General features: G+C 36.6%; 2 protein-coding genes across 2 annotated transcripts; both read right to left on the reverse strand.

Moving 5' to 3' along the window:
• Nucleotides 1–4,787: 4,787 nt before the first annotated feature.
• LOC149834530 (AP-1 complex subunit gamma-2-like) lies at nucleotides 4,788–97,426 on the reverse strand. The gene is made up of 18 exons (XM_090011466.1): nucleotides 97,005–97,426; nucleotides 84,065–84,367; nucleotides 83,760–83,901; nucleotides 66,921–67,094; nucleotides 66,539–66,715; nucleotides 64,886–65,040; nucleotides 63,622–63,712; nucleotides 55,831–55,994; nucleotides 55,660–55,714; nucleotides 54,122–54,244; nucleotides 53,938–54,033; nucleotides 49,788–49,915; nucleotides 25,834–25,938; nucleotides 25,448–25,725; nucleotides 15,237–15,512; nucleotides 14,934–15,109; nucleotides 5,639–5,743; nucleotides 4,788–5,394 (listed from the first exon to the last, which is right to left on the reverse strand). The coding sequence occupies exons 1-18, from the start codon at nucleotides 97,034–97,036 to the stop codon at nucleotides 5,299–5,301; spliced, it is 2,676 nt and encodes an 891-aa protein (XP_089867592.1). The 5' UTR covers nucleotides 97,037–97,426; the 3' UTR covers nucleotides 4,788–5,298.
• Nucleotides 97,427–138,670: 41,244 nt separating this feature from the next.
• On the reverse strand, nucleotides 138,671–142,953 carry LOC149834531 (coproporphyrinogen-III oxidase 1, chloroplastic-like). Its single transcript, XM_090010170.1, has 8 exons — nucleotides 142,220–142,953; nucleotides 142,048–142,123; nucleotides 141,590–141,684; nucleotides 141,371–141,454; nucleotides 140,498–140,585; nucleotides 139,176–139,300; nucleotides 139,002–139,100; nucleotides 138,671–138,924 (listed from the first exon to the last, which is right to left on the reverse strand). Exons 1-8 carry the CDS (start codon nucleotides 142,766–142,768, stop codon nucleotides 138,856–138,858), a joined length of 1,185 nt encoding a protein of 394 aa, XP_089866296.1. The 5' UTR covers nucleotides 142,769–142,953; the 3' UTR covers nucleotides 138,671–138,855.
• Nucleotides 142,954–144,179: the final 1,226 nt, after the last annotated feature.

Genomic DNA, 144,179 nt, shown 5'->3' on the forward strand with positions numbered 1-144,179 from the left:
AAACTCCTTTGCGTGAATGATTATTAAACTTATGAGACTGATGTATGTTATGAGCATAGCATAAACATCCGAAAATGTGAAAGTGTTTGTAAGTCGGGTTCTTCTTATAAAGTAACTCATAAGGAGTTTTTCCCATTAACGGTTTGGAAGGGATGTGATTAATAATATAAGTCATTGTTAGAACGCATTCTCCCCAAAACTTAATGGGTAAAGAGGCTTGAAATCTCAACGTTCTTGCAACATTTAGCAAATCTTTGTGCTTACGCTTGACTACACCATTTTGTTGAGGGGTTGCAACACAACTATATTGATACTCAACGCCCTTATCTTTAAAAAAAAGTTTGCACGTCATTTGAAAAAAACATAGTTCCATTGTCAGATCTGAAGCTTAAAATTTTGTTGTTTAATTGATTTTCAATAATCGAGAAAAAAATCTTGATCTGAACAATGGCTTCGGATTTGTGTTGCATAAGGTAAACCCATGTGGTTCTAGAATAGTCGTCCACTATGGTCAAGAAATATTATGCTCCAAATAATGAGATAGTTTGATATCCTCCCCATATATTGCAATAGATAAGTTGAAACGGTTTTGACGAGAAAATAGATTTGCTACAGAAAAGCAAACGAGTTTGCTTGGCCATATGACAAATATTGCAATGATCATGAGGAACACAACCACGTAATCTATTATTATCAATAAGGGTTTGCAATTTGGTATTTGAAAGATGTTTGAGTCTGAAGTGCCAGATGTTGGAATCAAAAGAACTATTTAATGACAAAGTATCACTAGTCTTAAAAACATAGAGTCATCAACGTTGCTTACCTACTCCAATCTTTCGCTTTGAGAGATGGTCTTGAAAAATACAATGATCATGATCAAAGAAGACATCACAATTTAGATCTTGGATCAATTTACTCACAAAAATAAGGTTAAACTTAAAATTTGGAACAAAGAGGATATTTGAAAGGTTAAGGTTTGGTCCCAGTTGGACACTACTGATATGGGTTGCTTGCATAGAGGATCTGTTTGGCAAGCCAATAGGAGGAAAAATAGTGAATTTAGGAAGCATTAAATTTGATAAGGAATTAGTAACATGGTCTGTTGCGCCCATATATTTGATCCAGTTTTCAGGCACTAAGGCACAAACAAAGGAGACATCGAGATTACCTATTAGGTTGATGGCAGGTACTGGTTTGGTATTACCCAGATTTATTACGGCTAATATTTGGTTGAGTTGCTCCGGAGTAAAATATTGAGGACTTTGGACGTGCATAGACTTGTTGCCTTCGAAAGTCACAGAACTTGTGTTGGCCTGACTCCATTGTCGGGCATTGGTGGGAGCACCAAATCGATTCGAAAATCCGTGAAGATGAAAACATTTGACCTTTACATGCTCGAGTTTTTCGCAGAAATCTCACTTTGGGAGGACATGATTCTACTTATTTCTGTTAGGATCTGCATTGGTTTGAGCATTAAAACCTTTTATAGTTACCGCAACTGGTTCCTGAATGGACGTGATTCTAAGGTCATGTTGTCTTTCTTCTTGCATGAGTAGTACCAAAGCCTTCAAAATATTCGACAATGGTGTCATTAAGAGCCATTGGCTCCTTATGACACTCTAGCTCTCATTTAGACCCATTAAAAACTGTGTAAGCCTTTCCTGATCTTGTTGTTCATAGATGGCCTTTGTCATCTTGTATGTACATGGTGGAACGGTCATATATGTAGACACCTCGTCCTAGAGACCTTTCATCTTTGTATAATAATCTGCCACAGAGATTTGCATATGTTTGAGATTAATGATCTCTTGTGGGATCTGGTATATGTGTGAAGCATTTGACTGGGAGAATCGCTTGCGAAGTTCGGCCCATACCTCTGCCGCAGTTTCAGCATAGATGACGCTCAATGATAAATTCGAATGCAATAAGTTGATAAGCCATGATAATACCATGTTATTGCATCGTTCTCATGCAGCAATGGATTTTGCGGGAGACGTCGGTTTTTCGATGAATCTATCTACGAATCCAAATTTATTTTTCACAGATAGTGCCATAGTCATTGCGCAGCACCATCTGGTGTAGTTATCGGTCAATGATTGTGATATCAGTGCCATACTGGGATTGTCTGAATGATGAAAGAAAAAGGGGCTCTCCATTTCTTTAGAATTCATACTTGTCGTACTTTCAACTCTGCTGTCCATCTATAGAGCGGATGCACCGATAGAAAAGGAAAAAATGGACAATGGGTGAATATTGCAGCAATGAAGATGGTGCAAGTAAAATTCAAAAAAAAACTAGGCAGTAGATGCGCAGATGATAGAGGGCAAATCTGATCCTGCAGCAGGGGCTGAAGTTGATGCTTGGCTGAAAATTAAGGCCTATGCTTTGATACCATGTAAGAAAGTAAAAGGCCAAGAGAGAGAGATTATTGTTGTATTATTCTCTTAAGAAAGAGAGAAAGGAAATAGAGTACAACCGAGGTATATACATAGGGCAAAACAAAATACAACGAAGATAGATTTCTTGAGAAGATAAACTCGACGTCATCAGAGTCCAGTCCCTTGCTAATCGATAATCAAGGGATACGGTTATCCTTGATTATCGACTTTTTGATCTTCTGCTCAAATGTGGACTTTTCCAAATGTGCTGATTATAGTCTTATGCTCAAATATGGACTTCTCCAAATGTGCCGATAATAGAGGACTCCATATCAAATGTGCTGCCGATAATCAAGGATTCGATTATCCTTGATTATCGACCTTATGATCTTCACATTATCAAATGTGATGACCATGTAATCTTTTACACCCGCAGTCTTCAGAGATATATGCACTGCTGAGAAGTCTGCCATCAAAGACGAAGGCAGCAGGATATGTTCCTGATACCAGCTATATGTTGCATGATGTCAGTGTGGAAGAGAAAGAGCAGACTCTTTGGACTCACAGTGAGAAGTTAGTCATTGCTTTTTGGCTTATAAACACGAGCCCCGGTACCGTGCTCAGAGTAACGAAGAACCCGCGCATCTGCGGTGATTGTCATATGGCTTCGAAGCTCATTTCAAGAATATATTGCAGAGAAATTATTGTTAGGGAAATAAATCGGTTCCATAGATTTAAAGATGGTGTATGTTCTTGTAAAGACTACTGGTGAGCCAAAGAACAAATCCATTCCTTATAACTTGAGGGATTCTGTTATTTTCAAAACCTCAGCAGCAAATTTCAGCATTTTTTCAGATAAACACAAAAAAAAAATGAGAAATTGGCTAGCTGATAATTTCCAATAAAAAATCCCTTAATAATAATTAAATTTGGTTTTTATTTAATGTTTTTCCTTTTTTGAGAAAAATAAAAATGTTCAATTTCCACCGCTATTTACCAAAAAATGTTGTCATAACCCCATAACAGTAAATGCAAGACAACCAAAAGATCACACATAAGATAATCAACGAAAAGAAAAATGTACCTATTCCAAGCGCCTTTCACAAAGTTCAACACAAATTATTTTAATATTTGTTAATTATGTATATTTTATTTATGTTTTTAAAATTTTTGGAAAATTTTCAAAAGTGCACCTAAAGTTTGGGCATTAATAAAAAATGCACCTAAGTTTAGAAAATTTTAAAAAGGCAACTAAATTTTTGCACCATTAATAAAAAATAAACTTTCATCCATTTAACCCAGGTTATCACTAACCCAAGATGAGGTAAGATAGTTAATTTACTAGTAACCCTTCAAAAACTCCTTTCTTTTTTAGGTGCATTTTTTAAAAACATATGTTGAGGGTAAAATGATAATTTCAGGTCACATTTAACAGCAACCTTAACGGTAGTAAACTCCTGGCCTTTTTAGTTAACCACTATTTTGAAGATGCATTTCTTAACATTTTCAAAACTCAGGTGCCTTTTTTCATTAATGCCCAATCTTTAGACGACTTTTTGAAAATTTCCCATACCTTTTCCATATGTTAATGAGAGATTTTTGCATTCCCAATAATGAGATTTGTGAGATTGATGAAATGTACTGTAAAATTGTGTGTGTGTGTGTGTGTGTGTGTGTGTGTGTGTGTGTGTGTGTGAGAGAGAGAGAGAGAGAGGTGTGGATGGATGACCTTGGTAAGACATTGCTTGGAAAGGGGAAACAGTGTTTCAACAACTGAGTTTTTAGATATGGATCAGTCATTTCTTACGAGGAATAAGGATAAATGCATGGTTCCAATAGAGTTGTCCACTTTTGCAGGCGTAAGAACACTTTTTTTTTTATTTATGCGTAAGAAAACTTTCAATACACTTATAGACTGACCCTTCCTCTACCTTTCACATATTGTATGACGATTGAAGTTTATTCATTTGTTGGTCATCTATCCGTAGGTCGGTCTGTAACTTTACACATTTTGGTTATTGCAAATGAGTAAACACACTTGTTTGGAGTACCATGCCCATTTTGAAAAAAATTATGATGGGAAAAGGCTTTGGTAAACGTCCACCCATACTTCTGCCTTCTGCATATTTTGTATGAGGTCATTTTTTATGCAGCGGATGACCATCCATCTCAACATTTCTCGAGATGGATACCACACCCATCTCAAGAAATACCAAGATGGGTGGCTGTCAAGCAGGTCGCTTCATGCCAATCATGCAGCCACACTGCATAACATGCGTGCAAATTTTGTACTATAAAATGCACAAAGTACTCCCTTTTCGTCACTGCTGAAAAACTTGCAGTACAAGGGTGCAAAATCTGAACAGATGCCTCATTCTTGTAAAAGACTAGATCACTTCGCAACCTAGATAAAGCGAAACAAACACTCTAGTCATTGCTAATGAGAAAAATCAAGCGCCAACAAGATGTGGTACAGTAGGACTACCTCAGCAAGTCATGGGTCTACAAGCCTTTCTCTGACTTCTGTACAAATTAAAAAAATAAGAACACATGCAGCAGCAGTATGAATTCAACCTCCCGACGAATAAAAATCATTATCAACTACTATTATTCCTCATTAACCAGAAAATATGACCACTTAGCAACCAAACATATTCTTTCACCATTCGTATAGGTGGTGGCTCAGTGGTCGCTCAGCTGTTCAACAAACAATGTACACACACACAAGACGAGGCCAGCACGAGAGCTGGTGGATACCCACAAAAATACCAACCGCTATGATTCATGCTCATGATTCAATAAAGGGATTTAACTTGATAGGACCGACCTGCTGCAGAACCCATTCAGCAGAAGGAAGCTCCTAGAAGCCAATAGTGGGATGAAACCTACAAGGCATTCACTTTCCAAGTAGGCAGCAACACTACAAACCAGGAGGAAAATTGTTGATTTGTCCTTGTTCCAGCATGTCTTGGCCATTCGCTTTGTACCCTATTCTTATACGCATAGCAAGAGGTTTCTGTCCACCAGAAGAGATTTTCAGAAAGTGGAAAATGAAACGCCAAGGGTGCATCAGTGGCAAATCTATATTCATCTGACTCCACGAGGAAGAAGAAAAAGGTAAAAACGTATGAAGGAAGTCTTTCAAATGTGGCATGAGAATTCCCAAAACTCAGGAAATGCTCCCTTGTGTATATGTGCATCCCGCATTTATACACAGTACAACAGAAAATATAAAAATCCTTGAAAGGGAAAAGCTATACCTGTCCATGTAAGCTATTTGTAACAGTCAAACTTTGTGTGATGGATCCATTCCCAGAAGCAGGGAGAACATTACTGCTAGCAGGATCTAAATTAAGTTGAACAAACTGTAAACAGAAAACTGATGTTACAATGTGGTTCCTTTAGTGGTTTTGTTTGACAGATATCTTCAGATGAATACCATATATCACAAAATAAAAGATCATGTGGAAAACAAAAAAAGAAAAGAAAAACAGCCATCTTTTTGTTGAAAGACGATAGTGTTTGCCCTGTTAATATACATGACTCTAGCTGGTCCAGCTATCTGATTTGACCCCAAAATCCACCTTAAGTGACATTGAAATTTTAACTGACCATAGTCCTATTCAATTGATACTGTTTGAATTAAACTGCAGCAACAAGCTTCTAGATGTTGAATATGCATCAATAAACTTTCTAAAAAAAATTTATAATAGAAACTGTGTGAGCAGATTGCTTCTAATTTTTTCAGCTTCAAACATGATTTGAAGCTGTCTCTCATTGAGAATATGCATTGCAAACTCAGGATGTGGATACCTACAAGACAATGAATGTTTAATCAAGGTTGTAGGGTTGAGGGCACATAGCTCTAAAGTTTCATTTATTTAAAATCTCAACTGAAAAAGGGAACAAAAAAAGAAATTAATAGAAGAGTGATTTTACAACTACATCAGATGAAATCAAATGGCACATACAATATTACAAGATTAACGCTACAAGAAGCATGGAATCATGATCACATGGGCAGTTGAGGATAAAATCAGTAGGTTTATTGGCCAAAATTTCATCTTTTTTCATGAGTTGATAATGATGCAATATACTAGATATCTTGTTCATGACCATAGTAAACCTCAACAGGCTTACTCAAGGTAGCTTATGGCGTTTGAGTCTTAGCCTGAGTGAGTGCCAACTTTATTTCCACATCATCTTAGGCTACGAGGATATAGATCTAGGAATGAGGCATTCAGATTAGACGAAGTGCAGAATGGGTTCATATATAAAAAAAGTCTGAGAGCACCCTTCCATGCATGCTGAAGTGGTAGAGAAAGCAAACTCATGAAGTCATCAGTTTTTCAACCATCTATGTGTCATCTAAGTTGGTCTGCAGTATCATTCTGTGGATGACCATTGTTTATCATAAAGGCATAATGACATCAGCACAGAACCCACCTTATTTCAAATTTCAATTAATGTGAATCAAAATATTTCTCATCTTCCCTAACAGCAAATTTTGTGCTTAAAGATATGCATCACACAACTTTTAACACCATGTTATTTGACTTGGGGAATCCAGAACTGCAGTTATATTTGTGCATTAGACAAGAATCACGCTTAGGTCTGACCAGCCAAATTTAAGACCAGCAATAGCAGTTTTCCTGGTTAGACCCCTCTACTATGTCTAGAAATTTTCTCATACTCGACATTCATATGAACTACTTAGGAGGACAAGGAAATGCACAACCAAATCCATTCTCTCCATCTCATGCCAATCCTTTCTTCTCTAGGACGAGAAAAGAGGGGAAAAAAGGTAGTGACAGTCTGCAATATCAAAGGCCTAGCAGATCACCACCTTTATGAACATGTCAGTATGTCACCTATATCATTCACAGCAATTTCTCGCCAAAGGGTTTCTCTCAGAGAGATTTTCAGCAAGTGATTTTTCTCAGGAAAATTTCAAGAAAATCTTGAGAGATTTAAAAATAAATAAATAAGATAAGAAAATAATAGGTTTTGTGTCATTTTTCTTGCAAAAATATAAGGAAATAAGTTTGAAAAGTTTTTAAAATACAAGAGAAAAACAAAACTAAAAAAATGGTGAATTTTATAAAAAATATCATGACAATATATAGATTTTTTTATTTCCAGTGATATTTTCAAAATATCATGATATTTTCAAAACATCATGATATTTTCAAAATATTATTCACTTACCTTAAATTGCTGATAATATCATCATATTTTCAAAATATCAACGATCAGTAACTATGATATGTAAGTGTTAGGCAACACCTAGCCAATGGGCCTAGCTTGACTCACCTAGTGCATAGGCATCAATTTGAAGAGCAAAACATGAAACATCTTGAAAAAAAATAACTGTATATGCATGTGTGAGAATGAGCAGTAGGGACATAGATGTCTTTTTTCAGTTCATTCTGTACATATTTATACATAGGTCATAAGGGTCATTTCATCATTTTTCTTATTTTATCTATTGTAACCCAAATAAATGGTATTATTATGTATCCTTATGCATTCTTTTGGTCAATGAAATGCAGCTACACTGACACCAATGTTGTGAGGTCTCTTCTCATCTTTTACATTTTTTTGATTGAGATAGTATCAACGCCAAGGATATTGAGAAGGGCCATTTTTGAGTTGGAGATGTCTGAAGATATTGTTGGAGGGCTGTAAAATCGATCAGGGAAGATGACTCTTTGCTGGGTGATAGGATGTTGTTGACTTCACCCAACTAAGAACGATTAAGGGTTTCTTCACATTACTTTGACTTCTAGTCTTTTGCATCAGTTAGAAACTTAGAACATCAGAAAATAGGATTTTAAGAAGAAATCACCAGTGATTTCCATCTGTAGTGAGAGTGACAAAGTTTTAAAGATTTTCCGCTGGTTCTAGGAAAAACAGGACCTCATTGGAATTTTTGGGATTTAATCATTTTTTAGAGTTTTCGATGCCTAACTTTGATTCTACTTGGATCAAGAAACTTGCTGGAAGGGTGGTTTGAGCAAAATGTCTGTCCATTTGGAGTTTTGAAGCATTTCATGAAGATTAAAAAGGGGCAGCTTGGGGATTTTTGTGTGCAGTCGAGTAACACTCCTGAAATTAGTAATTAATTTGCATAAAAATATCTAGTGCTTGTAACAAAATAGAGAAAAGTGACTGTACAACTTATTCCTGTAAAGTTGAATGGCACAATTGTGTTTTGGGCTAAGTTTATGAAGGCAGTGGTTGAAGGGAAAGGATGTGGCGCTTCCTAGATAGGACAGAACCTAGACAGAAGGTAGGAGAAGCTGGGTATGATGATTGAAAGATCAATAATGCACGTACGTCTTGATTGGTTGGGTCAAATGAGTAGGAAATGTAATGAAGTGCCGGATGAAGTCTCCAAGAGCAAAACAAGAGAGCACGCACATACACAAATAGCCACTAATGGGCAAAAGAACACAACCACTTAAAGTGGTAAGGCACCCAAAAGAAGAGGAAAAATATATATTCCACTCAAAAGGCTTCAAAGAAGCACACTTTACAATGGGGAGAAACCCCTTTATTTATAGACAAAAGAGGAGGCCTTGGAAGGGCTCCTAGAGGGACGTTGGAGCCCTTCCAACGGTCATAAATATGACCGTTGGATGCTCCAACGTCCTCCTAGGTGGGGCCCATTCCAAGGTGGAAAAGGAAAAGAATAAAGAAAAATAAAAAAGAAAGAAAAAAGGAAATAAAAGAAAAGGAGAAAAATTACAATATGCGATAAGAAGTAAAAAGACTGTTTTACCCCTATATGGGTCTATTTACAAAAGATATAAATATATATATATATATTTATATATGTAGATAGACACATAGACATATATATAATTAATATATATATGTGTATGTGTCGTGATCTATATATATATAAATATATATATGTACAACATATTTTAACACCCCCCCTCAAACACACGGTGAGATCACCGAGAGTTTGCTAAGGAGAAAGAAGAAACGAGGCGATGGCAAAGCTTTGGTGAAGAAGTCTGCCAACTGGTACTCGGTTGGAACATAAGGCAATTGAATGGTGCCTCGTAGGAACTCATCACGAACATAATGGCAATCCATCTCAATGTGCTTTGTTCTTTCATGAAAGGTGTGATTGTTGGCAATGTAGATAGAGCTCTTGTTGTCGCAGCACAGCTTTGAGGGAGTTGAGAATGAGACTCTCATATCTTTAAGCAAACTTCTTAACCATACGATCTCCGTGGTGGTAGTGGCCATCGCACGATACTCTGCTTTAGTAGAAGAGAGTGAAACTTTTTGTTGCTTCTTACACCTCCAAGAGATAAGTGACTCTCCAAGAAACACACAATACCCTGTGGTAGAAATACGATCATCGGGGTTACCACCCCAATCAGAGTCAGTATAAGCAAGTAAAGTAAGAGGTGAAGAAGAGGGTAAGAATAATCCTTTTGTTATGGTGCCTTTCAAATATCTGATAATTCTCATGACAGCAGCCATGTGAATGGTGGAGGGAGCAGTCTGAAATTGACTTGCACTATGAACTGCATGAGAAATATCGGGTCTAGTGATGGATAAGTATGTGAGCGACCCAATCAATTGACGATAAGGTGTGGGATCAGCTAAAGGAGTGCCATCATTGGCTCTCATCTTGGCATTGATTATTTCTGGCGTCTCCACCTTCTTGTCATCAGTCAGTCCAGACCTGTCAATAATGTCGGAGGCAAGCTTCATCTGAGAGAGGACATACCCTTTGGGAGAGTATGCAACTTCAATACCTAAAAAATATCTTAGATAACCAAGATCAGACATATCAAAATTTTCTTTGAGAATATTCTTAATAAGCTTAATACCTCCCTTATCATTACCTGTGATAATCATGTCATCAACATATAATAACAGAATTGTAATGTGATTATTAGAATTTTTAACAAACAAAGCAGTATCAGTATAACATGAGGAGAAACCATTATCAAGAACTACTTTGCTAAAAAGATCATACCAAGCTTTAGGTGCTTGTTTAAGACCATAGAGAGCTTTATTTAACTTTAGAATATTTCCTTTACCAATTTCAAGACCTGGCGGAGGATCCATAAGCACTTCTTCATATAAATTTCCATTTAAAAAAGCATTTTTAACGTCAAGTTGATATATAGGCCATTGCTTAATGGAGGCTAAGGCAATTAAAGTTCGCACACTAGTCATCCTAGCTACAGGAGCAAAGGTTTCCTCGTAATCAATTCCATATTCTTGGGCATAGCCTTTTGCAACCAAACGAGCTTTGTATCTCTCAAGAGATCCATCACACTTGGTTTTAACTTTATATACCCATCTACACCCAATTGTCTTTTTTCCTAATGGTTGAGGAATAATACTCCAAGTTTGAGCTTTGTTAAGAGCCTCTAATTCAACTTTCATTGCTTCAATCCAATGTGGATGATCTTTAGCTTCTTTAAAGGAAGTAGGCTCATGATATGAATGAATTAACATGAGACAAGCCCTATAATTAGGTGAGAAAGATTCATAAGATACAAATTTTTGTGGAGGTCTACTATTACGAGAAGATCTCCTAGGTGCATTAATAGGTTCTTCTAATGAGAGATCTTGAGAATATCTTTCAAGAGCAGGTTGATGTTCAATTCCTGACCGCCGGGCCGGGTATATACATTCATTTCATTAAGATTCTCAACTTGAGAATCATTACCATGTTGGAGTATATCATTATGATGAGAAATGCCATCACAAGTATTATCGCAAGTACTTGCATCTGGTGTTTCAATTCTAGGAGCAAGATCAAATAGGAAGGAATAGTCAAGGTTTTCTCTAGATGTGTGAACATCAAATCCATTTTGTTCTTCAAGGAAGTTTACATTTCTTGATATATAGAGTTTATTATTTCGAGTGTCATAGCATCTATAACCTTTTTTATTTTCACCATATCCAATGAATGCACATTCAATAGCTTTAGGTGATAGTTTATCTTGTCCTTGAACAAGCACAAAACATTTACATCCGAATATCCTTAATCTATTAAAATCTGGAGTAATTTTGAATAATTTTTCAAAAGGTGATACATTTTTTAAAGAAGCAGAGGGCATACGATTGATTAAATATGATGCGGTAAGAAGAGCTTCGGCCCAAAAGTTTTTAGGAACATTTTTAGAAACAAGAAGTGTTCTTGTAGTTTCAATTAAATGTCTATGTTTTCTTTCCGCAAGACCATTTTGTTGTGGGGTTTTAGGACAAGATCGTTGATGTAAAATTCCATTTGTTTTGAAATAATTTTGAAAATCTTTAGACATGTATTCTCCTCCAGAGTCGGATCTAAATATAGCTATATTGTTTTGAAATTGGTTTTGAATAAGAATATGAAATTCTTTAAAATTATTAAAGACATCGGATTTGTTTTTAATAATGTATACCCATGTATATCTAGTAAAGTCATCAACAAAACTAACATAGTAGGAGTAGCCTCCCTTGGACAGAACGGGTGCCGGTCCCCATACATCGGAATGCACAAGTTCAAAAGGTCTTTTTGACACAAAATTACTATGAGAATACGGAAGCGAATGAATTTTTCCAAGGATACAATCATTGCATGTGAATGTATTTGTATTACAAAATTTTTCCAAAAAAGGAAAGAGATACAATTTAGAAACACTAGGATGTCCAAGTCTTTTATGCCAAGTCTCAATATCTTTGGATTGAATATGATTACAAAATGATTTGGTTGGCAATGACAAAAAATCCATATAATAAAGATCCCCTCTTCTATGGCCTTGCCCAATCCGCTTCCCGGACCGGAGATCCTGCACATAGCAATGGGTAGGTGAAAAAGTGACATTACATTCAAAATCGGTAATTTGGGAAACGGAAAATAGATTTAAATTAAGTTTTGGAATAATTCGAATTTTGGGAACAAAAAATTCTTTGTTTTCATTATAAGTTTTCTCAAGATTCTCAATGCCTTCAACATCCAAGGACGTTCCATCGGCAGTGGAGACAAAAGATTTAAATTTGTTGAGACTTGTTTTTGATAAGAGTGATGCATTCGGAGTCATATGAAAGGAGGCACCCGAATCAAGAATCCAAGAGGTCATACCTGGGAAGGAGGAGATAGCGGCGCCGGAAGTGGATGGTGTAGAGGAAAACTGAGAGGAGCTCATCTTCATGAATTGTTGAAGAGTTTCGGTAAGATGAGCAAGAGACTCTTTTATGTCACCATCTTTCTTTGAGTCTTCATTTGGAGGAGCTTCACCAACGGAGGCCACCTTCTTTTTAAATCTTGGGCAATCCGGACGAATATGGCCCGGTTCATTACAATTATGGCAAATGATTTTCCTTCCTCCACCACCATTATTTTTGAAAAAATGAGGTGGTTTGTATGGCCTTACATTGTTGCCGGGTCTAGATACGGCATGAACTTCATCAACATCTTGTTTTAATGCCAAACGAGTCTCTTCTTGACATAAGTCGGCCAAAATATCACTTAGAGGAGTAGAGGCCCTATGGAGAAGGGATCCTCTAAGTTGCTCAAATTCGGGGCGAAGCCCATGAATAAATTGGAAAAATCTTTCTTTTTCCATTTGCTCTTGCCTCATAGCAATAGCACTACCTTCCCATTGGGGTTCGAGAAGGACAAGTTCATCCCATAAAGAAGATAGGGCACTATAGTAGTCCCTAATACTCATATCACCTTGTTTGGTAGCTCTTACCTTTTCTTGTAGGAAGAAATGCCTAGCAAGGTCTCTTTGAGTGTACATGCCTTTCATAAAGAACCAAGCTTCATTAGCCTTCTTGAATTTGGCGAGATTTGCACAAATCTTTAATTCAACATTGTTCATGAACCATGCTAAAATTTTAGCATGCTCACTTTCCCAATCTTCTAATTTAGAAGAGTAATCAAGAATAGCCTTCTCTTTTTCCTCTTCGTTCAAAGCTTTTTCCTCATTACCTTCAAACTTAGTCAACTTCAATTGTGGTTCCGGAATGGTTCCACATACATAACCCCAAAGTTTTTTACCTTTGAGATTGTTTTCCATAGCGGCCGCCCACATGCGATAATTGGTCCCATCCAATTTGAATGAGAGGTCGATTTTTGCATCCTTGTTGGCCATTTGTAGAAGAGGAATATAAATGCACGAAAGAGAAGGATATTACTTGTCAAAAGAAGATCCGATGAAGCTTTATCAACCAAGGCTCTGATACCATGTAATGAAGTGCCGGATGAAGTCTCCAAGAGCAAAACAAGAGAGCACGCGCATACACAAATAGCCACTAATGGGCAAAAGAACAACACAACCACTTAAAGTGGTAAGGCACCCAAAAGAAGAGGAAAAATATATATTCCACTCAAAAGGCTTCAAAGAAGCACACTTTACAATGGGGAGAAACCCCTTTATTTATAGACAAAAGAGGAGGCCTTGGAAGGGCTCCTAGAGGGACGTTGGAGCCCTTCCAACGGTTATAAATATGACCGTTGGATGCTCCAACGTCCTCCTAGGTGGGGCCCATTCCAAGGTGGAAAAGGAAAAGAATAAAGAAAAATAAAAAAGAAAGAAAAAAGGAAATAAAAGAAAAGGAGAAAAATTACAATATGCGATAAGAAGTAAAAAGACTGTTTTACCCCTATATGGGTCTATTTACAAAAGATATAAATATATATATATATATTTATATATGTAGATAGACACATAGACATATATATAATTAATATATATATGTGTATGTGTCGTGATCTATATATATAAATATATATATGTACAACATATTTTAACAGGAAATACCATTAATCTAGCAAAGTCTGAACTGAAGACACCACAGATGCATGGAACTTATTGAGACAAGTGTACAAGCAAGCTAGTTGGGCAAGGAAGTATCAATTTGTTCATGAATTAAGATCATTAAGATAAGAAAGCAATTACATACAAGCTTTCTGCAAGGAGATGTGATAGTTATATAAGACATAAAAAGAGAAAAATTCTTAATGATACATTTTCTGCACAGTTGTGGACAAACTGCTCAAATAATCTCAGTAAGCTGAGTCTCAAGATACAGCCAGCCTTCATACCCTCGCAGGCGTGCAAGCCTCCCCCCATCCCTGTGTGGAATGTTCAAGCATTCCGGAAGCCTTTTTCCATCCAGGGACAGCGACAGCCCCCTGCGGGCACGATGCACCCAAAGCAAAGTCTAGCCAATCCATAAAAAGAACACTAAATACCAACATATATTGTGTGAAGATTAGGAATAAGTCATGGCTAAATAGTAAATTTTGTGAGATAAAAATATCCCACTGGTAGCAAGGACTTGTCAATTTCAGGATCTATCAGAAACAATTTTATAAATCAATGAACAAACAGCTAAACATAGACAAACAAAATACATATGTACATACACAAAAAACACATAAAGCCAGAGATTGCTCAAATTCATCCAATAATATCTGATAGAATATTGCAAGAAAATAGTTTAGCAAACTAAGAAATAATCGAAAATAGAGGATCAATTGAAATAACAGAAAGTTATGTCATAAAACTGTTTTACAATATCTACCTTTGGGACAGCTGCCTGAAAGATAAAATCAGTGTATGAACTGGATGAATTATTTGTAAAGGTAGCCAGGATTGATGTTGTAGATGATTTGTCCGTCTGTTTACTAAAGCTAAACTGCACCTTCAATGAATTACTCTGAAGTGCAACAATAGATGGAAATGTTGGCGCAGCATCCCCTGTAGGTGGACAAGAGAGAAAAGAGTAAAATGACATAACAGACATAATCCTCACTGGTGTCGTGGAGTTTCCAAAGATTTAAAATAAAAAAGAAAAAGAAAGAAAGAAGCATTTATGACTTCATACCGGGTGTAGACTGAACAGAGGCAAAGTCATCCAGCAAATTTTGCATAGGAGAATTTCTCTGTGGTTTTACGTCCTTAATCGGTTCTTGCATGGTTCCCAAAGTTTGTGGTTTAATAGGAGAAGTCAGAGAAGAGAGTGGAGAAGGTGTTTCTAATGGGTCAATCGGCATAGTCCCATCATGGGTTCCAGGCGATGAATTATTTTGTGGAGGAACAGTTCCAATTGACAACAGATCAAGCAGGATATCCGTACCACTTTTTTGTGCTTGGTTTATACCTACAGACAAGAATGAGATGAAAAAAGAAATGACTCAGTTGATTTCATTAACAACCACACCAAAAAACTTTACAGAGAATGGATCATGCGTGTGAACACAAAAATCTCAGATTAGTATTTCAAATCACAAAGGAGATGGAGCTACTGAAAACTGCAACAAATGCTCACAAGAAAAATAAAACCACTTGTTATATAGTGAAACTTCAGACCCTTGTAAATCCAAAATGTTTCAGAGCCAGTCAAGAACATAACAAGCTATGTCACATGGACAGTCAGTTTTAACCAGTGTTGTCAATATCGTATCATATGGTACGATATGATACGATATATCATAGTATCAGAAGGGGAACCGATACAATTTGAGGCACATATTGTATTGGATACGATTATCGTACCGATACAATATATGTCGTACGAAACAGGGTGTTAAAATATGTGTACTCGTACACATATATGTATGTTGAAATATAATCCTTAAATGTACATATATATATTTATATATATATATAAAGATACGTATATATATATATATTCTCTTCCTAAAATACCCTCAAGGGTATTCTTGTAATTTGTCATTTTACGCATATTCCAATTGGAATATGCATTGTAATATTTCTTTTATTTTCTGTTTTTTATTTTTTGTTTTTCGTACTATATTGGGGGCCTCCCAATAGAGACGTTGGGAGCCCCCAACGGTCACAAATGTGACCGTTGGGGGCTCTCCAACGTCTCCTTTGGGAGCCCCCAAGGTGGTCCCTTTGAGAGTGTATAAATAGGGGCTCTCCCCTTTGTATTTACCACTTCAAGAAGGAGCTTTTGCTCCATTGTAATGGGTGTTACACCCTTTTCTCTTCAATAATATTAACTTATGCCTTATAGGCATTTTGCCCCTTTTGTGGGTTGTGTTAGCACATTATGTGCTTGTGTTGTTCCCTTTAGTGGGTATATTCGCACTTCATGTGCATGTGCATTGGTTCATTATTGAACCTAATGTATTCAAAGTCATTTCCTTACGCAGGGTACACCTTGTATCGTACGAGTTGAGCACTGTTTGTTTTTTTTACTTTTCCGGCATTGGAAAAGTGGTGACCGACCACTTATGGAGGCCATTTTTTAGCCCCCAAGGATTATTTTGACCCCATTTTTTCATGTTCACCCTCCCCAAACCCCTTTTTTAAGCCTACCCACCTTAAATTCACCCTTAAAATTGAGGATTTTCTAGATCTGAGCCCTAGAGGTATGGTTTGCCTCAAATCTCAGTCATTTGCATCATGCCCAACCATTTTTTGGCTTCTAACCCTCAAAACCAAACCCCAAAGCCTCTCTTTTATCCTAAAACCCTTCATTCTCATCCTACACACTCGTTTTTTGGCTTCTAACCCTCAAAATCAAGTCATAGTACTGTGATTTACCCTAAATTCATCCATTTTCATCCTACACATACATTTTCTTTAACTTCTAACCCTCAAAATCGAGCCCTAGGAGTTTGATTTGTGTGGCATTGAAGTTGGAAGAGTGTTTCAAGCATCAAAACCTAAGCTCATTTCTTTTGATGTTTTAATTTTTTTTTTTTGCATTTATTTAGTCCTAAAAGTGTTGTTCATCTTAGTTTTTTTTCTCATCTTAAATCACCTATTTTTGTATTCTTAAATATCAAAATTGTGCCCTAAAGGCTGATGGACAGTGGAGGTTGCAGCTTAAAGATCCAGCATGGAAATAATGCAAACTAGTGGATTTATGGACACTTTTAAAAGGGATAATAAAGTGTAACTTTTGTGGTTTTGTAATGTATGGTAAATTGTATAGATTTAAATGTCACATCGTAGGGCATCGCAACTTCACTGTATGATTATTTACTCATGGTATTCTCTCTGATGTTCGTGTCGAGCATCTTACGAATCTCATGGAAGATGATAAAAAAAAAGACACAAGTACATGCAGCATTCAATGAAAAAAAATTGTCAGAAGTTGTTCCTAATTCAAAAGATGAAGATGAACCATCAACATCTCAAGCTAGTGAATGTTTACGCTGCGTCAAACAAAAAAAATCATTGAGATAATATATATATATATATAGAGAGAGAGAGAGAGAGAGATCTTTAGTTTGTAACTTGTATGACCTTTCTTAGTCCTATCTATTATGTAAAGTTGTAAACCTTTTGACTTTGGTATGCAGTGATATTTTATTTTAAGTTTTAATTATTTACATTTGTGATAATTAGATTTATCAATGGTGATGACCTGGTGTGGTGGTTTTATGAGATTTCTAATGATTTCAGGCAGCATAATGTATTGAGATACAGATTTTGTTGTGCATTGATTAATGGAGATGTACATCGCATGAAACAACACATTGTTTGAGAACCTGATGCTCCAGTGTGACCATGTGTGTGATATCCAGATAATGCACGTTCTATGATATCTTTCAATCTTGGTGAGATATATAGAAGGCAAGAAGCAAGATTACAAGAATTGGGACATGTGCAGGGCCTTCATGCACTGGCACAACGCAATATAGAATCTGATTCAGATGAAGTGCAACAAGAGGCACAAGACCCACAAGTGCCAGCTGCCACACAACAAGATGTCATTTCTAATTATAAACAAGGAATGTTTGACAATGAAGATAACTGATAAGTCTTATTGTAGTGCATTATGAAATTGTAAACTTTTGAGTCTTTTCACTTTTTTAGTTATGTAGTCAACTATATACTTGTAGTGAACTATGTTATTGACTTTATGAGTTTATGTAATGAACCTTTGAGCATTTTGACTTTTGCAGTTATGTAGCAAACAATGCTTCTATGTTCTATCAAGTATCAAGCATCATGTATCACTATCATCAATGTGAATGACATGTCAATAGTCTACTATGTTTATTTTTATACAATTACTTGCTTTTAATTCTTGTACTCATTCTTGTTTATTTATTTTTTCTTGCGTTCTATGTTTTGCATTTTTGTTTTTAATTTTTTCGATTTTTTCCCTGTTTTTTGTGATTTTTAAAAAAATACATAATTTAAATGCTTTTTCCCGTATCTCATGATATGGTACGATACACCCATATCTCAGGCTCATGTGATACAGGTTTTGATACACTAATTACAACATTGGTTTTAACTTCCATGATGTATCCCCTTTACATTGGTAAATGGTCGTATTAAAAATGAGGTATCATTGTACCTACAGCTGTATCCATTTAACACATGCCAAGGAATTTAAATTTCTAATAACAATTTACTTAAAAACAAATGCAAGTCTAAATATTGGTAGATGATTTTTCCTTTATTAGCTAAGCATGAGAGTAGGGTTACAGGAGTTTGGATAACATACAATCCAATTACATCATATGTGATAAGAAATATAATGTATTTTTTCATTGTTCCACGTGAACAAACACATGAATCTGCCAAAGGCAGCAAGATTCATATAATATTTCATATTACCTTAGGGAGCACATGGACCTAAGGCAGGCCTCGTAGCCCATCTCCTGCAGAGAGGAGTTTGTTGCACTGGCAATTGTTAATATATATATATATATATATATATATATATATATATATATATATATATATATATATATATATTTCTTCTAATACACCATAATACCCAATAGGGGTATTATGGTCATTTCACACAGTACCCGGTAGGGGTACTTGTTTTTCTTCCTTTTTTATTTTTTGTATTTATTTTCTTTTTTTCTTTTTTTTTATTTTGTTTCTTTTTAGCCACTTAAGGGGCCCCACCATAGAGTCGTTGGGGCCCCCAACGGTCACAATTGTGACCATTGGGGGCTCCCAACGACTCCATGAGAGCCCTCTTTTTGGCTCTTCTTTTGAGGCCATGTAGCCTCCCTTCCTCTCATTTCTTTTTGTATAAATACGGGTGAACCCCTTTGTATTTTCTTCATGCTTGAGAGCTTTTTCTCTCTCAATAAAGAGGCTTTTATATTTTTGCCTTTCTCAAGGCTTGTGTATGCGTTGTCCCTTAGCGGACTTGGCTATTGTCTTTTTTGTTTGTCCATTGTAGGACATTACAAGTGCTTATAGCACTCTTTATATTTCTGCATATCTCGTTACATGGTATCAGAGCCATCCGATTCTTCCAAGGTGAAATCTTGTCTCTCTCTCCACTTCTTTTACATATTCTCTTATTGAAGCAATGGAGACTAAGATCGACCTATCATTCAAGCTCAATGAAAAAAATTACATGATGTGGGCATCCGCAATGAAAAATAAACTCAAAGGAAAGAAGCTTTGGGGTTATGTAATGGGGGTCATTCCGGAACATCAACTTAAGCTCACAAACATGGAAGGAGGTCAAGAAAAAGCTCTTGAGGAAGATGCTCGTCTCAAAGCAATAAAAGACCATCAACATTAAGTGGAAGATTGGGAAAACAACCATGCAAAAATCCTAGCATGGTTTATGAATAATGTTGAACTTAAGGTATGTGCAAATATTGCCAAATTTCGTCGAGCCTATGAAGCTTTATTTTTTATGAAGGGTATGTATACCTAAAAAGATCTTGCAAGAGCATATTTCTTGCAAGAGAAAGTTAGAACTACAAAACAAGGGGATATGATCATCCAAGATTACTATAGTGCTTTAAACCCTTTGTGGGATGAATTGGCTCTTTTAGAGCCTAAATGGGTGGCTACGGAGGATGTTGAGATTAGATAAAAACAAATGAAATAAAATAGATTGTTTCAATTTTTATTTGGGCTTCGTCCCAAATTTGAACAAGTGAGATCCTCACTCCTTCATAGATTCACTATTCCTCCTTTAGAGGATGCCATTGCCGAAATTACTCAAGAAGAGACTCGACATGGCATGAGTAAGAGCATGGATAATGTTCTTGCCGTATCTAAACCCGGCAATCATGTTAAAACATACAAGGCACCTCATTTTAGAAAACAAGAGAATGGTGGAAGGAAGATGATTATATGTCATCATTGTTATGAGCCGAGACATATCAAACCCGCATGCCCAAAATTAAATGGGACTTTCAAGCCTAAGATGGCTTCCGTTGAGTAATCCTCCACTAAAGAAGATGAAGGCAAAAACGAGGATCTCAAAGACATTCTTGGTCAAATATCCATGGCTCTCTAACAAATCTTAAAGGCTACTTCCTCCACCTCCGGTGCCGCCATTGCCACTTCATCACCTCCCAGTACGTATTCTTGGATTTTAGATTCCAGAGCTTCTTTTCACATGACTCCCCATAAAAATGCTTTAACGTTGGTATGCACCAATTCAAAAATATCTTGTGTCTTTACGACCGATGGAACTTTTCTCAAAATAAATGGCATTGGAACTCTAGATCCTAGAAAAATTTTAAACTTTTTTGTTTCAAAAATAAGAATAGTTCCTAAACTAAATCTCAAGCTTTTTTTCGTTTCCCAAATAGCCGACCATGGATGTGAAATATCTTTATCATCTCAATAGTGCTTCGTGCAGGATCTCCAGTTCGGAAAGCGGATTGGGAAAGACCATAGAAAGGGAGATCTTTACTACATGGATCACTTACACTCTCTACAAAAAAATTTTATACTTATGTCCAAGATAAAAGTATTGAAACTTGGCATAAAAGACTTGGACATCCAAGTTATTCTAAAATGTATCTTTTTCCTTTTGGAAACAAGTTTTATAAAAAAAAATATGAATTACAAAGATTGTATTTTTGAAAAAATGAAGTTTATTCCATTTCCTACAATAACCTTTATTTCAACTAGACCTTTTGAATTGGTGCATTCCGATGTGTGGGGACCATCTCCGATTCTATCTAAAGGTGGTTATTCATATTATGTGACCTTTATTGATGATTATACTAGATATGTATGGATTTATTTTCTTAACCTCAAATCGGAAGTCTTTACCTTTTTTAAAGAATTTTGTGCAAAAATTCAAAATCAATTTCAAAGTAACATATCCATTCTTAGATCTGACTCCGGAGGAGAATACTTATCAAATGAATTTCAAACATATTTAAAACAACATGGCATTTGTCATCAAAGATCATGTCCAAGAACTCTACAACAAAACGGTCTAGCAGAAAGAAAACATAGTCATATCTTAGAAACCACTAGATCATTACTTATTTCTAAAAATATTCCTAAAAATTTTTAGGCCGAAGCCGTGTTAACCTCCACTTAATCAATCGAATGACGTCCTCAAAACTAAATAATATCTCTCCTTATGAAAAACTTTTTAAAATCTCACCTGATTTCAATCGTCTTTATATTTTTAGATGTAAATGCTTTGTTCTTTTACATAAAAGAGATAAATTATCACTAAAGGCAATTGAATGTGTATTCTTGAGATATGGTGAAAATCAAAAGGGCTATAGATGTTATGATTATAAAAATAATAAGTTATACATTTCAAAAGATGTGACATTTTTAGAAGATGAGAACGGATTTGAAATATTAGACAAACAAAATGAAATTGAATATATGCTTTTAAATGATCTTTTAAAAGATACAAATGATGAATCTTTAAGTCATTCGGAAATATTAGAAAACCCACATAATAGTGAAGACACACATAATATTGAAATATCACCAACTAATGGTGACAATCTACATCTTTACACCCGACGTGAGCAAGAGAAACCTATTAGTGCTTTAAAAAAAATTTTGCGGCTTAATGAACCTCTAGAAGAAACTTCCCTTAGGCGTTCCTTTAGAGAATCAATTCCACCTAATAGGTTTGTTTCATATGAATCTCTCTCACCACATTATAGAGCTTGTCTAATAGCCTTACATTCATACTATGAGCCTTCTCATTATACAACAACAACAACTACGCCTTCATCCCAAAACAATTGGGGTCGGCGATATGAACCAAAAAGGAAAATCATTCTGGGTCTTCCACATGAATCCTTCTCCTCCAATCATTTCTATTCAATGCCATGTCCTCGGTGAGGTTCAAAGCATTCATATCATTTCCTATCATTTCCATCCAAGTCTTCTTAGGCCTACCCCGACCTCTTTTAACTAATATATTTTTCCATTTCTCCATCCTTCTAATTGTAGCATCATTAGGCCTTTGCCGAATATGTTCAAACCACCGTAAACGATTCTCTCTCATCTCATTTTCAATGGATGTAACGCCTACCTTCTTACGTATCTCCTCGTTTCGAATCTTAGCTTTTATTGTATTTCCACACATCCATCTAAGCATACGCATCTCAGCTACACTCATTTTTTGAATATGATGTCTCTTGGCAGCCCAACATTCCGTACCATATAGTAAAGCGGGCCTAATTATCGTCCTATAAAACTTTCCCTTTAACCGCAATGGCATTCTACGATCGCACAACACTTCAGTTGCACTTTTCCATTTCATCCACCCAACCTTTATCCTATGATTTACATCTCCATCAATTTCTCCATACTTTTGAATGATAGATCCCAAATATTTGAAACAGTCATCTACCGGTATTTCTTGCTCACCAAGCTTCACTACACTCCCATCACTACTTCGTTGCTTACTAAACCGACATTCCATATATTATGTCTTACTCTTAACTTAAAATCTCTTTCTTCCAATGTTTGTCTCCATAATTCTAGCTTAGCATTAACCCCAGCTCTAGACTCATCAATCAAAACAATATCATCAGCAAACAACATACACCACGGCACATTTTCTTGAATTGATCTTGTAAGCTCATCCATCACTATAGCAAATAGGAAAGGGCTTAATGCAGATCCTTGATGTAACCCAACCGTTATAGGAAAATTGGTTGTCACCCCTCCACAAGTGCGGACATTGGTTACTACTCCTTCATACATATCTTTAATTATACTAATGTACTTAAGAGAAACACCTTTCTTCACCATTGTCCACCAGAGAACGTCCCTAGGTACTCTATCATATGCCTTCTCCAAATCAATAAAAACCATATGCAAATCTTTGTTCCTCTCTCTATTTCTCTCAATAAGTTGTCTAAGAAGATGTATAGCTTCCATAGTTGATCTTCCAGGCATAAAACCAAATTGATTCTCCGATATCATGACAACCTTCCTCAACCTAGACTCAATCACCCTCTCCCAAAGTTTCATAGTATGACTCATGAGTTTTATACCACGATAGTTTGTGCAATCTTGTATATCACTCTTATTCTTATATAGAGGTACCAAAGTACTCTTCCTCCACTCATTAGGCATCTTATTTGTCCGCCAAATCTTGTTAAAAAGATTTATCAACCATTCTAAACCTTTCTCTCCCAAGCATTTTCAAGCCTCGATAGGTATACCATCTGGGCCAACTGCCCTTCTTGATTTCATTTTCTTCAAAGTCTTTGCAATTTCTTTCTTTTGAATCTTGCACATGAAGTCACGATTCATCTCATGAAAAGGAATGGAGAAGTCTCCAAGATCATGAGCATGACTTCCATTAAATAGCTTATCAAAATAATCTTTTCATCTCTCCTTAATCTCCTCATCTTTGACTAAAACCCTTTGCGTTTCATCTTTGATACATCTAACCATACTCAAATCCCTCAATTTCCTATCTCTCATCTTTTCAAGCCTATAAATATCCTTCTCGCCCTCTTTGGTATCCAACTTGTCATAAACCTCCTTATATACATTATCTCTCGCGTTTCGAACTACTTTTTTAGCTTCCTTCATTGCTATCATATACTTCTCCAAATTCTCATTATCACGACTCTTACTTAGATTTCTATAACACTCTCTTTTAACCTTAATAGTTAATTTGACATCCTCGTTCCACCATGATGTATCCTTACCTAGCAGTGCACCGCCTATATATAATATATTTTAATAGTATGCAACAAATTTGGTGACAAAAGCAAGGTTGGCAGATGACTCAAGGAGAGTCAACTCTCCTATGGAAGCAAATTTGATGATGAGAGCTTCAGATGGTGTGGAGCTAGAGGACTCTATGGTAAATAGACGGTTAGTTGAGAATCTCATTAGCAAAAATTCTGAAGTTGCATGAGAAAACCAAGCACATTGAGATAGATTGTCACTATACAGAGAAGGCCTACAAAGATTGAGTCATTGCTTTGGAACATGTAAGCTCAATGGATCATATCACAGACGTGTTCACAAAGAGTCTTGTTCAGCACATTCCTTTCCAAACTCGGCATGATTCCGCTTGCATCATCCCAAATTTAAGGCGGTGTTAAGAGTATGTACAATATTATATTACTATTTGTGTGCAACCCCTCACATATATTCATTTGTACATTATATTCTTTATTAGGGGTATTCTTGTCCATGTAACTTAGATTAGAAGTCAAAACATTTTTGTCTGGTAGTAAAGGAAAGGGTTGACACCTTTATATGAATGTATTTGCTTTCCTTTGAGGTTAATGAAGTTTATCTTTTTCTCTCCTTTGGTGTTCTCTCTTCTTGAGGATTCATAGTGTTCATTGTTCTTCATATTAATGGATGGGCCACCTTGCTGCAGAAACTAACACCTTACTACAACCAGACACGAGCTATTTCTCCTTGAAGACTAACCAGGTTATCATCACCTCTTCTAGCCATCAATAAATAGAAAAAACTTGAATCCAAACAACAAACCTGAATTTGTTAAAATCTTTTATGGAAATATTCTAACATTGAATAGTAAATGATTTATGGACAAAGTCTTAGCATATACAAGAGTGTAAATTTTCAACCTTGAATGGTAAATGATTTATGGGCAAGGGTCTTATAATATTCAAGAGTAAAACTAAAATTGAAAAATGTTGACATGCAAGTGAAATACCATGGTGTGAATGGTTTCAAAACCCAAAAGTTAAAACTGACGCCTCATCAGAAGAAATGATAATGATAACAATAATAATAATAATAATGAGTCGTTATTCTCTGGCAAGAGTTCAAAGAAAATGATATTTTTGTATCACAAGGGAATATTTGATGCATGTGGTTTACTAGCAAGGAAAAGAAAGTAGCAGAAACCTGATGATGGTGAACCGCTTGACAAATCAACACCAAGAAGATCAGAGAGGAAGTCGCCTGCAAGTGCACTAGGAGCAGGAGCAACATCTGAGTCCAGATCAAGTAAATCAACAAGAGGTGCCACAGGGGGCTTGCTAAGACCATTTGGAAGGTTCAGTGGTGTTCCTTTTGATGATGCCTTGTTAGCATTATCAGATGACAATGCCGCAGACGAACTTTTTCGTTTTCCATTGAAAATAGCCTCATCAAGAACAGGCATCCGTTCCAGCAAAGAAGGCCTGCAATGTCATGAACTATGCCCTTTAGGCAGAAATTGACTACAAATATCTGTTCCTTAGAAGTATACAATTCCATAGATATATAGGCATAACAAGAGGAAAACAAACTTGATATTTTGATGCTTGTGAATGATAGAACTGAATTCAATAGATCTTTGTTGTAACTCCAGCACAAGGTTTCTTTTTTGCTGCACAACAATCTCTTCTATCCTCCTGCTCAAAAAGTCACAAAATGATACAAATAAGCAATGTGTCATACATCGTGTTAAATAAATAAAGATCTATACAGCACATAAAGCAATCACACTTACAAAACTATAAAAACAAAGTGTCAAATATTGTGAAATGAAGAATAAGGGAAAACAAACATTCTACTTTTAGCCTAGAGATTAACTCAAATTGCAAGTAGAGATTCCAGAGATCTCACAGGAACTGTTCACTAAAAATGCTTGATGTGATGTAACATGGACTCTTCTAACAGGGCAACGCACCTGTGCTGCAACTGCACTGATGCGGGTGTGACACATGGACACGGCTTCCTTTGTGTCATGTGAAGTCAATGACACAGTTCCATTTCAGTCCAAAAGTGGATTTGGTTAACACTAACCAAGTCCAGTTTTATATATATATATATATATATATATAGAGAGAGAGAGAGAGAAGGTGGTAGCTGCTAACCATTTTTCTAGCTAACTTCCCATCTAACCAGGCATTTGAAGGGTTTTTCTATGTTTTCCTTAAACCTCACCAAATGTGTTCTACATGCTTGATTTTATAGGAATCGGCTCTTGGATCCACCGATTCCAATATGCAGGTATGTTTTTATAAAGTTTCAAAAATTGATGGTCTAAGATTTTTCTAAATATTCAAGGCTTAAAAAATCATGTTTTTAATCAAAAAACATGATCCAAATGTCATTTCCTAGCAAATCGACCATGCCAAGCACATCTGCACAGTCAGATTTAAGTAAAACACCCTTAAAAAACCCAGTAAGCTGGGCGGTTAGCTAGAAAAGTGGTTAGCATCTCTCTCTCTCTCATAAATATATATATATATATATAGGGAAGGGAGACCGTCCAACCAAAGGAAGGTCCAAAATCTACAACCAACGACAATCAGACAGCTCCCCTTCTCCAATGCTTGAGCATCTCATAATTTATTTAGTAAGAAATATGCTTTACACGAAGACTTTATGACATATAGGCATCTTTTTCGAAACTTGAAAAAACGATGGCTCACAATGCATTTAAAACTTTACAATACAAAGTGTTGTGGGCCGTTATGTTTTAGCACTTTCAAAAAAGCATCCAAACATCGAAAATTCATAATCCAAAACACGTTGCTCACTAAATGAATGATAAAAATCAGGGACATGTCGCACCCTCCACACCTACACCTATGTGACAGGCTTTAAGTTTACTGGCTCCGCACCCATGTTTTCTGAAATTGCCATGTCGCACCCTCCACACCTACACCTATGTCACATGGGTGCGGGTGCGGGTGCGGGTGCGGCACTTTCAAAAACCTTGGGTGCGGGGGTGCGGCAAAATATAATATATATATATATATATATATATATATATATATATATATATATATATATATATATATATATATAAGTTTTAACAGTTAACAACATTAACACTAATGAATGTTCATCTTGGGCATGACCGAGTCAAGCTAGGTCAATTCGGGTTGGGTCAGGTCTACCCAACCCCACTTTCATCCCTACACTGCAGGGCGTAAAACATAAATGGACATGATATTTTACCGGTCAAAGCAATTAACTTTTCTAATGCATTTATTGATTACTTATATAGAGAGAGAGAGAGTAATTAATGGGAACTGAGCAGTCCGTTCCTTTGTAGAATTAATTCCCAAGATAAAAGTAACTAAAAATCATGTAGAATTAATTCTTCTTTCATTTTCCATGAAACCCCTTTAAGTAACCATTAGTGTTAACGTCCTTATTTTTTCCATGATGCCTAGGAACATGTATCGGCTAGTATTTACCAACCAAGCACAAGTTACAAGAAGAAAACACAAGTTATGTTAAAAAATTGGACAAAAACTACCCTGGGTGCATTGACCGCACCCAGGGTCGTGTTGACCGCACCTGTGTCGCGTCGCATTAACGCGGGTGCAGCACCTGCTTTGCCGAGTCCCTGTGACTTAGACCTACACCTATGTCACAGGCTTTATGTTTACTGGCTTTTGTGAAGAAGACATGAATCTCATGTAACCTGTTAGGGTATAATCAGGGACATATCCCACAAGAAAACATGTCCTCCATGGCTTGTGTGGTCATTACAAAATTCAGTCTTATAAGAAATGAAGTTTTTGATCAACAATATATTTGACAGGGTAGCTGGAAATTGTTGGTTCTTCGAGAATTCCTTTACAAAAACTGGACCAAAGAAACACCAACTTTTACAGGGTGACCAAAATGCTGGATTAAGGCTTTGAATGGCAGATTATACTGATGAAATTGCATGTTATTGATAACATTGGAGAGTGATGAAAGACACTTATGGCATACATATTACCTCCAAGAAATCATTTGAAGTAATCAAAACCAGTCAATCATCATTTGACTCAGATCTGGATCAGGTGATGAGTTCTGGTTTTTTTCCTTCATGTAATTAGGAAAGCATATTAAAATAGAAAATAGTGTTCTCTGCAACAATAAATTTACCTGCTCTAAGCCAAGATGGACAAAATTGATGATTGACTAGACTATGAACAGAATTTGCACAGTGGGAACAGATGAAAATTATTAGTTTTGTGTGGAAACAAGGCGTGAAGAATCTTCTAGGATAGAATCTTTTTTTCTTCAAGGGACAGAGGTGTTATGGCAACGCAAGATACATAAGCATTTAGAAAAAAAGGAAATGGATAACACAGGATCATTTTTGACCTCTTAACCTACGCAACTTTATTTTCCTCATATTATATGTGCATTTAAGGGTTTCCTAGAGTTGAGCTCTTGGAGTTCTTCATTCTATTTAGAATCCAAATCAATGACAAAAGGGGGCGGAGTTTTGTTGTTGTGGCCAAGGAAGGCGACCTCTACCCTTCTCTTCCACTATTCTACGTTTTAAGTAAGAGATCCTTATTTCTTGGTTAAGGTTACAACTTACAAAGTAATATTAGTGAATATAGCCCCTAAAACTGTCAAGAGTGGTGAAGCAGGGTATAGATGGACAATTGCTTTAGTGCTTCACAATGCTATTAGTGTAAGATCCAAAAAACGACCACACGTCCATATTGTGAACCAATTGGATAGAGATCAATTAAAATAACCTTTTTATGGAATCAGAATTCATGCTGAAACATATAGATTCAAATCTCATGTTGCAGGTCAAGGCAACTCTAAAAAACCATGTATTGTAATATCTCGCAAATTTTGCCTAATTATAAAATTTAATAAATGTAATTTTTATTATTTAAATCAATATAATATATATGTGGCTGACATTAAATGGATCTTCAACCCTTTGGGCCGAGATCCAAGTCCAGTATCATACTCTAACAGAGAGTTCATATTGTCACAAACCAGGTTTGCTTCAGATATTATTGACAGGTCAGGTCTATCAGATGATAAAGTTGTTGACACCCCAGAGACTCTTGGAATGAAGATATGAGTCAATGATGGAGTTCCTTTGGACAATCCAACTCTCTTCAGACAACTCGTGGGATTTCTTATGTATTTAAGTATTACAAGACCAGACATAGCTTATGTTGTACATATAGCCAGTCAATTTCAACACGCTCCAACATTAGCTCATATGAGTGCAATCATGAGAATTATTAAATACATTAGAGGCACAATAAATAAGGGAGTTTTTCTATCATCTTCTTCCTCCTTAGATTTTATTGCATACTCTAATACTGATTGGAAAGGGGATCTAAATAATAGGCGTTCAACAACTGGTTTTTGTGTGTTTCTAAGTGAATCTTTGATTTCATGGAGGTGCAAGAAACAAGAGGTGTCACTATCATCTACAGAACCTGAATATAGAGCAATGGCGACTACCACCATGGAGATCGTATGGCACAAACAACTAATTTCAGATATGGGAATTCATCTTCAGAATCCTACAAGATTATGCCGTGACAACAAGAGCTCCATATACATTGCTCGAAATCATACGTTTCATGAAAGAACTAAGCATATAGAGATGGATTGTCATTTTGTTCGTAAAGAATATTTAAAGAAGACTATTGATCTTCCCTATGTGACATCAGAATATCAACTTGCGGATTTCTTCACCAAGGCATTGTGCTCACCAAGATTCAACTTTTTACTTGACAAACTTTCGGTGATTTCACCATAAGTTTGAGGGAGACTATTAGAAAATAATACATATATGTATATACTTGAATATATATATATATATATATACACACACATACATATTCTTCGTAATACAAGAGTATGTATATGTATAAGTATATGTATATAAATACATATTTAAAGTATATAATTATATTCTTGTAATTTTTATTTTTATTTTTATCTTCTGTAATTTTCACTTTACTTATTTTTTTATTTTTGTAACAGTCAATGACTCTGGACATAAAAGAGACGTTGGGGCTGATTCCCAACAGCTCTAATAAGAGCCGTTGGGAACAGCCTAACGTCTCTTTCTTAGTAGCTACTCTCTATAAATAAGGGTGATTAAGCCAATTGTAATACAGTATTTGTAGAAGGGGTTTATCCCTCATATCTATCAATATAGTGCATTTGAAGCACTTTTCCTACTTTTGTGGTGTGAAGCATTTGAATGCTAGTTTGTGCTAGCATATGTTTTGAGTGATTTAAGTATCAAGTAATTTCAAAACTTGATTGTTTGTAAGGCTTATTTACAGTTTATACCATGGTTACTTCACACTTCTAACTACGTTGGGAAGCCGCTTCGGAAGCTGGAAACTAAGTGCTTTTGAAACTCAACTCCTTTATCACAGGAAGCATAGTTATCATTCCTATAATAACACTACCATAGTTGACTCATTTTAATTAGATTGAAGACTAAACCTTAAGTAACAAAATATTTTCTATAATTTCTTAAATGTTATGCTATGCAATTCTAAAAAGAACTTAATTTACATCCCAAATGCTTTCTATTAACTTCTCGCTTCCTTCTTCACATGTGCTTATGAACCCCTCATTTCTCATTTTCACTTCCCACACATGTCTCATTATGCTTCCCTCTTTGGCATCCTTAGTTTATACTTCAAATTTAGAGTTCATAATCTTCAGATATTAGATACTTAATATGTTTTTAGATTGGCTTGATTGCTATGTAACATTTTCCCCTTTTGTCCATCACTTAAATGTGCTTTATGCATCATGAACTATGACCTTGCAGATTGACTAGAATGTTAAGACTGTATTTTATATATTTTTAACATTTATTGCATATTTACTGCATTATGTATCTTAAATTATAATCCAAAAATTATGTATTCAAGGAATCCGTGTTGTTAAGGGAAAAGTTAGAGAGACAGCATGTGTTTGAGGGACCTTAACTAAGAGACCATAAAAAAGGGTCAAAAGTTCAAAACTCTTTAAAGGCTCCACTCTCAAGCTCTTTCTCAATTCCTGCAGCATCAAAGATTTCTTTCCTCTTCTATCCCCGCCCACACAACTAAAAAACGAAGACCATTAAGGCATGAAATAGAGAACAATTGGAACTCCATAATCACATTATGTGATTTTCTTCTTTTTTAATTTGTTAAGTTTATGTTGTGCAAATTTATGATTTTCATAATAAATTATGATATAATATCATTTTTTGGCAATCAAGATACTAGATACATATTTTACAACATTGTTTTGAATGATCCAAGTCATAGTCACCAATCCAAATGATTTTGCCCCTAATTCAATAAGTAATATCTTTTTTATTCCAAAAAGTTTTCGCAAATGGGAAAAGATACATTTTTGAAAAACTTGGATGTTCAAGTCTCTTATGCCAAGTTTCAATATCTTTTTACAACAACAACAACAACTACGCCTTCATCCCAAAATAATTGGGGTCGGCGATATGAACCAAAAAAGAAAATCATTATGGGTCTTCCACATGAATCATTCTCCTCCAATCATTTCTATCCAATGCCATGTCCTTGGTGAGGTTCAAAGCATTCATATCATTTCCTATCACCTCCATCCATGTCTTCCTAGGCCTACCCCGACCTCTTTTAACTAATATATTTTCCCATTTCTCCATCCTTCTAACTGGAGCATCATTAGGCCTTCGTCGAATATGTCCAAACCACCGTAAACGATTCTCTCTCATCTTATTTTCAATGGGTGCAACACCTACCTTCTCACGTATCTCCTTGTTCTGAATCTTATCTTTTATTGTATTTCCACACATCCATCTCAGCATACGCATCTCAGCTACACTCATTTTTTGAATATGATGTCTCTTGGCAGCCCAACATTTCGTACCATATAGTAAAGCAGGCCTAATAGTCGTCCTATAAAACTTTCCCTTCAACCGCAATGGCATTCTATGATCGCACAACACTCCAGTTGCACTTTTCCATTTCATCCACCCAACCTTTATCCTATGATTTACATCTCCATCAATTTCTCCATACTTTTGAATGATAGATCCCAAATATTTGAAACAATCATCCACCGGTATTTCTTGCTCACCAAGCTTCACTACACTCTCATCATTACTTCGTTGCTTACTAAACTGACATTCCATGTATTCTGTCTTACTCTTATTCAACTTAAAACCTCTTGCTTCCAATGTCTGTCTCCATAATTCTAACTTAGCATTAACCCCAGCTCTAGACTCATCAATCAAAACAATATCATCAGCAAACAACATACACCACGGCACATTTTCTTGAATTGATCTCGTAAGCTCATCCATCACTATAGAAAATAGGAAAGGGCTTAAAGCAGATCCTTGATGTAACCCAACCGTTATAGGAAAATTGGTTGTCACCCCTCCACAAGTGCGGACATTGGTTATTACTCCTTCATACATACCTTTCTTCATCATTGTCCACCAGAGAACGTCCCTAGGTACTCTATCGTATGCCTTCTCTAAATCAATAAAAACCATATGCAAATCTTTAGAGGAAAGAGAAAAAATGACACAATTACAAAATGACTTAGAGGAAAGAGAAAAAAATCCATGTAGTAAAGATCTTCTCTTCTATAGCCTTGCTCAATTCGCTTCTCGAACCGAAGATCCTACACAGAACAATCCTTAGATTAAGAGATTTCACATCTATGGTCAGATATTTAATAAACCAAAAAAAGATTTAGGTTAAGTTTAGGACGAACTCTAATTTTTGGAATACAAAATTTTTTAGAGGTTTTAGATCTAAGGTTCTAATACTTTCAATTTTCAAAAAGGTCCCATCGGCGCTTAGTACATATATCGAAAAGGAAATTTTCATCAGGAGTCATATGAAAGGAGGCCTCCAAATCAAGGATCCAATAGCACATACCTGGAGAAGACGAAAAAAACAATGGCAACAAATGATGTAGATAAAGATTTGAGAATTTGTTGAAATGCCTCCGTTAGATGAGAAAGAGCTTCTTTAAGATCTCTACCTTTGCTTGTTTCTTCCTTAGGTGTGGATTCTACAACGGAAGCCACCTTGTTCCTAAGTTGTAATATCACGTATTTTCATACTGTCATTTACAGATTTTTTCGAAAAATTGGATGTCCGAGAGAAAAATCGTTTGAACCTCGATATTAGATTGATGCTTTTGAGTATGGCATTGGCCCAGGTCTCATCAACTAGGTCTAAACGAGCCACTTAAAACATGAGAATAAGTTTAATTTTAGACCTTCAAATTCAAGCAAAATTTGAGCAAAATTCAGGTTATTTTTGGGCGAATTTCAGAAGCGAAATGCAGGTTATATATCGTTGGATGCATCTTGAAATTCTGAGCGTAACGATATTTTATTTTATTTGAATTGGGCTATGGTTGATCCGAAAATTGCATTTTTTCAAAAATTGAGCAATTTATCGGTTTGGATCCGGATCTGGATTGGACCGGATCTGATGAATTTGATCCAAATTAATATGGATTTAGACTCTATCCAAGACCCATATTAATCTGGATTGGATCCAGCTCAAGACCCATTTAGATTTTTGAGATGGATTTGGATCTTGGATTTGGATCCAAATCCATACCCAACTATTTTTTTTCAACTTTAAATTCATCAAAAAGCTTTAAATTGGGGTTTATTAATGTTAAAAAGCCTCCCAAGTTAATTTGATAATTTTTGGAAGCTTCTAAAAATTTATTTTTATTTAATATTAAATAATTAATTAATTAATATAATTCCAAATTTTAAATTTGACAATTATTTAGGACTCTAAATAGAGCCCTTAAACTCATATAAAATCATTTTAGAAGTGTTCTAGTTCAATAATATGATTTTTGGAAGCTTTTAGGTATTTATTTATTAACAACTAATTAATTAATTTTAATTAATTAATTAATTAATTAATTAATTTTAATTAATTAATTAATTTTAATTAATTAATGTTAATTAATTCCGAGATTTATTTTTAGAAAGTTTAGGACTCTTTATAGAGCCCTTGTTAATGCCTCAGAAGCTTTAAGAAAGATTTTTTTTTTTAAAAATACCCAAATTTGAAAAGTCAATACTTGGAGAGTTTCGGAATTTTCAGAACTCTAAGAGAGAAGAGAGTTCCTGCAGGGTTGCACTATTTCTCTAGCCCATCTAGAGCTCTATAAATAGATCAAAAAAATGGGGGAAGAAAGAGTAAGAGAAGGAAAAAAAGAGAAAGAGAGAAAAGGAGAGGAAAAGAGAGGTAGAGGAAGAACAAGAAGGTTTCTTCTCTGATCATTTGTCGTTTCGACCATCAAATTCACGTTTCTTTTCGATCTACATGTAAGATACGGGTCTTTCTCTTGTTCTGAATGAGAAAAAGAGCATGGATTCGATTTTCATGTAGTGTTTTAGTAGAAATCCATGTGGAAGAGCAAATCTGAATATTTACTCTTCGATCCATGGTTAAAACTAATGTAATTTCACCACTTTCAAAATCTGTTTTGGATATATATATATATATATATATATTGGATGAGTCGTCGATCTAGCGTGCTATTGTTCTAAACGAAGAAAATCTTATATGGCGATTTGCGGGTCGATAGCACAAAGTCTGCGTAAAGTTTATCTCAATGCTAAAACAGAAATCGTGATTTTGATCCATTTTAAAACAGCGTATTAGGTTGGATGTTTCATGGTAAACTTGTTTCTCTGCATAACCTAATGTAGCAAATCTGAATGTAAAGAATAGAAAATCTGTGCAAGCATGCTTTCTTGACTGGGGATCAGTTTATATTTGAATATCTAAATGAAGGATTTCCTGTACATGCATACAAGGATTTTTTTTTCTTTTTTTACTTATGCATAAGCATGCCTGATGTTCTGAAATCTGTTTAAGTGTATCTGTTAGTTTGTCTGGCTTGGTTGGCCTGACAGGCCCAGCCACTCGGTTGGGCTGGTGCTGGCTTGACAGCCCTTACTAGGTTCAGTCACCCGGCAGAGCTGGTATGCTGTAAGTAACAAAAAAAATATGGGATTGTTGGCTGCAGTGGGTGCCTGGCAACCCAACCGAGCTGGGCTCGGTTCGGGCAGGTCTAGGCCCCTGCCAGGTCAGCCTGTCGGCAGGCCTGGTGCAGGCCTTACAGACCTGCCAGGCCAGCCACTCGGCCTGGGCAGGTGCTTGCTTTCAAAAAAAAGTATGTGTTATGTATTTTAAATTTTTAAAGTTTTGTGTGTGTTCTAAATACGTGTTAAGAATACATACAGGTTTCATATGTGATTGTATGCTCAATTTATGCATAAGTTAGTGTTGAATTAGCCTATGTAACTTGCAGTTATGCTTGTAATTTTTCAGATTTGCTATTCTTGTACTTGATATATTACGTTGAATCAAAGCAATATTGCAAGGTTGCTTCTTATGCATGTGCATACATTAAATTGTTGTATTTGGCACGTGCATCACTGCATGGTTGTTCACTTGTTTACTTTAAGAAAGCTTATGAATGAATGCATGCATTTGACACGAATATGTGTATTGAATGGAAGCATGCATTTAACTTAGATATGTGTGAACTCATGCATATGCATATGAATTTTATTGTTTCACATACATCTCTAAAATTACTTGTATAAGTGTATATTGCAAAGCATGTGAAAGGAATGCATAGTGGCATGTGATTTGATGATTTTTGCATATGGATGCATCGATGATCAAAATGAATCATCAGGGGTTGTGTGAGCCGTGAGCATGTGTTGCTCGTTGTTGTTTTATGCATTGCAAAAATCAAATGTGATATTATTGTTCTATGTTGTCACGGACGGTGGTCCCGTGAAGAGCTTCGCATGTTGATTTGCGAGCTTGTGTTATTAATTCTGCATATTGAATTGCAAATTAAAGAAGATGAATTAATAACAAGATAAAAGAAATTAAAAGAACAATATAATTTATGTTTCTTTGATGTCACTTCCATAATGTGGGAATCTTGGACATTGCGGTTTTGAAAAAACGTGAGAATACTAAAACTCTATGTGCGTTGTTGTTGCCATGAACCCGATATTGAGATTCTTCTCTTGACCACGATTTTAGGGAAAGTCTGTCACTTTGTCTGAGGGTGGTGTATAGACACAGTTGTTGCTTTGGTATACCAAGAAAGTGACACTTGTGGATGTTGATGTCCCTGGTGTCCCAACATTAGATGTTGATTTTTAATGTTTCGATGGATGGTGTTGTTTCCTGATATCGGTCGAGGGTTAAGTTTGGAACCCAATAATAAAATATAACTTGTGTGAAAAGTTACCCTGAAAACCTTAACCTCGAGAATAATTATCCGTTTTGAGTATCCGCGGGCAATGATAATAATAAAAAGTGAAACTTAAATGTGTGTGCATCCTAATAGGGACATGCATATGAAAGAGACTTGTTATGCATTAGATCATGCATATTTACTTGTTCCCTTAATTGTGATATATTGGTGAATGCATGATGTTGTTACCTAATGCATATTAAATGTTTGTATTGTTTAATTTGTGATCACTGTTACTTATTAATTGTTCTCTCATGCTTAATAATTGTTCTCTATTATATGAATGATTAATTGAGTTATGAATTTATCATAATTGCATCCTTATAAAATATTACATGAATCTTATTTATATTTTTTTTACTTGTTCGTTTTGTTAGAGGGATTCGTACGCATGATTCTTTGGATTCTTACACCTTACTTTTGTATTTTTTTTCACAGCTTCAGATGCCTAGTGGGATGACTTGCTTTTGAGAGTAGCTACGAGGGGACTACATGACTGCTTGGCAGATTCTTTTGGACAGCGTGGCTCTTCTTTTTGCTTTATTTACATTTTATTTGCTTATGTCTCCAACTTTGCATTTTAATAAATAATCTTATAAGAAATATTGTCTTGCAAGCCCTTTTGAGTATACATTGAAAAGAAGGCATCGTTATCTTCATTTTGTATGTCTGACCCGATCCATTTATTTAATGGATCAGGTCCAGATCCAGTTCATGTATTGTAAATTAACATTTTGTAAAGGGGTATTTTCGTACCCTAGTGTTTTACACTTTATTTTAAATAGAATGAGAGGGCAGTCATGATGGACTGAACCCTCCTTCATCTGGAATCTCTCTCTCCCTCTCTTCTCTTCTCTCACTGTCGATTAGGGTTTCCTTCTTTCATGGTATCATGAGCACAGCGTGAATCTGCGTGAAGAAAGCCCAGCGTGGATCTGCGTGAGCCGTGAATCTGTGTGAAGAAAGCCCAGTGTGAATCTGCGTGAGCCAAAATCTGGGAGCAAATCCCAGTGTGAATCCATCAACGTCAGCAGAGTGGGTTTATCAGTCGTGAATCTGTGTGAAGAGTATTGTGAACCTCAAATACTCAGTGCAATCTGTGTGAAGAAAAACCCAGCGTGAATCTGCGTGAATCTGGACCTATCAGCCGTGAATCTCAAAGCCCAGCGTGGATCTGCGTGAGCTGTGAATCTGTGTGAAGAATCACAGCATCAATCTGTGTGCTTTCATCCTATCAGCCGTGAATCTCAAAGAATCCCAACATCAATCGGTGTGCCTTTCATCAGTGTGCTTCTACCTACAAAATCTATGTCTAATAAAATCAGGTTCCCCCTTTTCTTTGTGAAGATTCGATCCTCTTTCGATCTATGGTTTAATCCCTGCTACTTTCTCGTTGTTTTTCCTACGTTTAATCTGTGTTTTTCCCTGCTACCTGCTAATCATTGTTAATCTGCCTCTCTTGATCTGTGATTTCCTTCCTGCTGTTTTTTTCCTGCTGCTTTTTTCCTGCTGTTTTTCCCTGCATTGAATATGTGTTTCCCTGCTACCTGCTAATCACTGTCAATCTGTGATTTCCTTTTCTGCTGATCTGTATTTTTTTGTTGATTCTAAAGAGAACTACCTGCTAGTAGCCATCTGTCTTTCCTCATCTGAAAATTTTTTCTGTTAGCCGAGTCCTTTGTTTTTCATACCTAAGTGTCAGTTCAAGCGTATTCATCAAATGGAATTTACTCACGGGCAATCATGTCTGTCCTCAAGTTTTCTTGGTCAACTAGTCTCTGAAAAATTGAATAACTGCAATTTCTTAACCTGGAAAAGACAGATTATTCTGTTTATAAAAAGTCAGGACCTCTCTGGTCATCTGGATGGATCGGTCCTACCGCCTCCAGAATTCCTTTCGCAAGAAAAGGCAGACGATAAAGGAGAACAATCTGTTGTTCTTCACAGGAATCCAGAATATGTTGCTTGGATGAAGAGAGATCAATCGCTAGTGGCATACATCACTTCAACTCTTTCACAGGAGGTCCTTATTGCTCTTCCTGATGATTGTTCGGCAAAGGAACTGTGGGATACGTTAGTTCAAACATATTCACAAATTTCTGAGGCAAGAATTATGTTTCTTAAGCGAGAATTTCAAATACTGAAGAAAGATTCCATGTCTATTATGGAATACCTGAATAAAATGAAAGGCATCACAGATCAGTTGGCAGTTGTTGGGTGTCTTGTCAGTGAAAAAGATAAAATACAACAAACCTTGAGTGGATTGGGGCCAGACTATCATGTTATGACGACAACCTTACTATGTCTACCAGAACTTCCAAAGTTTGAAGATCTTCGTGCAAAATTATTGCAATATGAGATGAATCTGAAAGGTTCCTCTGAAACCTCTCATGGGAATTCCGGAACACAAGATGTGCTGGCTATGGGAATGAGTTATGGTCGGGGTAGAGGAAGTTCTTTTCGAAGAAAAGGAGGCCAAGGGAGAAATAACTATGGAGGTCGTGGCATACTTCCAACACCCAATGTCCAGGGACAACGACCCATTCCCACTTGCTTCCTATGCAACAAGAAAGGGCACATTAAAGCGAATTGTTGGTTTAATCCCCAAAACAAAGGGAAAGCTCCACAAGCAGAGACTAAAAAGGATGGAGATGTAAAAGAATTATTATTGGCAGCCTTGGCAGGATTAAATATGAAGCAAAATGACAAAGGAATTTGGTATGTCGACTCTGGAGCAGTTACTCATGTTACAGGTGATGTAGGTATGCTCTTGACTCTTACACCTTATGTTGGAAAGAATAGCATAGTCACAGGAGATGGATCCCATCATGCCATCTCACATACTGGAAATGCCATTATACACATGTCAAAATCCTCTCTTAAACTTTCAAGTGTCATCCATGCTCCTAATATTCAAAAGAACATTGTTTCTGTCTCAAAACTTGTTGATGATGCTAATGCTTCAGTTGAATTTACTCCCTCTTTTGTTTATGTCAAGGATCTTCGCACGAGGAGGATATTCGTTGAAGGAAAATGATGGGGCAACATGTACATCTTCCAAGAAGATCCTTCCTTCATTCATTCCAACTATTCATCCTTGAAGCCTCACCAACGTCAAGTCTTTGATTCTGATTTTATATTTACTGTTTCTGAAAGTAATAAGCCAAGACTTTGGCATAGTCGTCTTGGCCATTGTGGTCGTCATTTCATTAAAAAACTTGTCATGAATAATCTTATTCCTAAGTCCAGTCTGAGTTCAGAAGTCGTTGATACAAAATGTTCTAGCTGTCATCTATGTAAGAGTCATGTTTTACCTTTTGCTTCCATTAATAAAAGAGCTTCAAGGCCATTTGAGGTCATTTGTTCAGATGTCTGGGGTCCTGCTCCAATTACTTCTTTTTCTGGCAATAAATACTATCTTATTTTCATTGATAGTTACTCACGTTATACTTGGATATTCTTTATGAAGCACAAATCAGAAGTTTTTGGATTGTTCCAGAAATTTGACTCTTTCGTTCAAAATCATTTATCTACCAACATTCTTAATTTCCAGTGTGATGGAGGAGGTGAATTCTCCTCGAGTGATTTTGTTAATTTTCTTCAACATAATGGGATAAAGAGAAGAGTGTCTTGCCCTCATACACCTCAACAAAATGGGATTGCTGAGAGGAAGCATCGACATATTGTTGAGACTGCAATGAGCATGATGCACGAAAGCAATCTCCCTATATCATTATGGACTGAGGCCTTTCACTCCACAATTCATGTGATAAATCGCTTGCCCATGAATATCTTAGAAAATAAGTCACCATACTTCTCGCTTTTTGGCATACAACCTGATTATCATGAATTACGTGTGTTTGGGTCTGTTTGTTATGTGCACATTGATAGCTCACTCAGGCACAAGTTCCAAGATAAGGCTTTGAAATGCAGGTTTATAGGATATGCAGAAGATTACAAAGGGTACAGGTGTTATGATCCCCTGAGTAAGCGTGTCAAAATATCAAGGAATGTTATTTTCGATGAAATGAACTTTGCAGATCAGGATACTAATTCAACTATGGTGGATACTGATAACTCAAGCTCCAGCATTGAGGTATACTACCCATGGTTAAATTCAGAACTCTTCTCCAACGGTACAGTAGACTATCCAGAAAATTGCAGTCAGAATGAGCCACATAAGGATTCAGCCAATGAGACTCAAACGGAGGAAACTGTCACATATGACTTGGAGCCAACAAGGTATAAGGGAATTGTGTACACTCGGCGAGAGAAAGAGCCCTCATTCATTCCTTGTATAAACACGGATCCATCTTGATCATCCGTTTCGCAGCAACTGGATATCAGAAGATCTTCACGGATTCGACATCCGCTTGACAGGTGGGTAAGTTATAAAAAAAATTCATTGGATTTTCAGTTATTCTTGACATCCATAAGTAAAGAGGATGAGCCTCTTATGTTCTATCAAGCTGCGAGCTCTAGAAGATGGGTAGAAGCAATGAATGAAGAAATGGAGGCCTTACATGAATGTGGCACATGGGAGATTGTGCCTAGACCACTGAATAGAAATGTCGTTGGGTCAAAATGGGTGTACAAAATAAAATATAAACCAGATGGGAGCATCGAAAGGTACAAGGCTCGACTTGTAGCCAAGGGATTCACACAAGAGGAAGGCCAAGATTTTGATGAAACTTTTAGTCCTTTAGTTAAGATGGGGACTATTCGTATTGTGTTGAGTCTAGCCATTAAACATGGATGGACATTGAGCCAGCTGGATGTAAAAAATGTTTTTCTGCACGGGGATTTAAAAGAAGAGGTCTACATGGAACAACCCACTGGATATGCAGAACGAGACGCCAAAAAATATGTATGCAAATTAAAGAGAGCACTCTATGGTTTGAAACAAGCTTCTCGTTCCTGGTTCGACAATTTTTCTCTAGAAATACAACGGCATGGCTTTTCTAGGTCTCTTCTAGATCACTCATTATTCATTCACAATGAACAAGGAGTTACTACTCTTCTGTTGATATATGTAGATGATATCATCATCACAGGGAATTGTAAAAGCCACATTGAGCAGGTGAAGAAGTTATTAAATCAGAGATTTAAGATGAAAGATTTGGGAGAGCTGCGATATTTTCTTGGGGTAGAAGTTGATAACAAGAATGATACACTTACCCTTACTCAACACAAATATACGCTGGACATTCTCGGCAGAGCATGCATGACAGATTGTAAGCCGTTATACACTCCAAGTGTCATTCATCAGAAATTGAGTTCACAAGAAGGGGATATATATGGAGATCCCACTAAGTATCGCAGTTTAGTTGGCATGTTGCAATACCTGACTTTTACTAGACCCGACATAGTATATTCGGTTAATCAGGTATCCCAGTTTATGCATGAACCTCGTGTGTCACATATGGAGGCAGTCAAACGTATACTTCGCTACCTAAAGGGTACAGTGGGTGATGGGCTGGTATACAAAGGCAAGGAAGAATTAGATCCAAGCGGGGGCCATGAGATTGTTACTTATGCTGATGTTGATTGGGCGGGTGATCCAGATGAACGACGATCAGTATCTGGTTACTGCAGCTTCATTGGGCCAAACATGGTATCCTGAAGCAGTAGAAAACAAAAGGCGGTTGCTAGATCGAGCACTGAGGCTGAATACAGATCGAGGGTACATGGATAAGACATCTTCTGACTGAAATGGGAGAGCTGATTGCTCGGTCACTGTTGCTGTGTGACAATCAAAGTGCCATCAACATGTCATTCAATCCCATTCACCATAGTCGAGCAAAGCACATTGAAATAGATCAACATTTTATTAGGAAAAAGGTTGAAGACAAAGAGATTGAGCCCATGTATGTGTCAACTAAAGAACAAGTTGCTGATATCCTCACTAAAGGGTTAACAAAGGATAGATTTTGGTTTTTGAAGAACAAGTTGTTCATGGTCCAACACCATGCACAACTTGAGGGAGGTTGAAAAGAAGGCATCGTTATCTTCATTGTGTATGTCTGACCCGATCCATTTATGTAATGGATCGGGTCCAGATCCAGTTCATGTATTGTAAATTAACATTTTGTAAAGGGGTATTTTCGTACCCTAGTGTTTTACACTTTATTTTAAATAGAATGAGAGGGCAGTCACGATGGACTGAACCCTCCTTCATCTAGAATCTCTCTCCCCCTCTCTTCTCTTCTCTCACTGTCGATTAGGGTTTCCTTCTTTCATACATGTCTTTCACAAAAGACCAAGCTTTATTGGTCTTTCTAATCTTATTAAATGTTGGCACATATTTTGATGTCAACATTATTCATAATGTTAAAATGTAATCTGTAATATATATATATATATATATATAATTTAATATTATTATATTTTCTTTTTTTATTTTCTTTTTTTATTTTCTTTTTTTATTTTTTTATTTTTCTTTATTTTCTTTTTTAGCATCTAGTTCAATAGAAACTAGATATTTGATCAAGTCAAGTTCCTGTTGGAACTTGACTGTGCAAATAGTTGTTGGATTGTAGTCCAACAGCTATAATAAATGCTGTTGGACTACAGTCCAACATCTATAATAATAAATGCTGTTGGACTGTAGTCCAACAGCTATATTAGGAGACGTTGGAATCCAACGTCTCTTTTGGAGAGCTCAAAATGAGCTCTCCTCTCTCCCACTTTTTTGTATATATAGGGGTGAACCCCTTCAATGTATATAACCATGCTTCTTAAGCATTTTGTTCATGAATAAAGTATTATTTATTTTTCAAGTGTTCTTCCTTTTATACCCTTTCAAGGGTCATGCTTGTAGTGTCTCCAATAGACACTTGTTTGTCAGTTATTTGTGCATTTGTTGAAGACCACCATTTCATTACATGGTATCAAAGCTACGAAATCCTTAGATCTTGAAGTGCTTCCGCCTTGATTTCCGTGCCACATTTACAAAAGGTGTTTCATCACCTTGTTCTTGGCTCAAGAAGATTTGTTTGAAGAAAGGCGAACTTGTGCTACAAAAAAAAAATGGTTTTGTATCCTCGCTTATTCTTTTGTCTACTCTTTTTCTTTTCTTTTTATTTTTCTTTCTCTCTCCTATTTATTCCTCTCTTACCCTTGTAAAAGATGGATGACAATGATAAGATCACCATCATTCCTATGAAGCTAAATGATACTAACTATGTAATGTGGGATTCGATTATGAAGCACCACATTTGGGGAAAAGGTTTATGGGGTATAGTGGATGGTTCCGATTTGGAACCTAAACTATCTCTTACCAAGAAAGAGGGTGATAAAGAGGTTCCTCTAACGGAAGAAGAGAAGAGTAAGGCGTTAGCCACTTATGAAAAGAAATGGAAAGAATGGAGGATAGGGCATGCAAAAATTATGTCATGGCTCATCAATAGCATAGACATTAAAAAATGCTCTAGTCTAGCTAAGTTTGAGCATGCCGATAAGGCTTGGGAATACCTCAAAAACATGTATTCCCTTAAAGATATTGCACATGTATGCAATTTACAAGATAAAGTTCGGACAATGACTCAAAAAGATAAAACTATTCGAGAATATTATAATGAGTTGTCCGAACTTTGGGAAGAGTTGGCTCTTCTTGAGCTCAAATGGCATTGTGCCGAAGACATCGAGCTTCGCCAAAAGCAACTCGATATGGAACATTTCTATCAATTTGTGAATGGTCTAAGGTCGGAGTTTGAATCCACCAAATCGGCCCTTTTACATCGTGGAAAAATTCCTTCTATTGTTGATACTATAGAAGAGCTCACTATGGAGGAAAATAGACTTAGAAAAAGTACTCCAAAAGTTGATGATGACTCCGTTTTAGCTGTATCTAGACCGGGGAATCATACTCGTACTTACAAGCCGCCTCATTTTGGAAGGCAAAACGACGACTTTGATAAAAGAAAAGTTATTTGTCATCATTGTCATGAACCGGGGCACTATAGGCCTCAATGTCCAAAGTTAAAAAGAAGAGAAGAAAAAAGAGTTACATCTGTTGAATCTGAGTCAAAAGATCAAGATGCACCTGTGTCTATGGCTCAACTGATGGAAATCCTTCAACCTCTTCTCAAAGGGGTATCCTCCTCAACCGAAGCCTCAACTGGAGCGGCAGTTGCATCTTTCTCCGGTCCAGGTAACTTTCCTTGGCTTTTAGATTATGGTGCTTCTTTTCATATGACCCCAAATGTTAATAGTCTATCCGAATGTCTTAAAAATAACTCAAGTGTGTCAAAGGTTTTTACAGCCGATGGCACATCTCTCGAAGTAAAAGGAATAGGATGTTTTGAAAATCTTCAAAAATCTAAAAGATTTTTTATCCCAGAAGTTAGATATATCCCTAAACTTAATTTGAATCTCTTATCTGTCTCGCAAATATCTGATTATGGATGTAATATCTCCTCTTCTCATGGTTGTTGGGTACAGGATCGCCAGTCAGGGAAGCTGATTGGGGAAGGCCATAGAGAAAGAGGACTTTATTACATGGACTTTTTGGAATTACCCAAGAATGCATTTTGTTATAATATTCAGAAATTAGAATTGGATTTATGGCACAAAAGGCTTGGCCATCCTCATATGTCTAAAATTCAATATTTTCCAAGTTTGGAAAAATTTTGTAATTCTGAAAATTTTTCTTGTGAAGACTGCATTCTTGGCAAAATGAAAAGGTTACCATTTCTTAGTAGAACTTTTGTTTCCTCACGACCACTTGAGTTAATACATTCGGATGTTTGGGGCCCCGCACCAGTAATTTCCAAAGGTGGTTATACATATTATGTCATTTTTGTTGATGACTTTTCTAGACATACTTGGATTTATTTTCTTAAACATAAATCTGATGTCTTTGCTAACTTCCAAATATTTCATAAAATGGTTAAAAATAAGTTTCAAAATGATATTTCTATTTTTCGCACTGATTCAGGGGGAGAATTTATGTCCAACGAATTCAAAGACTATCTCAATTTACATGGTATTACACATCAAAGATCATGTCCACACACTCCACAACAGAATGGCCTAGCCGAACGCAAACATCGGCACATTATGGAAACTACTAGGACATTGCTAATTGCAAATCAAGTTCCAAAAAGTTTTTGGGCTGAAGCGGTCCTAACTGCCACCTACCTCATTAATAGGATGCCATCTTCCTCATTAAAGAATACAACTCCAATAGAAAAGCTTGTTAACTTAACTCCAGATTATTCTAGATTAAGAGTCTTTGGATGCAAATGTTTTATTTTCACCAACAGAAATGACAAACTCTCTCCTCGTGCAATCCCATGTGTCTTTTTAGGATATGCTGATAATCAAAAAGGCTACAGGTGTTTCGATTTTCAAAATGACAAATTATATGTGTCAAGAAATGTATCTTTTTTGGAAAAAGAAAGCTTCTTTGAATTTGAAAAATCCAAGGATGTCACTGAATACTCGTTTTTAATTGATCCAATTTCAAAATCCAATGAATGCGATGTTGGATGTGACCTTGACAATGATCAAAGTCCTATTGCTGTTGAAAATGATGATAATGAAGAGCAAATCCATAGGGATGTTAGTCTACAATATTCAAGACGTAGAGAGCAAAATCTTCCATGTGCATTACAAAAATACTCTGAAGTCTCACCTAGAAGAACGTCTAGAATCTCTAAACCTCCAGAAAAATTTGTGTCTTATGAATCTTTTTCACCCACGTATAGGGCCGCCATTATATTAATACAATCATATGTTGAACCATCATCCTATTCTCAAGCAAAAAATCATATAGAATGGATAGAAGTCATGAAAATAGAATCGGATGCACTAGAAAAGGCCAATACTTGGACGATACAAGATATTCCTCCGGGTAAGAAACCTATAGGTTGTAGGTGGGTATACAAAGTCAAAACCAAAAGTGATGGGACCCTGGAAAGATATAAGGTCCGTTTAGTAGCAAAAGGATATGCCCAAGAGTATGGCATCGATTATGAAGAAACATTTGCTCCTGTGACCCGTATGACCACTGTTAGAACTTTAATAGCCTTGGCCTCTATTAGAACATAGCCTATCTTTCAATTAGATGTCAAAAATGCTTTCCTGAATGGGAATCTCATTGAAGAAGTATACATGGAAGCCCCACCTGGTATTAGTATCCCTAAGGGTAAAGCTCTTCGTCTAGAAAAAACTCTTTATGGTCTTAAACAGGCTCCAAAAGTCTGGTATGATCGATTTAGTCATGTTATGCTTGATATTGGTTTTCAACCTTGTTTAACTGACACTGCTTTGTTTGTTAAGAAATCTGATGCAGGCATCATTATTCTTCTTCTCTATGTGGACGATATGATCATCACCGGAGGCGACAAACAGGGAGTTGCAAATATCAAATCTCTTCTTAAAACTCACTTTGAAATGACTGACTTAGGTTTATTAAGATATTTTTTAGGCATTGAAGTTGCTTATTCCCCTCGGGGGTATTTGATATCTCAATCTAAATTTGCTCTTGATATCGTTTCCAGGTCTGGAATTACAGATGATAAGAAAGTAGACACTCCAGAAGTTGTCAATGTTAAAATGAAAATTGATGATGGAGAACTTCTTGATGATCCTACTCCTTATAGACAGCTTGTTGGAGCTCTTTCTTATCTTTCCATTACTAGGCCAGATATAACTCATGCAGTTCATACAGTCAGTCAGTTTCAGCATGCTCCCACCTCCGTGCACATGGGAGCGATTTTGTGTATTATTAGATACTTAAAATCCTATCTTTCATGAGGACTCTTCTTGTCTGCTTCATCTTCATTAAATTTAATTGCATAATCTGATGCTGACTGGGGAGGTGATCCCAATAATAGACACTCAACTACTGGTTTTTGTGTGTTCCTAGGTGAAACCTTAATTTCGTAGAGGTGCAAGAAGCAGCAGAAAGTCTCTCTTTCCTCCACCGAAGCTGAATACAGAGCCATGGCAACTACCACTATGGAGGTTGTTTGGCTCAGACGATTGCTAGCGGATATGGGAGCTAAAGCAACGCAAGCTTCAAAGATGTGCTGTGACAACAAAAGTGCGATCTACATCGCAAGCAACCGGACATTCCATGAGCGCACTAAACACATTGAGATGGACTGTCACTATGTCAGAGAAGAATACTTACATGGAACCATTGATCTGCCATATGTTACATAAGAATATCAATTAGCAGACTTCTTCACCAAGCCTCTCGCTGCTCCCAGATTTCACTTCCTCTTAGACAAACTTTCGCTCATTGTACCGTAAGTTTGAGGGGGAGTGTTAAAATGTAATCTGTAATATATATATATATATATATATATATATATATATATATATTATTTAATATTATTATATTTTCTTTTATTATTTTCTTTTTTATTTTTTATTTTTCTTTATTTTCTTTTTTAGCATCTAGTTCAATAGAAACTAGATATTTGATCCAGTCAAGTTCCTGTTGGAACTTGACTGTGCAAATAGTTGTTGGACTGTAGTCCAACAGCTATAATAAATGTTGTTGGACTACAGTCCAACAGCTATAATAATAAATGTTGTTGGACCGTAGTCCAACAGCTATATTAAGAGACGTTGGAATCCAACGTCTCTTTTGGAGAGCTCAAAATGAGCTCTCCTCTCTCCCACTTTTTTGTATATATAGGGGTGAACCCCTTCAATGTATATAACCATGCTTCTTAAGCATTTTGTTCATGAATAAAGTATTATTTATTTTTCAAGTGTTCTTCCTTTTATACCCTTTCAAGGGTCATGCTTGTAGTGTCTCCAATAGACACTTGTTTGTGAGTTATTTGTGCATTTGTTGAAGACCACCATTTCATTACACATAAACTATACAGGAATTTGAGTATGATTACTTTCCTAATCTTTTACTGTGGATTGATATTCACAAATGGCTTTGGCACGATCATCTCCTTCAAGAGCTTTAACTTGATCTCCTTCTTGGTAAGCACTAGTTGAGGCCTGAGAATAGTGTCCACGTATCCCCAAAGCTTTGTTTCCTTTAAGATTGTTTTTCATAGCGGAGGCCCACATCATGTAGTTTGTACTATTAAGTTTGAAGGAGAGATTTATCTTATAATCATGCTCCATGTTAAATGTGAGAAGAAAGAGAGACAAAAAGGTAGATGTGGAAGAACACATCCACTAGAGTCACTGCAAGCACCACGAACACACAAACACTTGATGGCTCTCCACAAGTCCAAGAGCACTATGGCCCGATACCAAGCACAAATAAAAAAACAAGAGCCACTAAAGGCATATACAATAGAACAAACACAAAGTGCACAAGCACAATTACAACATGGGACAATACAAAGAGCCAACAATGGCTGACTAGGAGAGAGCACATATAAAAAATATAATCATTTATATTAATAAGATGATTAGAAAAGCATTGAGGAATACAAGGGAAAAATCCCTATTTATAACCACGCAAAAGAGAGTGGGAGCAGCCCAACGACTAAACAGCCATATCACAAAAGGAATAAAAAACAAAAAATAGAAAAAGAAGAAAAGAAAATCAGCTCCTACTAGGCCGACACTATTACAACACCAAAAAGATCAAAATGCCCATAATCGGCAATACAAGAAACATTAATAAATATAGGAATGGTGAAATACTCTAAAAACAAGAAGGTGATATGATTGAAAATAAGGAGAATATTTCCAGACCGAATCAATGAGCACCTAAAAAGGTCGCTTACTGCAAGTGCCCAGGCAGGCATACTGTTACAAAAACTTGCATCACAGAAAGTGAGGGGCCCATCTTATAAGCGAATATAAAGTCATAAAACTCTTCCATATTCAGAAATCAAAATCTGATGCAAATGCTTCTATACATATAGAAACCACAAAAATGTTGCAGTATATACAATCCTATCAAGTCTCCCTGTAGGAAGCATGTTTTCTACTTGTTATGGGTTCAGTAACCCAGGTCATGAAGTGGGTCGCACCTCCCTCAAGAGGCTTCCACATGCATTGTATCAATAGAAAATACAAGGATACATATACAACAGACATATATGGGTTGGATAAACCCATATATGTAAGGAAATATTTGAAATTTATGAGATTTTTAATATGTTTCAAGTATATAATTCAAACTCACATAGACATCAACTCCAGAAAGAGGAAACACAGAAACCAATGAAGGGTTAAAATAAAGACCACATTTTGATAAACTTACGAGGAACAGGATTGGAAACGGGCAGAAAGCTTCAAAAGTGCAATCAAGCTCATCGCCTTAGTAGTGACATCTGATGCAGGACGTTTCAATACATTATCAAGGAGTTCCACCGCATCAAATTCAGTTACCTGCAATGCAGAATTGCCTAAGTTGCACTGGGATATATGAAAAACCATACAACAAATAGCTAAAATGTACAAGCAGAGGAAAAGAAAGGTACCAAAACCAGTGGTACCAGCAGTAGATATTATTGGTGAAAGAATCAACAGGTCCAACACCAAAGAGAAAAGATTGATTTACTACAAATTGACAAAGACAAATATACTAGAAGAACTGAATTTAGATGCATAAATTTGTATGTTCTAAATTCTAATATATAATATACTATTATATATTATTATAATTCATTTCAAATTTTAAAAACAGTCTATCCTATGTACATGTCATGTCAATCCCAAATTCATATGTGCCAATGATCACGCTATATATCAATAAGCATGAGATTTTCACATCCTGTATCTTAATTAGCTTTCCCAGCCGCCATTTTTTAGCCCTGGCCAAACTCTTCTTAGCATGGGCCCCCTTAGTCATTAATGTCATATTGTCAAATAAGCCCATTTCTGTCTATCCTTCAAAAAGGTGGTGTAGCACATCCTTTAGAGATGCCACTGTTCATTTGTTTTATAAATATGTTATTAATGAACGAGTTTTCTTGTATCATGTTGAAATTACATAAGTTGCTAAAATACAGTAGAAGGAGGCCTTTCCAATAAAGGTGTACTTCATTTGTTTCACAGGTGGTTTTCACAAGCTTCCTATTATTTTCACCACAGTTCACCCCTTGTGAACTTTTCTAAACTAACTTGAAAATTACTTTATGAAATTCACTACATCATGAGATATGGTCATTATGATCGATCTAGAAATAGCAACTTTTCATATATGATTATTTGACCAAAAAAACTTATTTGAATAGTCAAAAAAATAAAATCCTCCTGCAATTAAATATTAAAGCATTAACCTGAAATTAAAGATCAGAGAAGCTAATCCTGCAGGACTGTTTCCAGTTGGCACAAGGAAATTTATTTATTAGGCTGCACGAGTTTAGGTAGGACTGGGAAACAAGCTGAGCCGCTCATGGCTTGGTCATGTTTGGCTTGTAAGGAGCTCATTCAAACTCGTAAAATAGGCTCAGCAAGCTGAATATAAACAATAGGTACTCAACTTGGCTCAAGTCATATGAGTTCGTTAGGTAGTAAGAAATATATTTTAGATCAGTTTTACATGTATTTTTTTGCAATCCTATTTCTTCCAGCTCTAAAACAATGTATTTTTTCTATAAACAAGCCAAGCTCAAACTCGGCTTTTTTACTCAGGCTGATTATGATCTCGAACATGGCTTAGCTCGCAACAAGAATGAGCCAAACTTGAACACTTCAAGCGCGTTTACCAGCCCTATTTATAGGAAGAGACTAGAGGTATGGCATGCATGATAAACAAAAATTAGTCACTAAGAATACCCACAATTGAGGATCTAAGATAGAGAGAGAGCGCAAAACAGGAGTGGTTCTAAAAAGTATAGAACAAAGGTTCCAAACCACTATATTGTTTCTTCAACAATTAACCATTAACCAAGGAAGAGCTTATCTGAGCTAAACAAAATTCTAATAGCACAACTTGACAAACTTGCCATTAATGTGATTAAGTGGTTATGTTCATGGTCAAAAAAGTTGTTCTTGAGATTTTCAAAACAAGAAAAAGAAATTTGCAATAAACACATTTTTTAGGGAGAATTATTGATACATTGAAAATAAAAATAAAAGAAAAAGAAAAACAGAAAATTAAAAAAAGACATCTGAATAACAAGAAACCTGCTTTAGGAGAATAATTTGAACTTATCATGTTCTAGGATGGGGCCAAGGCTGCTAGGCAGGTGGTCTAGGTTCAAATCTCATGGACATCACCCCTTGCGCAAGCCGAAGCGTGGCGACTCCCTGGGGCAAGGGGTAATAAGCCCACGAAGTTTTACGCTGCCAGGACAGTGACCATAAGTGTGGCAGGCAGAGCCAGCGTGGCTAGGTCTCTGTTCTTGGGGGTGGTTTCTCCATGTAAATATCAAAAAAAATGTTCTATTATAATTTTTAGTTTTTAATTTATCAAGATAAAATCACAGCAAATCAACTACTGAGTCACAACGTTCTCTTAATTGTACAAAATTTAGAGGGCTTATTGCATATGCATAGGAACACAGTGTTGTTTGTTCCCTTTGTACTAAGTAACTATCATTGTCACAAATATCAGCTTTGAAAATATTGCAACATTAAAGCTTTAAAATCAATAAACAATTTTAAAGATAAAATATCCCGATATTTTGAAAATATCAGACATTTAATCCATCCTGATAATATCAGAAAATATTGGCAAATCATATTAATGCAACATGTATTTTTTTCTTACTTTTCTAACTTTCTCACCATTTTTATTTTTTGAGATTTTCACGAGATTTATCGAAAAAACTATGATATTCTAAGATTTTTCCTTGCGGAGATATTACTAAAACCAATATCTGTGACTATGGCAATTGTACTGACATTTACAATATTCATATTAATGTGCACTTTGCTTTTATTGTACGCAATTATTGCAATTGATATCAGATCTTTTGTTCTTCTTTAAGTTGATTTTAAGTGCATATATTATCCAAAAATGAAGACTTGGCACTCTACAAAGTTGATCCTTAGTGATTGGGAGGTTGTTTGGCCTTCATCCACCTGTTTCCATAAGAAAAGCTAATCATCTGCTAGCATAATTAGAGGCACATGTTATAATCTTGGCAATGAATGTTGCAAAAATATTAAAATCGCCCTGAAGGGTTTACAATAAAATTCCATCAATGTGGTTGTGATTACCTGGTTAAAATTGAAGTGCATTTGTACAAAATAGAAACCTAGTGGCTTAAAAACCAAAGAACTCATTGTCCATAAGCAAGCATTTGAAGATGGCCATACATCATAGTTACTTTAGTGATGGGCAATAGGCTGGGCCGGCCTGGCCCAGGCCTGTTTGGAGCTCAGCCCGTCGGGCTTTGAGCATGACCTGACCCATTTAGTAATGAGCTGGATTTACGCCCGGTTCTCCAAGGGATCAGGTTTGGAAAGAAACACATGACCCAACCGGTTCTTAACAGGCTAATGTATGGTAGTTTATATAAATTTAAATGCCATGTTGTAGGCCACAACATCTTCACTATATGATCATATACCCATCCTCATATTCCATTTAATGTTTGTAAGAGTTTGTTGCAAGCTTTGTAAAAATGATAGAACAAAGGTACAAGCATTGGTTGCATCCTTCGGAGAAACAAAGCAAGAGGTCATCTTTGATTTGGAAGATGAAGATGACTCACCATCTCAAACAACTAGAAGTTGCAACAAACAAAGAAAATTATTGAGTATTTTTAATGAACTTTGACCCTAATATATATACATATACAATAGATAATCATCTATTGATGATCGATGTGACTCTTAGCAAATATTTTTTTATTAGATGTTTCGTTTATTTAGCATGTTTTAGCAGGTACATCTGTGCTTAATTAGTGTCTAAATTTGATTTCTTTTTTATTTAATTTGATGATTTTTCCTAAATTTTTCTGATTCATTTGCATTTTTTTAATTGGTTTTTTGTGGTAACTTATAATGCCATACGCATCTCTGGACTTTCCAATATGGGTTATAGCTTGTATATATATAACACAATTTTAAAGGATTGTGGGGGAGCATAGTTCACTTTTATGATGCTCTTTTCTCTTTGATCTCATATGGATCACGTGATATGAGAATTGGTATTTATTTTTCAGATCTGTATATACCTGATCCTCATCAGACTGCATACTATATTATAGCCATGTTTAAACTGCCTACTCAAATCTAAACCTAATTTGATGATTTCAATAAGCACAAAGCTTGCCATATTAATTAGGCTCAAATTCAGCCTTGCTTCCTCCAATGGTTATCAGACACAGCTAAGGTTCTTCCATCATCTCACTTGATTCCTTTTGCAGTAAATAAATTGCTGCTTGCATCATCATAAATGTGCTTTCAGCATGAAATACAATTTGAAAAAACAAAAAGCAAAGGGATGCACATACAGTTATTGGTTCCTCTCCTTCAAGTTCACCAGCATGGTTGATCAACATTTCTCCATATTCACCAATACACCAAACTGCTACTCGAACAAGACTTTCCTGGTTGAATACAATTTATCAGGGGCTGGAATCAGAATAATAAATTGAAATAGAATATGGAAGTCATTAGAAGTATGGTGTGCAAAACCTGATCATTTGAAGCTTGGAGTGCCTTATAGAGGGATCTAACAGTATAGCCTTGAAGTTCTGGTGCATTGCTTATAACAACTATAAGAGCATGCCACACTTCATCTTTGACATAATTTCCAGCCTATGGAGTGCAATGATAAAATGAGACTATAGACGAAAGAAACGAACATATTAACTAACAAGAAGGGCGTCTTTGACATGCTAAAATTAGTTAGCCAAATGTCATCCATAAATTTTTGAAACAGAAGCCCAAACATGATCATGATTTTTATTCCAACATGATTTTCATTCTTTAGCTTGATATATTAGAATCCTTGTTATCATACCACACACATAATAAAACCATCATGACATAAAACTAAAAATGAGAACACAGATTCAAACATAAGCACAGGATCCAAATCATGACCAGTTAGTATCAAATGATAAACAGACATCCTGAACAAGATTTATTTTAGCAGACAACTGCAGTGCATAAAGCACCAGATTCAAAGTCACTACATAAGACAGTATAATGTTGCTTGAGCAAAAGATGCAACAGGCTTCAGCAACAATTTGACTGATTGTGAGTTCCAATTATGAAAGAAGTGGTGACTCGAGAAGACCAGGACAAGTTCTTAGTGGTGAAATAGGTTGGCACCTTGCCGAACCTCCTAATCATTATCAGCAGCGGTCGCAGCCCAAACCATGTTTTTCTTGGTGAGACCCAGAAACAAAAAGGGTTGCCCATCCTGTCGAAGTCCCCCCTCCACAGAAGTCATGCTAGATACGCTCTCTCACACACAATTAAACTTTCACAAACTTCCTAGCTTCCAAAATATCACCAGAAAATTCATGAAACTGACAAATAAACAATTCCAGTGGAGAAAACCAATGTATCTTTCCATATCTGAATGCAATTTCAAGCAAAAAAATGCACTAGATGGTTCGTGGACCACCAAGTTTTGCATGCAGCCCCAACCAAAACAAGGAAACTAAAATTGTGCTAGTGTTTCCTGGGTAGAAATCAAGTCAATTCAACAACTTCAAAATCCATCCCAGAATCCTACAAAAAACAGAAACTCCGAATAGCCAATATAGAAACATAAAAACAAGGAAGAAAGAGTCTAAAGCATTAAAGGCCACTACTGCATCTCAAATTGCAAAACTCAGCAAGAGAAACACATAAAAATCTCAAAAATGGCCCCAATTTTCAGAATAAGGGTCAAGAAAATACTCGCAAGTTTTAAACCAAATCACAATGATTGTAGTTGCCTTGAAAGCTTCCTATCACAAGATGGAAGCCATCAACCAACGTCTTTCATAAACCTTTAGCTATTCATTCACCTCACAATCATCTTTCACCAACAACATATAAAGTTACTTTTAGTTCTCACAAGTGGACCTTTGCTTATACACATAATACTCATTAAAAGCATCTGTTATTTCAGAAAATAGGAAATCCAAGATATCACATGCCCACATAAAAAAATATTGAACATTAAGAACTTACAAATAATATCTGACATATAACATTGTGTAATTCGAGTGCCATACCTCTGACAGAACTTTCAGCATCTGATCAATATACCACAGTTTATCCGATGAAAACCTGTGACAGAAAGAAGTAGTAAACAGAATGACCCGTGATGTGTGTGTGTGTGTGAGAGAGAGAGAGAGGGAGCAAAGAATCAGATTATCAGACCCATCAAACAGTACAGTACGTACTTCTCCACGATTGAACAAATTTTGGCTGTAAGATCATCTTTGAACTCTGAATCACTAACTTCCAGATAATCAATAAGCTCTTTTGTCAATTGTCTAACATTGCTGTCATTGACCAAAACAAAAACTAGTTCAAGTGCTCTCTTCCTAATTGAAGCATCTGAATCCTGCATTTTTTACATAAGTGATCACAAACTCCATGAGACAAATAGTACAGAAATTGTAATCGAGCTGCAAATGTTGTAATAAAAATACTAGTCATTTTATATAGAGCAAATATAAATAATTGGAATATAAGCTTGATTAATGATAAATACTACGGGAAGCCATGACTTATGGTATTTATTGAATCTTTTTTAACCTGCATAGAGGAAAGTGGACAAGTTTCTAGAGCAATCTCAATCATTCTAATGGAATGAAATGACCCAGTCAACAGAAAACTAGTTAAGAAGAAGAATATCCCCTAACAAGGAACATCTTTTTTAGATGGTGAAAAGACAAAAATCCAGAGCTGCTAGAATGTCATTCTTAAGATGATCTAGTTCAAAAACATTAGTCAATGATTTTCCCTTGTTTTCTCATAGTATGCAGCTCAATCTAATTGCCAAAACAAATCCCTCATTTTCACTCACATCATTATCAAATAATGAGCAAACCACAAAAGAAATGTTTGATACCTAATGATTGACTCATCATGCATCAATTTTTTCTCATAAAACAGTGGATGACTATGAACCATCTGAACATGGTAAGCACCAGGACACCAACAAATTCACATTTTGGATGTGGCAAGACTATGCTAGTGCCAACAAATAAAACACTGTTGACTCCTAAGCGCAGGTGCTTGGGTGGCAGGTCCAATCCCAGCACACTGTTGACTCCTAAGTGCAGGTGCTTGGGTGAAGAAACAAATAACATCAATGCAAAGAGATCATATGTTCGCCTTAGATGGAGTCCAGTCAAGGGGTGATCCTTCCACAATTTTTGGATTCCCCCCATCGCTAATTTACCTAATAACCTAGCCGTATAATTCAAATTTAATATTGGTTTCTGAATGATTACTCTATCTACACTGTACAAAAAATCCCCTCCCTGAAGAATAGCACTACCTTGGTCTCTTCCGTCCAAAAAAATCTTGACCCTGGCCACCAAATCAGCTCTTCCTGATTCTATGATAACTTTAGAATCAGAATTAGCTAACGAAAGAATGTACTCCCACCCACACCATTCCTTCTCCTCCAACAACCTCATGGAGGAAAAGCAGCCTGCCAAGGAATAGGAGCCAGTGTGGTTTCAGATTGTGTACCCAAAGTGCCATCCAGATTGAAAAATGCCACAAATACATACCTGAATCCAGTCCGGTTTTAGCGAGAACCAACACAGCAAACATCTCCAGCGAGTGGCGACCACATCTTCCGAGTTGCCGAGCACTTGTAGAACGTGTTCCCTCACTGTCATGAAACCATCCTTTTGCAACTGCTTAGAAGTTCGGCGTTCTGCTCCAAAAATTTGCATGTTTCTCATCTTCCACATCATCCAAATGACGACTTGGAAAGTCCTTTCCCAGATCCATCCAACAGTCTTGGCTTTGAATTTGATATTGAACCAAGAGTGAGCATCACTGATCAGGTTACCTGTTGGCTTCCATTGGACGCCATATAAGTTGGATATGGATCTCCATATCCTTCCCGTTACTGGGCATAGCAAGAAAAGATGGATTGGATCTTCATTTGCTGCTTCACAAAATTCGCAGTGACTAGGGAATTGATGTCCCAACTTGTGCAGCCTGTCATGGGTGAGTAATCGCTCCCCAAATGCCCATTTGAGAGTGACTGCTGCCCTGGGAAAAGCTTTCTTGACCCAAATGAACTCAAAATTTCTTCCCTTGACCTCGGGCTCTTAGAGATTCCCACGCTGACTTCGAAGAGAACCCATCGTCGGGCAGCCATCTGATACAGTCTGGCAAGCCTGGCATCCACTTTTGATGAGCAACTATCCGCATAATGGAATCTGGGGCCTTCATGATGGATTCCACGTAGCTGCTGTTTGGTGCATGAGAGATGTCCAGTAGGTCGCAAACCTTAAAGGTTCGAAGATTGTGGTATAAAACCTGTTTTGTATTGACCGGCAAGTGGCGGACAAGTGGTTATTGGGTACACCAAGGGTCAAACCAAAACTCCACCTATCTCCCATCTAACTTGATCTAGGATGGCAGTTGCTCCCTGTTTGACGCCCTTCCACCCATACATGCCAAGCCTACTTTTAACTGGGACCCACATGGATTCCATCTTGTGGTGCTTGCTGCGAACAATCCGAACCCAAGGGGTGTCCGACTGGTTGGCCACTTTCCAAGCCAATTTAGCAAGCTGTGACAGGTTCATTTCCTTCAGTATTCGAATGCCCAGGCCTGCTTCCTCACGCGGTTTGCAGATGCATTCCCAACATGAGGTGTGAATGGTTATTCCCGCCCATTCTTTGCCAGAGGAAATTACATATCATCCTTTCTATGGAGTTGATTATATTGTCTGGGAGCATGAAAGCCCCCATCCAATAACCAGGAAAAGACTGAAGAACCGCCTGAATGATGACCACTCTTGCCGCTAGAGAGAGTTGTTTGCCGTTTCAAAGTTTCATCTTAGCTCGGAACTTATTCACCAAAGGTTCGCACATTACCTTTTTCAACTTCCCTTTGAAAAGGTGAAGACCCAGGTAGGTGAAGGAAAGCTTCTTCGGTTTCCATCCACTCCATCTAGCAATTACACCTTCTCTGTCGTGAGATAGATTGCAAGTAACAAGGATAGACTTCTCTTTGCTAATCTTGAGTCCCGACATTGCCTCAAAGGATGCCAGGCACTGCAGGAACTAGGGAACGGATTGGGAATGATCTCTAAGGAAGAATAATGCATCATTCACATAAAAAGAGTGGTGTCACTTGAGCCCTCCTATGTCAACTGGATCAATGAGGCCCCGCGAATCTGAGAGATTCAGATTCCTGGCGAACCTTTTTATAACGAGTAGAAACAGGGAGGGGGATATGGGGTCTCCTTGGCAGATACCTCTACTGCCCCAAAATTGCCGACTCACCACCTCATTAACGATTACTGCATAGGATGGGGATCTGACACAAATCGTGATCCTATTTGTCCAATTCCTGCCAAATCCAAAAAACAATAGAGTATCTTCAAGGAAGTTCCAATCCACCCTATCATATGCTTTGGCCATGTCGGTCTTAAAAATCACTCCCTTTTTCTTGCTAGAGAACATGGAGTCTATCATCTCAAGAGCCATGAGAATACTCTCTTGAATGATGAGACCTTTCAGGAAATCCTATTGATTCCAACTGATAATTCTACTAAGAGGACCCTTCATTCTATTGACTATAATTTTCGAGATCACTATATATAGAAAATTGCAAAGACCTATAGGCCAAAATTTGGACAACCTATTGGCTCCCTCAATCTTTGGGATTAAGGCTCTGTTCATGCAGTTCACTTTCTTCAACAACTTCCCTGTATGGAAGAAATTCTTGACAGCTTTTGAGACATCTTCACCAACTATATGCCAAAATTTTTGGTAGAAGAAACCAGGGAAGCCATCCGGCCTCGGGGCGCTCTCTCCTTCAAGCTCAAAAATTGTCTTTAACTTCCACATCGGTAGCCTCTTTTTCCAACAAAACATTTTCCCCATCTATCCCCTGAGAACGTGATATGATCAGTGGCATTTTCCCGAAATAAGTTCACAAAGAACTTAACCAATCCTCTTTGATCCCTTCATTCTCTTTAATAGTTGTACCATCATCCAAAATTATCGAGGAAATGTGATTCCTCTTTATGTTCCTATTATATAAAGAGTTGAAGAAGGACATGTTGTGATCGCCCTCCTCAAGCCAACGACATCGAGATTTCTGCTTCCACATTGACTCTACCATTTCTTACATTTATTGGAGTTCATCCTACAGGCTCAGTTCTTTCAATATTCCTTCAGGATCCCCTTTATCAGACAATTGTTGACATACCTCTAGCTCCACACTGATAGCCTTGATTCTCTCATATATGGATCCAAGAGAAGATTTAGCCCATTTTTCAAGGTTCCTTTTAGTCATTGTCAACCGAGTATTCACCATAAACATTGCCGGGCCCCGGACTTCAGTCCCAACTCAATTTAATGATTTGTTCACATTCTTCTCTAAGCGTCCAACGCTTGAAAAACTTGAAGGAGGTGACCAGTTTGAAATAGGGGACCGAAGAGATCAAGAGCCCATTATGGTCTGAAACTAGTTTGGGAATCAACTTCCTTCTGAATTTGGGAAACGCTGAAAGATCATTCACCAAACATCTGTCAAGGCAACTTGCTTTAAAAAATTGCCCCTTCTGGCAATTGTGCCAAGTTAGGGCAGCATCCGAGATCTGAATTTCAGATTAGCCACATTCCTCTATCATGTTAAAAAGGTCGTCTGTATGACCAAACCTCGATCCCACTTCTTCTATCAGGTGTCTTGTAGTATTCCAATCCCCTGCGACTATCCAAGGACTGTTCCTAGGGTGCTACCGCAGCTGATGCCACAGCTGCTCTCGTTTACACGCTTCATTTCTTCCGTACAGATCAAAGGCAACCATAATCTCATTCCAGTATTCAGCGATGATTGTCATCAATTGATCTGAACAATACACTACTACTTTCACTGATGCTGGGTTCCAGACACAAATAATATGGCTTTGTTCAGACCAAGGTTACCAAACTAGGAAGCGGAAGCGGGAAAAGATACGGGAAGCGGAAGCAAAAAATGAGGCATTTTAAAATTTATAGGAAGCGGGAAGAGATGTATCAGTTTGAAGCGAAATAGGAATAAAAAATGAAGCAATATGGTAACTAAATACAAATCGAACAAGAGGCAAATAAAAACTAAAATAAAATTGATTATTCTTATATTTTATGATTTTTTAGTAAAAGAGTTAATTTTTTGTTAAAATCTAACAATGATGGTTACCAATTTAGAGAAAGTACATGTAAAGTGAGTGAAAGCGTGAGAAGAAATACATGAAAAACATGAAAAGAAATGTGAGAAAAGCATATAGGAAGCATAGACCATGCATGTGGGAAGCATAGAAGTGTGGGGGAATCGAGATTCCCATGAAGTTTCAAAAGCGAAGAGTATTGCGCTTCCAAAGCGAGTTTCCTGGAAGCGCACTTCCCACCTACCTAAGAAGCTTCTGGTAACTCTGGTTCAGACACCTCAAAGTTCCTTGAGATTTCAAACCCTTGGAACTCCTTAACCATTTATTGTTCCTTATCCTTTGAGATTTTTGTTTCTAACAAAAAAGCTAGATCAACATGTTGTGAACGAAGAACTTCAAGGATTTGTCTACGGGCCCACCGGCGACTCAAACCCCTAATGTTCCAAGACATGAGATTCATTAGATACATTTGAGGGGGTAGGAAAAAAGAACTGAGGGCTCACCTTCTGCTCCTTATCTTCCTCCATCAGTCCCCTGACTTCTGGGTCCACCTCTTTACAACTGGCTCCATGTATCGTCTTCCCCAAATTTTTTGGTTGTCATGCCCAAGGCAGATCGGAGCCCCTGGGTTGACACTTACCCGAGGCTCCTTTAAGCTTAAAGGCCTTATGGGAGGCACAGCCGGCCCCCACATTTTCTTTACCGCTACCTCTTGGTTGCAGGGATTTGCATTTGTACATGGATCGGGTCTTCATAGACTGGTCCAAACCCGCACCAGGATCCATATTCTCCTTCTTGTTAGCATTAACAGGGAGCATAACAGAGTTTGTGAAACCTGGTGGGAAATCCAGACCAAGTTTCGAATCTGTTGAGAAACTGTTTGGCTCTTCTTTTAAGGCATCATACATGGATCCAGAGATACGTACCTGGCCTTCTGATGCGACAATCGGCTCAACAAGTGTCTGTCTGCATAGGGTCTCATGGGGATTGGTGCCTTGATCATCATGTCTCTCCAGTCTAGTCCAGGGTTCTAGCAGCATGCTTGATAGTGTGTCCGCCTTTACTGGCTCTGCAACCAACGACTTGATCAGCATCTCCACCCCTTCTTCCGTTTCTCTCTTCCCTCCACCAAGGTGGTCAGCATGTATTGGCTTCCCTGATTGCCCCATGATACACGAAAGAGGGAGGTTAGCTTGAGTTGTCTTCGACAAGGATCAAGACTTCGTAGCAGCATGAGCGCCACCATCCCCTGTAAGCCCTTCCTCTAACTCCATACCATGGGTCCCCTCCTGAATTTTCCCATCCCCTATCTCTGCGGCCTCTACCTGGTTTAGCTTTATCATTGTCTTGTTGTCTCCCTAGAAGGCCTCGAATTGGTTCCTCTTAGGAATTTTGGCGTGTCCTCCAAGAGATTCGAACCTAAGACCACCCCTGGTTTGGGTCCTCTTCTACACCTTGACTGGTCGGTTGATTCTAAGCGCATTGTCCCGTAGAGTGAGAAATCGATCCACATATGGAATAGTATTTGATAATGTTCTCATATATGATCTCGTGCACGTATTAGATACCTCTTTCTACCTCGATTTCAACTAGCGATTGAGGTTGAAAATCGAGAGGCACTTCGATTTTAACTCAGGCAAATTGCCTTCTCTCCTTCGATCTGGTGTACCCATCCACTCCAGTGTATTCCCCCCCAAGGGCTTCTGCGATGCTTTCAAAAATATCCTTCAACCATAACTCTGGAGAGAGGTCGGGTAGTTGAATCCATAAAGGAAGTGGGGTGTTCACCTCAAACAGGATCGGCGGCCCCGATTTCCAAAGGTTAATCACCAGGGTTTTCCTGACAACGCACCACGCACCTTTGCGGGAGATGATTTTGAATTGTTCTTTTGAAAGGGTTGTGATCAGAAACAAACATTCCTTCAACCCTGAGAGGGTAAGCCCTGGCATCTCTAGCCATTGGGAGATCAGAGAGGCAAACATGTAGCGGTAAGAGATCCATATGTCTCCTAACCCTCTAGGGAAACCACTGATTGTTGTATACTGCAATGGTACCAACAGTTGTTTGTAACGACTCATCGGGACAGTAATCTTCGGTTTGGCGCTGTCAACGCCTGCCCTGCAAACCCTTATTGGAATCCCTGTTCCTTGTTGTTGACCCTCAACAATACTCATCCATGACCTAGGGGGAGACAAGGATGGAGCATTGATGAGCTTCCTACATGACTCTGCTTGGGAGACCCCTCCACCTTTAATGGACGTGAACCCTCCTAAAGAGGGACACCATCCGTAGTCCGCGCCCATACCCGTTCCTCCCCCCCCCCCCTCCCCCCGCCTTCCGTCTCTCCTTCCTCCATTCTAGGACCGAAAGAGTTTTCGGCAATTTTCTTTTACCCTAGTACTAGTAGGTCATCCTTTACCAATAGAAAATCCTTCAATTACATGTTTTAACTGTTCATTCATCTGATGCTTTCTTCTTCTTTTTTAGCATTACTTGAAGCAATGTTTTTCTCAGCTATACCTAAAAGCAGTTCATCCTTTACAAGTCTTTCAATGACTTCTATTCCTAAATTGTCAAAACGTTAAGACATGATTCAATGATAAAGGGTGCCAGTAATTATCACATACGGGCACCACAAAAGGCAAGAGATGTTCTAAAAGGAGCATTCAGGAATCCTGCACCTGATTCACATGTTCAGGAGCAAGCCAAACATTTATAAACAGATAAATAAAAGTTTTTAAGATAATCTAAACACAACAATAATAAAATGGATATATGCAGTGGCAGTGCTAATAATGCTTCATTTAAAAAAACACAAATACAACAATAGTCCATAACCTTTACACACTCCACTATTGTATTCCGATGCCTTTGCACTGCCTGGGTATCCATTGTGACGGTCTTCATCAACATGTTTAAAGCAACATATCTGGTTAAAAACCAAAACACTTGTTACATATATTGAAGCTGCACTTTCAAACAACAAAGTGGTTGTAACGCTCACACTCAATACTACACCATGCCCAAACATGGCTACTGAAAAGTGAAAAATTTTGCTTGGTCTAAATTCCTAAATCATACTCTGATGCTGCAGTTGTTGCTACCCCTCCCTACCTCCTCTCCCCTGCCCTCCCCCAACCCCCACCCCCCACCCCCAAACTATCTGTGTGTGTGTGTGCATATGTGTGCGTGTGGAAAAATATCTTGTACAATTATGTGCATCAACTTGCCACACTAGGGTTTTCTAGTACCAACCATCACTGATTGGATGGAAATTGTTTAGGCAGCAGCATCCATGATGAATGGCACTACCTGTGGGTGGGCACAACCTTACCCGTTCCCAGCCAATCCAGTGTTAAAACAGTGCCAGTCAAGGAGATGGGTTTTGTTTGGTCAACAAAACCGTAGTGGCCCCAAATATTGCTACTTATGATGGAACTACAAAGTTTCATGTCACTACCAGGTCTGATGCTGGCATCCAAATAGAGGGGTTTTGGTTGGTCAAGAAGCACAGAACAATGCAAACCATATTACTAAGGGAACCATGATGAAGAAACGTGCGACCAGTTTCCAGCCATGGTAATGCTGGAAATGAAAAGGAGTTATAGTCTGTGTCTCTGTGACAAATATCGAGAGATTTATAAAAATCTCACCAATATATCGCGAGAAATTGCCTGAAAGTTTAAAATGGCAATTTCTTGCGAGATTTTCAAATCGTGACAAATATCACAATATTTATATTTTTAAAAGATATTTATCATGAAAACCCCCGAGATTTTTATTTTTAAATGTGTTTTATTTATATTTTCTTATATAAAATAATTTTTTATATTTTTTTTATTCCCGAGAATGCCGAAAAAAATTCAAGATTTATGAAAATTTTCAAAATATCCCGATTTTTTTGCCTGCCGAGATTTTGCCGTTTTTAACTTTTGTCACCGTGGTCTGTGATACACACACGTTCACAGGATCAGGGCCCTATATGCAGTTCAGACTTTGCACAATAATGTCAGGCACTATATACCTATAAAAGTTCAATTAGCTAGCATTCTGGAGATATCTGTCCATTCAAGGAATTAAAATTATATAGAAAAACAAGAACCTGATATTATTGTCACGATTCGACAAAAATCTTCCCAGAATGTTAATAGCAAGAACACGCAGCCCACCAATAGCTTCAATCCTCATAATTGTTTCAACACATTCATATAGTATGGCGTTTCCAGCATTTTTGTTAGACTCTGTACTAGTTGCCACCTAAAAGGAGAATTGAATTAATCAAAGATCATCAACATATGAATTTTCAGATACCAAAATAAGCAAATCATTTATGAGAATGAGAAACAGATAGTGGCAGCTTAGAATACACCTAATACAACCAGTGTTAATGTAGGAATTTTTCTGAAACCCATTGTAAGGAGTTTGATGAAAAAATTGTGAAGTTCTTTATAAGTTTAATTAAAAGATCAAGGAAACCTACATTTAAATCACTGTCACCGATATCGCCGACATTTTGAATATATAGTGATATTATCCGCAATTTCAAGCTTGCCTATAATATCGGGAATATATCACGATATTTTCAAAATATAGGCAAATCAAAAATATCGCGATAATATCTTGATATTATCACGATATTTTCTATTTTATTTTATAGTTTGAATTTCCTATTTTTTTATTTTTTTATATTCAAAAACCTTTAAAACATGTTTATTTTTATTTTTAGAAGAAAAAGAATACAAAACTTATTATTTTCTTTGGTTTTTTGTTGTTATTTATATTTTTTCAATTTTTTAAACTCCTGAGATTGTGCCAAGATATTCCCGAGATTTATCAACTTTTGAAAATCTCTCCGAGAAATACCCTTGCCGGGAAATTACCTTTAACGATACAGGTGACTATGATTTAAATAGACAAACTAGCTCTTAAACTGACAAGAACACCTTTTCAAATACAATCATGTCAGAAAAGAAAATACCTCTGGTGGTAACTAAAAATTTTTTTGAGGAACATGAAGGCTTATGGACTTGGCTTAGTAAAATTATAGTAGAAAGATTAGACATGACTCATGTGACAGCACAAACAAAAGAGAAAAGGGCACCACATAGAGAAGGCAGTTATGGATATGGACAGAAAAGATGGAAATTATCAACTATGTCGAGGAATGGTCCTTTACGCCAGAAATATAATTCCCTGAACAATAGAAACATTGGAAAGGCACAGATAATGCAATGATACTCAACAGATTTGGAGCAAAAACGAACCCCCAGTATGCTTCAGCTTGGACATACAATGATAATAGGATCAGGAAAGCCCACATGTTTTGGCATATTAATATGGAAAAATAAAAGGAAACAGTAGTAGAAACTAATGGCATCATGTAGTAGTTCAAATTTTCAAGAATGAAACAGCACATATATAGTGTCAATTGAGTGGTTTTTTTTAGATGAACATTGTTCAAACTTCAAACCAACTAGTACCGAAGTAACAACATACAATATTGGGTGATACTTAAGAGTAACTTGGGGAAGGTGAAACAACCATACATCAAAGGTTAGCCCAATATATAAGAACTTTGCTAAACCAAGAAGGCCAAAATATGAAGCATATCTTCAATTTGGTATCAGAGAAAGAAGAAAGATACGCTGTACACAATGGTGTAAGGTTGTTTGAGACTTGAGTGAGGAATGACAAACATAGAAAATATATATCTGAGCAAGAATATCACTGTCACTTGCATATCAAAAATACATACCTGAGCAAGAATATCACTCATTGTGTCACTTGCATCTGCATCACCTTGACCCAACACACGAAGGAGTCGCATGACCCTGATCTGTAGAAAGGGATCAGTGATCCCAGATATATCATATTCTGGAGCATACCCACTTGTCACGACGTTCTTTAGTACCCGAACCAAGTCCTTTGTGTACTGTAATTGGGTAGACATAACAATGTAATTCAGTACACAATAGCTTCATTTTACAAAGATGAAACAATTTCTAAGCAACCCTAAATCTAATTGAGCACTTGGGAAAGTTTTCTTCACTGTCACTTGCATGTAGGGCCAGAAATAAATGTGTATCATTTTCAAGAACTGATCTCTTTATGTTCAATAGTCCGAAAATGGAATATACCTTTCTTAAATAATCAAGGGCCTCTGGACTGGCTTTGCATATTTCTGTGCATAACTGTACACCAGTGATTAGGACTCCATGGTGCTTTTCGCTAAGTAAACCACCAGCAGGTTTCATAAAATTTTCTGCAAGATCTGGCACTTTTCGTATAATTCTGATAGAGCATAAGGCTGCCTGAAGAAAATAATTAAAGAAAAAAAACATAAAGTGAACCTTCTGCAATTTATAATGATGCAAAAACTTGGCAAAAATAACACATCATAAGCTTAATAGACACAAAGAAAATGATATTTCTATTGTAAATTTTTAATGGACACAAGTCATATTTCTAAAAAGAAACTCAATAACAGATCTGGCACTTTGAATATGAAGAGTTGATGCAATGGAATGACAGATAAAACCAATCAGATGAAGGTAATATTGCCAGAAAAATAGTTATGAAATAGTAATGACTGGAAAACTCTCCTTTCCCAACTTCTCTAGGATTAATGAAGCCTAAGGTATTTCAAGACAAGCCTAAGGATCTCCAAACTCTAATATATGTAATGTGCATGTTTCAAGATGTTGAACATACGTACATCACTTTTTACATAATGAGCTACTAGTGCTAGGCTTCCATAGATATACATAAATAAATATACATATAAAGAGAGAGAGGGGTGTAGGTGCAGACAACCATATGGATGCACCTTTTCAATTTTCCTTTCTTTTGGTGTTTACACTCTGACCCTACAGATGTGATCCACATGGTTTGTTTCGTAGTAATTGACCTTTGAATCATCTGATTACAAGAAGGAGGTTTTGAAGTACTTCAATTTTTTTATGACGAAGGAACCCCTTCCAAGAACCGGGTTACTTCATGGGCCCACCTCCCCGCGAGGTTAAACTACAGGTTGAGGACACGACCACCCAGCCTTACGTGCCCCAACCATGATAAAGCAATGGCAGCCCCCATGCCCAAGAGGAATTCGATCCTGGGCCTTCAGCTTGATACAGGACCCTGCTGACCACATGGGTAACCACCACGGTGATGAAGTGCTTCAAAAATCAATGGCCTACAATTTTCTAGATTTTCTAGATTTTCAAGACTCAAATAATCAAGTTTTTTCATCTAAAAGATATGATCCAAGAGCCTGTTAATAGCAAATGACTACACTAAATCACATTTATGGGTTCTGACTTGTACAAAATTCAAGGGGACAATTAAAAATAGGTTGCTGTACTGTGCAGAAATTGAATCTCTCTCTCTCTCTCTCTCTCTCTCTCTCTCTCTCTCTCTCTCTCTCTCTCTCTCTCTATATATATATATATATATATATATATATATATATAACTTGTGCAAAAAGCCTTTTCTCAATTTGCTTAGTCGGATGTTCCATGAGATACTACCAAGAATAATAGCAATATCTTGGAGAAGCTCTAGATCGTTTAGGTGTCTAAACCCTAACACATTTTCCAATTAGATCAGTATTTGCTTTTCGGTACTTCCATTCACACATACATAATACATACGCATATATAAAGGGTGTTGGTCAGCGATCAAGAAAAAATCGGACGGGAAGTGGCGCATGGCAAAGTTAAAAGTAGCCTTTACCATTTAGCAGCAGTCGCATCTGCCGCTAAAGGTCTCTTTTTTCGCCCAGGCCTTAGTGGTGGTCAGCAACCGCCGCTAAAAGCTTTTTTCTGCTACACCTGGCGCACAATGCGTGTGTCCAACGTTTGTCCAATTTTTTAGGGTTCAACGTTACACTCAACTGTGTGTGTGTATACGAAAACCCATAACAGTGGACGGGTAAAACATTGGGCGCATGTCGAACGCATGCCTGATGTCAATTTACATGAATTAGTGACGAACATTGACCACCGCTAATGTTCTGGGCGGCAAAACAACATTTACTGGCGGTCGCGACCGCTGATAAAGGTCATTTTTCCCTTGATTGCGCGTGCAATCAGAGGCAAGTGTGCATCCGACTAACAGTGGATGAAAGTGTCATCCACTGTTACGGGTTACTATATATATATATATATATATATATATAGAGAGAGAGAGAGAGAGAGAGAGGTGTAGGTGCACACATCTTGATTTTTTTCATTTTCTGTGTTTTTTAATCTGGCCTTACAAATGTGACCTACATGGCTTGTTAGCAAGAATTGGCCTTAAAATCATCTGATTATGACAAGTAATCAGGTTTTGAAATGCTTCAAATATCAGCAGCCAACAATTTTCTACTACTTAAGACTCAAAATTGTGCTTTTCATCGAAATAATACAATCCAAGAGCCTGGTCCTAGCAAATGACCATGTTGAATCACATCTGTGGGGTCTGATTTGCACAAAAATCGAGGGAACATAAAAAAATAGGTATGTTGTACCATGAGGACATCTCTCTCTCTCTCTCTCTCTCTCTCTCTCTCTCTCTCTCTCTCTCTCTTTATATATATATATATATATATATATATATATATATATTTTGTAATATCGCGTATTTTTACACTTAGCCATTTTGAGATTTTTTTGAAAATTTGGCCAACTCTGGGAGAAAAATCGTTTGAACCTCGATTATAGATTGATGTTTTTGAGTCTGGGTTTGACCCAGGTCTCATCAACTAGGTCTAAACAAGCCAATCGAAACGTGGGAAAAAGTTTTATTTTTTATCTTTAAATTCGAGTGAAATTCAGGTTATTTTCTGGCGAAATTCGGAATTTGATATTTGTGTTACATGTCGTTGGATGCATCTCAAAATTTTGAGCACAACGATATTTTATTTTTCTTGATTCGGGATATGGTTCAGCCAAAAATCGCATTTTTCTAAAAATTTAGCAGTTTGTCGGGATGGATCCGGACTTGGATCAGACCGAACTTGATGGATTTGATCCAAATTAATATGGATTTGGACCCTATCCAAGAACCATATTAATATGGGTTTGATCCAGTTCAAAACCCATTTGAATTTCGGAAATGGATTTGGATCTTGGATCCGGATCCAAATCCATGCCCAACGATTTTTTTCCAACTTTAAATTCATCTTAATTATGTTAAGAAGCCTCCCACATTATTTTGATAATTTTTGGAAACTTTCATAAATTTATTTTTAATTTAATATTAAATAATTAATTAATTAATTTAATATAATTTCGAAATTGTATTTTTATGTTTGTTTAGGACTCTTGCAAGAGCCCTTAACCATCTCTAGAAACATCTAGGAAGGTTGAGAGACTTAGAGTCCCTTTTTAAACCAAGTTTTGAAAAGTTAAACTTGGAGAGTTTTAAAAAAATTGGAAACAAAGGAGAGACAGTCTTAATAAAGGAAGGCTTTCTCTTCAGCCCATTTTAGAAAGAGCTGGAGAATGAAGGGCGACCTCCCCTATGGGGCCTATAAAAAGACCCCAAAAAAAAGAGAGAAAAAAGAGAAAGAGAAGGAAAAAAAGGAGGAGAGATAAAGTGAGGAAAAAAGAGGAAGAAGAGGAGTTTGGATCATCTCCAACCATTTACCCACGTTTTTCAATATCTACCATCGTTTTCTTCATCTCAGATTCATGGTACGGGTTTCTCTCTTGTTTCAAATGAGAAAAAGGGCATGGATTCGTATTCCATGCAATGTTTTTGGTAAAAATACATAGGGAAGGAGTAAATCTAGATATTTACTCCGATAAGACTTTGATTTCTATCTTTTGCGAGGTTTATTTATGGGAAAAATTATATTTTTGTACTTGATATTGTGGATCCCTAAATCGGGACAGATTTGCCATGTTTATAACATGCGCAAATCTGGTCCAAGTTTAGTGCATGTATAATTTTTGTAACAGGGTGCAATAATAAGTAGTTATAATTGTTTTTTTGTAATTTGATTTGTTAATAGATGCATGCCAAATCTGAAAATCTGTAAAATTGTGCTTGCTCAGTATAAGCATGCAAAACTGAGTGATATCATGTAGCTATATGCATACTTAAAGAGAAACTACATATGCAAAGCATGCTGAGTGTGGATATAGACATATATGCAGGTTTAAAGTATGAAGCTACATTTGTTTGCTATGCTAAATGAAAATATGTATATTCACGTATACGTAAAACATAAACTTTTACTTATGCAGCCTGAACATGACTGTGCATGTGTATATATATTTGGTACATCAACACTTGAATTTCGTGACTGCTCTAGCATATTTTTTTTTATGTTTTCTAGGTTCGCGTGGTTCGGCAAGAGCTGACCTGGGCCCTGCCAGTCTTGGCTGGGATCTGGTCGTACCTGACCAGACCCGGCTTGGTTCTTGTTGGACAGCCGGTAGTCAGCCGAGTGACTCGGCTCAGCCTGTCGGGTCCTGTCAGGCCAGTCCAGCCACTCAGTTGGGCTGAGCTAGCCGGCCAGACATGGCCAGCACCTAACCAAGTGCTGACAAACCTGGTTACCAGGTCTGTTGGGCATTGTAGGCCCAGCCAAGTTGTTAAAACATATGTAATAATACATCTATGTAACATATATATATAGATGTATTCACCATAATACCCGATAGGGGTATTATGGTCTTTTCATAAGTACCCGATAGGGGTACTTGTTTTATTTCTTTTTATTTTTCTGTTTTTTATTTTTTGTTTTTTGTTTTTTATAATCTTTGTTTGAGATACTAAAGGGGCCCCACAATGGAGTCGTTGGGGCTCCCAACGACTCTATTGGGAGCCCCCTTTAGTCTCTCTTTGCTTATAAATAGGGGGAACCCCCTTGTATCTTTGTATTGCTTTTTGAGAGATCCTCTCCAATAAAAGGAGTATTTGTTTTATGTGTGTAAGGCCTTTCGTATATCACTTAGTGGATTTCCTCTCTTATGCTTGTTTCTATTGTCCGGTGTTGGACATAGTGAATGCATTTGCATTCTTGAAATCTTCTGCCTACTTCATTACATAGTATCAGAGCCATACGATTCTCTAAGGTGAAATATTGTCTCTCTCTACTTCCTTTCTATTTCACATCTTCATTTTGTAGCAATGGAAGTCAAGATCGATCTATCATTCAAGCTTAATGGAAAAAATTACATGATGTGGGCATCCGCAATGGAGAATAATCTCAAAGGCAAGAAGCTTTGGGGTTATGAAATGGGGACCGTTCCGGAACCCCAACTTAAGCTCACAAAGATGGAAGAAAATCAAGAGAAAGCGCTTGAAGGTGATGCTCGTCTCAAGGTCATTGAAGATTATCATCACCAAATGGAAGATTGGGAGAGCAACCATGCAAAAATCCTAGCATGGTTTATGAATAACGTTGCACTTAAGGTATGTGCAAATATTGCAAAATTCCGTTGGGTAAATGAAGCTTGGGTTTTTATGAAGGGGTATGTATACCCAAAAGGACCTTGCAAGAGCTTACTTTTTGCAATAAAAAGTAAGAACCACAAAACAAGGCGACATGAGCATACAAGACTACAATAGTGCTCTAAATCCTTTGTGGGATGAATTAACTCTTTTAGAGCCTAAATGGGTGGCTACGAAGGATGTAGAACTAAGACAAAAGCAAATGGAACAAGATAGATTGTTTCAATTTTTATTTGGGCTTCGTCCCGAATTTGAACAAGTTAGATCCTCACTTCTCCATAGATCTATGTTTCCTCCTTTAGAGGAGGCTATTGCTGAAATCACTCAAGAAGAGACTAGGGATAGCATTAGTAAAAGCATAGATGAAGTTCTTGCCGTATCTAAACCCAGCAATCATGTTAAAACATACAAGCCACCTCATTTTGGTAAGCAAGGGAGTGGTGGAAGAAAAATTATTATATGTCATCATTGTTATGAGCCGGGACATATTAAACCTGTTTGCCCAAAGCTAAATGAGACATTCAAGCCAAAGGTGGCTTTCGTTGAGGAATCCTCCACCAAAGAAGATGAAGGCAAAAACGGGGATCTCAAGGATACTCTTGGTCAAATTTTTATAGCTCTCCAACAAATTCTAAAGGCCACTTCTTCCACCTCTGGTGCCGCCATTGCCTCATCATCACCTCCCGATACGTACTCTTGGATCTTAGATTCCGAAGCCTCTTTTCACACGACTCCTCATGAAAATGCATTAACCAACGTGAGCACCAATTCAAAAATATCTTGTGTCTCTATGGCCGATGGAATTTTTCTCAAAATAAATGGTATTGGAACTCTTGATTCTAAAAATATTCAAAATTTCCTTGTTCCAAAAGTAAGAATAGTTTCTAAACTAAATCTTAACCTTTTTTTCATTTCCCAAATTGCCGACCATGGATGTAAAATATCTTTCTCATCTCAAGGGTTTTTTGTGCAGAATCTCTGGTCCGGGAAGCGGATTGGGCAAGGCCATAGGAAAGGAGATCTTTATTTTATGGATCACTCTATGTCACAGGGATTCGGCTAGCAGGGTGCCGCACCCGCGTCGACGCGACTCGACGCGGGTGCGGCACCGGATGTGGTCAACCCGATCCTGGGTGTGTTGACCGCACCCAGGATCATTTAGGTCCTTTTTTTTTGGATTTTTTTTTAAAAAAAAATTGCCCAAATGGGCTGCGAATTTCTTTTTTTAAAAAAATTATGCTGACAGCAGTTGTCAGCTGCTGACAGCAGTTGTCAGCTGCTGACAGCTGTTCTGTCAGCTGCTGACAGCTGTCTGTCAGTAGCTGACAGCTGCGAAATTTGAAAAAAAACCCGCGTGTTCCCCCAACCCCCTTTATATATATAGATATATATATATATATATTACATTTTTGCCCCTGCCGCACCCCTGCACCTGGGTTTTTTGGAAGTGCCAAATCCCCGCACCCGCACCTGCACCCATGTTACATAGGGATCACTTAACGCTTCCTAATACCTCTTTTTGTACTTATGTCCAAGATAAAAATATTAAAACTTGGCATAAAAGGCTTGGACATCTAAGTTAATCTAAAATGTATCTTTTTTCTTTTGGAAACAAGTTTTGTAAAGAAAAAGATATCAATTGCAAAGATTGCATTTTTGGAAAAATGAAGTTCATTCCTTTTCCTATAAGAACCTTTGTGTCAACAAGACCTTTTGAATTGGTGCATTCTGATGTATGGGAACCATCTCCGGTTTTATCTAAAGGTGGTTATTCATATTATGTTACCTTTATTGATGATTATACTAGATATGTATGGATCTATTTTATTAACCTTAAATCGGAAGTTTTTAACTTTTTCAAAGAATTTTATGCAAAAGTTCAAAATCAATTTCAAAGCCACATATCCATTCTTAGATCCGATTCGGGTGGAGAATACTTATCAAATGAGTTTCAATCATATTTAAAACAACATGGCATTTGTCATCAAAAATCATGCCCAAGAACTCCTCAACAAAATGGTCTATCGGAAAGAAAACATAGACATATTTTAGAAACCACTAGATCATTACTCATTTCTAAAAATATTCCTAAAAATTTTTGGGCCGAGGCCATGTTAACCTCCACCTATTTAATCAATAGAATGTCATCTTCAAAATTGAACAATATCTCTCCTTATGAAAAGCTTTTTAATATAACACCTGATTATAATCGTCTTCGTATTTTTGGGTGTAAATGCTTTGTTCTTTTGCATAAAAGAGATAAATTGTCACCAAAAGCAATTAAATGCGTGTTTTTAGGATATGGTGAAAATTAAAAGGGCTATAGATGTTTTGACTATAAAAACAATAAGTTATTTGTCTCCAAAAATGTGACTTTTTTAGAAGATGAAAATGGTTTTGAAATATTGGAAAAACCAAATGAAATTGATTATATATTTATCAATGATCTTTTAGAAGATTCAAATGATGACTCTTTAAGTAATCAAGAATTTGTAGAAAATACTCAATAATGATTCTCATGATATTGAGGTATCACCAACTAATGGTGACAATCTCCAAGTATACACTCGGCATGAGCAAGCGCAACCTATTAGTGCTTTAGAAAAATTCTTGCGGCTTAATGAACCCCTAGAAGAAACCTCCCTTAGGCGATCTTCTAGAGAATCAATTCCACCTAATAGGTTTGTCTCTTATGAAACTCTCTCACCTAACTATAGAGCTTGTCTAATAGCCCTGCATTTTTACTATGAACCTTCCCATTACAATCAAGCAAAAAATATTCCTCATTGGGTTGAAGCAATGAAAGTTGAACTAGATGTTTTAAATAAGGCTCAAACTTGAGAAATAGTTCAACTTCCTCCAAATAAAAAAGCTATAGGATGTCGGTGGGTCTACAAAGTCAAAACAAAAAGTGATGGTTCTCTAGAACGATATAAAGCTAGATTAGTTGCTAAGGGATACTCAAAATAATATGGCATTGATTATAAGGAGACTTTTGCCCCCGTGGCTCGCATGACAAGTGTTAGAACTCTAATTGTTGTAGCATCATTTAAGAAATTGCCTATATTTCAATTAGATGTTAAAAATGTCTTTCTTAATGGTCAATTGAATGAAGAAGTATATATGGACCCTCCGCCGGGAATTAATGTTAACCAAGGTTAAACTCTTCGATTATTAAAAGCTTTATATGGCCTTAAACAAGCCCCTAAGGCTTGGTATGATAGATTTAGTACTATCATGTTACAATTAGGATTTCGTTCATGCTATACTGACACTGCTCTTTTTGTTAAACGTGCAGGTAGTAGTATTATCATCCTTCTGCTTTATGTTGATGATATGATCATAACTGGCAATGATGAAAGTGGTATTCTTAATGTTAAAAATATGTTAAAACATAATTTTGATATGTCTGATTTGGGTTTTCTTAGGTATTTTCTTGGTATAGAAGTAGCGTACTCTCCTCGAGGGTATATTTTGTTACAGATGAAGCTTGCTGCAGACATATGTTCCAAATCTGGGATTTCAGATGACAAAAAGGTGGAGACTCCCGAAGTTATCAATGCTAAGCTACGACTGGAGGATAGAGTTCTGCTGGATGATCCTACGCCCTACAGGCATCTCATTGGCTCCCTCACTTATCTGACTATCACCAGGCCTGATATCGCTCATGTTGTGCACTCTGCAAGCTAATTTCAGCATGCCCCTACAAATGTGCATATGAGTGTTATGCTTTGGATCATTCGCTACATAAAAAATACTTTAACTAAAGGGTTATTCATATCCTCACTCTCTTCCTTAAATTTACTTGCTTATACTGATGTTGACGGGGGAGGAAACCCAAATGATCGAGTCTCAACTACTGGCTTTTGTGTTTTTTTAAGAGATTCGCTAATTGCTTGGAGATGCAAGAAACAGCAGAAAGTCTCGTTGTTTTCCACTAAAGCTGAGTACAGGGCCATGGCAACTAACAATGGAACTTTTGTGGCTTCGAAGTCTTCTTCAAGATATGGGAGTCGAAATTACCGGTGCTTCGAAGCTTTGTTGCGACAACAAAAGTGCGATCTATAGTGTCAGCAACCACACCTTTCATGAGAGGACTAAACATATTGAAATGGACTGTCACTATGTTCATGATGAATATCTTCGTGGGACAGTTACACTGCCATACGTCACTTCGGAATATCAGCTTGCAGATTTCTTTACCAAAGCACTTCCTGCTCCTCGCTTCTTGTTTCTTCTTAGCAAACTTTTGGTCATCTCCCCGTAAAGTTTGAGGGGGGTGTTAAAACATATGTAATAATACATCTATGTAATATATATAGATGTATTCACCATAATACCCGATAAGGGTATTATGGTCTTTTCACAAGTACCCAATAGGGGTACTTGTTTTATTTCTTTTTATTTTTCTGTTTTTTATTTTTTATTTTTTTATTTTTATTTTTTATAATCTTTGTTTGAGATACTAAAGGGGCCCCCAACGGTCACAATTGTGACCGTTGAGGGCTCCCAACGACTCTATTGGGAGCCCCCTTTAGTCCCTTTACCCTGACAGGGCAGCGACCATAAGTATGGCAGGCTGAGCCAGCACTGCTAGGTCTCTGCACACCAGGGGCAGTTTTTCCAAGTAAAAATAAAAAATAGGCATCACAAGCCGCACTTTTTCAGCCTTGGCATTATGTTATTATTATTATTTGATTGGAAAGTGATTCCTAGGTGGGGCATTTTATTATGCCATTGCAAACATGAAAAAACAGTTCCTTTATATGAGATATTGCATCCAAAAAGGAAAGTGATCCTTCAACTCAGAGGGAAAGAGAACCATGGGTTGATAAAGTGACTCCGATTCTCGTGGGAGATTCAAAATCACTTTATCAAAGCACTTTGGACGGGCCCTTAGGCATTGTAGGATGGACCTTGAACCAAACTGCTAGGTGTTTGGACCCTGACCCAGGAGCCCTAATGGGTCTGAACCTATTAAACTTGCCATGGCAGAAGAGTGATTAGATTTTTAAAAAATATCATTACATTGGATCCACAATGATATATAGTTACATCATTCTTATTTTCTAAAAAGATTGTATATTACGGTACGTTTGACAGGTGATCGGCTTTTTCGTGTGGGCCCTGCATCACAATCAAACACAAAACAAATTATGTTTTTTTTTTGGAAACAGATGACAGTCCCTGCCCGCGTTTGTGCATATGTTCATTAGTACAAATCTATGTCACATGGGTGCGGGTGCGACACGGGTGGGGCACAATTTTAAAATTTTTGGACACGGGGACTCGGCAAAATATATATATATATATAATTTTATTTTATTTTTAAAATGCCACAGCTGACAGCACAGTCTGTGTGTCTGTGCACAGTCACAGACTGTGACTGTGCACAGTCACAGGCACAGCACTGTGCACTGTGCACAGTCACAGACTGTGCACTGTGGACAGTCTGTGACTGTGCACAGTCACACAGCACAGTCACAGTCACAGTCTGTGACTGCACTGTGCCTTTTTTTATATATATATTTTTAAATAAAAAATATAAAAAATTGGTTTTTTAGGGACATTTTTGGACTCGGTCAAAGTTGACCGAGTCCAAAATGTGGATGGACTCGGCCTGGACTCGTTGACCGAGTCTGGGCCGAGTCCGAAGCCGCACCCGAGTCCGCACCCGTGTCGGGGCGTGTCGACTCGGGTGCGGCACCTCCTTAGCCGAGTCCGTGTGACATAGGTACAAATGCAAAAGAAGAATATCCTTACTTTTTGAGAGCTCATCTCCAATAAAAAGAGTATTTATTTTATGTGTGTAGCCTTGTTGTAAGGCCTTTCGTATATCCCTTAGTGGATTTCCTCTCTTATGCTTGTTTCTTTTGTCCGGTGTTGGACATAGTGAATGCATTTGCATTCTTGAAATCTTCCGCATACTTCATTACACAAGTGTCATGGGCTAGAGGAGGTGGAGGGGTCATTAAGAGAGATGGGACTACCAAGCCAAATAAACCAGCTAGCAAAAAAAGAAGCCTGGGATGAAGTGGGTTTTCATAAAACCAGATTTTTAGTCAAACTTGGTTTCATAAAAACTGAGATTTTTTATCACCCAAACATATAGAAAATTCATTTTATCTATTAAAACATGACACCCATGCAGGATTTCGGTTCATCCAAATGGGTCCCTAAGGTTAAAGCTTGGCCACAACTGAGGGCCTAATACTTAACAACTGCTATTGTCATACTAGGCATCATATTTTCAAGTCAAGTCCAGGTGGTTTAATTTCTAAATGGTCAGTAGGAGATTGTTCAGGTATGGTGCTTCCTTTTAAAAGCAGACAGATAGAATATGTGGTTATCATATTACGAAATATGGCAAGTGTATGACATGCTAATCCCTTGCTTTCTTATGTCTCCCAAGTGGCTTAAATTCATAGCAATATGTTTGGTGTGTCTCCCACCAATGCATTTACTGGCTTGGTAATTATAACCATCTGTGCTTTTTCTGTTCTCAAAGTGGGGTGTCTTTCCAGCTGTTATTCATTCCATGCATCTTATGTGCATATCCATTGTTAGTATAAAAAAATTTCATATGAGCAACAACTTCGTCGTTCCAAAACTAATTACATATATGGAACATTATTAGTATCTAAACAAGCCAAAGGCAAAAAATGTGCAATATTTTCTGGTGAATTCAACCTATAAAATCTCCAAGATCATGATGTGAGGTGTGTAACTGTATGAGATCTCCACTAGCCCACATTGGATTATGTTAAACCTCTCTTCATTTTAAAATGGTGGTAGGTGTCATGCCTGACCCAGCTTGCTTACAAAGGAAAGGAAAGAAAGGAAATTTCCAGACTATGTATTCAGTTTGTACTTAGACAAAGGCCAAACTTGCAAGTCAAGAATTTCAATTATGTATATTCCTTGTCTTTGGTTGAATCTGAAACAAAGGATTTACTTAGTATGTAAATTCCCATAATTTGTTTTCTTGTATTAGTCTAGCCTTATACATGCTAAAGAATGAAACTTTTGACTTGATATAATATGTTGAATCAAGGTAATATTGCAAGGCTGCATCTTATGTGTATGCATACATTAAATTGATGTGTTTGGCACTTGCGCCATTACTTGAATATTCACGTGTTTAATTAAAATGGGTATTTCATGAAAGCTTGCATGCAACATGAAACATGTGAATTAAGGCATGCATTGGTAATGAGTGTGTGTATTGAATGGAAGCATGCATTAAACTTGAATACATGTGCACTCATGCATATGCTTATTAATTTTATTATTTTATGCACATTTCAAAAAGGTTTTGCATACATGAGTGTGCATTGGAAAGCATGTAGAAGGAATGCATATTGGCATGTGAATGATGATTTTTGCTTATGAATGCATTGATGATCAAATGGGTTATCTGGGCAGTGTGAGCCTTGAGCATGTATTGCGTTTTATTTTAGTTGTTCTATGCATTGCAAAAATCAAATGAGATATTATTGTTTTTATTGCACTGTTCCATGATACCACGGCCTATGGTCCCGTGAAGAACTTGGCATGCTGATTTGCAAGCTTATGTAACGTAAAAGAGATGAATTAATAACAAGATAAAAGAAAACAAAGAATAGTGTAATTTATGTTTTCTTAATGTCCCTTCTTTAGTGTGGGAATCTTGGATATTGCGGTTTGGAGGAAACTGTGAGGATACAAAAACTCCGTGTGCGTTGTTGTTGCCCTTGAACCCGATATTGAGGTTGTTCTTCTGGTCACGGTATACTAAGAAAAGTGACATTTGTGGATGTTGATGTCCCTAGTGTCCCCGATATTAGATGATGATTTCTAATGTTCTGATGGATGATGTTGTTTTCTGATATCGATTGAGGGCTAACTTTGAAACCCAGTAATAAAATACAAATTGTGTGCTAAGTTACTCTGGGAACCTAACTTGACCTCGGGGATTTTACCCGTTTTGAGTATACGCGGGCAATGATAATAAAAAGTGAAACTTAAATGTGTGTGCATCATAATAGAGACATGCATATAAAAGAAAACTTGATTTAAGATAATAAATTATGCATGCATTGCACTGAAATCATTCATATTTCTGCTATGTATTAGATCATGCATATTTACTTTTTCCCTTAATTGTAATATATTGATGAATGCATGATGTTGTTCCTTAATACATGTTAAATGTCTTTAATGCTTAGATTGTGATATCTGTTGTTATTAAATGTTCCCTCATGCTTAATAAATGTTTCCTATTGCATGAATGGTTATTTAAATTATGAATATGATATATTTATGTTCCTCTAAAATATTGCATGAATCTTATTCATATTTTTTTTACTTATTTGATTCATCAGAGGAACCTGTACGCAGGATTCTTTGGATTCTAACACCCTACTTTTTGTATTTTTCGCAGCCTCAGATGCCTAGTGAGGAGGACTTGCTTCTGAGAAGAGTCACGAGGGGACCACGCGACTACATGAAAAATTCTTTGGACGGCGTGGCTCTTTGCTTTTGTCTTTCCTTTTACTTTCTTTACTTTTAATTAATTATGTCTCAGACTCTTTACATTTGAATAAATGAAGTTTGGTTTGATCATGGTTTGGTATGAAAGATAAGTATAAGATCCCTTGTGGTGGTGGTTGTGTTTCAATGTAAAGGTCTCGGGTCTCTGGGATTGTTTCTGCACTTGTTTAAAAAAAAATTGTACTTTTTAAGGGGTATGAGTTGAGGTCGTTATATATATATATATATATATATATATATATATATATATATATATATATATATATATATATATATATATATAGAGAGAGAGAGAGAGAGAAATTGGTAGCTGCTCAGACGTTAGGTGCGAAATGATACGTGCTAAATGGGTTTTTCTTCCCTTTTGGTGTTTTTTTGCAGTTCTGACCCCATAAATGTGTTGGGCATGGTCGATTTACGAGGAATCCACACCAGGATCATGTGTTTTCGATGAAAAAAATGATATTTGGAGCCTTGAAAATTTACAAAGAATTTGGACCATTGATTTTTTGAACCTTATAAAAACCCACCCATGTGTCGGAATAGAATGCTTCAAGAGTTGATCCCTATAAAATCAAGTACATATATCACATCTGTACGGTCAGAATTTAAAAATAAAATGAAAAAAGGCTGGAAAACCCATTTAGGACGTTCATTTCGCACCTAAATGTGTGAGCAGCTACCAATCAATATATATATATATATATAAAGCATTTACTTTTCTTGTATTTGCTTAGACGGACAATCCATGAGATACTCCAAGATCAATAATCACCAATATTTTGGAAAGCTCTAAATTTTAGGTGTTTGAACCCTTAACACATCCTTCCCCGCCTATCCTCTGCTTTATCCTTCAATTTTCAGGCACAATCAAAACATGGCACATGTGATAATCCTACCAATGAAGCTAAGATGACTTGCTTCCACAATATTTTGCATCCAATGGAATTTGGAGGCTTAATTACCTCCTAGCTCTCTTCCACTAACAAACCATTAGTGATGACCCTCTACCATTTCACCCATAGAGTGATGGGCATAACCATGTTGTGGCCGCAACTAATCCTGTTGTCTGAGACAGATGTTAAGGTCTTGTTGTTTGATAGCTCTTGCACTAGTCCAGTGCGCAACTTCTAAGTATTAGAGACCTATCTTGACAAGCTTTTTGGTACTCAGTGCAGGATTAGCTGTGTTTGGGCTGCACTACCTAAGTTTGACCCATCCCAAACAGTACACAAAGCCAGGAATGCATATGGGTTGAAGATCACATGTACTTCAGCATAAGGAGATCAAATGCATTCAGATCATTAATTACCTACTTATAATGTATGTTTTGAAGTAGGTACAGCGGCTTTTACACCCCTTTTCAGGATCAGATCTGATTTGTATAGAAATAGTTAATCTATGACCTATTGTGTTTTCTCATCTTTACCGTAAACTGGTCCTAGATCTCCGCCACTTTGTCTTCCAATTCTCAGAATGGTCAGAATCGTGTAAACTTATAGCAGGAGAAAAGTCGGATAATTGAACTATCAATTAGCATTGCCGAACTTGCAATAGCAAAAGAATCAGATTTCAGATGGAAACAAAATAAGCCATCATTATCGATTGGATCTTGCATATCCACCTAATCATTAAAGCAAGCAGTTGGCTTGATCTTCTTAGGATCTGATTACTAATCCTTCTTCCTACTTTGCACCAATTTTCATTCCACCAGCCAGCTAGATCTACTATTTTCCTTCCATTTGTAATCTCAACCCACCACAACCCATGAACAAGTATTTAAATCATGCTTGATACCTTCTTTCTGCAGACCTTACAGGAAATTCTCACTTATAAAGAGGTCGGGTACCCTTTTACACACCAAATTCTACAAATGCAGCAGGATAATAGAATCTGTACATGAACGTAGCAGCCCTTCCATGTAACAGAACCAAAGAATGCTCTCTTAATAAAATTTCTCAAGAAACCTACCGTTATTTGTTAACAAGCAGGCAAACCTTGTTGGTGATGTATTTGGCATTCACCATCATAACTCACAATACCAGCCCATGACTTAATGAAAAAGTTAATCCAATTGAACAATGACGCAAATAAGAAAAGTATAAAACTTTCAACATTCACAGCATCTTGCTCATCCATTTTCCTCGCCCCTTTTAATCATCTTCAGTGAATAAAAAAAAAGTCTAGGTGCAGAGAGTTAGTTTTAGAAACAAAAGCATAATTCCACCTAACAATAGATGAATATTGAGTATAAAATTATTATGCAGAGTGTCTTCAAAACATGGCATTACATGCAGTCAACTTATAAAGTCAGATCGTCCTTACCATTTATGAAGAACGTAACAAGAAAAACATGATATGGAATCACGAATCAGAGGATGTACAGGTATAGCCTGATGAAAGAGAAAACTATGGGTTTTTGTTTGAAATAACGTGAACATAAGTAGCAGCATCCATACTGAAGAAACCAGGACAAGAGTTGGACTAAGGACTCAAGGGGCATAGTCAGAGGTGACAGAGAAACATGAAGTAACAAAAGCTAGGCTTCATAAATAGAAGTGGAGATATGGCTTCAAAAGTCAATCATATGGAGTGCCACACTTGATGACAAATGGTGATCTTTATAATTTGTCCTTTCCCACTAGATAGAATTGAATTTAAGCTTAATTATATCAACCTATGGACTAAAATCAAGTAAAGAGCAAAGTTCAATACTGCTAAAAACTGATCCAGATAATGAAAGATACGCCTCATTGCATGATAATTGATAGGGTATACCACTTTCCTTTAAAGTTGAGGGTTGATCAATTCACAAGAAAGCATCAGGTTTTTAATAGTGGCATGCACATGTACATGTACACCACAGAACTTTAGGCCCTTAAATCAGAACACATGACTAACTTATGGGAAGCATGGCATTAGCTCCCTTAAAACTATTCAATACTTTCAGCTAAAAAGAAAGCATTTCAAGATTCAAAATGCATAAATGAAGATGAAACCTTCTTGCGAATATTTGGATTGCTACTCTGAAGCAGCTTTTCCACTTCAGGGGAAAGATCTCGTGCCATTTCAGCAGAACAAATATTCCCAAGTGCACAAAGAGCAAGTCCCACGATATAATGATTCGAATGATTCAGGTCTCTGTGCATCTGTTAAGGGATTTTCAGATGGTTTTGACTAGTTAATATACTCTATTGAACAAAGCACAGTTACTAAACTTTAGCAAGGAACATGGTGATAACATATTAACAGTTGAATATGTTTGTTAAACATGGAATAACAAGGTGCTTTCATGGCTGGATACTGCTTCAAGGAATTCGTAACAAGCATCAAAACTTCCTGCCTTTCATCAAGAAGTAGCATCAAGCCAAGATATCCAATTCGCTTCTCAGGAAAGCCAGCAGATGCAATAACCTTGAGGCATTCCATTTGACCAAAATGTGTAGGGTAGCCAAGCATATGAATAAACATGAGTTTTGCAAGATTTCTATGCTGGTAATCCTGGTCATTTTCACTAATAGCTGCACGAATTGCAGCACATTCTTTTCGCACAACTGCACGCTCTTCAGCTGCTGTTTTGCATGCCCGTATAGCTCGAATCATATCCCTGCAATGTCGGAACACATAGCTATCAAATACAACAGAAACACAATTAATGCATACTTTAAGCACCAGGAACATACTTATCCCACCAATCTCTAACCTTAAAATTTCAACCATCTGATTTCATGCATAAGGTTATGAAATACCCACAAATGGAAAATTGAAAACTAAAAAAATAATAATAAATACACATGTAACACAAAAAAGATCAAATCAAACAGTTAGTTAAAGAAACAAATATCAATAACATCATCTTGTTAGTATAAAACACACAAGCACCTAGACAGCCATGAGCCATACCAATGAAAGCCACAAGGCTGTGTCCAGTTTAAACAAAAAAAAAGATAGAATGAAATAATGAAATGAGCTGCAAAATCTGCAACATTTAGCTTCAGTTGCACTTCATTCAACATATGTATGTCTAGCATAATTGGTCCTTTAGCCTAGACATAGTTGTAGAAGCTTTTCTTTTTTCTAGCTTTTCTGAAAAAAACTAAAGAAGATTTCTTCTAATGTCTGCTAGGACCTCGAAGCCTAACTAGAAGCCTAAGGGTCAGATTGAACTTACCAAACTAGGAAGTGAAAGTGAGAAGTGATATGAAAAGCAGAAGTGAGAAGCAAAGCATTTTAAAAAATTTAGCAAGCAAGAAATCATGTAAGAAGAGCCAAGTGTCTTATGTTGCAAGTTGAGCTTGAGAAGAAAGGAAATGATTGTTGGCCCTTAGGTCAATGTTATCAGTATTGTATTGTATTGTACGATACAATACATTATATCGGTAGGAGAACTGATATGATAATGCATCTATATCGGCAAAATCTCAATTATCGGTCCATATCATGCGATACAACAGTGTATTACGATGTATTGTACAATACACCTGAGTCAGACTTTTTTTTCAAGGCTAGAAAAGTGTGGACTGGCCACTTATGGGGTTCATTTTTAAGCGATATATCATACTGTATTGTACAATACACCTGAGCCAGACCATTTTTTTTCGACACTGGAAAAGTAGCGACCGGACACTTATTGAGGTCATTTTTAAGCCCCCAATGGTCTTTTTTGTAATGAAATATAAAAAGTGCACAAAAAGATGCCACTAAGGGCTTACAAGATTACAAGAATGTGCACAAAGATAACAAGCCTTTTATGGGCCAACACAAACAAGAACATAAGTCACTTATGGGCAAGAACATAAATAAAATAAATAAAATGTATTATTGAAAATGCTTAAGAAAAGCATTAAAACAATATGGGAAAGAACTCATACTTACTGAGGATACAAAGCACAACCCCCAGTTTGACTAGCCGTCCCAATGGCTAGAACAAATATAAAAAAACAAAAATACAAAAAATGCCCCTAATGGGCACTACATATTATATAAGAGAAAATGACCAAAATGCCCCTAATGGGCATAACCTATTACATATACAAGACAGTAAAAATAAATATATATATATATACACATTATATATGTATATATATTGTAATGGAAATACAAGAAGAGTACAAGTGGATGCCTCTTATGGGCATACAAGAACACAAGAATATACACAATCAAGACCACTTATGGGTCAATATTGTTAAAATACTGCAATATATAGGGGTATTTTGGCCTTTTTAAGTATTTGTATTTAGTACAGTCCATTAGGGACTGATATGTATTTTTTTGTCTTTTTATTTTTTGTCTTTTTATTTTTTGTCTTTTTTAATTAATGCACTGTGTGACTGTTGGACTGCCTCCCTCACTACACTCTTGTAAACAATGCTCTTTGAAACATATTGTGGAGGTTTATAAAAATCCTTTTTATTATAGGCTTTTGTGCCATGGTGTTATTGTGAAAGTTCATATTCATTCTCTCTTTTATGAGATTGTGTTTGGTCCATTAGCAACCACGGTTTTTGTTGTGCACTTGTGTAGCCCTTTGTTGGCATTGTATTCGTGCACCATTGATTCATTACATGGTATCAGAGCTTTGCTCTTGAAGAAGTGAAAAGTTATTTCGGGATTATTCTAACCTGTATTGGTGCTCCTCAACTCTTGGTCCTCTTCCAACTCCTCTACTCAAAATTCTTGAAATACATTCTTTGAGAAAGAGACTTTGCCTCTGTCATCTCTTACAAGCTCAATGAAAACAACTACTTAACGTGGGTGACGGCAATGGAGTATCACATCAAAGGTAAAAAGCTATAGGGTTTTGTTAGTGGTACCACTAATGAACCGCAACTAAAATTGACAAGGAGACAAGGAGATCAAGTCAAAGCTTTATCCAATGAAGAAAATGAGAAAGTTTTGCAAGAATATCAAAACAAGTTGAAGGATTGGAAAGCGAGCAATGCTCAAATTCTCTCATTGTTTATGAATACCATGGAGTTCAAAATCGCCACCAACATTATTAAGTTTAAAAAAGCATGAGATGGATGGATTTTTCTAAAGAATATCTTCATCCAAAAAGATATGACTAGGCTACATTATCTTCAAAATAAGGTACGTAATGCAAAACAAGGGGATAAAAGCGTAAGAGATTTTTACAAAGGTACGTAATGCAAAACAAGGGGATAAAAGCGTAAGAGATTTTTACAATATTTTATCTCTTATTTGGGATGAATTAGCCATGTTAGAACCAAAATGAGAAGGTTCGGCTATTGAAACGAGAAGATCTCAAATAAAAAGAGAAAATATTTTTTCTTTTCTTTATGGCCTTCGGCCAGAATTTGAGCAAGTTAGGTCTTCTTTACTTCACAGGACCTCGACTCCTTCTATAAGTGAGACTCTTGCTCAAATTTGCCAAGAGGAAACAAAACTTGAAATGCACAAGTCTAATTATGAGGTTCTTGCCATGGCAAGACCCAGAAATTTTGTAAAAACATATAAACCATCTCACTTTGAGAGAAAATTCAATGGAGAAGGACGTAATGGAGGAGGATACAAAGGCAAAATAATTTGCCATCATTGTAAGGAACCGGGACAAATGAGAATGGATTGTCCTAAATTTAAGAAAGTCGCCGCCTTAAGTGAAGAACCTTAAGAATCAAAGAAAGAGGGCAACTTCAATGATTTGACCATTACCCAAATAGCAGAGGTTGTCTCACAAATTCTTAAAACCACTCCTACATCCGGTGCTGTCATCTCCTCCTCTTCTCCTCCAGGTAAGTCTTCTTGGATTTTGGATTCGAGTGCCTCTTTTCACATGACTCATAATGAGTTTCTATTATCCGATTGCACTAATTCATATTTTTTATGTGTATCAACCACCGATGGTACTTCTTTAAAAGTTAAAAGCATAGGAAAACTCAACAATATCTTAAAAAATTTCTTTGTCCCAAAAGTGAGGGTTATTCCAAAATTGGATTTAAACCTTTTTTTAATATATCAAATTTTCGATTATAGATGTAAAGTATTCTTCTCATCTAAGGCTTGTTTGGTGCAACATCTCCAGTCAAAAAAGCTGATTAGGCAAGGCCATAAAAGAGAAGATATTTACTATATGGATTTCTTGTGTTTACCTAAAAACTCCATTTGTAATAATGTCAAAGACATTAATTTAGATCTTTGGCATAAAAAATTAGGACATCAAAGTATATCCAAATTATCTCATTTTTTATTTTTGGAAAAAATTTGTAAAGATAAAGATTTTGTATGTAAAGATTGTATACTTGAAAAAATGCAAATGACACCTTTTGGACCTAGAACCTCCGTATCTAATGAAATTTTTGAATTAGTGTATTCGGATGTATGGGGTCTCGCTTCCATTATGTCAAAAGGTGGTTACTCATATTATGTTACATTCATAGATGATTTTAGTAGACATACTTGAATATACTTTCTCAAATTCAAATCTGAAGTTTTTTCGTATTTTAAAAACTTTTATAATTTTGTTAAAAATCAATTTGAAACAAATATTAAAGTCTTCCGCTCTGACTCAGAGGGAGAGTTTCTTTCAAATAAATTTCAATTGTATCTAAAAACACATGGAATTGTACACCAAAAATCTTACCCTAGGACCCCTCAACAAAATGGTATTTCTGAAAGAAAGCATCGTCACATTATTAAAACTACTAGGCCCTTACTTCAAAAGAAATTCTAAAAAAAAAATTGACCCGAAGTCGCTTTAACCGTAGTATATCTAATAAATAGAATGCCTTCTCAAACATTAGAAAACAAATCTCCTATTGAAAAACTTTTTAAAATTTTTCCTGGCTTAAAAAAGTTAAGGGTGTTTGGATGTAAATGTTTTGTGTTTCTTGAAAAATGTAACAAACTCTCTCCTAAAGCTATAAAATGTGTCTTTCTTGGATATGCCAAAAATCAAAAAGGCTATCGATGTTATTATCAAACAACTAATAAGCTTTATGTTTCTAGAAATGTTACTTTTCTTGAAAATGAAAATGGATTTGCTTTTGAAAAACCTAAGGAAGAATCTGAGTATGTTTTCTTATCTATGTCACATGGGTACGGGTGCGGCACTTTCAAAAAACTTGGGTGCGGGGATGCGGCAATATATATATATATATATATATATAATTTGTGCAGGGGAGGGGTTGAGCCCCCTCCCTGCGCTCCCTATTCGCAGGGGAGGAGCTGAGCCCCCTCCCTGCGCTCCCTATTCGCAGGGGAGGAGCTGAGCCCCCTCCCTGTCCTCCCTCTTTGTGCAGGGGAGGGATCGAGCCCCCTCCCTGCGCCCTCTTTGTGCAGGGGAGGGGTCGAGCCCCTCCCTGCTCTCTGTGTGCAGAGGAGGGGGCCCAGCCCCCTCCCTGCCCTCCCTCTTTGTAAAGGGGAGGGGTCGAGCCCCCTCCCTGCACTCTCTGTTGGCAAGGGAGGCGCCGAGCCCCCTCCCTACACCCTCTTTGTGCAGGGGCGGGGTCGAAGAGGAGAGGAGGAGAGCAGAGGGAGTCGAAGAGGAGAGAGCGTACCTAAGGAGGAGAGTAGAGGCGGAGCGGTCGGCGGCGGCGGTGGGGTCCGACGAAGGCTTCAGGAGGAGAGGAAGGAAGGATTAGGGCAAAAAAAATTTGCCCTAATCCTCCCTCAGCAGCATATTTCATCAGGCTTAAAAAAAATTTAAAGTCTAAAAATTAGACACAAATGACCCTGGGTGCATTGACCGCACCCAGGGTCGAGTTGACCGCACCGGGTTTGTCGACGCGGGTGCGGCACCTGGTTTGTCGAGTCCCTGTGACAGTTTCTTATTTGATTTGTTACCTAAATCAAATAATGAAATTATTGATAATGACATTGGTAATTTCGAGTCTATTAATGACTCAAGTCAAGAAAGAGAATCATCTTATAAACTCCTACAATACTCTTGACGAGATAATTGGGAGCATTCATGTGTACTTGAATGATATAATCAATCAATAAATGTTGAAGAAACTAGTGTTAGAAGATCTGAAGGAATGCATAGGCCTCCAAATAGATTTGTTTCTTATGAATCTTTTTCTCCTAACTATAGGACTTATCTTCTAGCCATTCATTCATATCATGAACCCTCTAACTACAACGAAGCTAAAAACATAAAAGAATGGGTTGAAGCTATGAAAATAAAATTAAATGCCTTACATAAAGCTTATACTTGGGCAATTCTACGTCTCTCCAAAGGAAAGAAAACAATAGGGTGTAGATGGGTTTTTAAAATCAAAACAAAAAGTGATGGGTCCCTAAAAAGATATAAAGTAAGATTAGTTGTAAAAGGATATTCTCAAGAATATAAAATAGATTATGAAAAAACTTTTTCCCCTAGCTCGTATGACCACAGTTAGGGCTCTAGTTGCAGTGGCATCCATTAGAAAATGGCTTATATACCAGTTAGATGTTAAGAATACATTCTTAAATGGAAATTTAAATGAAGTGTACATGGATCCTCCCCCAGGCTTGACTATTAAAAATGGTATGGTTCATCTTTAAAAAGTTTTATATGGACTTAAACAAAACCCTAAAGCATGGTACTATCTGTTTAGTGGTACTGTGTTGAATCTTAGATTTAGATCTTATTACATTGACACTACTCTTTTTATAAGATCTATAGGTACCACACTTATCATTCTCCTTTTATATGTTGATGATATGATCATCACTGAGAATTATCAAAAGAAAATTGAAGAAATTAAAATTATGCTTAAAAAATCTTTTGATATGACCAACCTTGGTTTTTTGAGATATTTTTTAGGAATTGAAGTAGCCTACTCGTCAAGAAGGTACATTTTGTCTCAAATCAAGTTTGCAGTTGATATTGTTGTGTTCTTGGGAATCACTGACACAAAATATGCCGATACTCCTGAAGTGATAAATGCAAAAATGAGAGCTGAAGACGAAGTGTTATTAGATGATCCAACTCCTTATCTATGTTGTCAAAGGCGCGCCTAGGCGTTGGGCACCACCCAGCTCAACTAGGCGAGCTACCTATTTTATATATGTATTGTTTATATATTGAACAGTTTATACATATTGTTATATATGTATTGTTTATATATATATATATATATATATTGTGTATGTTTTGTTTATCTACTTTATTGATTAATAATTGTTTGTTTTGAAATGTTTAATTAGAACAATGGAAGATGCAAACCCAAAGGTATATAAGGAAGTTTATGACAAGTTGGATACCAAAGAGGGCGAGAAGGATATTTATAGGCTTGCAAAGATGAGAGATAGGAAATCGAAGGATCTGAATATGGTTAGATGTATCAAAGATGAAACACAAAGGGTTTTAGTCAAAGATGAGGAGATTAAGGAGAGATGGAAAGATTATTTTGATAAGCTATTTAATGAAAGTCATGCTCAAGATTTTGGAGACTTGTCAATTCCTTTTAATGAGATGAATTGTGACTTCATGCGCAAGATTCAAAAGAAAGAAATTGTAGAGGCTTTGAAGAAAATGAAATCAAAAAGGGCAGTTGGCCCAGATGGTATACCTATCGAGGCTTGGAAATGCTTGGGAGAGAAAGGTTTAGAATGGTTGACAAATCTTTTTAACAAGATTTGGCGGACAAATAAGATGCCTAATGAGTGGAGAAAGAGTACGTTGGTGCCTCTATATAAGAATAAGGGTGATATACAAGATTGCACAAACTATCGTGGTATAAACTCATGAATCATACTATGAAACTTTAGGAGAGGGTGATTGAGTATAGGTTGAGGAATTTTGTCATGATATCGGAGAATCAATTTGTTTTTATGCCTGGAAGATCAACTATGAAAGCTATACATCTTCTTAGACAACTTATTGAGAGATATAGAGAGAGGAACAAAGATTTGCATATGGTTTTTATTGATTTGGAGAAGGCATACGATAAAGTACCTAGGGATGTTGTCTAGTGGACAATGATGAAGAAAGGTGTTTCTCTCAAGTACATTAGTATAATTAAAGATATGTATGAAGGAGTAGTAACCAATGTCCGTACTTGTAGAGGATGACAACCAATTTTCCTATAACAGTTGGGTTACATCAAGGATCTGCTTAAAGCTCTTTCCTATTTGCTATAGTGATGGATGAGCTTACGATATCAATTCAAGAAAATGTGGCGTGGTGTATGTTGTTTGCTGATGATATTGTTTTGATTGATGAGTCTAGAGTTGGGGTTAATGCTAAGTTAGAATTATGGAGACAGACATTGGAAGCAAGAGGTTTTAAGTTGAGTAAGAGTAAGACAGAATATATGGAATGTCGGTTTAGTAAGCAACGAAGTAGTGATGTGAGTGTAACGAAGCTTGGTGAGCAAGAAATGTCGGTGGATGATTGTTTCAAATATTTGGGATCTATAATTCAAAAGTATGGAGAAATTGATGGAGATGTAAATCATAGGATAAGGGTTGGGTGGATGAAATGGAAAAGTGCAACTAGAGTGTTGTGCGATCGTAGAATGCCATTGGGGTTGAAGGGAAAGTTTTATAGGACGACTATTAGGCCCACTTTACTATATGGTACGGAATGTTGGGCTGCCAAGAGACATCATATTCAAAAAATGAGTGTAGTTGAGATGCATATGCTTAGATGGATGTGTGAAAATACAATAAAAGATAAGATTCGGAATGAGGAGATACGTAAGAAGGTAGGCGTTGCACCTATTGAAAATAAGATGAGAAAGAATCGTTTATGGTGGTTTGGACATATTCGGCGAAGGCCTAATGGTGCTCCAGTTAGAAGGATGGAGAAATGGGAAAATATATTAGTTAAAAGAGGTCGGGGTAGGCCTAGGAAGACTTGGATGGAGATGATAGGAAAAGATGTGAATGCTTTGAACCTCACCGAGGACATGGCATTGGATAGAAATGATTGGAGGAGAAGGATTTATGTGGAAGACCCAGAATGATTTTCTTTGTTGGTTCATATCGCCGACCCCAATTGTTTTGGGATGAAGGCGTAGTTGTTGTTGTTGTTGTTGTTGTTGTTGTTGTTGTTGTTGTTGTTGTAATGGAAGATACAAACCCAAGTTCTTCAACTGATTGTGGATTGGCTCCTCTAAATGCAAGTGCAAGTGGTTCTTGTTCCAACCCTAGCACAGAATCTTTAACAAAAAGGAAAATCAGAAACTCTGGGGATCTGACATGGAATTGGGCATTTTGCAAGGATGAGGAAAATTTGAATTCAGTGACATGTGATATGTGCAAAAATAAATATAACGGCGAAATCTACAAAATTGTTTGTTCTTAATTTTTTTTGCCTGCCTAGGCCCCGCCTAGTCGCCCGCCTAGGCCTTTTCGAAGGTTCACCGACTAGCCTCACCTAGCGCTTTCGACAACATAGCTCCTTATAGACAACTTATTAGATCATTAATGTATATATCCATTATCAGGCCAGACATTGTGCATGTTGTACACACTGCAAGTCAATTTCAACATGCGACCACATCGGTTCACATGAGTGCAGTATTAAGAATAGTTTGATACATCAAGAAAACTATATCTAAAAGGTTATTCTTATTATCTTCATTATCTTTAAATATTATTGCTTATATTGATTCTGACTGGGGAGGTAATCCCAATAATCGTCATTCAACTACAAGAATTTGTGTGTTTGTAGGTGATTCTCTCATCACTTGGCGATGCAAAAAGCAACAGAAAGTGTTTTTATCTTCCACAAAAGATGAGTAATATTTAAAGATAATGAAGATGATAAGAATAACCTTTTAGATATAGTTCTCTTGATGTATCAAACTATTCTTAAGGGTGATGGTTATAACAACCACCGAGGTCGTATGGATGAGAGCACTACTTTCAGATATGGGTGTTGATGTGTGAGAACCTTCAAAACTATGTTGCGATAACAAAATTATCATATATATAGCCATTAGTATTTTAGTCTTTTTAAGTATTTGTATTTAGTACAGTCCATTAGGGAATGACATGTATTTTTTTGTCTTTTATAATTAATGCACCGTGTGACTGTTGGGTGGCACTCCAACTAATCGTTGGACTGCTCCCAACGATCATAAATATAACCGTTGAAACACTCCAAATGAGGCTCTATAAATAGAGCCTCACTACACTCTTGTAAACAATGCTCTTTGAAGCATACTGTGGAGGTTTATAAAAATCCTTTTTATTTATAGGCTTTTATGCCTTGGTGTTATTGTGAAAGTTCATATTCATTCTCTCTTTTATGAGATTGTGTCAGGTCCATTAGAGACCATGGTTTTTGTTGTGCACTTGTGTAGCCCTTTGTTAGCATTGTATTCGTGCACCATTGATTCATTACAAATACAACCACAGAAGCCACTTAGGAGCTAAAACACAAGTAAAAAATATAAAAATATTATTAATAGAATTCTTGTGAACAAGCTTAACATACAAGAGGGGTTAAACCCTCTATTTATACACAAAAAGAAGCAAAGAAGAGCCATTGGGAAGTGCTCCCAACAACTAGAAATATAGTTGTTGGGAGCACTCCCAATAGCTCTATTCCAAGGGCATTATAAGGACTATAATGTCCTTGAGAAAAAGAATAAAATATATTAAAAAAGAAAACCCCAAAGTGCCCTCTAGGAACACCACTAATTACATAATATGTAATATCCAAAATACCCCTAATGGGTTTCACTTATTATATATATATATATATATATATATATATATATATATATATATATATATATATATATATATATATATATATATATATATATATCTATATATATATATATATATACTTTAACATTTAACACCCCCCTCAAACTTACAGTGCTGTAAGTTTGAAATTACAAAAAAAGAAACCCATTACATAAAATGCCTCCATAGACTTCATCAAGTTTTTCCATTTGATGCTTCTTTTGAGGGTGCTCAATCATATGCTCCATTAACACAGAGGATCTTCAATATCATCAATTCTTGAAAACCTAGAAATAGAGCTAACAAAACAATCCAACTATGCACATATATATCATAAGAAAATTTCAAAAGCTAACTATATTAGTTATATATTATGGAGAAAGGATGGCCAAGCGCACAAACATACAATATATAAAAAAGATTTAATAAGTCAATTTAACATTTTTCAAAATTATTTAAAGAATTAATTTTGAAAAATCATTAATTTCAAACACAATAGTCATTAATCACTTTAATCATTCATGAAAATCATGCATACATATATCTATCACAAAAAGAACAGTAATGTATAATAGGCATTTATTTTCAGCATTATCAATACCATGAAGAAATAACATACAAAGGAGTATAAATAACAAATCATTTTTTACATAGCGGAAGATAAGAAATGATTTCAATCACTCGATAAAGATTTAAGAAAAGTCAAATACACATAGATCAATTTCATTATTACATTTTAGAAGCAATATTAACCATACAACTAATGCATGTATGAATGAATCATGCAATAATTTAGAATCAATGAAAAAATTACTTATGGATTCATTTTAAGAAATTCTTTCAAGAGATAACAATAAAAATCTTTCAAGAACACATGCTTAGAAAACCAACTAATGAAACAAACAATATATCAAAGAAATGCCACAAAGGCTACAATGAGATATAATACAATAGTGGTCACTTATGGACCAAGCAAAAACCCACAATGAAAATACACACCAACTCATAAGGTAAAAATAATATATCATTCATTAACAAATGCTTAGATAGCATTAATTAAACTTATGCAAAACACGCAAAATAATCAATTATTTGACATATTTAAAATATTCCTTGATCATGCAACTAATGCATATTTAATACAAAATGCATGAAAATATTTCAATAACCATTTTTTATAAGAGCAAATGAGTTTAGAAAAATTACGAAGAGATTTCAAAATCTCATATAACACAAAGAATGATTTTAGCAAATCTTAACACTAGTTTGACCACCACAAGCAATCACCTCACTAGACCTCCAAACCTAAAAAACACGTGTATCAGCTACTAGAACAAGAGCATAACCATAATCTCACTAAAGGGCTAAAAAATACACAAAAAGTGTGAATAACAAGTAACATCTCTTGCATACATATAATGACACTTAAAAACAAGTGTGTCAACGACTACATCAAGAGTACAATGGGTGCATATAACTCACCACATTGAAGAACAATATCTCTTGTCTACATAAAATGACACTTAAAACAAGTGTATCAGTGACTAGAACAAGAGTAAAATCTCAATGCCACTTATGGGCTAAACAAACACAAAGTGTGAATAAACATCTCTTCTCTACATATACTGCAATAGTTTGGGGTTACTTGAAAATACTGTGATATTTTGCCAATATCATTGGCCTAGCTGAAAATGTTGATAATATGGGTGACAGTGATCTAACGTGTAGGAATCACGTGATCAACTTGAATTGCCATATCATAATGACATTGTTTTCCCATGAGAAAATACCATTTGTTCATATCATATAATTGCTAGTCCATGCCTCCGAATACATAAATAATAAGATAATAAGGTGTTTTCCTTTTCTAAGGTTCACTGGAAATGCACAATTGGAATTGTTCAACACAAAAAGTATAAGATCTATGTCTAATTTATCTGCAATTAAAACCTGGGGTCAACTGCACCAACTCAACGAACTCTCAACTCCTAATCATCTCCGCTTATAAAATAATGGATCATCCGCAATTGATTCCTGCTCCACATAAAAATCACTAGCAAGGGACTTCTTTTTGTTTTCTGATAGCGAAGCATGGAACAGACTCCGTTGGGATTGATCCTGAAGTAGGAACCCCGTTGGTTAAGATAGTCTGACTCCGTAGATCCAGCTACCGCACTACGCCGAACGAATCGTTGGCTTTGTAACAGTGTTTACAAACCTCATTCTGAAGCTCAAATGCTAAATCACACAACTCAGGTGCCGACGCATCAAAACACAATTCAGGAGAAAAATCGCATCTAGCTCTGAGGCACAACCCAGAACTTAAACCTGAGTCTCAACTATCCTAATTTTCCCCCGTCACAGAATCAACAAAAACACAATCTCACAGGGTTTTCGACCGGAATTGGATCGAGCCGCGACGTGGAAAATGAAACCAGCCATCCCATCAAGCCACTTCAACAGCTAACGCAATGAACAAACTGAATCTCATAGAATCAGTAACCGCATAAAAGAAAGAAGAGGAAAGCGAACGGATCCCATCATGGCTTCGATCTTAGAATTAAGGGTGAAAGGGAAAAAAATAACAGGAGAAATACCGCAATCGGGTGCCTGAAGAGAACGGATTCATGATGGATCCCACCGTTGGAAATCCTCCTCCTCTTGTTCGTCTTCTGGGTTCTGGTTGCGACTGCTCGGGGCGGTCGTTCTGGTCCTCCTCCGGGCGATCGGACGGAGATCTGGCGACGGCGACCCAAACGATCTTCTCTGTCTGCGTCTGATCTGAACACCAAATTCACAAACCGAGGACGCCAAGGGCTGAGATCTTCTTCACAGTATTAAGAGAGAGAGAGAGAGAGAGAGAGAATTCAAAGTTGGGAAAAAGAGATCCAATGAAGAGAATTCGAGATTTTGATGGGAGGAAAACAGGAATTTTTACAGTCTCTCTATCTCTCTTCTCCCCCAGAGGAGGAGGGGTGTGGGAATTTTGCTTCCCTGGAAAAAAAATTAAAAAAACAAAGCGCATTGTTTGGTAAAGAACGATGTTGTCAGTATCGGAATCGGACCTGTATCGTTTGGCCAACGAATCTGGTGAATCGGCCATACCGAATCTCAAGTGAATCGCTCTTAATCAGCCAAGAATTTTTTTTAAAAAAATTACGTATCAATCAGAACGTAACACGTGTTAAATCCATTAAAATAATATTAAATTTTAATTTTAAGTTATTTTTTACATTTATTTTAAAATAGCTGATTCCGGTTAGTACCGTATGGTTTTTCTGACGATATGATACTTATCGGCCGATTCAGGTGGATAAGCAGCGATACAGACAACGCAGTATTTTGAGTAAATAAGCAGGTGTAACGGGTTGGTTATGGTGGATATCCAATCCAAATCTGATATATCATTTCCGCATTTGGATCTTCAAGTAAGATAAATGGTTCAAATTTGGATCAGATGTGGCCAATGCCATATTCGACTAATCGCTTGTTGGCTAAACGGGTTCGAATATGGTCAGTGTTAATAAAGAAACAGGTCTTTTATAGATATACTAAAAATAATTATAGATATGTATGTAGGGACAGTGATGCACCCGATGATCCGAAATCGGATCCAAGCAAGATGGTCAATAAGAAGAAAAGGAACAAAGAATGATAGGATTGAGATTCAGGATCCAGTTAAATCCATAGTCAGTTTTAAGATTTGTGTTTTATTTCTGGATTTGATTTGGTATTCGGATTTTATCCAAAATTCAACGTAGGGTTAGGGCTATAAATATTATCATAAGGTTTTGATAGATAATTGGTTGATTGGGGCCTTGCTTAATTTTTTTAATCTTACTAGTTAAGTTTGATTCTTATTTCTATTGTTTTGTTACTTTCCTGCTTTAATTTTTTTTAAAGGTAAGTTGGGGTTAGGCATAGGGGTGTCAACGGGTCGGTTTAACCCAGACCCGACTCATACAAAACCCTATAGGTATGGTGATAAATAAGAAGAACCAGGTCTGGACTTGAAGGTTCGTTTAATACATGGAGTGAAATTTTAAATCAAACTCTGGCCCCACCCGAGTCCAATTAAGACCTGCAATTTTTCAATGCAAAAATGATAAAAATATTATTTTACTGGATCTGGTTCATGTTGTTCTTTTCGGGTCTGAGTATGGTTTCTCTTATGGTAGCTCCGAGGGTCCAGACCAAAAAATCAAGGTCAGATCTGGTTCCGCCTAAGTCCTAACCAAACCCGACCCATTGACACCCCTAGTTAGGCAGACCCCTGCCAGTTATACAACTATACCATTGGGTTTTGAACCTGCAACGTCCCAACAAGGTGACGTGCACTGGCTGCTCCTGGCAAACAAACGAAGCCCCGTTGATATTCCTGCTTTACTTTTATTTTTAAGCGAACTAGCTTTACTTTTATTTTTAAGCGAACTAGCATTTTTTGCAATATACATAAGTTGGTATTTGGGTGTCAATGGGTCGGGTTTGATTTGGACTCAGGTGGAACTAGACTAAAACCAGATTTGAGATTATGGTACTAGGTTTGGACCTGGGTTCTAATCGGACCCACCATAAGAGAAATCATGCCCGGATCCTATAAGGGATGTATGAACCAAACCCAGACCATACCCAGTAAAATAATATATTTTATCTTTTTATATTGAAAAATTGTGAATCTTAATTGGGACTCGGATCGGGCCTGGGTCTGTAAAAAAATCACAAACCATACCCGACTCCATGTATTAATCGGACCCTTTTGTCATCCGAATTCCAATTGGGTTTTCTTATTTATCACCAACCCCTGATAGGGTTTGGTATGGGTTGGGTAATTAATTGACACCACTAGTTGTTATTATAACAGGTTCATCATCGCATTGATTCATTCGTATGAACGATTCGAAGGGTGGTCCTATTGGCATCGATCACCCAATGATCAGCCTGAGGCGCACACTTTATAAGTGACAAGCTTGGCCACTGACCAATGATGTCGCGTGGCCATTGGATTATTCATCGCAATCACCTATTGCTGCCACCAGGCATTTGAATGCTCAACCATCTTTTGCGAGAGGGTGTTGTGTGTTTTCCCCGAAACACAAATTTGCGTGTTCCTGTGTGTATAGAGGAATATCTTGGGACCCACGATAATTCATATGTCAATGTTGCCCACGATGGCTTTATAATAAAATAACATATAAAAAAGACAGATATGCTTTTAATGGAAATGTTCTCCCGTAAGATAGATATGCGTTGGATGAAAATGTCCTCCCGCTCCCCGTATATAGATTTGCATGTTCCACCTTTGTTTTTAGCTTGTGCTACAACACATGATCGCATTCTCGTTCATGCCTTGTATTAGATAGAAAACTTTTTCTAGTTCGTTCCTACCTAGTGGAGATAACTATAAATCGAACAATTGGTTCGATCATTGGTGGGTGTCAAAGGGGGATTTGTCGGCCATCTCTTTTTACAGTCTTCTCTTCTTCTTCATTTTCGTTAGGCAGTATGAAAAAAAGCAATGAAGCACACACATTCCAACAAGTGCCATTAAAGCGTCGTGAGTACCTTTTCATGTCATCATGCCATTGTTGAAGAACGTATGTCGTCGTGAATGTCATTAAGGCGTTGTTTTGTTATTCCATGTAGATTTTATCGTTTCAACGGTTGAAAACTTGAAGACATTTGTAAGACGCTGGGACCTATTGACAAGAATGCTTGGTTAGAGATGCGAGAAAGGGCCTCTACCCCATCTGGTATCGTTCATTCACTCATTATATGCAATGTAACACAAATTGCGGTTGTAGTAACATGTATATCGATTTGTGAGATATTGTTTCGTTTGTAATATATTATGCTGAATTGTTGTATATCGATTTGTAAGATATTATGTGTTTTCTGATGTTGATTTGTGAAATATTGTTTTGTTTGTTGATATCGATTTGTAATATTATACTGAATTGTCGTATATCGATTTGTAAGCTATTATGTGTTTTATAATGACGATTTATGAGATATTGTTTTGCTTATTAATATCGATTTGTAATATATTATGCTGAATTGTCGTATATCGATTTGTAAGATATTATGTGTTTTTTATTGTTGATTTGTGAGATATTATTTTGTTTGTTAATATCGATTTCTAATATATTCTGCTGAATTGTCATATATCGATTTGTAAGATATTATTATTTTCTATTGTCGATTTGTGAGATATTGTTTTGTTTTTTTAATATCGATTTGTAATATATTATGTTGAATTATCGTATATCGATTTGTAATATATTATGTTGAATTGTCGTATATCGATTTGTAAGATATTATGTGTTTTCGAGTATCAATTTGTAAGCTATTATGTTTAACTAATCAGTAGTCATTGTTATATGCATCTTGAATAAATCATAGTAAATGTATGCGTTGGCTAACGCAAATTGATATTTTGAATATGACAGTGTTGAGCATTTCAGTTAGTTAGAATGAAAATGATGTATCTCAATCATTGGGAAGTCATGGAGCAACGGACATTCGTACTATCGACGCACCTGAAGAATTGAATATGTGCACTAATGATGCACAAGATAAGAAGGGTGCAAGCATTGGATTCACTCTTGACTTGAATATTCCAGCAGACGAAATGCAAGTCGATAATGAGGTAGACAATCATGACAGTGTACTTGACAAAGGTGCAGGCACCTCAAGTCTACATGATAGTACACTTAACTCTATTCCCGTAGAGGGAATGCAGTTTAATAATGAGGAAGGTGCATACAAATTTTACAATAATTATGCCTTAAAATTTGGCTTCAGTGTTAGACGGTATTCTTGGGCAAAAAATGCACAGGGTGTCGTGGTGAGAAAGGCATATGTTTGTTCTAAGCAAGGTTGGAAGAAGTCAAGTGAAAATCTAACAAGGAGCAAGCCAGATTCAAGATGCGGTTGTCCAGCGAGAATAGTGTTAATAAGACTTTCGAATGGGAAATGTGTAGTTTGTACTTTAATCAATGATCATAACCATAAATTAGTCGCTTCATTTATGACTCATATGTTAAGGTCATATCGTAAAGTAACTGAAGCGCATGCTGTAATTGCTGAAATAATTGATACCGTCGGCATTGCACCAAGAAAGACATACAATTTTTGCGCGCACTTAGATGGTGGTCGCGAGAATGTACCATTCACACCTGTGGATCTAACAAACCACTTGAGAAGGAAGAGGTCAGAAAACATGAAGAATGGAGGAATATGTTCTTTGATTGATTACCTGCAAAAAAAAATCAAACATTGACCTTAGTTTCTTTAGTGCAATGCAACTGGATGAATATGGGTATGCTGTGAATATGTTTTGGGCAGATTCAAAGTCAATAGTGGATTATAAATGCTTCAATGATATGTTTGTTTTTTATTTGACTGTGAAGATTAATATAGAACCATAACCATTTACGCAGTTTGTCGAAGTGAACCATCACTCACGGAATTGTATATTAGGCGGCATTTTTCTGTATGACCAGATCAAGGAAACCTTTGAGTGGTTGTTCAGAGTATTTATACAGGCGATGAATGGGAAGCACCCTGGAGTTATACTTACAGATGGTGATCATGCAATTGCAGTTGCAGTGTCTCATGTTTGACCATATGCATATCATCGCCTATGTTTGTGGTATATTTTTTAAAATACAGCAATTAGGACACATTTTTAATCAGAAGACATGTTTTGATAAAAATTTTAGATAGTGTGTACTTGAGAGTATAGACGAGGTCACCTTTATGTCTGATTGGGAGCAAATGATTCAAATATATGACCTTATAGATTGTGTGTAGTTACAACATTTATGTGCAGACAAAGAGAAGTGGGCATTGGCATATGAAAGACAATACTTTTGTGCATGTATGATAAGTATACAAAGAGCTGAATCTATGTATGTCACACTGAAAAAAATATTGTATTCATGTTTAATAATGTTTTGTTTCATGGAACAGTATAAATTATTTATAGACGATGTTAAACAGAATGAGCTTGAACAAGATGTGAAATGCTTCAACACCCGCCCTGTAACTTTGGGCATGAAAATATTGACGCGACCTGCAGATCTGTATATACTAACTGTATTTGAATGGACTAAGAAAGAGGTTATACAGGTCGTGAATTGCAACATAGAAGGACGTATGCAATATGAGAATATGAACAAATACCATGTTGTATGGGATGATGAAGAGTATCCAAAAAGGCAAGAAGCACATGTTACGTACAATGTTGACAACAGAACAGTTTAATGTACATGCAAAATATTTGAATTCAAAGGTATTTTATATCGTCATGCATTAAAGGCACTTAATCAAGAGAAGATATAAGAAGTACCTAAGTCATATATAATGCAAAGATGGACAAGACAAGCAAAGATTGAACTGCTAGAGACAAATAAAATCAGTACATCTAGTGTTGATGAGAAGTGTCAAATAGCCTCCCGTTACCAACTACTTTGTAGGTCACTTATGCATGTTGCAGATTTGACATCGAAAAGCGATGAAGCCTATGTATGTATGAGAAACGTATCAAGAAAATTACTTGAAAAAGTGCAGTTAATTTGCCATGAGTTCATTGCAGCTCATGAAGACCAATATAAAAAAATGAGATTGAACAACGTAGGTGAAACTCACGCTTCTTCTGACCCTTGTGAGAAGTTGCGCCAAAGCGTAAACATCATCTTCGACAAGTCAGGAGTAAACGTTGTAGATTATGATGAAAATATTCACCTAGCGAAGGGTATCAAAATGAAACCTACCTCTAATCGCAGTCGTCGGAGGACAAAGAGTGCACTGGAATTGGTTGGCATGAAAATATCTAAGAAACAACCAACCCCTTCGCATGAACAGGTATGTAATACAGTATATTGTTTCTCATGTAAGTTGTATTACGTGCAACCTATCAATATCTTGTGTAATTCTAGCATGCAACAATACCATACAGATGTGTACTACAATGTTGAAACATGCAATCCACCCGACCTGTTTGAGTGGAACGATGACATGAGTATGACAAGTCTTTTGGTATGTAACAATTTTGGGAGGATGTTAGCATTTCTTGTTGAACTTAATGTAGTATCTAATATTGTTCTATTTCATGACAGGCTCTGTTCAATATAAAAGTGAGCAACCCAACACAGGAATCGCGTGTGGATTTTTCAGCTTCAAAATAGTTGTAGCATTTAACTTTCATATCTTAAAAATCGTTGTAATGTTTAACATTCTATAATTTTTTATTGTAAATCGATAATTCTTTATTGTAATTCTATAATTCTTTGTCGTAAATAGATAATTCTGTGTTGTAATATTATAATTCTTTGTTGTAATTTTATAATAGAAATCATACTACAAATATCATAAAAATTGACACTAGAAAATACATAATATCTTACACATCGATATACAACAATTGAGCATAATATATTACAAATCGATATATGAAAATTCAACATAATAGCTTACAAATCGATATTAACAAACAAAACCATATCTCACAAATCGATACTCGAAAACACATAATATCTTATAAATCGCAAAAGAGATTAGCGATGTATACAGTGTACAAAAGCTTGTAATGTTCGCCCTTCATTAATAAAAATCCAATAAGCGATTAGAGATGTGTATTGTTCATAAATCATTGTGATGCTCACCCTACATGAATGAAAATCGCAAAAGGGATTAGCGATGTATGCGGTGAACAAAGGCTTGTAATGTTCGTCCTTCGTTGACATAGACATATTTCGTAAAAGCGATTAGAAAATATCGTTGACATAGACATAGCCTGTAAAAGCAAATCGCGATAGCACGTAGCTTTCATACGTCATTGTGTAAATCGCGATGGTATGTGTCATTCAATTAGACAAAGCTCATTGTCTAAAAGACAGACGTCATTGTGTAAATCACAATGGTATAACGATTTACACAATGACGTCTATGTCGGCCACATCTGAATAAAAAATGCACTGTGTATGAGTACAAATCACGGTAAAATTACACAGTCAATGTTTGTGCAAATCGTTTTAGACTTTTATCAATCATTATGTAAATCGTGATAGGAACACAACTCGTAAAAGCAAATCAGTGGTATTTTCATGCTACAAAACGCTAAACGCTTGTTTGATTTTTATTTTTGAACGACTATCATTACAATGATTTGTTTAATGCCATTTGTGTACTACACTTATACATAAATCGATGCTAACAAAAATATCATATCTCACAAATCGATACTAGAAAACACATATAATCTTATAAATCGATATACGACAATTCAAGATAATATATTACAAGTCGGTATACGATATTTTAGCAAAATGTCTTATAAACCGATATACGACAATTCAACATAATATATTACAAATCGATATTAACAACCAAAACAATATCTCAGTAATCGATACTAGAAAGCATATAATATCTTACAAATCTATATACAACAATTCAGCATAATATATTATAAATCGATATTAAAAAAATAATAACTCACAAAAATCGATATAATATCTTAAATTGTTGCAGAATTTACATTGTTGCGATTTGGGCACTTGAGGTGGCGATTTGCGTATTCAACACATGTTTGTCAGGTTCGTAATTTTGGTTTATGAATCAATGTAAACTTTGTACACAGTCTTACAAAATTTGTTACAAATGTCTGTACACCATAAATTTGTAAATTGAAAGTTGAACCAAAAATTGCTATCTCTCTCTCTCAGCAGTAGAACGTAACCCTCTTCATGTTATCCTTGAGAACAGATAGACGTTTAAAATGACTTTCTCTTACTTTTAAGGGCCTCGCGTTCTTCATAGCTTTCTAGGTAATCTTGCAGTTTGGGTTTTTGTATCTTCCTCAACTAGAAAATCCTTCATTTTTTTCATAGTTCTTTGCGGAATCCAGGTATATCATCCTGAAAAAAAAAAACCGAAAATGAGAACAATATAAAAATATAGTCATCAATAATATAGGATAATAAAACATGTTTAAGTATACAACATACAACGGTGAATTCTGGTGCTCGTCCATAGTCTATTGCTTTAATATACTTCATTACAATGATGCCACAATCGACACTATTATTTTGTAAAAGAGCATCATCTGCGACGTGAAGCCTCTACGGGCCAATGTCGACACCCAACATGTCTTTGAAAAACTCAACCTGTGGTTTATGCAAAAGCAAGTAAATTATGGGCCGCGGTACAAAATATGGTAATCTTAAAGATAGAAACTTATCAAATGCACAATGTCACGGTCTACACCAATGTCATAGTCCAAGGAATTGTATAGCCATGTTTTTTGTTATCGTACATACAACATGTATAAGACCCAATGCTTTTCCAATTGCCACAAGTAGGAATCAATATCTGCAAATCAATTATAAAATACCTTAAAAATAGATATGAAAATGCGTATTGATACCATAAAAAATGATATTAAGAATCTGCATATAAATCGATATTAAGAATCAAATCAATATCTTAAATCAATATTAGGAATCATCATAGAATCAAAACATCTTAAATTGCTATGAAAATTCCTATTGATAGCTTAAAAATAGATATTAAGAATCAGCATAGAAATCGATATTAAGATTCAGAGCAATATCTTAAATCGATTTAGAAATTCATATTGATATTTTAAAAATCGATATTGAGAATCAAAACAATATCCTAAATCGATATTAAGAATCAACATAGAAATCGATAATAAGATTGAGAACAATATCTTAAATCGATATTTAGAATCAACATAAAAATCGATATTAAGAATCAAAATAATATCTTAAATCGATATTAATAATCTAAACAATATCTTAGAAATTGATGAAGAATAATCAGCATAGAAATCAATATTAAGAATCAAAACAATATCTTAAATCGATATGCAAATTCCTATTGATAGCTTAAAAATCGATATTAAGAATCAAAACAAGATTTTAAATAGATTTAACATCTTACAAATCGATATGGTCACTAAACTTTTCACTTGAAAAAAAAGTCTGCCATTTGGTCATCGTCAAACCAGTATTGTATTTTGTTTAGAAATCCAGCCGCGTATGACATTCGGCGGACAATACACTATTGAACGAAACAGTAATAATAGTAAGTTTAAAACACGAAGGTGTATCAGTAAATAAAATAACAAAATAAAAATATAAGATAACCGATATACCATAAAATAAGGGGTGACGACGCAGACCGACATGGTTCTTCCCTTTCTTTGAATATACATGACAAAATCATGTATAGTCTGTTTAGAACAAGTGTGCATTTGTTAATATACATACCCATGACATACATTAATGTATAACTGATAGTGGTTTCATACGTACAAAATTACTGTTAGTGTATCCTGCAAATTCATCTCGCATCCGGTCGATATTCTCTTTGAGCACTTTGCTGAGTTTTCTGACACCTTGTTTTGTAGATACTGCACTGAAATTAGCAGAATATTCAGTAAAATAATGGTAACATTATATTCAGTAAACAAATTGTAAATGACGTAAAAAAGATGAAACAGGTTATAGAAATTGAAGGTACCCTTTTTTGTAGATGATCGACTGAATCGTAGCATCCTTTTTTAACATCGATACATCTTGCGCTTAGAAGAAGGCTAGAGGAAACGTCGGTTTTTCTGTTCGTTGCTCACGAAGCAGGTTATAGGAAAGGCTCATTTTCTTCTTTAAATAAAACACCGTCGGTTCCATGCTATTAAAAGAAACGTCTTGTGTGCCTTGCGAAACACGACGATTCATTCATTTATTGTTAATGTCATTTCACATCTCGTCAGTTTTCAAAAATCACGCAAAAAGAATAGCGCGTTAATTAAAAGACGTCATTTCATTTGCTAGTATCATCAACACGATGTTAGTACATGTAAATGAATGACACATAGCATAACATCAGTAGCGTGTCAGATCCTAAATCCTATACTAATATTATGCGATGTTTCTTGCAACTAAAGGAATCACTATACATTATAAACTCAAAACTAGTAATCACTATACGATTTAGCAAGCATAAGTATAAATCGTGGTAACTGTATAATTGTTATATCTATTAATCGCTAAACTAAGCAATCACTATCATAGAAAATGCTATAAATAATAAACCCTAAACCAATAATCGCTATACAATTTAGCAAACGTAAGTATAAATAATGGTATCTTCATAATCGCTATACTGAGTAATCGACATATTAAGTAATCGCTATCACAAGAAACGCTAAAAGTAATAAACCCTAAACTAGTAATCGCTATACGATTTAGCAAACACAGTACAAATCATGGTAACTTCCTAAACACTATACATATTAAGCGCTATACAGAGTAATCGCTATCACAGGAATCGCGATATATAATAAACCCTAAGCCAGTAATCGCTATACATAAGTACAAATCATCAAAGAGTTATATAATTGCAAACCTAAGTTTATGTAGTCTTGTCGATTTTTCAATGGCACTTCTGTGTTACACTTATTAAGGAAAGAATTATATAATTACAACAAAGAATGTCAGAATTACAACATAGAATTATCGGGATACACAAATCACATATGTTTATTCACTTGCGCTTGACGACTCAGATGGACATAGAACTCGTCTCTTTCTTGGGCTTGGTGGAGTCTCTTTATTCGGTAACCTCTTCATTCCCTTGATCTTATAAAACCCACTGGTAATCATCTCAACCAACGACCCAAATTGTTTACTCAAATTTTGCATGTCCTTCTGTAACTTCTTATTCTCACTCTCCAGCATCGCTAACCTTTAGTCCGACGATACCTTCTCCCTTGAGAGCTATGTTTGCTTCTTATTGTGTACTACAATAAATGGAATCATAGTATCCGCCAAATAGACACAATGGACATTACATCTATGTTAGAGGACGACACGCTTGGGGACAAGAGTGACCTCACTTTCAGGTTGCTTCTCCTCAATCTATCGATTTCCATGCATAGGTTGCCAATATTGTTGGAAATAGTTGGGGTCATACTGTCGTTCTTTATAATCATATGGTATGGCATGAACACCTCCTTTGTTCCAGCTATGCAATTGTTTCCTGAAGCGTTCATGCTAATTCACGTTTGTGGCCCCACTACTATTCATCTTCTTTTTCAATGCCACAGGTAATTTTGGTATCGACTGTCCCAAGCCAGCTTATAGGAGTACTTGACTACCATGCTGCATCTCGACTTCACATTTGCTAAAGAGCCAAATATCGCATACAGACAATCTCGCAGCCTTGACAATAACCTCATCGTCCTCGTCCTCCTCATCTCCATAAGGTCTCTACACAACCTGTACAATCGAGATTGTGGTTTAGATATAGACATAATTATTCATGCCAAATGCTAAATGCGATAACAATTTATACAAAAGAAGATAAAATGCTAAATGTGATTATTAGTTAAGAATGCTAAACATTACAATGATTTACGCTAATGAAAGTTAGATGCAAATGCGATAACGATTTGTACTAAAGAAAATGAAATGTCGAATGCGATGATTACTTGAGAATGCTAAACATTACAACTATTTACGATAATGAAAGTTAGATTCAAATGTGATAATGATTTGTACTAAGAAAAATGAAATTCTGAGTGTGATGATTACTTGAGAATGCTAAACATTACAATGATTTACGATAATGAAAATTAGATGCAAAGGTAATGACGATTTGTACTAAGGAAGACAAAATCATAAAGCGATGATTACTTAAGAATGTTAAACACTACAACGATTTATGGTAATGAAAGTTAAATGCAAAAGCGATAACCATTTGTACTAAAGAAAACAAAATGCTGAATGCGATGATTATTTGAGAATGCTAAACATTACAACGATTTACGGTAATGAAAGTTAGATGCAAATGTGATAACAATTTGTACTAAGGAAAATGAAATGTTGAATGCGATAATTACTTGAGAATGCTAAACATTACAATGATTTACGGTAATGACAATTAGATGCAAAGGCGATGACAATTTGTACTAAGAAAAATGAAATGCCGAATGCGATTATTACTTGAGAATGCTAAACATTACAACGATTTACGGTAATGAAAGTTAGATACAAATGCGATAACAATTTATACTAAGGAAAACGAAATGATGAATGCGATGATTACTTAAGAATGCTAAGTATTATAATGTTTTACGCTAATGAAAGTTAGATGTAAAGAAGATAACGATTTGTACTAAGGAAGACAAAATCATAAAGCGATGATTACTTAAGAATGCTAAACATTACAATAATTTTAAACCATTTACCTCATTTAATTGCAACCCATCTAAAATGAATTGAGCATTTTCGCACTTGACATTTATTGAAGCTCACTCGTTGATCATGGGAAAACCATAAACCGCAAGGCCACATTGAGGACGCAAGGCGACAATATGCTCCCAAGTTTAGGCCTACAAAAATAGTATATTAGTAAGACTATAACATTCAACGAGCTTAGTCCACAAACACTAAATATGTAATAAAAAATACCTAAACAAATAGCCAAAACCCCTTGACGGTTTTTGTACCCCTACTCGCACGGTAAAGTTGACTGTACAAGTGTGCGAGCATAGTAGCACTCCATGCCCAGTTGTTGACTTCATCTAAATCTTTTAGGGACTACAACCACAAGTAACTTATTCTCGAACCAGAACAATCGAAAAATAAAGTAAGTCCAAAAAAAAGAATAAGAAAGTCGGGCAACTCTTGGTCAGCTGCTTTAGTACATGCAGCAGACCGACCTTTCCATTTATTACAGAAAAAATAAACTTTCATCGATGAAAAATTGCCTCCACCAGAAATACACTCATGTCATTCCTAGAAGGGTCGTGCAATTGTCGCTTGGGTTATAGTTTGAATCCCATGTTAGGACAACACTTTCATGACACTTAAGACTCATAATCCGTGCCACATCTTCTAGGGTCATGGTCATCTCAAAACCCCCAAACTGGAACGTGTTCGTCTTATGGTTCCACTTATTGACCAGGTGGGTCATGGTGTTTCAGCAATTTTCAAAATAATGTTGGTCCATAAGGCCGCCGAAGTGCATATTTCGTAATCGGTTATTCTGATATTCACTTAGCTTTGTGAACCACGACAGAACTACAAGCCACTGACACCGCCCTCTCAGCTTTTCACCTGCTGCTCTGCTTCTTTTCTGACCTGCCTGTAACACAAAATATCAAATCACGGTTAATCGCTATACATAGAAATCGCTATCGCAGTAATCATTATACAAAGTAATAGCTATACAAAGTAATCGCTATCACATTAATTGCTATCGCAGTAATCGCTATACAGAGTAATCGCTATATATAATAATCACTATACAGAGTAATCGCTATACATGATAATCGTTATACATAGTAATCACTATACATAATAATACCTATAACAGTACACCGGGATATATAGTAGCGATTAACGTACCTTGGTCACACTTTTCTTATCTTCATCCCATTCCTTTCTTTGCTTTTGTACTTCTTCTGTCCTTCGCAACCATAGTATGATTTTTTCTTTCTTTTTCCTTCTCTTTCTCGTCCTCCTTCTCCTTCCTTTATCTTTCCTTCTCTTCCTCGTCCTCCTTCTCCTTCCTTTGTCTTTCCTTCTCTTCCTCGTCTTCCTTCTCCTTCCTTTGTTTTTCCCTCTCTTCCTCGTTCTCCTTCTCTTTTCTTTGTCTTTTTTTCTCTTCTTCATCCGCCTTCTCTTTCTCCTTCCTTTATCTTTCCTTCAATTCCTCATTTCGATGCTTCTTTCTTTGCCTTTCCTCTTCCATCTTCTTCATTTGGCTTTCCTTCTCTTCTTCTTTTTCAATTGTCATTCCCTCTCCTCCTTATATTTTTTTTGCCTTTCCCACTCCTCCGCCTCCTTCATTTGCCTTATCCTCCTTTGCTTTTCAAAAAATTCTTGCTTCATCAGTTCCATTTCCTCCTCCTTCTTCTTCTTCAACAACCTTTCCCTCTCCTCCTCCTCCTCATGTCCTTTGTCTTTCCTTCTCTTCCTTGTCCTCCTTCTCCTTTCTTTCCCTCTCCTCCTCATCCTTCTTTTGTCTTTGCTTCTCCTCCTCCTCCTTATTCTTTCTTTGTTTTTCCCTCTCCTCCTCCTCCTTTTGCCTTCACTTCTCCTCCTTCTTCTTATTCTTCCTTTGCTTTTCCCTCTCCTCCTCCTCCTCTTCCTCCTTTTGCCTTCGCTTCTCTTCCTCCTCCTCCTTATTATTCATTTGCTTTCTTCTATCCTCCACCTCCTCCTTCCTTTGCCTTGGTTTTCTTTGCTTTTTTTCATTATTCGCCTCCTTCCTTTCATTTTGCTTATCTTTGTCATCCTTCTTTTTCTTTTTCATTGTTGGATTATCATCTTCAATATTTGACGAATTAGGCTTTGATCTATACTTTATCAGCAATTGCTCCCTTTCTTTATGATTCTCAATCTTCATTATTCTATAGTACGCTTCTACTTGCTCATACAAAGCATACTCTTAGACAATTACGTCAAGAGTTTTCCCCGTTGACGATGAAGCGTTTCTTCTCTTAGGAATGTAAGCCATTGAAAACCTACACAACACAAAAACTTACCGAGACGGGTGCTCCGATGAAAGAAGATGAAGCATTAGAATTTTTTTGGAACGTTTAGGGAGAAATATTGCGAAGAACTCCTTTTAAAGCCGAGGAGTTTAATGCTTATAGGACCCACCAAAGATTTTTTGTCGGTTCACATTTTTGGCGGTTCAGGACTTATAATAAAAGATTTTATAATGGCGACATTGTCGGCCACAAAGATCTGCCTTTGTTGCAAAAATATTGTCATAGTATAACGCAATCGGATATTCAAATATCATACAAATTGATATAGAAATTACTGTTGATAGCTTATAAATTGATATTAAGAATAAAACAATATCTTAAATCCATATTAAGAATCAACATAGAAATCGATATTAAGATTCAGAACAATATCTTAAATCGATTTGAAAATTCGTATTGATATCTTAAACATCAATATTTAGAATCAAAACAATATCTTAAATCAATATTAATAATCAAAATAATATCTTAAATCGATATACAGAATCACGATATAAATTGATATTATGAAACAAAACAATATCTTAAATCGATATTAAGAATATTATGCTGAATTGCCGTATCGATGATTAATAAATTATGTGATATGTATATCGATGTGTAAGATATTAGGTATTTTCTAGTATCGATTTTTAAGATGTTATACCATGTATTGTCATATCGCGACCTATACAATGACTTCTATGTCTACCACAACTGGATGAAAATCCCTATTGGCATGAGTATAAATCGCGATACAATTGCATGAACAAATCGTTGTCTCATCTAGCCTTCAAATTTACACCTCGTATGTGTCATGAATATATCGATGTATACACAGAAGATAACAACCATATTCATCATCGAAGATTATACAGATCTTTCCTCACGACGTGAAACAACTACGTTATCAGCATCAAAACCCATCTATCAAGCACAGGTAGAAGGAACACAAAAGAACATAGAAGAAAGAAAAATACAAGAGAGATGAAGAAGAAGGAGAAGAAGAAGAAGGCGGAGGAGAAAAAAGAAGAAGAAGAAGTTGCGTTGCCACAGAAAAGAAGATAAATAGATTAGGGTCTTAGACATGGACAATGGGTCAGGTCGGGTAGGGTTTTACATAGAATAGGGTTTTATGCATGTGTACACAAATCGATACGGCATTTAGACCTAGTAAAGTACAAATCGATTTACAACTTGATAACCATTAAAAAGTTGCAAATCTCTATCACTGTTATATAGAAGAAGTATTCTATCACAATCTGTAAAGCAACAGACAATAAGTTAAAGTTGCAAATCGTTATCACAGTTTTATAGAAGAAGTGTTCTATCAAGATCTGTACAACAATGAACCTAAATCGAAAACATTTTGTCCTATCGCGATTTGCATTTATGAGCTTTGTCTATGTGAACGATATCCTATATCGATTTGATTGTACAAGCATTTTCTATGTGAACAATATGTTGTATCACGATGTACCTAATGACTGATTCATAAAAGGTGGAAAGAAAATAGCTGTAAACAAATCAACATAATGTTTAGACTTACTAAAGAACAAATCGACACGATGTTTAGGGTTTAGGATTTAGGGTTTAGGGTTTCGGAGTTCGAAGTTATGGTCTAGGTTTTAGGGTTTAGGGTTTAAGGTTAAGGGTTTAGTAATTTATTAAGAGTTTAGGGTTTAGCGTTAGGGTTTAGTAAGATATTAAGGGTTTAGGGTTAGGGTTTAGTAAGATATTAAGGGTTTAGGGTTTAGGGTTTAGGTTAAGGTATAGTAACAAATCAACACGACGTTTAGACTTAGTAAAGTACAAACGATTTGCAACTTTATAACTATCATGATTTGCTTTTACGAGCGTTTTCTACGTGAACGATATGTCGTATAGCGATTTACTTGATACCGATTCATAAAAGGCGAAAAGGAAAAACAATAAACAAATCAACACAATGTTTAGACTTACTAAAGAATAAATCGACACGATGTTTAGGGTTTAGGGTTTAGGGTTTTGAGTTTCGGGTTCAAGGTTTTGGGTTTTGGGTTTTGGGTTTTGGGTTTAGGGTTTATGTTGTAGGGATTGGGGTTTAGGGTTTATGATTTAGGGTTTAGGTTTTAGGGTTTAAGGTTTAGGGTTAGTAATTAAGGTTTAGGGTTTAGTGTTTGCCGTTAGGGTTTAGTAAGATATTTAGGGCTTAGGTTTATGGTTTATGGTTAGGGTTTAGGGTTTATAGTGAGGGTATAGGGTTTAGGTTTAGGGTTAGATATTTTTAGTATATAATTGAAACATGTGCGTGAGGAATAACAATTATAGCGACATGAGGTGGCCATTTGCGTGTTCAAATCGTTGCTTATTTAGGGTTAGTATAAATCACTATTGCATCAAATGTATAAATTGTTTCTACTTTAAACGTACAAATCGCTACTTCAAACTTACAAATTGATGTAGAAATCGCACCCTTCATAAGTGTATATCGTTGTAACGTTTGGGCTTCAACAATAAACCTCGTTGTACGATTTAGCAAACTTACAAATCTTGGTAACTTTATATATCATAAATTGCTACTGCGTTAAATATATAAATTGTTGTTGCTTTAAATGTATAAATCATAAATCGTGTCGATTTGGCTTTGTTATCAAAATGTGTCATTCATTTATAAAAGAAACATCATTTCACATCCCGCTCGTTGTCAAAAATCGATATGCCTTGTGAGACCTGTATTCCGGTTGATGATTTATGAGATTTACGCAATAACGTCTATGTCGGCCACAACGATTTGCCTTTGTATAGAAAATATTGGAATAGTATAACGCAAAATCGCGGTTGTAGTAATATACTATCGATTTGAGAGATATTGTTTTGTTTGTTAATATCGATTTGTAAGCTATTATGCTTACGTTTATTGTATGGATTTGTAATATGAATAAGCGATTATGCTGAATTGTCGTATTGATTTGTAGTATATTATGCGATATGTACATCGATTTGTGTATTTAAATAGTTTCTTATTTAGCGATTTTTATTAAAATCGCTACATATTATTTGAAGTATGAATCGTTATAAATAGATATTATGTGTTTGCTAGTGTCGATTATTATGATATTTGTTGTATGAATCACGTCAAAACATGCTAATACTATAAATTGTTAGTTTTATTAGCATGGTAAATAATAACTTGAAGATCATTATAAATAACTGAATGGCATTGAATGTTAAACAAAGTTTACAAAGTTTGTATACTAAGTTAATAAACTCCAATTTATTACACTCCTCACGAGTGATACCTTATCATGCTTCCAACCACCTTATCATGCTTTGTCATGCTTTCAACCACCTTTCCTTTGGCAGGGTCAACCCATTCTTTGTAAAGATCTTCAATTATTTTTCTTCGATGAGTATGTACAACCATTACGAATGAGCTCGTTTGCTTGCAAAGGATATGTGGGATCTAACCCCTGATACAGAGTTGTCAGAACTTCTGCAAAAGAACATGGAGCTACCAGCTGTAGAGTATACTTTTGAATATGCTCTTGTTGATTTAATATCTGATAGATCCTCAACTGCACAACAAAGTGTGGTCCGACAACAGACGATGATAAAAGGTGGTTCGGTAGCAGACGACGGTAAAAGGTGCTCTGACAACAGATGACGGCAAAGGGTGCTCCCGAAGCAGCAGACGACGGCAAAGGGTGCTCCTCTGGAGGTGTAAGGGTGATCAAGAATGGAGAGGGTGACATATTTTGAGGTTGAAACTCTTCAAGCAGAGGTGTTTACTGCTTAGGGCGAAAATAAAAGGTTATCCTCCATTTTCTGGCTGGAGGACATTTTGGTACATTACTCAAAAACATCGTTTCATGGCGTTAATGGCGAGAAAGGATACTTAAGTCTTTACAAACGCACCGAACTTTGATGCTAAGTGATGCAGACACACACGGGGAAACGAGCCCCATGTGTTTACATATGTGGCGCTCATTCAAACACAAGAACACGCACTTGCGTGTTCTGGGGGGGAACATATAACCTACTTCGATCTTTTGCGATGAAGCAGTATAATCAATCTATGCCATGTTGGCCCACATTTGTGAGTCGTGGCCATGGAGCCTTCTCTCTTGGGGCCCATGCATTTGAGGTGAGTAGGGTTCACTCATCTCAATTGCATGGATAAGATAATCACTGTGTTATCTCTAACAAAACTACCTTCCACTTTTGTTTTACCTTTTTATTTTTGTGTTATCTTTATCCAAACTATCTAATCACGTTTTGGGATAAGCCCCACTAAAGATATGCCTTTTTTGGTTAGAGAGTTGGGTTTACTAGGCACCAGACAACACGAGAAGGTGAAACTAGAAGTTCATGATCCATAGGCCTTCTACCACCACGTAACACTGCTCCATTAGGCTTTTGCCTATTGCAAGACTAGCTAAAATGGTGACCCTCCCATCATTTCAATTGTTATTGCCCAGGGTTCCACCCAAGTAGAAAAAGGTTTTGATAAAAAAAGAACCTTTAGCCCTCCTGAAGCAAGCCTCCTATCCCAATCTCTCTTTCTCCACCACATTTTTGCGTCTTAAATCCTAGATCATCAAATCCAGAATAATGACAAACAAAATTTGTGTGAGTTAATTAGCTATAACCAACAAACTCAATAGAAGAAATTTCTATGCATGGAAGATGAGGATCCCACTCATATTATCCTTAGAATAAATTGAATATGTCTTAGAAAAGAAAATGATAAACCCAGGTGACCAGACATCTGACGAAGATAATTTTTTTTTTGAAAAATTCAAAAAGGATGACAAGCTTGCTAAAACTATTATGCTTACTTACATGGGGGGCAATCTTTTTAGGGTTTTTTAAGATTACTTTATTGCACTAAAAATGTTTGAAGCAATGCTCTGAGATACACATTCAATCACTTCTTGAAAAGTATAATTCATGCAAAATGAATGAAGGGGATAATGTGGTAGATCATGTGAATAATATGACAGTTATTGCTTAAGATCTTGCTACTTTGAAAATGTGATTCTAGATTGCATGCACATCTCCAAAATTCTTAATAGCCTACCACCCTCTTGAAAAATGGTCACTATTGTCATGAGATTGAGTTCAACTCAAGTTGAATTTTCCAAATTGCCAATACAACTAGTCATAGAATAGAAACACATCAGCAAAGAAAAACATAATAAACTTCTAATTGCCAAGGATGCTCTAGATAGTAGTCATGGACCCTTGAAACACCCTTAATTTAAAAGAAAGTCAAATAATAAATTTGATAAAAAAGGATTAATATTCTGCAAGCTGCAGGTATCTGCTCCTCATATCAAGTGCTACAATTATGGAAAATTGGGACACATCCAAAAGAACTGTCACACCATCAAGAATAAATTCAGCAACAACAATAACAAGGGCAATGGTAGGCACAATAAGGAGAAAGATGTAGCCTGTGTGATATCGGAATGCATGTTCGCTGACCAAGAACTGACTGAATGGTGGGTAGACTCAAGAGCAACAAGGCATATTGTTAAAAGCAAGGAAGGGGCAGTCAAACTGAAAGAATACAAACTTGGAGAGTACCATATTTATATAGGCAACAACACTTATAATAATGTTATGAGTGTTGGTTCATATAGAATTAATGTTTTAGGCACCAATGTCCTATTGGCTAATGTATTATTTGTGTCATCCATAAAGCATAATTTGGTGCCTATTCCAGTCCTTATAAAGAAGGGCTATGAGGTCAGTAGGTCAAAGTTGGCAAGTATACTTGTATTAATTTTGAGGGTACATTTGATAAAGAACATGGGTTATTTAAGCTCATCTCTAATGATTTGAATAAAGCTTCTACTTCTTTTAATTATATTGATAGTGCCTTAATTGTTGATGTGAATGTTTGGCACCAAAGATTGAAACATGTTAGTTTAGACAAGATGAAGAAAATGGTTAGACTCAAATTATTTCTAAAATGTTAATAAAAAATATTTAATAAATATGAATATTGTATATATGAGAATATGACCAAAAAACCTTTTCCAAAAGGTAATTAGAGCATCAATACTATTAGAAATAGTTTATTCGGATATTTGTGGACCCTTTAGAATCCAAACCCACAGACAAATGAAATACTTCATTGCCTTTATTAATGAATTCTCTAGATTTGGACATATATACTTGATTTCTCATAAGTCTGAAGCATTGAACAAATTTAAAAAATATCATAAGGAAGTAGAAAGACAACTTGCATGTAATATTAAAATCATAAGGTCTAACCGAGTTAGTGAACATATGTCAAATGAATTTAAAGAATATTGTCAAGGGCATGAAATTCTTTGACATATAACAATGTCTTAGACAACTCAACAAATTATTGTATCTGAGAGATAAAATAGAACTCTCATGAACATGGATTGGTCTATGTTGTTAAATGCGTCTCTACCTAAAGTTTTATGGGAAAAAGTTGTGTGCATAGCTATGTATATCCTAAATAGAATGTTTGCAAGGCTGTAATCTTAACTCCATATGAACTTTGGTTTGGTAGAAAGCTAGACATAAGCCATCTTCGAATATGGGGTTTTGTAGCACATGTAAAAATCCTCAATCAATCAAAAGACACGTTAGGTGCCAGATCTATTAGATGTATATTCATTGGATATCCAATTTGATCAAAAGGCTACATGTTTTGTGATTTGAATATCAATCTTATTGAAAGCAGAGATGTTGACCTTTTGAAAAATTAAAATGTCAATGGTAATGATCCTATGGATATGGACAATGATCTTGTTGATATTGATGATCATATTAAACAATTAGATAATGAATCAATTAAGGATGATCATTTTGACCATCCAGGTGGTCATGCACCTTCAGATATAACTCCTTTATCCTCGATGAGGTGATAATTGGTCATAAAAGACTAAGAACTTCTCTATCTTATTTAGATTATTATTATGTGTATTTAGCTTATGAGCTATGTTACTCGATAGATCTGAATGAAATGACTGATAATTTAGCATATAATAAAGTAATTATTTCACATGAATTATCAAACTAAAAGTTATGGATAAAGAAATTAAATCCATTGAGAAAATTTGTGTCTATCAGATTTACCTGAGAAAAGAAAACTCATTGGGTGTAAATAGGTTTTAAGAAAAAAATATAAGCCTGATGAAAGTATTAATAAATTTAAAGCTCAATTAGTGGTGAAAGGTTTTTCGCAAAGTGAAGGAGTAGATTAGAGATACATATTTTCTAATTGCAATGTTTGCATCCATCTGGATAATTTTGGCTATTGTAGCATATTATGATTTAGATCTATATCAAATGGATGTTAAAACTGCATTATTGAATGGTGACATGAAGAAAACCATTTTTATGGTACAATCAAAAGGTTATGTTGTTAATAGTTAAGAAGATAAAGTCTATAAATTAAAATAAAATCTGTATACGGTCTTAAACAATTATCATGTCAATGGTATTTAAAAATTCACAAAGCCATATGTGATATTGGATATGTGGCTAATGCTCTTAACCATTGTGTATAACCATAGAAAAGTGAGAGCAAATTTGTTATTTTATCTTTTTATGTGGATGATATATTTCTGACTGAAACTGATAATAATATGATTGTCAAAAATAAGACGTGGTTAAAAACTCAATTTGAAATAAAAGACACGAGTGAGGCATCCTATGTTCTTGAAATAAAAAAATTTCGAGACAGGAGTTAGAGACTTTTATGTCTAAGTCAGGAGAGAGATATTGGCCTTATACTTAAAAGGTTTAAAATGCTTGATTGTAGGTCAATAGAAACTCCTGTGGCTAAAGTAGTCAAGTTGAGTAAGAGATATTGTCATGGTGAAGAATAAGAGATATTGAATGTTCCTAATGCTTAAATTGTTAGAAACTTGATGTATGCTATGTTATATACAAGACATTAGCTTTGTTGTGGGTCTCTTAAGTCGATATCAAAGTAATCCTAGATGGTCTCATTGGCAAGCAGTAAAAAAAAAAAATTAGATATTTGAAAATGACTAAAAACTTAAAATTATTTTATTAGGTAAATAATTTAAAATTAATCAGTTATTTCGATGTTGATTTTGCTAAAAGCAAGGATGACAACAAATCTACTTTAGGCTATATTTTTCGCTTAAGAGGTGATGTTGTCGCATACTATTGCAAGAAATAGGGTTGTGTAGTTTTGCATACATAAGAAGAATATGTAGCATATGACATAGCTGTTATGTTTGTTGTTTGGATAAGCCGCTTCATAAAAGATATGAAGCTGAAAATAACCAATAAACCAGTACAAATATATTATGATAATCAATTTGTTATTATCTTGATGAAAAGTGGAGTAACTCTAGAAGCAAACATATAATGGTAAACTACTGTTATATTCATGACATGATTGAAAAAAATGAAATTACATTTGATTATTTGTCAACTACTAATATGATTCTAACTCCTTAACAAAAGGCCTATCTGATTAATTATTTTATAAATATGTTTAATGTATGCATTTAAGATATGTCTGGTAATATAGTTATAATAGACAATCCATATTAAAAGGCAATACTTACTATTAGATTTAAATGCAAGTAAAAACCTTTGAATAGTGGAAGGTAAATCACTACACTATCTTATGTATGTTGTCCCACATTTGTGAGTCATGACCATGGAACCTTCTTGGTGAGTAAGGCACATTCATTTCAACTCCATAGATGAGAGATAACCATTGTGTTATCTCTGTCCAAACTATCTTTATTAAAATGGTTTTCCAAAAACTAATCACATTTTAGCGATAAGCCACACTAAAGATGCGCCTTTTTGGGTTAGAGAATCAGTTTTACTAACTATTTATTGCTTGGGGTTCTACCAAAGTAGAATAAGGTTTTGATAAAAAAAGAACCTTTAGCCCTCTTAAAGCAAGCCTCCTGTCAAATCTCTCTCTCTCTTTCCAAAAAAAAGAGATTATTGTGGCGGGTGGCATCAAATTCAATTTTGGAAGGCTAGTAGAGACGGGGGTTTGGATCAGTGGCTGTCTTACTCTTATGTTCCTCTCTCATCCAATATTCGGTCGGATGTATTTTGGTAATGTTGATGATAAATGTTTTCTCTCTCTGTTCGCCACATCTCTTCATGATCTCCCATCAGATGGGCCTACTTGCCAAGAGTTGCAGAAGTAGCTAATCGGCTACTACAACCACGTTTACAGCCCGATGCACTCCAAACTCTTGTTGGCCATCCTCGCCTCCAATACCAAAGTTCGGTCAGAGGATGGATGGCCGCTGACCATGCCTTGCTGGTAGAATGCCCACCTGCTAGAACCTTGTTTGGCATCCCTCTCTTTCTTCCCCCATCTTCTTGCTCCCTTTAATTGCCCCAAGAAACTCCCACCACAAGGGGGTATGCTACTGGTAGTAACTGTTAGGAAAGTTTTAAATTATTAATGGTTACTATCAAAAGTGTTTTGAAAAGTTTAGTCCCATATCTAAGAGAGAAAAGCTTTTCAAGAGGTTTAAATAGAGAGTTTGTAATCTATTCTTTACTTTGGTAAGCCTTGAGTATTTAGGTGGATTGCGGACGTTGCTGCGCATCGTGCAGCAACGGACGCGCCGTTCGCGCACACGCGCGCGCGCGCGCGTGCGTGCGCAAGGGCGCTTGAGGCGCAATGTGGCGTTTTGATGGCGCACTTTGCACTTCGCACGCTCGCAGCGGTGCGAGGTGCATATGAGGCGCAAATATCCATTTTGATTTTTCGGTTTTGAGACATCTGGCCGTTTGAAAGGTTTTAATAGCATTTATATTGAGTTTAAGGCGCTTTGTGACTGTTGGACGGTTTTGGAGGCCTTTGATTGACAGTCAAAGGTGGGTGACCGTTCAGGTACCTTTCATCCTATTTTCAAACTGTCAGATTTATGGCCTTTAATCTCATTTATCGCAAAACGTTTTGGCCTCTCTAAAAGGTTATAAATATCTTCTATCTTCGTCTTTTGGAGATCAGAATTTCTGACTCTCCAGTTTTCTCCTTTCTTTCTTCTCGGTTTGGCTTGCAGAGTTCATGTGTGGGAGAGGTCATCTGTTCTTGCGAAGCAGTGACTCTCTTGAGGTTCAAGCCTAGTTGTATCCTGGGAACTCAGTCGTAACAAAACCCTTTTTCGCATCTTCGGAATTTCCGGAGTGGGGCGATTGAAGTTCTAAAGATAGCGATCTTAAGAACGTGCCTCTAGGCTTGAATTCTCTTTTCTGAAATCCTGTTTTCACTAGGTTGGTACAACAATTTTAGAACTTCATCATGGCCTCTGGTTCGACATCCAACTCCATCAATCTGCTTAGCCGTGACCTTGAAAAACTTGATCGATTTGATGGGTCAAACTTCAAGCGGTGGCAATCAAAGGTATCTTTCTTGCTGTCCGAACTGCATATCGACTATGTCCTCAAAAAGTCTTGTCCCACTGTCGTTGCTGGAGAAGTTGAGACAGAAGAACAGAAGAAAGAGCGAGAGAAGTGGCATACTGACAACTACAGATGCAAAGGGCATATCCTGAACACTTTAGCTGATTCACTCTTTGACCTGTATTCACCATTGGAGTCGGCTGGAGAGTTGTGGAATGCTCTCGAGATCAAGTACAATGCAGAAGATGCTGGTAACAAAAGGTTTATAGTAGATCAGTATGTTAATTTTTCTATTGTTGATGATAAGCCTATACTTGCTCAAATTCATGAGATGCAAATACTGGCCTATAAGATCAAAGGAGAAGGTATGTATCTTGATGATGACTTTCAAGTTGCTGTCATCATTGGGAAGCTGCCGGATTCCTGGAAAGAATATAGGAATCACCTAAAACATAAAAATGAGAAAATCACTTTAGATGGCCTTCTTAAGGACATCAGAATTGAGGAAGAGACTCGTCTTCGTGACAAAAAGAATTCGAGTCCTAAAGAAGGTTATCCTAAAGTGAATTTTGTTAGTAACAAGGGTGGCAAAATCATGAAAACCCAGAAAATCAAAAAGAATTTTGTGAAAGGGAAAAAGCCAACTGATAAAAAGAAAATTAGTTGCTATGTTTGTGGCAAGTTTGGCCATTTTGCTAGAGAATGCAGAGAACGGAAGAGGACTGGTCCTAAGCCAAATGAGTCAGAGGAGAGGCTTGTTGCTGTAATCTCTGAAACATTTATGGTGGCTGCAAATAAGGACTGGTACCTGGATACTGGAAGCACTGTTCATGTGGCAAACGACAGGAACTTGTTCAAGTCGTATGAAGTAGTGGGGGAGGGATGCAATCTTTTTATGGGAAACTCTTCCTCAACTAAAGTGCTGGGAAAAGGGAGTGTGGAAATTAAGTTCACCTCCGGGAAAGTCCTAACACTTGAGAATGTCCACTATGCTCCAGAAGTTCGGAAATATTTAATCTCTGCAGATCTCCTGTCACGAAATGGTTTTAAGATTGTTATTGAGTCTGGGATTGTAACTGTGACCAAAGGGAAAATCTTTGTAGGAAAAGGGTTTGCCACTGGTGGTATGTTCAAGATGAGCATAAATGAAGCTACTACTTCTGTTTATATGGTTGACTCTTATTTTCTTTGGCATTCAAGATTAGGACATATAAATTCTCGTTGCATTCATAATATGAATAACTTTGGTCTTCTTCCGTGTCATGTGAAAATAGAACATAAACATAAGTGTGAGACATGCATTCAAACTAAGCTAACTAGACTCCCGTTTCCTAGCGTAGAAAAGAATTATAAATTGCTTGAATTAGTGCATTCTGATGTGTGTACGATGGATAATGTTTTGAGTCGTGGTGGCAATAGGTACTTTATTACCTTTATAGATGATTACTCAAAATTTTGTTATGTTTATTTGTTGAAACATAAATCTGAAGCATTTTCCAAATTTCTTCGTTATCTAGCTGAAGTACAAAATAGGTTTAAAACAAAGATTGTACATTTAAGAACAGATAGAGGAGGTGAATACTTAGGTGGAGAATTTGATAAATTCTGTGAAGATAATGGTATTATCCATCAAACGTCAGCTCCTAGAACTCCTGAACAGAATGGAGTAGCAGAAAGAAAAAACAGAACACTTGTAGAAATGATGAATGCTATGCTTCTTAATACGGGTTTGCATTCCAACTTATGGGGAGAAGCTATACTTTCTGCCTGTTATATTCTTAATCGAGTTCCTTATTCCAAATCTGATAAATCACCTTATGAATTGTGTTTTGGTAAGAAACCTAATCTTAGTTATTTTCGTGTTTGGGGTTGTTTAGCATATGTTAAAATTCCAGAAAATAAAAGGAAGAAGGTTGGACCTAAAGCATTTAAATGTGCATTTGTTGGGTATGCTGAATATAGTAAAGCATATAGATTTTTGGACATTGTTAATGATGTTATTGTAGAATCTAGAGATGCATCTTTCATAGAACATAAAAATGCATTTGATTCTCTTCTTGATGGCAGCCGGATTATAGTAGATGAACTTCCTGTAAATGACATGATTGAATATTCTAATGAATGTGTTGATGAACCAGAAACTGAAGTTAGACTCAGTAAACGTATTAGAAAACCAACTAATTTTGGTTCTGACTTTTATACATTTCTAATTGAGAATGATCCTGTGTCTTTTCAAGAGGCTATGTCTTCTCAAGATGCTGCCTTTTGGAGAGAAGCTATTAATGATGAAATAGAATCAATTATGTCTAATAATGTTTGGAAATTAGTGGATTTACCTGTTGGTTGCAAAACTATTGGCTGCAAATGGATTTTCAAAAAGAAATTAAAAGCTGATGGTACAATCGATAAATTTAAAGCACGTTTGGTTGCAAAAGGCTTTAAACAAAAAGAAGGTATTGATTATTTTGATACTTTTGCTCCTGTAACCAGAATATCTACTATTAGAATTCTGATTGCCATGGCTGCCATATATAAGCTTCAAATCCATCAAATGGACGTTAAAACGACCTTTTTGAATGGAGAATTAGATGAAGAGATATATATGGAGCAACCTGAAGGTTTTGTAGTGCTAGGGCAAGAGCGCAAAGTTTGCAAACTTGAGAAATCCTTATATGGATTAAAGCAAGCCCCTAAGCAATGGCATGAAAAATTTGATAGTTCTCTGGTGCATAATGGTTTTAAAATTCATGATGCGGACAAATGTGTCTACAGTAAAGTAGATAGTGGCTCAATTATTATTATTTGTTTATATGTTGATGATATGCTTATTTTGGGTAACAATAGTGAATGCATAAATCAAACAAAAAGATTTTTATCTTCCTTGTTTTGTATGAAAGACTTGGGTGTTGCAGATGTTATTTTAGGAATCAAAATAATAAGAAATAAAAATGGCATCATATTATGTCAATCACACTATATTGAGAAAATTCTTACAAAGTATGGATATCTTAATAGTTCACCAGCATGCACCCCATATGATCCAAATATGAAATTGACTCCTAATGATGGTGCTAGTGTTCAACAATTAAAATATGCCAGTGTTGTAGGTAGCCTTATGTATGCAATGAACTGCACAAGGCCTGACATTGCCTATGCAATGAGTAAAGTGTGTAGATACCCTAATAATCCTGGTCATCAACACTGGAATGCAGTGAACAGGATTCTTAGATATCTAAAGCATACTTTAGACTATGGAATTCACTATACCGAGTTTCCTGCTGTTATTGAAGGGTATAGTGATGCAAGTTGGAATACTGACTTTGAAGATTCCAAGTCTACGAGTGGTTGGGTTTTTACCCTTGGAGGAGGAGCAGTTGCATGGGGGTCTAAGAAACAGACCTGTATAACTCATTCTACAATGGAATCTGAGTTTATTGCTTTGGCATCCGCTTGTAGAGAAGCTGAATGGCTTAAGAATATGCTAGTGGATATTCCACTAGGTGAGAAGCCTATACCTGCTATTTCAATGTTTTGTGATAGCCAATCAGCTATATGTAAAGCAGGTAATATGAAATACAATGGGAAGTCTAGACATATTAGTCTAAGACACAGTTTTATAAGACAAATGATTGATGACAATATTATTTCATTGAAATATGTGAAGTCATGTCAAAATTTGGCAGACCCATTTACGAAAGGCCTTTCGAGAGATGTCATCAATAAAACATCGAGGGGAATGGGAATTAAGCCAATTAAGTCATCACCTAAGGATACCCAACCTAGAGCGTTGGAGATCCCACATGCATAGGTTCAATGGGAAACGAATTGGTGAATGATAGATATTGAGCATATTTATGTAAGCCCATTACTGATGTGTGCTCATGAGCTGTAACTAATATGAGGGTTGAGCTAATAGCTCTTAATGAGTTTGTAGGCCTTAAGGCTAAGGTGTGTGTTACAGTACACCTAGACAAACTCACCTATATGAGTGTTGAAATGTGAGCCGTTTCTTATGAGAATTGGCAATTCTCTAGAGCACTCATGAATCCAGGAAAGCACAAGGCTCTAAATGTGCCAACATGAAATCCACACAATCGAACTTTTGGAAACCGATGTATGATTGAAAACTCCGTTAACAATATAAGGAGCTAAGTTCAAGGTAAGTCCACTTAGCACCTTGGTTAATTTAGGTTTTCTTTCTAATAGTGGGGGTTCAAGTCATGCAGACACTCTCACTAATGCATAGGTTTCTATGCAAGCCAAATATATTTTAAAACTAGTGGGGGATTGTTAGGAAAGTTTTAAATTATTAATGGTTACTATCAAAAGTGTTTTGAAAAGTTTAGTCCCATATCTAAGAGAGAAAAGCTTTTCAAGAGGTTTAAATAGAGAGTTTGTAATCTATTCTTTACTTTGGTAAGCCTTGAGTATTTAGGTGGATTGCGGACGTTGCTGCGCATCGTGCAGCAACGGACGCGCCGTTCGCGCACACGCGCGCGCGCGCGCGTGCGTGCGCAAGGGCGCTTGAGGCGCAATGTGGCGTTTTGATGGCGCACTTTGCACTTCGCACGCTCGCAGCGGTGCGAGGTGCATATGAGGCGCAAATATCCATTTTGATTTTTCGGTTTTGAGACATCTGGCCGTTTGAAAGGTTTTAATAGCATTTATATTGAGTTTAAGGCGCTTTGTGACTGTTGGACGGTTTTGGAGGCCTTTGATTGACAGTCAAAGGTGGGTGACCGTTCAGGTACCTTTCATCCTATTTTCAAACTGTCAGATTTATGGCCTTTAATCTCATTTATCGCAAAACGTTTTGGCCTCTCTAAAAGGTTATAAATATCTTCTATCTTCGTCTTTTGGAGATCAGAATTTCTGACTCTCCAGTTTTCTCCTTTCTTTCTTCTCGGTTTGGCTTGCAGAGTTCATGTGTGGGAGAGGTCATCTGTTCTTGCGAAGCAGTGACTCTCTTGAGGTTCAAGCCTAGTTGTATCCTGGGAACTCAGTCGTAACAAAACCCTTTTTCGCATCTTCGGAATTTCCGGAGTGGGGCGATTGAAGTTCTAAAGATAGCGATCTTAAGAACGTGCCTCTAGGCTTGAATTCTCTTTTCTGAAATCCTGTTTTCACTAGGTTGGTACAACAATTTTAGAACTTCATCATGGCCTCTGGTTCGACATCCAACTCCATCAATCTGCTTAGCCGTGACCTTGAAAAACTTGATCGATTTGATGGGTCAAACTTCAAGCGGTGGCAATCAAAGGTATCTTTCTTGCTGTCCGAACTGCATATCGACTATGTCCTCAAAAAGTCTTGTCCCACTGTCGTTGCTGGAGAAGTTGAGACAGAAGAACAGAAGAAAGAGCGAGAGAAGTGGCATACTGACAACTACAGATGCAAAGGGCATATCCTGAACACTTTAGCTGATTCACTCTTTGACCTGTATTCACCATTGGAGTCGGCTGGAGAGTTGTGGAATGCTCTCGAGATCAAGTACAATGCAGAAGATGCTGGTAACAAAAGGTTTATAGTAGATCAGTATGTTAATTTTTCTATTGTTGATGATAAGCCTATACTTGCTCAAATTCATGAGATGCAAATACTGGCCTATAAGATCAAAGGAGAAGGTATGTATCTTGATGATGACTTTCAAGTTGCTGTCATCATTGGGAAGCTGCCGGATTCCTGGAAAGAATATAGGAATCACCTAAAACATAAAAATGAGAAAATCACTTTAGATGGCCTTCTTAAGGACATCAGAATTGAGGAAGAGACTCGTCTTCGTGACAAAAAGAATTCGAGTCCTAAAGAAGGTTATCCTAAAGTGAATTTTGTTAGTAACAAGGGTGGCAAAATCATGAAAACCCAGAAAATCAAAAAGAATTTTGTGAAAGGGAAAAAGCCAACTGATAAAAAGAAAATTAGTTGCTATGTTTGTGGCAAGTTTGGCCATTTTGCTAGAGAATGCAGAGAACGGAAGAGGACTGGTCCTAAGCCAAATGAGTCAGAGGAGAGGCTTGTTGCTGTAATCTCTGAAACATTTATGGTGGCTGCAAATAAGGACTGGTACCTGGATACTGGAAGCACTGTTCATGTGGCAAACGACAGGAACTTGTTCAAGTCGTATGAAGTAGTGGGGGAGGGATGCAATCTTTTTATGGGAAACTCTTCCTCAACTAAAGTGCTGGGAAAAGGGAGTGTGGAAATTAAGTTCACCTCCGGGAAAGTCCTAACACTTGAGAATGTCCACTATGCTCCAGAAGTTCGGAAATATTTAATCTCTGCAGATCTCCTGTCACGAAATGGTTTTAAGATTGTTATTGAGTCTGGGATTGTAACTGTGACCAAAGGGAAAATCTTTGTAGGAAAAGGGTTTGCCACTGGTGGTATGTTCAAGATGAGCATAAATGAAGCTACTACTTCTGTTTATATGGTTGACTCTTATTTTCTTTGGCATTCAAGATTAGGACATATAAATTCTCGTTGCATTCATAATATGAATAACTTTGGTCTTCTTCCGTGTCATGTGAAAATAGAACATAAACATAAGTGTGAGACATGCATTCAAACTAAGCTAACTAGACTCCCGTTTCCTAGCGTAGAAAAGAATTATAAATTGCTTGAATTAGTGCATTCTGATGTGTGTACGATGGATAATGTTTTGAGTCGTGGTGGCAATAGGTACTTTATTACCTTTATAGATGATTACTCAAAATTTTGTTATGTTTATTTGTTGAAACATAAATCTGAAGCATTTTCCAAATTTCTTCGTTATCTAGCTGAAGTACAAAATAGGTTTAAAACAAAGATTGTACATTTAAGAACAGATAGAGGAGGTGAATACTTAGGTGGAGAATTTGATAAATTCTGTGAAGATAATGGTATTATCCATCAAACGTCAGCTCCTAGAACTCCTGAACAGAATGGAGTAGCAGAAAGAAAAAACAGAACACTTGTAGAAATGATGAATGCTATGCTTCTTAATACGGGTTTGCATTCCAACTTATGGGGAGAAGCTATACTTTCTGCCTGTTATATTCTTAATCGAGTTCCTTATTCCAAATCTGATAAATCACCTTATGAATTGTGTTTTGGTAAGAAACCTAATCTTAGTTATTTTCGTGTTTGGGGTTGTTTAGCATATGTTAAAATTCCAGAAAATAAAAGGAAGAAGGTTGGACCTAAAGCATTTAAATGTGCATTTGTTGGGTATGCTGAATATAGTAAAGCATATAGATTTTTGGACATTGTTAATGATGTTATTGTAGAATCTAGAGATGCATCTTTCATAGAACATAAAAATGCATTTGATTCTCTTCTTGATGGCAGCCGGATTATAGTAGATGAACTTCCTGTAAATGACATGATTGAATATTCTAATGAATGTGTTGATGAACCAGAAACTGAAGTTAGACTCAGTAAACGTATTAGAAAACCAACTAATTTTGGTTCTGACTTTTATACATTTCTAATTGAGAATGATCCTGTGTCTTTTCAAGAGGCTATGTCTTCTCAAGATGCTGCCTTTTGGAGAGAAGCTATTAATGATGAAATAGAATCAATTATGTCTAATAATGTTTGGAAATTAGTGGATTTACCTGTTGGTTGCAAAACTATTGGCTGCAAATGGATTTTCAAAAAGAAATTAAAAGCTGATGGTACAATCGATAAATTTAAAGCACGTTTGGTTGCAAAAGGCTTTAAACAAAAAGAAGGTATTGATTATTTTGATACTTTTGCTCCTGTAACCAGAATATCTACTATTAGAATTCTGATTGCCATGGCTGCCATATATAAGCTTCAAATCCATCAAATGGACGTTAAAACGACCTTTTTGAATGGAGAATTAGATGAAGAGATATATATGGAGCAACCTGAAGGTTTTGTAGTGCTAGGGCAAGAGCGCAAAGTTTGCAAACTTGAGAAATCCTTATATGGATTAAAGCAAGCCCCTAAGCAATGGCATGAAAAATTTGATAGTTCTCTGGTGCATAATGGTTTTAAAATTCATGATGCGGACAAATGTGTCTACAGTAAAGTAGATAGTGGCTCAATTATTATTATTTGTTTATATGTTGATGATATGCTTATTTTGGGTAACAATAGTGAATGCATAAATCAAACAAAAAGATTTTTATCTTCCTTGTTTTGTATGAAAGACTTGGGTGTTGCAGATGTTATTTTAGGAATCAAAATAATAAGAAATAAAAATGGCATCATATTATGTCAATCACACTATATTGAGAAAATTCTTACAAAGTATGGATATCTTAATAGTTCACCAGCATGCACCCCATATGATCCAAATATGAAATTGACTCCTAATGATGGTGCTAGTGTTCAACAATTAAAATATGCCAGTGTTGTAGGTAGCCTTATGTATGCAATGAACTGCACAAGGCCTGACATTGCCTATGCAATGAGTAAAGTGTGTAGATACCCTAATAATCCTGGTCATCAACACTGGAATGCAGTGAACAGGATTCTTAGATATCTAAAGCATACTTTAGACTATGGAATTCACTATACCGAGTTTCCTGCTGTTATTGAAGGGTATAGTGATGCAAGTTGGAATACTGACTTTGAAGATTCCAAGTCTACGAGTGGTTGGGTTTTTACCCTTGGAGGAGGAGCAGTTGCATGGGGGTCTAAGAAACAGACCTGTATAACTCATTCTACAATGGAATCTGAGTTTATTGCTTTGGCATCCGCTTGTAGAGAAGCTGAATGGCTTAAGAATATGCTAGTGGATATTCCACTAGGTGAGAAGCCTATACCTGCTATTTCAATGTTTTGTGATAGCCAATCAGCTATATGTAAAGCAGGTAATATGAAATACAATGGGAAGTCTAGACATATTAGTCTAAGACACAGTTTTATAAGACAAATGATTGATGACAATATTATTTCATTGAAATATGTGAAGTCATGTCAAAATTTGGCAGACCCATTTACGAAAGGCCTTTCGAGAGATGTCATCAATAAAACATCGAGGGGAATGGGAATTAAGCCAATTAAGTCATCACCTAAGGATACCCAACCTAGAGCGTTGGAGATCCCACATGCATAGGTTCAATGGGAAACGAATTGGTGAATGATAGATATTGAGCATATTTATGTAAGCCCATTACTGATGTGTGCTCATGAGCTGTAACTAATATGAGGGTTGAGCTAATAGCTCTTAATGAGTTTGTAGGCCTTAAGGCTAAGGTGTGTGTTACAGTACACCTAGACAAACTCACCTATATGAGTGTTGAAATGTGAGCCGTTTCTTATGAGAATTGGCAATTCTCTAGAGCACTCATGAATCCAGGAAAGCACAAGGCTCTAAATGTGCCAACATGAAATCCACACAATCGAACTTTTGGAAACCGATGTATGATTGAAAACTCCGTTAACAATATAAGGAGCTAAGTTCAAGGTAAGTCCACTTAGCACCTTGGTTAATTTAGGTTTTCTTTCTAATAGTGGGGGTTCAAGTCATGCAGACACTCTCACTAATGCATAGGTTTCTATGCAAGCCAAATATATTTTAAAACTAGTGGGGGATTGTTAGGAAAGTTTTAAATTATTAATGGTTACTATCAAAAGTGTTTTGAAAAGTTTAGTCCCATATCTAAGAGAGAAAAGCTTTTCAAGAGGTTTAAATAGAGAGTTTGTAATCTATTCTTTACTTTGGTAAGCCTTGAGTATTTAGGTGGATTGCGGACGTTGCTGCGCATCGTGCAGCAACGGACGCGCCGTTCGCGCACACGCGCGCGCGCGCGCGTGCGTGCGCAAGGGCGCTTGAGGCGCAATGTGGCGTTTTGATGGCGCACTTTGCACTTCGCACGCTCGCAGCGGTGCGAGGTGCATATGAGGCGCAAATATCCATTTTGATTTTTCGGTTTTGAGACATCTGGCCGTTTGAAAGGTTTTAATAGCATTTATATTGAGTTTAAGGCGCTTTGTGACTGTTGGACGGTTTTGGAGGCCTTTGATTGACAGTCAAAGGTGGGTGACCGTTCAGGTACCTTTCATCCTATTTTCAAACTGTCAGATTTATGGCCTTTAATCTCATTTATCGCAAAACGTTTTGGCCTCTCTAAAAGGTTATAAATATCTTCTATCTTCGTCTTTTGGAGATCAGAATTTCTGACTCTCCAGTTTTCTCCTTTCTTTCTTCTCGGTTTGGCTTGCAGAGTTCATGTGTGGGAGAGGTCATCTGTTCTTGCGAAGCAGTGACTCTCTTGAGGTTCAAGCCTAGTTGTATCCTGGGAACTCAGTCGTAACAAAACCCTTTTTCGCATCTTCGGAATTTCCGGAGTGGGGCGATTGAAGTTCTAAAGATAGCGATCTTAAGAACGTGCCTCTAGGCTTGAATTCTCTTTTCTGAAATCCTGTTTTCACTAGGTTGGTACAACAGTAACTTGGCCGACAATATTTCTCCGACCATCACCGACTGGAGGGACTCCCATCGGCCAACTGAAGCCCTCGTCGAACCCTCTATTCAGCCCAACTCTCCTTCACCACCATCTCCACCGTCTTCCTCCCCTTTTTTCTTTTCATCTCACCCACCCAATAGTCGGTAGGTGCAAGTAAGCAAAGCACCGGTGAGTGGCCTCCTACCGGCCAACCACCCAACCGGCTGCTTATCATGGCCGATGGAAGTAGTGGGGAACACCCTACATAGGGGTGGGCAACGGGCTGGACAACACGATGGGCCAAGGTTTTAGGCCAGCGCCCTTTAGTTACCGGGCCAAAACCCAGCTCATTATATATATGGGCTAGGCCCGGGTCTGATGGGCCTGAGTTATTTATTAATTTTTAATAATAAATAAAATAAAAAAGTAATTATTGTATAGTAACTTGATAACCATTATTATTTATCTAATTAGTTACATTAGTTTAATTGGGTGCATGAAAAATTAAGAATTTGTTAATTATTATTATTTACAAGTGAATTTGGGTCATGCCAGATGGACCTGGCCCACTTCTTATTGGCCCATTGGACCAACAGGTCGGACCATGGGCTGCCCTTCAAACCCGAGCCTATTAAGAACTAAGTCAAAATCCGACCCGTTAGTAAATAGGTTGGGCCATCTCCAGGCCGGACCACGCTTAAAGCCTGACAGGCTGAGCTCTAAATGGGTATGGGCTAAGCCGATGCCGACCCCTACACCTACGATTGTTCAAGTATGAACCAATTCATTTTTTCTTTTATGCCACATTCATACTTGCAGGAACCGGTTTAACAACCTAAAACCGGTTCAAGCCTATAACAACCCTTCCAACCTTATTTTGGATCCCATGACCGCATTAGAACCTATGAATTGGACTCCGATCCACTCTCACTCTCTCATAAACCAATGTAGTATGGTTCAGAACTCAATCTTGCCCCACAATCCTTCAAATCCAACCCAATTCAATTCAAACCCTTGCCTACCTAATTCCTATTTGGATCTTCACCCACTTAAGCCGACCAATTATAACCCAAATACTCACTTAATCCAATTGGATCCTGGATCTCAATCCCATCATCATTTGTTGTTCTTGTTGTTGACCGTCTTGCTCGGATCTGATTTTAGATCCTCATATGCATCGTATAATTAAGATTGTTAGAACTACATGTAGGGATGGCAGTGGGGCGGGGCGGGGCAGGGGACAAGGTCTCCACCCCGACCTGCCTCAAGATTTTATCCTCCACCCCCGACTCCATCCCCGGGGATGAATTTTATCCTCCACCCCCGCCTTCATCCCTGTTTCATGTCCTCCATCCCCGGTTCAAACGGGGATGAGGCGGGACGGGGCGGGGAAAAGTGCACGTCCATCCCTGCCTCCACCCCCGGACGGGGATGGATTTTAACCATCGTCCCCGCCTCCATCCCCGTTTCATACCCTTCATCCTCGGTCCAAACGGGGCGAGGCGGGGTGGGGCCCGCTTTCCCCCTGGTTCACTGCCATCCCTAACTACATGTGGAGAAACAATTAGTTATAGATGAGTTATATCAAGGGTATGCTTTAAACCTATTTTTTTTCTTGCTTTAGTTATATATTAGATGAAATAAAGTCTTTTAGAAGTCCCATGGTGTATGCTCTTCGCAAATAATATAGTATTGATTAGTTAAGATATAGATGATATATAAAAACTAGAACTTTGATGGCGCATGTTTGAGAAAATTGATTTACTAATTAGTGCAATAAAAATTAAATATATGAATTGCAAGTTTAGTACAGAAGTTAGTGATACCAATATTATTCAAATACAATAGATGTCTATTCAACAACGCCATAAGTTTCGGTATTTATAGTCTATATTATGATAAAATAAGGGATTTGAAGAGAATATCATTCGAATTAAATCTGATTCATTGACATCCCTAAGTAAGAACAAAAAATGTGTGTTCGGATCTTGGAGTCATTAAATTGGATTGGATTCAGACCAATATTTTAGATCGGATACAGTTCAAATTCAGACCAGAATACAATCCAATTACATATTTTACATGTAAAAAACATGTTTTGAATACGCTTTTGCCAGATCCAATATTACTACATAGTTCAGATCAGGATTCAATCTTAGATTATTTGGATCTTTTCCAGATTCAAACTCAGATTCGGATTAAGTGTATAGAATTCGGATTCAGGTTTGGATGTTCCTGTTTACCAGGCATTTACAAAAGTACGAATCAGCTCATCAATAATTGCAAATAGGCGGCTGATTTAAGAGATTAGTTTCAGAGACCAGCTTTACAGAAGCTGTCACGTTTTACTTTTAGGCAGGCTTCATTATCACATTCTCGCCCTTTTATTTTACAAATGGCTTCCTTATATTTGTTAAAAACTAATTTTTATTACTTTTATCATCTCCAAATTTCATGAAATGCCTTTTGTTAATGCCTTTTGTTTTATAAATGGCTTTCTTACATTTTTGCCCTTATATTTTACAAATGGCTTCCTTATATTTGTTAAAAACTTATTTTTATTACTTTTATCATCCCTAAATTTCATGGAATCTTAGATTGTAATGCCTTTGTTTGTTTTTTTTCACAGAGAAAGCTGGGGGTAAGGCAGGCCCCTACCAGTTATACAACCGTACCATTGGGATTCGAACTTGCAACTTTCCAACACATGGTGATTTAATGCCTTTTTTTATTAGTGCCCAAACTTCAAGTGCTTTTTTTAAAACTTTTTTTATGGCAAGAAACCTTCCCCGAGAACCGGGTCATTTAATGGGCCCGTTCCGTGCAAGGTAAACCCCAGATGGGATCACCAACACTCAAGAATTTACAACATTTTTTTTTTTGAAGTTGTAAATTCTTATTTTCTTTGGAACTTTATTCATATAACTTGCACATGGTGGGAGGCCATCTCACAAGTAGAGATGTCGACCAGTCCAACCCACACGGACCTGGGCGAGCCCAGACCTGGATTCGACTCTAAAGTGCTGTTCTTGATTTGGGTTTGATGCGCCTACCATAGGCAAAACCACAACCCTGTCCCTATAATGATAACATTAACTAGATCCATTAAAATAATATTGTTTGAAGTTTTTTTTTTATGTTAAAAAAATATGGATCTTAATAGGAAGGCAGGTCTAGCCAAGAGTTTTGGTATGAAAAAATTTAACCAATACACCAAGATCTATATGCCAATCGAACGTTATGAATCCTACACAAATAGTTTCTGCCTTTTCGTAGGGATTGATTCTTGTTTGTATATCTTTAGTTTATATTCCATTGAGCTCATATTTTTGTAGCTCTGCACAGCTATTTATTTACGTGGGAACCACAAATGTCTTAATCTTATTTGGTGTGATGTTTATGAATGGTTTAGAATATTATAATTATTTTCATTTTTGGACTATCGGATATTCACTTAGATAATTTGTACAAATTTTTAACCTCTTTCTTTATTACCAAACCCAGATTCTACCGGATCCAGTAGGGTTCAACCGTTCAGGATTAAGTCATACTTGACTCACATTGACAACGCTACTCACAAAGGTGTCTTTTCTTTTAATTGGGTAGGCAACGGGTCTAGACCAATCAGCAATATTATTTGGTTTGAATACAAGAACCAATATGCCAATTGAACACCTTACACAGGATCCAATCTTAAAAAATTTCAATATAGCATAAATCTATGATTTTTTTTTTATGATCGAGGGTATTGATTTAGATTTTTTTTTTAGATTTCATGAATATTTAATTAGGGTTTTAAGGTTTTTTGTGTTATTTTTCTTTTCAATTAGCAGTAAGCACCCCTCCTAAAGTTTTAAAATTTTTCAACCAAGTGAAAAAAATTTCAATTAGCATAGATCTATGGTTTTTTTTTATGATTGAGGGTATTGAATTAGATTTAATTAGGGTTTTTTGTGATATTTTTATTTTTAATTAGCATTAAGCATGATTATATTTATAACTATTTTATAATAGTTATTTTTTAAAAAATTATTAGTAATTATTTTTTAAAACTTTTACTATGCATTGTGTGCCCACCCTAGTTTAGACTCTTGGCTCAGCCACTGTATGAAACCCAATATGGGTCCTTCATGGTATGGTGTCAGGTGTGGCTTGGCTCATGATCTCAGTATGGCAAACTCAAGTCTTTTTTTTTTTTGGCATAATCCAAAGGAAAACCACCCTATCACCGGCCACGTGTTGGCTCACCTCTAGTTGGTACCAGCTTTGGCCTCTACTTGTGACATCCCACCATGAATCCCAATGGTTCATGGTTGTGTAACTGGTAGGGATCTACCTAAACCCAGATCTCTTTCGAAAAAAAACACTTATCCCCTCTACTTTGATTCTCAGGTCTTTTTTTTCTTTCTCTTTTTGTTATGCAACAACAACAACAACTACGCCTTCATCCCAAAACAATTGGGGTCAGCGATATGAACCAAAAAGAAATTCATTTTGGGTCTTCCACATGAATCATTTTTCTCCAATCATTTCTATCTAATGCCATGTCCTCGGTGAGGTTCAAAGCATTCATATCCTTTCCTATCATCTCCATCCAAGTCTTCCTAGGCCTATTCCGACCTCTTTTAACTAATATATTTTCCCATTTCTCCAACCTTCTAACTGGAGCATCATTAGGCCTTCGCCGAATATGTCCAAACCACCGTAAACGATTCTCTCGCATCTTATTTTCAATGGGTGCAACACCTACCTTGTTCCGAATCTTATCTTTTATTGTATTTTCACACATCCATCTAAGCATCCGCATCTCAGCTACACTCATTTTTTGAATATGATGTCTCTTGGCAGCCCAACATTCCGTACCATATAGTAAAGCGGGTCTAATAGTCGTTCTATAAAACTTTCCCTTCAACCGCAATGGCATTCTACGATCGCACAACACTCCAGTTGCACTTTTCCATTTCATCCATCCAACCTTTATCCTATGATTTACATCTCCATCAATTTCTTTATACTTTGAATGATGGATCTCTTTTTGTTATGCAATAACCCAAAAGAATATCATGAGTTCCACTCATTTTTATATGTTCTGGTTATCCCATTTTGCAATTTAATATCTTAAAATTAGTTTGTTAGGCCTTTTTATATGGTTGTTTTTGAACGTTCAAAAAATCAAAACTAAAATAAGAAGAGAATTTTACAACACCTAAGTTATGAAAAAATAACATTTAAGTGTTATTGAAACTTTTCACATAAGTTGGCAGTGTTTTTCACAAATTACTCAAATGACCGTCTGTCACTTTTCGTGCTAAAATTACTTGTTTGGCCTTAATTGTGTGACACCTGTGAAAACATCAGCTGCAATATGATTACACAAATATTTGTGCATTAAGTAGCTGATCACCCTCCATCTTGGGGCCCAAGGCCTGTCAGTTGTGGGGCCAAGGCCATGGAGGGCAATCCGATGCTTAATGCATAAATTTTGTGCCATGTGATTGCTCCCGATTCGGACTTGTCGTTTAAATAAAAAAATGGTTAAAGTGTCATTTTAAAGAATCAAAACTCTTGCTAAGGCTACTTTTTTAGACCTAACAGCATTGCAACTACAAAAAAGTAATATTTAGGCCCAGTTTGGATGACGGGCAAAATTTGCTTTTTGGCAAGTTAGGCTTTGCCTAAAAACCAAGTTTTTGACAAATTGGATTGCCAAAAGGTGATCAAAACAGAAAGAAAAGAAAAAACAGAAAAAAAGGCTGGCCAGCCACCGGCTGAGACTTGCGGAAAATTGGTAGGACTCTGCATAACCCCAACTTTATCACAAAAAAAAATGTAGACCCCACCACATATTTAGGAAAAGATGCAGGAAAGAGGGTCTCTTTCAGAGGAAAGCTCAGTGAGAAAATACCCATTGTGGAAGATGTGGGAACTCTTATATCATCATTTTTATGGAAACAGCAAACAGAAATTCAGGGCCAAAACAAAAAAAAAAAGAAATTTCCTCTTATTATACATCTCAAATCATGCTACACTGTTCTAAGAAAAATGTGAGAATCACCACACACACGGAGTGAGCAAATTGGTGAAATGGGCATATCAGATCCAATCCTTGGGGTTCACGCATGCATCCAGTAGCATCCATTCTTCAGTTCCTTCTTCTGGTTGCTGCAAAACAGAATTCACTTAACATTACAACCCTCAAGTTTCTAGAAGAAAACTCATCAGACAAACAAGAAACTTACATGGTCATACTCCCATCGAGCTGTTAGTGGTAGAGAAACTAGAATGCTTTCAATCCGGCCTCCTGTCTTTAGCCCGAATGTCGTCCCACGATCATAGACCTTACAGGTATCCAAAAGGACATTTTAGTTTAAGTGATACTTTTGATGATTAGCAGTAATAGTAAGCATCCATACCAAGTTGAATTCAACATATCGCCCCCTCCGTAACTGCTGCCATGCCTTGTGTTGCTCCGTGAAAGGCGTATCTTTGCGCTTTTCTATCAGAGGTATGTAGGCTGGAACAACAGAGTTTGCACATTCTGCAACACAATGGAGAACCCAGGAATAACCAGGGGAAGAGAATTAAACCACTATTGATAGAAAAATGCAGCAGAAACAGAATCTCTGCATATATCACTTAATTGATTGAAATCTAATTGCACAAATTAACCTCATGGTTTACTAATAGAGTTGGTACATAAAACTCAAGGGATTCTCCTGAAACAGATTTCTGCATCCAAAGAAACTTGGCTACCGACCAAACACTCGGCAGCTCCTAACCGTGTGTAGGACATATTCCTAATGATGAGTTGGCCTGAGCCAGTATATCAGGATTATTCCACAAAATGGGATGAACATGGATACCATGTCTTGAAATAGACTCTCCAAGAATGTAAAAGCGCCTCCAAGATAGAAACAAAAGAAAGAAGAAAAAGATCATACTGATCTTGAGAAAACAAAAAGAAAAATGCAATAATAATGACAAACCTATGCACAAACTGGAGACACTATTTCTAAACAAAGCAGAAGAAAGCATTGAGCTGACAAGAAGGGACAAAGCAAATCATAAGTATGGTGATCCTATTCTCAGGCTATGCCTCTGATAGAGGTATGTGCAAATTTGAGGTGCACATGTCCACGAGACATTGGTGCAGGGCATGGGCCTTGCTGTGGATACATTTGACTACTAAATAGTGGGGCACTGTGGTTAACCTGCCCCGTCACATGGATAATCCATTTTTGTTTTCACTCCTGTCCTATGTCCAAATATATACTGCTTTTATGGAATTCCATTGTACTAGCAATACCTACTATATCACTTGCCTTTACTTTTCTGAAGAAAAAGAAACTCATAGCCCTTCAAATCTAGAGATGCAGCTTATGCCTCTGAATGTTCGCTACGAATTTCTAATTTTCAGTCTTATCACTTTAGAATGGAAAAAAAATGAGGATCTCAAGCCTTGGGCAAAAAGGAGATGAAAGGAACACAGCAAGCACATTCAAGTGATTAAACCAAAGAGGGGAATGGTAATATGGATTGATGAGTAAGACATCAACTTTAAGATTGAAGAACATGAATGACCTTGTCTTATCTGAAAAAACTATTACATAAATGGAGAAGAAATCCAACTTAGCTTACTCGTAAAATATGATAATACTCTACAAAATGCATAAATGTAAAGACTAACTAGTACAATATAAGGGACATGTATATTAAAAAAGAGGCACTAAAATACCTGTCGCAAAAGCAAGGAGAAGTTCCTGATCGTAATCATTTAGATCATCAAAAAAGATTCCACCAAGTCCACGCCTTTCGCCCCGGTGCTGTGGACAAAACAAACAGCAAAAACAGATTTAATTATTTTTCTTCCTAACATTTAAAGTTAAACGTCATTCCCAAATGATATCATTATATCTTGACTTTATGTGTTAATTTGAAATTTTCTGGATAGCTGCATATGAGGTAGAAGCCTTTCAGGTCTGCAACAAAACTGGTATAATCCAAAAAAAAAAAAAAAAGAAAAAGAAAAATCTAAAAAGAAGGGTAGGAAGGGACTGCTTTGACAGACATCATTGTTTATGGAAGAACAGACGAAAAGACATGCATAAATGTTCCTTAAGGGACAAAGGAAGACCTCATACACGGTTTCACCCTTTTGTAGAGAACCACAAGGTATTGTAATTGGTCAGATTTTGATCATCCATTCACGCCGCAACTGCATAAATCTTAAGGTTTTAATTCTTCATTTCAGCTTACAAGCCCCAGTTTTCCATGTAAATATTTAATTATCTATCTAATTGCCTAAACATTTCCAAAATTGGATTTAAAATAAACTTTTTATGATTGTCTTGGATAAACATGTAAATGTAATACTTCATGTCAAGTTCCAATCCACTATGATATGGATCATTAATATAAAAAAGCTGAATATAAGTACATATCCATATCCAGATTTAGTGCATATTCTTGTCCATATAGATTGATGTCCAAAGCTTTCAGACCATTTGTTTCCTCTTCAAATCATGGTGAAGAGAAATGAGTTATTCTACTGATCCCCTTTCCACGAGGAATTGGTAACTACTAGAATTCCAAAAGTTGGTGGAAGTACCTTGATATAGAAATAGTCATCACACCATTTCTTGAATCGTGGATAGAAACTAGGGTCAAACTTGTCACAGGCCTTCTTTTGGACCTACAAGAGCAGGAACAACCAAATATGTGTTAAATTCCAGTAATCTCCATTACATGTTACCAAAGTTGATCTTAAAAAATATACTGCAAGTAAAAAACAATGTTGAGATTGATGCAACTAAAGTTCTAAATTCACCGTATGGAAATGCTTAACATCCTCCTCAAATATATAAGAAGGAGTTAAATCAGTGCCCCCGCCAAACCACCATCGCTTTGGTGCTCCAGCAGCATCTGAACTCCAAAAAGACCACATCAATTTTTCGTCAGCCCTATAACACAGATTACATTTCAAACACTTTCTAAAAAAAAAATCATGAATCAGTTTAATTATTGGAAGGAATAAGGCTGACCAACTCTATTCTCCAATACCACTAGCGATCACAAAGGGTTCTAAAGAATCCAAACTAACACCAACTTGTAAATCAGCTAAATCTCAGCAAATTCTACAAATAGAACTAAATCAACCAACACTTTTAAATCCAAAAAGACAGTTCATCTCTGAAAGAAGAATAACAAATCACACATATCAAAAGAAAAGGAAATGCAACACAACTAAATAAGCAAGAAAAGAAGTAAAACACAATATCGAAGTACCTCCGGGCGCATCCGTCTCGAAGTAGCGATAATTGAAATGCAATGTAGGTGCAAATGGATTCTTTGGGTGTAAAACCTACAATTGAAAAGATAAAACCTATAACGCCAATTCGATCAATCAATCGAATTCCCGGAAAGAAAAACGAATTCTAAGCTCTATAGAAGTACTAACAGAGCTAATTCCGGCTGCGAAGAAGGGGACCGGCCCGGCATTGTCCACGCTCCCCGCGGTGGCGGCCCGATACGCTTCGGGCGGCATCACGCCATAGACGACAGAGACGTTCACTCCAGCTTTCTCCCAGACGTTCCCGTCCTGCAAAACCCGGCTTATGCCGCCCCCGCCGCCCGGCCTCGACCACACATCCTCCTTGAACTGGCTCCCGTCGACGGCCTCAATCGCGGCACACACCTTATCCTGCACTTCCCTGATCATCTTCTCAAAACGGCCCCTAACCGTCGACGAATCGGAAGATGGGGCATCTCCATCCCTCAGAAAGCTGTCCGGCCGCTCGCTCTGCGGCGTCTCATTCTCAATTGCAGGCCCGGCAAGTGAACCGAGGGGCCTGAAATTCACCCTTTTCCTTGTAAATGAGATATAAATTTTGTTGGGTATTGGGGATGATGGCCTGAAGAAGGCCACAGATGGGTGGTGAGTAGAAGAGGAAGAAGAAGAATGATTAAGAAAGAAAGAAGGTGAACATATGGTGGTAGAACTCGCCATGTGAGAGGGAGAGGGAGAGGGAGAGGGAGAGAGAAGCCAATTGAAGAGAGAGAGAGGCAGAGAAGCGCTAGTAGAGGGCGACCTTGAAATCTTTATATGTATATATGAGAGAGAGAGAGAGAGAGAGAGCCTTTGGTTTTGGGGGGAACTGGTCAGGTCCAAGGGGCAGCAGCCCCTGGTAATCTCCAACCATTTTCACGCCTTCTTTATTAGCTTTAAATATAATAGATAAGGCTTCAGTCTTTGTATATTTTTTATATCGTTATAACTTTTTATTTAATGCTTGTCACTTGTTTTAGGTGTACGTTAAATAATGAACTTTTCCATGGCCGGTTAGGTTTGGGGGTGATAATCAAAACAAGTAGAGTTTGATTTGAATTTTAAATATCAAATGCTCGGTTATGCTTAACTAACAAAGTATTTTTTTATGATGACACTAGGAATCTCCCCATTTTCACTTCCACTTTAAGTTAGGTAAGGCTCTTGCCCTGTATTTTCAATATTTTTAATGGTCGTTATAATGCTAGTTGGCAATTAGGCATTTCATGGCCAATGGAGGTGATAATCAAAACATACTACTTGAGTTTGACTTGAATTTGAATTGTTCAACTGACGGTTGAGCATGACATGTTATAGGTCTTCTTTATGATGATTAAACAATGAAAACTTCCTACTAAGTTTAGGTTGAAAGTTATATATATATATATATATATATATATATATATATATAGAGAGAGAGAGAGAGAGAGAGAGAGAGAGAGAGAGAGAGAGATATCCCTGACTAATAGTTTTGACATATTATGCATGTGCCCTGGCCGTTGAATCTTATTTAGATCCAATGGCCAGAGCTCATGTTATTTAAACAGGCACACAGATTCACGGGATGTCCCTCTTGCTTCTCTTTTTTTTTTCTCCTCTCTTTCACTTTCCTTCCCCGCTTTCCCACCGTCATTTCGAGCTCCTTCCTTTCTTAACTGTGTTGAGAGGCAGCCGAGCCCCTTTCCCACCACATCGGGTGCATCCTCCCCCACCCTTTCTCTCTCTTTCTATCTGCAATTCTCTCTCTCTCTCTCTCTCTCTCCTTAAACCGTAACTACAGGGTGGGCACATCCAGACCTAGCAGGTGGGCTAGGAGAAAAAAATATTGGCTCTTTCATGGACTTCTTATGGCATTATGAATTCGGTGGGCTCAAGCCCTCCAAACTCCTCAAGACAAGCTTGGCCTCTTGCCTCTATGGGCTGAGTTTTTGTTTGGCCTCTGAGCCTTGCCAATAGTACTACAACACAAAGAGCTCCCCTTCTTTAGAGAGTGTGATCTCTCTCCATTTGGATCCAAAGGACCCAAGAAGAGAACAAATATCATATATGTTGGTATGTGCTTTATGAGTTTTCATTTATCTTCTTTTTTATT

The sequence above is a fragment of the Nuphar pumila genome, chromosome 6 (genome assembly GCF_984573655.1).
Source record: "Nuphar pumila chromosome 6, dmNupPumi1.hap1.1, whole genome shotgun sequence".
Classification (NCBI taxonomy): domain Eukaryota; kingdom Viridiplantae; phylum Streptophyta; class Magnoliopsida; order Nymphaeales; family Nymphaeaceae; genus Nuphar; species Nuphar pumila.

What these genes read in the sequence shown, in the direction of transcription:
- LOC149834530 (XM_090011466.1), bottom strand. Translation starts at nt 97,036, where the DNA reads ATGAATCCGTTCTCTTCAGGCACCCGATTGCG. An exon ending in ATCCAAATATTCGCAAGAAG is followed by an intron (nt 67,095 to 83,759) that starts GTTTCATCTTCA and finishes TATTTTCTTCAG; the next exon opens with GCAGCCTTATGCTCTATCAG. An exon ending in AAGCGGTTCACCATCATCAG is followed by an intron (nt 15,513 to 25,447) that starts GTTTCTGCTACT and finishes TCTTGTCTGTAG; the next exon opens with GTATAAACCAAGCACAAAAA.
- LOC149834531 (XM_090010170.1), bottom strand. Translation starts at nt 142,768, where the DNA reads ATGGCGAGTTCTACCACCATATGTTCACCTTCTTTCTTTCTTAATCAT. An exon ending in TCGCAGCCGGAATTAGCTCT is followed by an intron (nt 142,124 to 142,219) that starts GTTAGTACTTCT and finishes TTTCAATTGTAG; the next exon opens with GTTTTACACCCAAAGAATCC. An exon ending in ATGTTAAGCATTTCCATACG is followed by an intron (nt 141,455 to 141,589) that starts GTGAATTTAGAA and finishes CTGCTCTTGTAG; the next exon opens with GTCCAAAAGAAGGCCTGTGA.